At 41.6% G+C, this 144,179-nt stretch overlaps 6 protein-coding genes and 1 long non-coding RNA gene across 7 annotated transcripts in view; 1 reads left to right on the top strand and 6 right to left on the bottom strand.

Annotated features, from left to right (window-relative positions):
* degs1 (delta(4)-desaturase, sphingolipid 1) overlaps positions 1-4,188 on the bottom strand; it is a 6,118-nt gene extending 1,930 nt beyond the window's left edge. Inside the window, exons 1-2 of the mRNA XM_085182395.1 lie at positions 3,951-4,188; positions 227-969 (exon numbers count right to left, since the gene is read on the bottom strand). Of these exons, the coding sequence (XP_085038521.1) occupies positions 227-969; positions 3,951-4,032 (825 nt within the window). The 5' untranslated portion in view covers positions 4,033-4,188. The remainder of the gene's footprint in view (positions 1-226; positions 970-3,950) is intronic.
* A 2,055-nt stretch (positions 4,189-6,243) lies between these two features.
* fbxo28 (F-box protein 28) lies at positions 6,244-17,562 on the bottom strand. The gene is made up of 5 exons (XM_085182393.1): positions 17,374-17,562; positions 16,170-16,279; positions 14,602-14,740; positions 10,482-10,677; positions 6,244-10,211 (listed from the first exon to the last, which is right to left on the bottom strand). The coding sequence occupies exons 1-5, from the start codon at positions 17,560-17,562 to the stop codon at positions 9,709-9,711; spliced, it is 1,137 nt and encodes a 378-aa protein (XP_085038519.1). The 3' UTR covers positions 6,244-9,708.
* Positions 17,563-31,240: 13,678 nt separating this feature from the next.
* polr1c (RNA polymerase I and III subunit C) lies at positions 31,241-37,040 on the bottom strand. The gene is made up of 9 exons (XM_085182394.1): positions 36,497-37,040; positions 35,870-35,941; positions 35,192-35,299; positions 34,925-35,057; positions 34,319-34,450; positions 34,060-34,212; positions 32,548-32,697; positions 32,332-32,448; positions 31,241-31,557 (listed from the first exon to the last, which is right to left on the bottom strand). Exons 1-9 carry the CDS (start codon positions 36,566-36,568, stop codon positions 31,439-31,441), a joined length of 1,056 nt encoding a protein of 351 aa, XP_085038520.1. The 5' UTR covers positions 36,569-37,040; the 3' UTR covers positions 31,241-31,438.
* A 3,195-nt stretch (positions 37,041-40,235) lies between these two features.
* On the bottom strand, positions 40,236-50,527 carry LOC146504793 (uncharacterized). Its single transcript, XM_085182392.1, has 2 exons — positions 49,747-50,527; positions 40,236-42,775 (listed from the first exon to the last, which is right to left on the bottom strand). The coding sequence occupies exon 2, from the start codon at positions 42,766-42,768 to the stop codon at positions 41,299-41,301; it is 1,470 nt and encodes a 489-aa protein (XP_085038518.1). The 5' UTR covers positions 42,769-42,775; positions 49,747-50,527; the 3' UTR covers positions 40,236-41,298.
* Positions 50,528-58,047: 7,520 nt separating this feature from the next.
* Positions 58,048-90,458, bottom strand: ndst2a (N-deacetylase/N-sulfotransferase (heparan glucosaminyl) 2a). Its single transcript, XM_085182779.1, has 15 exons — positions 90,290-90,458; positions 84,725-84,786; positions 80,014-81,656; positions 77,954-78,041; positions 74,753-74,907; positions 72,582-72,767; positions 69,960-70,088; positions 67,487-67,669; positions 66,651-66,747; positions 65,188-65,311; positions 61,451-61,625; positions 61,193-61,363; positions 60,994-61,103; positions 60,752-60,854; positions 58,048-60,065 (listed from the first exon to the last, which is right to left on the bottom strand). Exons 3-15 carry the CDS (start codon positions 81,079-81,081, stop codon positions 59,940-59,942), a joined length of 2,715 nt encoding a protein of 904 aa, XP_085038905.1. The 5' UTR covers positions 81,082-81,656; positions 84,725-84,786; positions 90,290-90,458; the 3' UTR covers positions 58,048-59,939.
* Positions 67,748-69,418, top strand: LOC146504792 (uncharacterized). The gene is made up of 2 exons (XR_014877585.1): positions 67,748-68,520; positions 68,560-69,418. It is a non-coding gene; the product is annotated as an uncharacterized LOC146504792 (long non-coding RNA).
* Positions 90,459-99,555: 9,097 nt separating the features above from the next.
* zswim8 (zinc finger, SWIM-type containing 8) lies at positions 99,556-140,703 on the bottom strand. Its single transcript, XM_085182695.1, has 26 exons — positions 139,125-140,703; positions 131,771-131,924; positions 129,871-129,965; positions 128,722-128,894; positions 127,855-127,962; positions 127,689-127,770; positions 126,576-126,696; positions 126,226-126,427; positions 125,308-125,483; positions 123,794-125,102; positions 122,063-122,194; positions 121,750-121,929; positions 119,248-119,431; positions 118,690-118,788; positions 118,416-118,540; positions 116,064-116,385; positions 114,921-115,067; positions 113,443-113,665; positions 111,191-111,480; positions 110,867-111,090; positions 107,364-107,864; positions 106,320-106,497; positions 105,474-105,647; positions 105,270-105,389; positions 103,720-103,898; positions 99,556-101,960 (listed from the first exon to the last, which is right to left on the bottom strand). Exons 1-26 carry the CDS (start codon positions 139,300-139,302, stop codon positions 101,757-101,759), a joined length of 5,880 nt encoding a protein of 1,959 aa, XP_085038821.1. The 5' UTR covers positions 139,303-140,703; the 3' UTR covers positions 99,556-101,756.
* Between the last annotated feature and the right edge of the window lie 3,476 nt (positions 140,704-144,179).

Raw genomic sequence — 144,179 nt, 5'->3', positions numbered from 1 at the left:
GACATGTTGAGGAGGTCATTTATCCATTTAAATCAGCTGTGATGGATCAAGGACACATCTAAAACCTGCAGGGACACCGGCCCTCGTGGACTGGGATTGGGGACCCCTGCCCTAAACCATCTGTTGACTTTGCATGTGTACACAACAATGTGACATTAGCAGGGAACTAACTCCAGTGGTCAGAATGTGTGGGTAACAACCTGCACTGTCTCTGAACTTTACTCACCATGGGCAGCCTGCGTCCCGGGATGCTGGGGAAGTCATGGTGCTCATTGTGGTAACCCACATTGAAGGTGAGCAGATTGAGAGAGCCGTAATAAGAGTAGGTCTCGTGACCCTTCAGGAACATGTAGTGCTCAGCTATGAAGTGGCCAGAAATTGGATGCAAGCCCATTCCCAGCATGGAGCCAGCCAACATGTAGACCACAGGCTTAGCCCCCCACAGCCAGTAGAGCAGAACATTAAAGGTGACCTGGAAAGCCACATTGGTCATCTCAAGCTGAGTGATGGGTTTAGGGTTAATGCAAAGGGGCCGTATAGCATAGAAAAGTGGCTGCAGAATAATCCAGATAAACTTGCGAAAGCGAGTGCAGAAAAACCAGCCTTCAAAATCAGTGGGGATGTCGACATCAATCCCATCTCCACCCAGGTAGCGATGATGATCCAGGTGATAGCGTTTGAAAGACGCAGAGTAGGGCAGGCCGATCGGCAGGTTGGCAAAGATGGCAAAGTAGCGGTTCCACATGGCTTTGTTATTTCCAAATGCTGTGTTGTGGGAGATCTCGTGAATAGCAAGGGTCATTGAGTGGTTGATGCAACTGCCAAATGCATAAGTCCAAAACAGAACCCATTTCCAGTCCAAGTCCTTGACCAGGTAGAAAGCTACAAACTGTATCACCACCATCATGCACACAATCCACTTCAACCTCGGGTCAGGACCCATCAGCGTTTTGATTTTTGGATATTTGGCTGCAAGATAAACACAGAAGACTCAAAGTCAGTTCAGTCAACATTCAAATGCTGAAAAGAAGACAATCACAACCTCACGAGGTAAAGCTGCGCTCCTAATTAAACGTTACACTCTTCGTACAAAGTTGTAGACAATGATATCCTTGAACTATTTATGAATTTGGAACACATGTATCCTTATTAAATTTGAAAAACACTACTGCATTTTGCTAATCGGTCATTTAAAACTGCTGCCATAAATAGTATTTCGATCTTATTTTAATGGCTGACTCAAGAATAATAAACACTTTAAGAGACTTGCTGAAGACATTGTTTCGCTCAGGCCTTTTCCACAGGGTCATGTGATTAAACATGTTTCATTTACTTTAAAGCATCACATTTTTTCCATAAAAAAAGCATAGGTTACAAAACCAAATTTGGTCAAGGCAATGTTAAAACAGCAACAACCCCCCCCCCCCCCCCCCCCCCCTTAATTAGTGACCTGTGTGTCGATTCTCTCTGCATCTTCCTGTCCTTTCATAAAACCTTTGACCTCAACACCACAAAGCTAATAGTCATGTTTTTATAATCATGATACATTTGTACCTGCATGACAGATACATTTCAAAAATCCAAAAGATCCAGTTTAACATGTAAAGACAAACAGACTAGTTATAAACCCCAAGACTTATGGAAAAATACCCTTTGAAAGGTTATTGTACATAATTAAAACTTAGTTAACTAAAATAAAACTATGCTTTTGGGGGGGGGGAAACAAACTGAATTTATTTAGTGAAAATAAATAAGCTAGTCTCCTTAGCTTTAGTCTCCTTAGCTTTAGTCTCCTTAGCTTTAGTCTCCTTAGCTTTAGTCTCCTTAGCTTTAGTCTCCTTAGCTTCAGTCTCCTTAGCTTTAGTCTCCTTAGCTTTAGTCTCCTTAGCTTCAGTCTCCTTAGCTTTAGTCTCCTTAGCTTTAGTCTCCTTAGCTTTAGTCTCCTTAGCTTCAGTCTCCTTAGCTTTAGTCTCCTTAGCTTCAGTCTCCTTAGCTTTAGTCTCCTTAGCTTTAGTCTCCTTAGCTTTAGTCTCCTTAGCTTTAGTCTCCTTAGCTTTAGTCTCCTTAGCTTTAGTCTCCTTAGCTTCAGTCTCCTTAGCTTTAGTCTCCTTAGCTTTAGTCTCCTTAGCTTCAGTCTCCTTAGCTTCAGTCTCCTTAGCTTCAGTCTCCTTAGCTTTAGTCTCCTTAGCTTTAGTCTCCTTAGCTTTAGTCTCCTTAGCTTTAGTCTGCTAAAGTATGTTATTACACCTTGCCTGATGGAGCTATAAAAGGACATGTTTATTGAGTTTACTAGAGCCTACAAGACTGAAAGCCAACGTTCAGCATATGACCTACAATACAGAAATACTTGAAAAGACTAAACCTAACACTGAAACTAATAAAAACTAAACTTAAACTAAAACTCAATGTGCTGCAATGGATCAAGTCCAATTTGAATTGAAAATTTGAATGACTCAAACCTTTAACAACCTCAGTCAAAACAAGAGGATAGCCAGCTCAAGCCACGTAAGTATAAGCTGTTGACTCATTTCAGATTCACTCAGGTTAAAAGAGCAAACCCACAGGGCCTCCAGGCTACAAATATTTCCACAAAACGTGGGACCTTACAGCAGAGAGATGTGTCTCAACACATCCTGTGTCACACCATGCTGCCTCCACTACTAGAGCAAGATGGCTCTCAGAGGGAGGGACCTGAGACCACATACAGTTAAGCTCTTTACAAGCAAATATGTATTGACATACAAACTACATTGGACCAAGTAGCAAATTTTCAGTAGGGGCACAATTCAAAGTTTGGAGGTATATAATCGCAAAGACCTTGCAATATGTGACATAAAAACGACTTAAAAGGAAAAAAAACTCAGTGAACTTAAAGTATTGTGAAATCTCTGTGTGAAATTGTGACTCTCCTCAGTGAAAAAGACACTAGAAATGCAAAAGAAACACTGATCACTGTCCTCTTGGTCCAGTGGCTAAAGCAGACCACCTCATTCAGAGAAAAAGGCACTTTGACACAATGAACGCTTTGTGTGTTTGAAAGAAGAACAGCAGCATTCAATGTGAGTCAGCTGCATATAGTTACTAATGTGAATCACCAATCAGTACCGATAAAAGTCATATATGTAGAGAGAGAGATCATGGTTCTGATTATTTAGTTTTCGAGCTACAATGCAAAAAAAAGTATGTCTTTCGGTTTCATGTCACAATAATTCATTATCTTTGGGTTTGAACTGTGAAACTACAAAAAGAGTCAATCTCCTTGGAAATTAGCTATACCACTTAAACTACAAAACAGAACAAACTTTTAAAAAACCCAACACGTACGGATCATACTGTAGTTTTTATACTGGCTATTGTCAAATTGCAATACTTTTCCTTATTTGTTTGCAATGCTTTAACTATGCAAAGTGTGGGGCGAGAATGTGATATAATATGTGCGTTTAACGCTTAAAATCTGCCCCAAAGTCAACAAACCACTCCTGAAAGGCACCGAGAGCACCGGTTATGTGTCAAACCGTTACTGCAGTTTTCCCAAGAGAAACTTAGGGAGTGGCACATAACCACAACTCCCCATTTGCTAGCCTCACATAATATTAGTTGGTTCAAATGGCCTAAATAGCTGGAACTTCCTTGTGTGCGTGTACGTGTATGTGCGTGAGCGCGTGTCCATGTCAAATTGTGTAACTGAAACGACAGTGGTTCTCACTGTGGGTTAAATATTGAGCAAAGTTGGTCTGATAGCTAACATATACGGGTGGATAAGGAACCGTTAGCTTGAAACTAATTAGCAACTTACCGTTGCTTAAAACTAATCAAAAAACTAAGCCTTTATGGTGTCGGGGTGTGCAATTAGACGGTTTAACGAAAGTTAGTCGTCAAAAGCCAAACTTGGTTATACCTTTGTTAACTATGGATTTATGCGCAATTTGCTAACGGATAAGCTAGCTCACCCAAAATCGCTTTTCTCCTGTCAGCATGCGGCTGGTCCGTATAAACCCATTCGTAGTCCTCACGGGCGAGTCGGTTTCCCATCTTTGTGACTACTGTAGTGAGAGGTTTACAGCACTTCGCCAAAAAGTAATAGCACAAGGTCGTTTCTTTAAAAGAAACTTCTTTGCCTCCCTTCCTTTCGTCTTTGATGGCCCGCCGCTGACGTGCGCAGAAGCCGGCAGGCTGCAGACTCCGCCCCCCGGTGGCCTGTCGCTACGTAACAGCGAACACCGTTACGTGACGACAACCTTGTTTTAAGGCTGTTGCTATGTCAACAAACGAACATTTCAGCGAAACATATATTTACAGAATATATCGTGAGTTTTTTTTCTTTCTTTCTTGAGTTAGCACCTCAAAAATCGTCAAACCTCTTGACTTGGAGTGAAAATAGTTCACCGCAGACCTGAGCAACAGTTAAACTGAGATTCTTTTTTTCTCCAGTTGTGTGTTCATATCCTTTTTAAAAGTGACATTAAATTAAACTGTTGTGAAATTAAAATGTGACACTGAAAAACAAGTGTAAAACAGGACATCTGAGCAGAAATACTAAGGCTTTGAACAGGGCCGTGCAGAGATGTTTGAAGGGGCATGTGCTCAAAGTTAAAAGAGGGCACCAACAACCAGGCTGAACCCCCATTCATCAAGAATCTAATATGGAATCACATCATACTACATCACTGTCATCAGGCAGGGACAATGCAAAGCAAATGTAGCCTTTACCTGATGTGTAAAATGTTGCTGTTGAGCAGTTGCTGCTGCTCCTGCTGCAGATAGTGCTGAAGGGCAGGGCGATCTCAAAACATTAAACAAGTGTTTTAGATAATAATAAACTTCAAAGACTGGTGATAGCGCTTGAAACCTTAAGGCAACAGATTTTTTTTTAAATAAAACTGGGGAAAATAAACGAGACTCTGCCTGTGACTCACTCTTTGCCTGTCTTCGTCCTTCCATCTCCTCTGATCCATCACTCTCCTCTTCCATCTGACAACAAGGCACAATTTGCTATAATTTTAAAAAACATCTATACACAAACACACACGGACATACAGTGAGATTTTATACATTCTCCAGAATACTGTATATACTATTGCATTATAGTGCTGATCCACAATCCTTCCTTCATTATTTATTTATAGTGCTATAATAATAAAGTAACACAAACAAAAAAGTAAGTAATAAATATAAAATAATGTATTTATGATCATTCAGTTTGTTTGACTATTCACTCTGTGCAGATAGAAAACTTATTAAATGTTTAAACTGCAGAAATAGAATAATTTTGCTGCTGTAAAATCAGCATTTTGTCATATTTGAAATATAAATCTAATATATTCTGTTTCTTAATGTATTTTCTTTAATATAGTGTGTGTGTGTTTAATATCGTCATTACAATAATCCATAACTATGTGGATATGCATGAAATATAAGCCCTCCAAAAGGCTGTAACTTCCTTTAAACTAAACATGTTCCCTAAAACGGTGACAGAGCTTCAGAGCCCTGACAGCTGTACCCAGTTAGCTAGCAGCTAATGACCAGCACACCTGTGTAGTTAATAAAAGGACAGGTAATGTTTGTCGCGCTGTTGCACACACAGCACGCTCATGTGTTTCAATTCTTCAGTTGTCACAACACAACTGACCAACGTGTACATAATAACCTCATATTCCTGTGTGCTATAGACTACAGTGTATGCTGTACAACTACCTCGTGTGTTTTGTTGCATCAGTCTGCGTCTCCCAGTTCATTTGTGTTTCCCCTACAACCCCCATGTGGCAAAAATGCGCGTGCTCTCCTCTAACCCCGTCCACGTGCCTACCCGCGTCATTAACCGGCGTGCAGCCTACTACTATTACCTAAACGTCGGTAATTGACGAAATGAGACTGCCGCGGACAGGCCCGTTGTTACTAGTACATCATCCAGAGTAAAGTCACAGAGAAGCGTGTACTCACCTTTGCTGTTGTTGCCACTTTGTAAAGTTTGACTTTCTAATGAGGGTCAGTGTTGCCAGATTGGGCTGATCTCGCGCTCTCTCCATTAATAACCTGTCAGCGTAACATAATCATTAAATAGCAGACCAAGCGTCACTGCTGCATTAAACACAAAAGAACAGTAAATTGGGTTTGCCAGCTGAATGACTGTCTTTGCATCAGAAATGATTAAATGTATATATTTTTAGTTTCACTTTATTTATTCATATACTGTATTTAAATGCAAGTCAAACTTGCATCAGCACAACTAAATTCTCCACCTGTCTATGGCAGCCAGTGGGAACACAGATGAAGGCAACGCTGGTGTATAAGGTTCTTCATCAATCAGCCTATTATTGCTTCATACGTCTGCTTTTTAAAAAAATCCGTAAGGGACTTTTAAGAGCCATGTCAGTCTGTTGTAAATGTGTTTCAGGGCTCCGTTTCTGCCTTTATTGGTCTCTGTCTTGTGTGGTTTTTGTGTGTTTGTTCGTTTATTTCTCTGTCCATCACCATGAGTGACTCCGAAATCCAAGCTCCGTTAATGGTCCTGGATAATGTGACTGATCAGCAGGAAGCTCCCTCTTGAATTAACACCATGGGCACTTTTAGATTTCAACACAGGTGGTAGATTGTTACACTCTGGAAATGAAATGAAGGTGCGTGTTATTAAGCCAATAAATTATGAAAAACTGGGTTCATGGCAGGGCAGAGTTCTTGCATTTTGTGTAAATTTAAACATATAACAATTTGATTATTGCTTAATAAAAAAACTCAAGTATAAAACCAAGAAAGCTACACAGCACGGGGGTTTACAAACACAAGTCTCACTTATTGGCTTACTTATTTATTCTTTACGCTATACAGCACATAAAAAATCACATTTTATGTGACTGAAATGTTTATTTATCTGGGCTAAAGACTATTTATATGAAACGTGTGTACTGCATATTTGCACCATATATAATGCATATTGCAGGAAGCAACACCTGCATATGTTTAAAAAATGGCTTTGATTTTGATGCAGAGTCTCATTGCCACACTGCAGCGTCCCAGTCAGTCATCAGAACTGTAGTTTCCTGTCTCCAGCACCAACATTTCCTGTTAGCCATTGTTTTTATTTTTCGTGCCAATGTCACGTATCCACCAAAATGGATAATACGACCAACCACACATGATATCAATTACATTTGTTTTACTGTTGTTTTTCTACCAAACGTAATGAATATGATGAATGAACACTCAAATATTAACATTAAATCTACAGCTTCATGTTTACAATCAGAGATACACAAATGTGTTAGCTGATTTTTAATAGGTTTCATTTGTACATCAGTAACAGTAATGTGTGCAACAAGACTGTACAATTAGCCCCAACTCGGCCAACTCAAAAGATAGTTTTCTTGGCATACGTACATGAAATAATTCACAATCTGCACTTTAAAATACATGAAGAATACAGCAACGTTTTCTAGACTGAGACGCAGTCTCAGATGGAACCACCAGATTATATCTTCTTGTGCTTTGTTGCCTTGTGTCTTCATAATAGACACGTGAGATGCATTTCCAAAATGTCTTTACCAAATGAACGTGTGTTAGTTCAGGTCATCCAAAGAACAGAACACAAGTGCAGCCACAAGGCAACAAAACAAGTTTGTACAGAGAAGGAAGCAGGCAGAGTCTAACGCTAATCGTTTCCTACTGCCACCATCTATTTGTGCAAAAAAGTCCAAAAATCAGGTTCACTTCCCTCGTCTTTTTCAGGTGGAGGCAGAAGCCTCAGGAAGAGTTTCAAAACATAAGGAGAAAACAAAAATCAGCTGGCATTTGGGACAAAGTGAGAAACACCTGCAAGTTTTAGAAGTGACCTTTGAAATGCAATTTTGTTTCCTTCCTTTTTTTCCCCACATGTACGTCTACACTTGTGTTTTTCTCTGAGTTTACTGAAGTACAAGTCCTAAGCTGGAGAAAAGCCCAGTATGAGCCAGCAGGGATTCTATATTTGCAATTCAAAACTGGAGGAGTGTTTACATGATCTGACAACGCCATCCCAGATATCTTAAAAGCTCAAAAAAGAAGCAAACAACTGATCATTGTTTTCATTTGGCTCATTTTGGACCTCAGAAACGGACTAAAACCTTCAGATCTTCATCAGCAGACGAGGTTGGTCAAATGTTGTATCGAGCGACACGTGGCTGAAAATGTCAATAAAAGCCAGCAAGTGACACCAGGTTACATTTATTGAGTTAAAGTACTTAATTCAAGGTCGTCTCAGTTTTCAGACCGTTAGCAAAGTGAAAGTATTAAAAGGTAAAACACTGACCTGTACTGGAGCACATATTGTGTATAGTGAATATGCAGAATGTTTGAAGATCATATCAGGCTTCTCACGTCATTCAGAGAACAGATGCAAAACACCAGTTTGCCATCAAGGTCAGTTTTATAGTATTTTTATCCTCAGCACAGCTCATACAGTAATGCATCATATAACAGCCAAATATGGACACGAGGGGCTTCAAACGCACGACTGCTTTCATATTCAGCACAGCTCCTGTGCTCACTGCTGCTTCGCTAAAGAGTGGTAAGACAAACTGATGTACATATCCCCCCCAAAGAGCTGATACAGGACAGTTTGGCCTTCTCCTCCCTTCAGCCGTGCTTTTCATGACGATTCAAGAATTCATCAAAATAAACTCATCTGAGCAGCAGCTCTTGGAAGAAAAAAAAAAGAAGAAGCGATCTACTAAAAAGAAATAAATCACTTTCATCGATTCATATTGCACTTAGCCAAACTTAGGAAGAAGCTGTTGCAACTGATTTAGACCCCTGTGACGATCACTAACTACTAACAACATGCAACCGCAGTTAGGCTGTTCCAGGAGCATCGCACTTCCTGTTTTTCATCGATATCCTTTAGTAGTTTATGTTCCCAAAATGACAAATATGAACATTTTCTTAACAAACAGGAAACGCATTAAATCACATGTGCAAGGTGACTTCTGTTAACAAGACTCCAAATATAAGGCTGCAAATATAAGCATCTTCATTTGAGAGTACAGTGACTTCAATGAAACCTTTAATAAACAACCTTTTCAGAGGCAAATAGCCACCCACCTATCCCCTTATTGATCTAAGTGGTTCAGAAGCCTTGCAAGGACTTGCCAACAAATCCTATGTGCAGAACCAGGACACTGATGAATGGAGCATAAGAAAAAACATTGTGTAGCCAAAGCCTAATGTCTTCTATAGAGTTACATTATCATGCAGGTAGTGATAAATCATCAGCAAGTCACTCTGTCACCCTAGGTCACACTGTAGTCTGACTCAGTCCACTGCCTGAAATGGTGCTCACTACACCGCCACATGTGGAGCAATCCACTGCTCAAAGTAGAAACTACAACGCAGAGTAGCTGAGAATGACCTTTTCAAAGGTGAAACTATAAACTAGTGACGTGTTTACATAGTAATGTATTATTAGGCGAGTCTTTAACAAAAGGAAAATCAGACATTAACAGTTCTGTAACGACAAACCTAACCACGTGCAAAGTCCTGGATGACGTTCAGGGTTCAGTGCTTTGGACAGCAGAGAATTATCCCACAGCGCAGCGGGTGGTGTCAGCGCTGTGTGTGAGACAGTATACAGGAAGTGTGTTGGTGGAGTGGCTGATAACTCTGGGCACTGGGTTTAAGATGTGATCCGTCAGACCTTAAAAATCAAAATAACTTGAGCTAAATGACACACTGAGTTTCTCATTTCTTGCTGCGCAGCCGTTTGGATTGTCGTGGAAGGTCTGAGCTTTTTCTGGTGCGTTTTAGCGAAGACCCTACCTCACCCTCCGTCTCCCTGGGTGAGGCTGCAGCCACGCCTGTCAAGACAGCAGCAGACGTGCTGGCAGCAGTGAAAGACACAGCGGAGCTGCTGGATGTGGAGGGGACAGTTGTGTTGGGCCTGGGTCCTCCGATAGCAGCAGCGCTACTCTCCATCAGTTCACGGAGCTTGTGCTCCAGCTCTGCGAGGCGGGCGTTCTGCTCAGCGATCACCTGGCTCTGTTCCTGCAGCTTCTGCTCCTGGTCCTGCAGCTGCTTCTGCTGCTCCAGCTGCTTCACCCGGATTTCCTGCATCTCCCTCCGCAGCACCGTCATCGATGCCCCGTTCACTTTCACCTGCTGCTGCACCTTGGTCATCTCAGAGCGGGAAGGTGTGTTCTTAGCCAGCAAGGACATGGTGGTCAAAGAGGTAGATGGACCTGCCACTGAGGGCACAAGACACACATCTGAGTCAAGCGTGTTCCAGAGTTAGCATAGAGTGTGAAGCAGAGCGCGTGCAGAGCAGCGCAAACAACCAGCGGCTGCGGTGCCACGTAAGACTAAACAGGACGATGACTTTCTCGTCTCTCACATTCAGTGACAACTAAAAGCCACAAACGCACAATCACTGTGGCTCAAATGTTGCATTTAAAACCTTGGACACCCGGTGCAATAGGGATGCGCAACTATTATTGTTTTTGTCACATTTCAATTACCTGGTGCAGAGCCAATGAGGCGACCAGACAGATCGGCTCCCGGCAGTTTCTTCTTCAGAATGGGGACGATCTTCTCATCGAAGTACTCCATGGCCATGGAGGAGATGTCCCTCAACTCCTGCAGAACCTCGTGAGCTCGCTGAGGTGCTCGGGTAGAGTTCACGTAGCGCAACACGCGGTAAATCTCATCTATAACCTGATGACACACAACAGCAATGAAACAGGCTTTTAAAAGCTCGATGCAGCATTCAGGTGTGGGGAGCTGACCTGGTCAGAAGACCTGGCTCTGGTATGAGCCACTACTAACAGTTAAAGCATCGTTTTAAATGGTCACATGTTGAACTCTGGTGCAGCTGAGACGTCCTAAACCAGCAACAACCTGATTAAAGACTGTTTCAACATCAATAATCAAACAAAGAGTTTTCCTTTCTAATCATGCTGGTACTGTTGTTGATTCAGGGCATTTTCCTTCCACTGCAGTTCAACATGTGTGTTAAGGCCCTGGCCATATTCTGAATCAGTGTGTGTTCTGTGCCTTTAAGAGTCTCTGCAGGTCCTCCACGTGATTGGAGGAGCCGTTTTGGGCCGGCTTTGACCTGCCACCTGCTGACTGACTCCCACTATGAACTGGCCATTTCAAAAACCCCGTCTCCTGCAGATGTTCCCCTGCCAGCAACAACAGCTGTCAGGGGAACATCCAAACTCGCAGTGCTTGATCTTGTAAATAGCACTGAAGCAGAAGGGGTGAACACCCTATTTTTTTTTTTTTTGCACTTTTTCTCTTGTTTATTAAATCAGGGAATTAGAGGTAGTGCTTGTGTTTTGTTTAGTTTGGTTTCGAGTAGGGTTTAGGTAGCACTTCTTTGGAATAGCTTGTTTTGTTTATTATTTTGGCCGTTTTTCACCCTGGAGTTTATGGTCTAAGGAGCTTGGAAAGAAAAGCATCTGGACTTCTTTAAGTTGCTTGAAGACGTCTTCGAGCAACTTAAAGAACCTTCACAGACCTTTCAGTTTTGTTGTTATTGGTAGCAATAAACCTCACTCTTAGATTGATTAGTGGGGGACTGGGGTGTGGAAACCCTGTCAAAGTAGCCATTCACTTCACTTGAATCTCAGTGCTCAGCTCAGATAAAATAATTATTGTGGGTGATTTTAACATCCATGTTGATGCTAAAAATGACAGCCTCAACAAAGCATTTAATCTGTTATTAGACTCAATTCTCTCAAAATGTAAAAGAACCCACCCACCACTTTAATCACACTCTAGATCTTATTTTAACATATGGCATAGAAACTGAACATTTAACAGTGTTTCCTGAAAACCCTCTCCTGTCTGATCATTTCTTGATAACATTTACATTTACAATAATTGATTACACAGCAGTGGAGAGTAGACTTTATCAAAGTAGATGTCTTTCTGAAAGCGCTGTAACTAAGTTTAAGAATATAATCCAGCCACTGTTATCATCGTCAATGCCCTGTACCAACACAGAGCAGAGCAGCTATCTGAACGCTAGTACCACAGGCCTTCAAGGTGGCTGCAGTTAAACCTTTACTCAAAAAGCCATCTCTAGACCCAGCAGTCTTAGCTAATTATAGGCCAATCTCCAACCTTCCTTTCATATCAAACATCCTTGAAAGAGTAGTTGTCAAACAGCTAACAGATCATCTGCAGAGGAATGGTTTATTTGAAGAGTTTCAGTCAGGATTCAGAGTTCATCACAGCACAGAAACAGCTTTAGTGAAGGTTACAAATGATCTTCTTATGGCCTCTGACAGTGGACTCATCTCTGTGCTTGTCCTGCTAGACCTCAGTGCAGCATTCGATACTGTTGACCATAATATCCTATTAGAGCGATTAGAACATGCTGTAGGTATTACAGGTATTGCACTGCAGTGGTTTGTAGCATATCTATCTAATAGACTCCAATTTGTGCATGTAAATGGAGAGTCCTCTTCACACACTGAGGTTAATTATGGAGTTCCACAGGGTTCAGTGCTAGGACCAATTCTGTTTACATTATACATGCTTCCCCTAGGCAGCATCATTAGAAGACATAGCATACATTTTCACTGCTATGCAGATGACACCCAGCTCTACCTGTCCATGAAACCAGATAACACACACCAATTAGTTAAACTGCAGGAATGTCTTAAAGACATAAAGACTTGGATGGCCACTAACTTTCTGCTTCTTAACTCAGATAAAACTGAGGTCATTGTACTTGGTGCTGAAAAGCTTAGAAATATGGTATCTAACCAGATTCTTACTCTGGATGGCATTACCTTGGCCTCCAGTAACACTGTGAGGAACCTTGGAGTCATTTTTGACCAGGATATGTCCTTCAACGCACATATTAAACAAATATGTAAGACTGCGTTCTTCCATTTGCGCAACATCTCTAAAGTTAGAAATATCCTGTCTCAGAGTGACGCTGAAAAACTAGTTCATGCATTTATTACTTCCAGGCTGGACGACTGTAATTCATTATTATCAGGATGTCCAAAAAACTCACTGAAAAGCCTTCAGTTAATCCAAAATGCTGCAGCAAGAGTACTGACAGGGACTAGAAAGAGAGCATATTTCTCCTGTTTTGGCTTCCTGTTAAATCCACAATTCAAAATCCTGCTCCTCACATACAAGGTCTTAAATAATCAGGCCCCATCTTATCTTAATGACCTTGTAGTACCATATCACCCTATTAGAGCACTTCGCTCTCGCTCTGCAGGCCTACTTGTTGTTCCTAGAGTATTTAAAAGTAGAATGGGAGGCAGAGCCTTCAGTTTTCAGGCCCCTCTTCTGTGGAACCAGCTTCCAGTTTGGATTCGGGAGACAGACACTATCTCTACTTTTAAGATTAGGCTTAAAACTTTCCTTTTTGCTAAAGCATATAGTTAGGGCTGGACCAGGTGACCCTGAATCCTCCCTTAGTTATGCTGCAATAGATGTAGGCTGCCGGGGGATTCCCATGATGCATTGAGTTTTTCCTTTCCAGTCACCTTTCTCACTCACTATGTATTAACAGACCTCTCTGTGTTGAATCATATCTGTTATTAACCTCTGTCTCTCTTCCACAGCATGTCTTTATCCTGTCTTCCTTCTCTCGCCCCAACCAATCACAGCAGATGGCCCCGCCCCTCCCTGAGCCTGGTTCTGCTGGAGGTTTCTTCCTGTTAAAAGGGAGTTTTTCCTTCCCACTGTCACCAAAGTGCTGCTCATAGGTGGTCATATGATTGTTGGGCTTTTCTCTGTATCTATGAAGCGCCTTGAGGCGACTTTTGTTGTGATTTGGTGCTATATAAATAAATTAGTCATGTGACAGCTGAGTGTCTCAGCCCTGGTAGTTACTTGATCAAACCCTCCTGATGATGAACCAACTGCAGACTGATTTCCATAAACCTTAACAGGACAATGCAATCAGACTGAACAAACTAATGAGGAAGGCCGGTTCTGTTGTTGGCGTGAAGCTCGTCGCCCTGGAGGAGGTGATCAGGGACAGAATGCGGGCAAGACTGCTGGCAATCATGGAAAATGACCCTACATAACACACTGGACGATCTGAAGAGCAGTTTCAGCAACAGGTTCCTTCAACCTGTCTGAGGGAACGTCACAGGAGCTCGCTCCTTCATGCTGCTGTCAGACTCTGTAATTCATCCACGTCGGTCAGGTCCACACACGCGGGACAGAAATAATCACACCTCACTGCACCCTGTCACTTCTGTGTACCACCATAAACACCTGCACACATACTTGTCCTTTCATATTTATATTTATAACCTATATCGCTATATTTAAAAGCACAAGAGCCATATTCAGCATCTGAATTTGACTAAAACGTGCTTTTATTGCTTTGGACTCATCTTGTTTACCATCCTGCATGTAGCGCCAGACCCAGGAATAAATTATAGCATGTCATGGCAAACACCAAAGCATGGATTCGTTTCACTTTATTAAAGACACACAGGGCTCCATAGAACATAAACTAAATACATAAAAAAGAAAAATAAATGTGGACTTGCTGCAAAAGGAAAAATGGAGCTTTTTAAATGAGAACTTGTCCCTTCTGTCTTGAAAACTACTGATGCTGCAGAGTTGTTTGCCAGTAGCAGCTACACTAACCTTTCCAGGGATGAAGCAACACAGGTTGGAGTCCACATATTTCATGAAGGTCATGTTGAGTAGTGAAAGGCGGGTCTCCACAGCAGCCAGGATGTCAGCGTGACGGGCCAGGGAGTGGTTCCTCCTCTCTGACTCTCTCCTGGAAGACAAAGGAAACATGAAGAGAACTTTAAAGGATATCCATTTCTATGTATCGTCATTTATATCATTTATATGATCTTTTTCTTGACATCATTAAGAAAACTCAAAGCTTGGGGGGGAAATTTAAAAGATTTACTGTTCAAAACTCATTTGACTTATTTTAGAAGTGGGATTCAGACTTGTTTGAAAAGGATCAGAAATAGATCCTGTAACAAACACAGGAGCTGAGGCACTCACAGTCAGCACAGCACAAACGCCTGTGATGACGTCAAGAAACTGTTGTAGGTTTGACTAAGAAACAACACAAAAAAACCCAAAAGAACTTGTTTTTGTTCTTGTTTACACAGAAACCAAGCAGGAGGGAACAGTGCCTCTGACCTGCTTCTACTTTGTCTGGTAACCATTACCTGAAGCTACCAGGCCTCAGCACTCAGGCGACACCATGAACTTCACATGAAGGTCAGATAAATAGAACTGGAATTAAAATGGTGACGTACCGGCAGCCACCAGTAGAAATGTGAAAATCCCTGATGATTTTCAGAAAACTTGACCTCTGACCTTGAGGTTAAGGTTACCTGGATTTAAACTCATCCAAGATTTTGAGTAGATGCACCTATGGTTTGAATTCTACGTCGCCTCATTCTTGAGTTGTTGCATTCACAAACTCGGGTGCCCACGCTGCCTGCTCATCTGGCTGGGCGAGAGCAACACCCCATCAGCCTTTTACAGCTGAGGGGTAATAAAAAGGGTCTGAAAGCTCAGACTGTGTAAAGCAGTCCCACCCACCAGCACAAATGATCTCTTGACATTTAGGTATGAACACGAAGCGGACAGCACAAAGCTGAACCTGTATAAACGGACACTGCAGCCTGACTGATTATCAAGCTTCTTCCCTGTTGGAGTTCAGGGTCCGGCCGCTGTGGTCGGCTCGGCGTTCAGTCAGTTTTCACATCACTCTGGGATCGTGGCTAGCTTAGAATTAGCATGCTGTCTGTGCATGTGCTTGGAAAGAGCTGAAGTGGTGTTAGCAGCATAATGCAGCTGTTTCTATCCTGGATGCAGTTTGGACGTTACCCATCATGCTCTCGTCCTTGATGGGAATCAAGAACTTAACTCCCACCTGACTGACAGAAGCTGTATTTTTGTTTTATGAACAATGACTTTTCCCTCCTCTGCATTTAAATACAATGCTTTCATTTAGTACAAGGTACATGTGAATTTTATATCCCAGAAAAAATACTTGTGTAAGGATGAGATGATTATGACAAAAAAGACTATAAGCGCTCTAAATAAGTGCCAGCCAATTCATTCAGATCAAGGAAAAAGTATAAAGCCGAGCTTCTTAAAGTTGGCCAAATAATTAAATAAAGGAGAGTTCCTGAAGAAAACCAGAGTGCAGTGAGTGTGGAATAACTTGTGATACTGACCTGGGCAGCTGGGCTTTGACTTGCCTCTGGCACAGGCTGTGGTAACGCTCCACCTTCAGGAATCCCTGATTCAGGACACGCTGGCAAATCATGTCCATGCGCTTGCATACCTGAAGACAGATCAGAGAGAACAGGTGGACAGGTAATCTGATGAGTATGTTTCAAGTTATTTGCCTACATGGGATTCTTGACACAGTACTTTGGATAAAGTGGAGGCTTCCAGTCTCTACCTTCACAGTTTTAAGAGCTTATACATTGGCTCTTATCATTCCTGTTGTTTTCACAGGAATATTTACCATCCTCTCTTACAATCCTGCTGCAAAAACTACTCCCGAGTGTCACAGTTAAGAGGATCAGAGGAAAAAGCAATGGCTGAATTCTACTTTGGGTTCGACTGGAGGAAACGCTTTCTGCTGCTTAAGGAAAAAAGTCAAGAAGTCACTTGTTTAAACCTGATCATTAAATATCAACAGTCATTTGACACTGACCTGATAGTATCTGCTGACACAGCTGCACCGCTCATACTGGTAAGTAAGGTGTGACACAGTCCACAGAGTATTGTGTAATGACAGAGTAAGGCTAAAATAAATCTTCATTGCACATCTTGTTTACATGTCACAATATTTTGCATCAAGAGGAGAGTGTTCAGTAGCTATGAGTATCTCAGCAGGAAAACGGTTCCAGTCACAACATTAAGTTCATCTGCAAATGTCAGTGGAAACACGGGTAGTGCACAGCAGTCTTATTACCTCACTTAGCCAGTGAGCCACGAACTCTTCAGCGAACGCAAACTAACATATGACAGCGACTGATTCAAACATTTCTGCACAGCAGGAGACGAACAAAGCCTCCAGGCTGTGTGCCGAGCAGGCTGTAGGTGAAAGGAGCTGCGAGGCTCTTACTAACCTCACAGAGTTACATAAGGACAGAGGACAGCCCGGTACTGGCTGCAAACAACTCCGTGACCAACACTCATCTGCGCTCTGACAGTTGTGTGATTGTGATAATGTTGTGTATCCCAGCCCTGCTCGTCTCGGCTGTCTTGCTAACTCGCACAATGCGGGCCGTGGCTGCAAACAGACGGCTCCAGACTGGAGCACGGAGGTGAAACAGCCTGATGTCTGCGCTGCCTTTACACGAGTGCTACCCAAACAGGATTCGGAGCCCTGGCTAGCATTAGCTTTGCTGCTGTTTTTGTTCTCACCGAGCGCAGCAGGCTGATCTCATCGTAGGACAGGAAGTTGAGGATGGTCTCGATGGCCACGATGGGCAGGCCCAGCAGGGGGTTGTTCTGGTGCTGCTGGTCCGATGGAGGGGGTGTATGTCTTAGTGACACGATATCTGAGTCCAAGGACCCAACACATCCATCAACTCTTTCTACCACGGCCGCCATCTTGCTTTGAGACAGAGGAGCCGGAAATGACGTTTCAATAGGAAGCTCGTGCCATTTTTTCTTTAAAGATGGAAAGACTGACTCGGCCGGACAGTGCGGCCCGCAGTCATTTGAAACCACCATGAGCTGCAGCTCTCACACATACATGCATTAAATGCTGATGTGATGAAGAGAGCAGTGACACTTTGTTCATCAGAAAGTTGGTGCAGGTGAGCCGGGGCCCACACCTCACAGTGTTTACTCTCTTGTGGTAATTTTGGTCTTTTCCACTGGTGTCAGAGTGGGATGGGGAGGGGCACAGGGGGTGCAGTTTCACCAGGTGAGCTCTCCGCTAAATAGCCGCTGCCTGGGACAAAAAATTGGCCCAGGCATTTTGAGCAGTTAATGCTCTACCTGGCCCCCTGGCAAAACGTTGCTAGACCCGCCCCTGCAGTTACCAGCTGTCAGCTACTTATAAAAGGATCTTGGTGTTATTTGTCTCTCAGAAACAGTTCATAACTTCAACTCATTCATGTAAATGGTAAATGGTAAATGGCCTGCATTTGTATAGCGCTTTACTCAGTCCCTAAGGACCCCAAAGTGCTTTACACTACATTCAGTCATTCACCCATTCACACACACATTCACACACTGGCAATGGCAAGCTACATTGTAGCCACAGCTGCCCTGGGGCGCACTGACAGAGACGAGGCTGCCGGACACTGGTGCCAACGGGCCCTCTGACCACCACCAGTAGGCAAACGTGGGGTTAGTATCTTGCCCAAGGATATTTGGCATGCAGCCAGGAGGCAGCATGGGATCAAACCACCGATCTTCTGATTAGTGGCTGACCTGCTCTGCCACCTGAGCTACAGCCACCCCCATGTCACCTAAAAGGTAAACCTGTTTCTCCATCACCTGTTCAGCTCTGATGATTCAGTAAGGACATCTCCTGATTTCATCCGAGTGGTGTCCAAAAAACGACGTGGGCTTCATAGATAATTGGGAAACTTTCTAGAGGAAACCTGGTCTTGTTAGGAGAGACGGCATCCATCCCTGGGCCTTACACAGAGTTTCTGTCTGATTTCTCAGACTTTTATCTGATTTAGTTCTGAGCTCAGATAAAATAATTATTGTGGGTGATTTTAACACCCATGTAGATGCTAAAAATGACAGCCTCAACATGGCATTTAATCTGTTATTAGACTCAATTGCTTCTCTCAAAATGTAAAAGAACCCACCCACCAAGTCTCTGTTAGTAATAATTGATAATTATTATTATTATTATTATTATTACTTAATAATTGATCAACAAATTGATTTACTCTGCCTTACAGAAACCTGGTTGCAGCAGGATGATTATTAGTTTAAATGAATCAACACCCCCGAGTCGTTCTAACTACCAGAAATCTCGAAGCACAGGCCGAGGGGGAGGTGTGGCAGCAATTTTTCACACCAGCCTATTAATTAATGAAAGACCAAGACAGACTTTTAATTCATTTGAAAGCCTGATGCTAAACATTAAATTAATTATTGTGGGTGATTTTAACATCCATGTAGATGCTAAAAATGACAGCCTCAACATGGCATTTAATCTGTTATTAGACTCAATTGTCTTCTCTCAAAATGTAAAAGAACCCACCCACCACTTTAATCACACTCTATATCTTGTTTTAACATATGGCATAGAAACTGAACATTTAACAGTGTTTCCTGAAAACCCTCTCCTGTCTGATCATTTCCTGATAACATTTACATTTACAATAATTGATTACAAAGCAGTGGAGAGTAGACTTTATCACAGTAGATGTCTTTCTAAGAATATAATCCACCCACTGTTATCATCTTCAATGCCCTGTACCAACATAGAGCAGAGCAGCTATCTGAACGCTACTCCAACAGAGGTCGATTATCTTGTTAGTAATTTCACCTCCGTACGACTCTGGATACTGTAGCTCCAGTGAAAACTAAAGTCTCTAATCAGAAGTACCTGACCCCGTGGTATAATTCTCAAACACGTAGCCTAAAGCAGATGACTCGTAATCTGGAGAGGAAATGGCGTGTCACAAATTTAGAGGATCATCATTTAGCCTGGAGAAATAGTTTGTTGCTTTATAAGAAAGCCCTCCGCAAAGCCAGAACAGCTTACTATTCGTCACTGATTGAAGAAAATAAGAACAACCCCAGGTTTTGCTTCAGCACTGTAGCCAGGCTGACAAAAAGTCAGAGCTCTTTTGAGCCAACCATCCCTTTAACGTTAACTAGTAATGACTTCATGAACTTCTTCACAAATAAAATTTTTATCATTAGAGAAACAATTACCAATAATCATCCCACAGATGTAATATTATCTACAGCTACTCTTAGTACCATTGATGTTAAGTTAGACTCTTTTTCTCCAATCGATCTTTCTGAGTTAACTTCAATAATTACTTCCTCCAAACCATCAACGTGTCTTTTAGACCCCATTCCTACAAAACTGCTCAAAGAAGTCCTGCCATTGATTAATTCTTCGATCTTATATATGATCAACCTATCTCTAATAATCAGCTATGTACCACAGGCCTTCAAGGTGGCTGCAGTTAAACCTTTACTCAAAAAGCATCTCTAGACCCAGCAGTCTTAGCTAATTATAGGCCAATCTCCAACCTTCCTTTCATATCAAACATCCTTGAAAGAGTAGTTGTCAAACAGCTAACAGATCATCTGCAGAGGAATGGTTTATTTGAAGAGTTTCAGTCAGGTTTCAGAGTTCATCACAGCACAGAAACAGCTTTAGTGAAGGTTACAAATGATCTTTTTATGGCCTCTGACAGTGGACTCACCTCTGTTTTGGCTTCCCTTCATTGGCTCCCTGTTAAATCCAGAATTGAATTCAAAATCCTGCTAATCACATACAAGGTCTTAAATAATCAGCCCCCATCTTATCTTTTTTTTTTTTTATTCACAATATTTTTTATTAATTGTGGACACAGTTTATAAAGAAAAAAAAGAAGCGGGAAAACACAAACTGTTTACATTGAATACAAAACAGAATTTCTCATGTGAGAACATTGTTTTGCTCTTTTTATTTATCAAACAAGCAACAAAAAAATCCCAGTAAAAGGAAAGAGAGAGAGAGAGAGAAAACAAAACCAAAAAAACCCAACAAAATAACAAAAGCCACAACCCGGGAAGGATTATGATATTAACTAACCCTTCCCTTAAGAACCACTCAGAAGTTAGCTACGACATCACTGAGCTTCACGTTCCCATTAACACAGCTAGACATCAGACCTCTATGGAGAAGCAAATCCGTTAGTCAGCTGGAACATCCTTAAGTTGAAGTTTAGAGAAGTTTTCCAGAAAGAGACCCCACATTTTATCAAATGTGCCCTTTTGGTTCTGGATGGAGCAGTGGATCTTTTCCAGACTGAGGCACGACACGAGATCAGCAAGCCACCGAACACGGAAGGGCGGGGCAGCAGCCTTCCACCTCATCAAAATTGTACGCCTAGCCAGGAGGAAACCAAAAGACAGCACCCTACGCTTTGCTCTGGGAATATACTTATAATCCTCTCCCGTTGTTCCAAAGACAGCAAGTAGGGGGTTGAGAGCTAGTTTCAGGCCGGTAGCCTTGTTCAAAGTGCAGAAAACCTCCTCCCCAAAATTTGCCAGGACAGGGCAGGGCAAAACATGTGGGTTAGATTGGCATCATCAGACCCGCACCTGTTACAGCAAGGGTCTAAACTGGGATAAAGCTTAGCTAATTTGGATTTAGATAAGTGGGCCCTGTGGACTACTTTGAATTGTAACAGGGAATGACGGGCGCAGAGTGATGTAGAATTTACCAGAGAAAGGACTGAGTCCCAGACGTCATCTGACATAGATATACCCAACTCCTTCTCCCATGTGGACTTGAAGCCTACAATGGGAGCTGGGGTTACACTGCAGTTTATTATAAATGCCTGATAGTTGCAAATTAAGGAGCTCGTCCAGTAAGTTAGCAGCTGGAGCTTCTGGAAAATTGGAGAGGTGGGATTGCAAAAAATGTCTGAGTTGTAAATACCTAAAAAAGTGAGTTTTGGGATACTGTATTTTTCTGACAGCTGATCAAATGATACTAGTTAATTGTGTATAAAGAGATCTTTAAAGCAAATAATACCTGCTCTAGACCAGACCTGGAACAAGTTGTCCAAAGTTGGGGGGAGGAATAGGTGGTTTGAAAGGATGGGGCTTTGAAGTGAAAAATTATTAAGATTGAAATGTCTCCTGAACTGCGCCCACACCCTGAGGGAGTGCCGAATTATCGGATTAGATGTAAAGTTGTCAATGGATAAAGGAAGAGAAGAACCCAGAAAGGAAGCAAGAAAAATACCCTGAGTTGAATCTTATTCCATTGCCAGCCAGCTGGTGGGTCCCACACCCTCCCCAGACTTTAACCAGTAGGTCAGGGACCGAATATTGGCAGCCCAATAGTAAAAGCGGAAGTTGGGGAGTGCCAGACCCCCTTCAATCTTAGGTTTCTGTAAATGCACCTTAGCTACCCGTTTACCCTTCCAAATATAAGAGGAGATTATAGAGTCTAGAGTTGTAAAGAAAGACTTGGAGATGAAGACTGGTAAAGATTGAAATAAGTTAAGAATTTAGGAAAGATATTCATTTTAATTGAATGAATTCGTCCAACCAGAGTTGTGTTCAGGGGTGACTACTGTTGAAGGTTTTGTTTGACATTCTTGAATAGTGTGAAAAAGTTGGATTTAAGAAATTGTTTATACATTCTTGTAATTCTAATACCCAGGTAGGTGAACTGCTCCTTGACCACTTTAAAGGGGAAACCCGAAAAATCTATTTGAAACGCTTCTTCATTTGATAGACAAAGTTTGCTCTCAGACAGATTTAATTTCTAACCAGAGACTTGACTGAAACGTGTGAGTAATGGCAATATAGACGGTAGGGAAGTATGTGGATTTGAAATAAAAAGCAATAAATCGTCAGCATAGAGAGAGACTTTGTGTTCAGTTTGACCTATTTGCCCAGATAGCAAGGAAACATTGAAACAATGTTGAGTCAATATCAGGCAATGTCATTGAATCAATGTTGAAGTGTGATGTTGACCTAACGTCACTCTTGCACCCTTTCTTAATGTTGAAACAACGTCAGGTTTTGATGTTGAATCAATGTTGAAACCTGACATTGATTCAACGTTATATTTTCTAATACTGTTGACATTGAAACAATGTCAGATTCTGATATTGAAACACTGTTGAGCTATGGTGTTGATTTTCCACCTCTTTCGCACATTTGCTTTTTATTAAAACAACAGTTAAATCATGACTGGAAATCTACCTTTCTTTATAGGTATTTTAACCAATACTAAACTACTGCATGTTTCCATCAGTACTTAAACCACCTAAACACATAATTGCACTTATTCCTCAAATTGGACACCCTTTATAAAAAACAACAACAAATGTCTCACAATGTATCATGTCAATATTAATATCCTAAAATAAGAAAGCATTGCATGTGATGTAACAGAGAAAAAAAATAAACAAAAAAAAAGGTCAATAGGCATGTTTCGTTTGCTAAATACTTTATTAAAAGACAGTTTTCTATTTACATTTATATGTTTCATAGAAGTTTGTAATTTTTACTCCGGGATGGGGATGCATGATGTGCATCCTGCACCACCCAAACGATCTGGGGCGTATCGGAGCCATTTCTGCACTGCTTGTGCAAAGACAAACTCGGACATAGAGTTTGCCCCTAACTGCTGCGTCAGGCCATCTAGGACAAAAATACACACACACGCAAACAAAATGCTTCTACATCTGAGTTAAGATGGAACAGAAGGGTATGGAATTGAAACGCTACGTCACCTGACCATATCTCCGGCGCGACAGTGAGTCCAGCACCTTTTGAAAAGGTTGTAAGGCACTTAAAAAACAGGAAGGAAAAAAAAGGGGGGTTATTGTCCGAGTAAAGGTGCTGTGTTGATCAGAAAGGCAGTCTGTCTCAGTTAGGTTGGTGGTCGATGTATCGCCGGGCCTCTTCAACAGAACGTAGCCACCTCCTCTCTCCTTGAGGAGAGGTGATGTGGAGATGGGCAGGATATGCCAATGAAGGCCTCAGGCCTCAATTGTAAAGCTCTGCCATCACCTCTCGGTACTCAGCCCTCTGGTTTAAGATTTCGGGGCAGTAATCCTCCACGATACGAATCCGCTAATCTCGGTAGTTTAGAACACCCCGCCGACACATCTCCCTGATAATGAGCTCTTTGGTCTGAAACCTGTGGAAGTGTAGAATCACTGGTCATGGTCGGTTGCCCGGTTTTGGCTTTCGGGGCTAAGGTACGGTGAGCTCTGTCAATTTCTGGAGGTGATAGCAGTATATCACCGCCAAAGATTTCACAGAGGACAGCGGCGAAAAAGTCAGTTGGGCGGCCGCTTTCCATGGATTCTGCTAAGCCAAGTAGGATTTTCTGATGGCTGCGGCCTTCTAGGTCGGTGACTTTGGTGGCCAGTTTGGAGTTAGCCTCTCGAAGGTTACCATATGCTTCTTCGAGCTCTTTGATCCGCTGACCCACATCTTCCGCCGCCAGCTCGAGCGAAGACAAACGCCGGCCATGTTCATCCACTGCTAGGCGAACTTGATCGAACTTTGCCTCCAGCTGAGTGAAGGAAGACTTAAATTCAGCCTTGAGTTCTGCTGCTAGCTCCTGTTTATGTTGGGTTAATAGCCCAGCAATGGCATCCAGCGTTAGGTCAGGAGATAAGTCGTCTTTTTTACCTGCCTTATTCTTCAAAGTTGATGTTGAAGCCATAAGAGTGCGCCATAGGGGAATACAGATATGTGCCTAGCTAGTGGGTTAAGAAAGGTTAGGAAAGTAAAGTTTGAAAAAGGAATTGAGCGGAGCCGAGCGACGACGTGATTACTCCATGTGGCGGCTTACGGGAAGTCCTGCCCCATCTTATCTTAATGACCTTGTAGTACCATATCACCCTATTAGAGCACTTCGCTCTCGCTCTGCAGGCCTACTTGTTGTTCCTAGAGTATTTAAAAGTAGAATGGGAGGCAGAGCCTTCAGTTTTCAGGCCCCTCTTCTGTGGAACCAGCTTTCAGTTTGGATTCGGGAGACAGACACTATCTCTACTTTTAAGATTAGGCTTAAAACTTTCCTTTTTGCTAAAGCATATAGTTAGGGCTGGACCAGGTGACCCTGAATCCTCCCTTAGTTATGCTGCAATAGACGTAGGCTGCCGGGGGATTCCCATGATGCATTGAGTTTTTCCTTTCCAGTCACCTTTCTCACTCACTATGTATTAACAGACCTCTCTGCATTGAATCATATCTGTTATTAATCTCTGTCTCTCTTCCACAGCATGTCTTTATCCTGTCTTCCTTCTCTCACCCCAACCAATCACAGCAGATGGCCCCGCCCCTCCCTGAGCCTGGTTCTGCCCGAGGTTTCTTCCTGTTAAAAGGGAGTTTTTCCTTCCCACTGTCACTGTCCTTTTCAAAGTGCTTGCTCATCGGGGGTCATATGAGTGCTGGGTTTTTGTCTGTCTCTATTATTGTAGGTTTTTTACCTTACAATATAAAGCGCCTTGAGGCGACTGATGTTGTGATTTGGCGCTATACAAATAAAATTGAATTGAAAAAATTGAATTGAAATTGAATCTTCATCTTTCCCTCTCACCACATATCCAAACCGATATCATGACCAGCAGCAAACCAGCAAACATCAACTGATACTAGAAAGTAATATGAAATAAATTCTAACAACAGCTTATCAAGCTTAAATGAGCTGCTGTTGTTTATCACGATCCGCTGGTTCTCTCTTTCTGGTGCAAAGTGGGCGATAAACAAACAACAGACACTGGGCTTGGTACAGAAAAGCCGATCGGCTGATCATTGATCAGTTTCATGATTGAAGTAGCAACAGGAGAGGGAGGGGGAGAGAAGGAAGAAGAAGAGGCAGCTGCGCAGCATAAAGACACAGAATAACTCCAGCTTTGGGTCTTTGTTTCATTCTAGCTGACGTACGGGACAAACTGCGTTCCTTTTCACCTCAATACGGATGTATTGTAATTGTTCCAGAGTCCCAGAGAGCCCAGAGTCGATCATGACCAATTGGCCAATCCACCACCTTTCATTGTTTATACCGTTGCAAAAAACAAAGAAACAAACAAAACATCAGCCCATAAAATCAAACAATCACCATCAGTCCGCCGGGCAAATGCCCGGTGGCCAGTCCATCTGTGGTCTCTGCTCACTTAAGCACTTATTTCTTAAATGTAGCTACACAGACATTGTTACATCTATGTCAATTTCTGAGAGCGGCGTCCATGGTGTAAATTAGCCTTTATACATTTATTGTTTCATTTCTACTTCAAACCTGACTTTGTTTTATTATGTCCAGAACTGGTCACAATATGACCAACTCACTTTATATATATATAAATAATATATGACTGTCATGGAGGGGAACTTTGTACACAGTTCAATCAATTCTTTTTTCATTGCAGAGGAAAGTTCCAGGGCGGATAGAAGTCCCAAGTCATTGCCGCCGGCATGAATGACCAAAATATCAGGTGGACTCTGTGGAAATCTCTGAATAAAAACGAGGAAGGACGCCATTCCAGCGCATCCCTCCTTTCCCAAACCAGTGAACATTGGCATCAAGTCCAAACTTTTCTCCAAACATCTAGTGTGCTGCCCATTCTCCTTGCTTTATGTAACTTGATCCAATGATCCATATCTTAGGTACTCTCTTAGGTGCCCTCTGCTGTGTCTTCCTCTGTGGTTTTGGATGTTCTGCCACGATCTTGAGGTCTTAACTTGACAGTGGAAGCAGCACCTCTTGCTGTCACTGCTAATTCTCTGTCATTTCCATTTGTGTTTCATCTGTTTTCCGGGCAACAGATGTCTGATACACATTTACTGTCATTGCAGTGTGACTCTTCACAGATACGCCATTGCTGCTTTGCTGAAGCTTCTTTTGTCATTAAGTTCATCCTCAACTTCAGATGTCTTTCTTTTTGATGCAAGCTTGGTGCTTGTTAAAGCAGATTGATCAACCGTAGATACTGGCAGCACACTGGATGGACTTTGCACTCCAGCGGAGAAACTGCTCCGTACTTGGCTTGTAGACAGTGGCTGTTGGTTTGGCTCATCCTTAAGGCTAAAAGCCTTCAACATTCTAATGATGGTCTTCATCCCAGATGAAGAGCATTTTTTTTGTAGCCAAGGCATCACAGTGATGAGTTGAGTTGACTTTTAAAAACTTTTTGTCAAGACCTTTATGAATTGCACCTATGAGCTCCAACTTCAAAAGCAACAATGAAATGACTCAAGGTTACAACCTCTCTTTATAGACTTTGAAGTTCTAACATGTGGAATTCCTTTCAGTGTGTCATCATTCTATGAAAGAAGCAAACAGACTGCATGTCTGTGATGTCACAGAGTAGACCAGCTCTAGCCAAGCCCAGTCAGGAAGCCTTTCTAATTTGTAATGGAAGTGCGTACCACAATTTAGGAGCTCAGAGAGGAAGTGTGGGGCAAGACTATTTAATGCTTTAAAAACAAATAAAAGAATAAAATAAAAGAATAAACGGAACTCTAAAATGGACAGGCAACCAGTGTAGTGAGGATAAAACGGGAATAAAAAACTTGTCAGAGTACCTGGGTCATTGACTCAGCGCTTTCAGTTTGGACTTTTGTCACTGTAGCTGACGCTGAAATGTTTGTGTGGGTTGATTCAGTAGCCTGAGGGCCTGTGGATTAGTGATGGGATTTCCGGCTCTTCAGGTTGTTTTGTTGCTTTAATTAATTTATTATTAACAATAATATAAAATTATGCACAAAAGGAATTACTAATGTAAAAAAGTGGTTTTATTTATATATGTTTATATATAAATATATGTGGTGGCCCCTAGAGACAAAACACGTACAAACTCCAAAACACATTTCTAGCATGAACTGAACTTCCAAAGCAGAGCTACTAGATCACTTAAATTACACAATTGAAAGCATGTGTGTATTGTTTGTGTATTTATACACAAGCACTCATATATATTCAAATAATTTAAAGAAAAAATGTTCATTTACCTGTTACTACCACACACCAAATCCAGTCGTTGGTACTTCCTGGCTTGTGTAGCCTCTAGGTAACAAAAGCTCAACACTGCCCCCTAGCATCCTGGGCACTTCTGTTGTGTTTTGTACGTGTTTTGGAGTTTGTCTCTAGTCTCTAGGGTCCACCGTAAATATACTTTTATTTATTCACTCCACATAAAATGTAATAAATAAATCATACAAAAACCAACTATTCACAGTTCAGCTTTTAACTATTTAAATTTTCAGCTTTTTCCTTTTAAACAAATTTAAAGTGAAACAACGCAAAACACTGCAAACCACAACACAATTAAATATAAATTATAATGTGAAAACAAAAAGAAGATGCACATTCTCTGTCATATGGACCTGCATGAATAAACTTTCTGAATCCTTTATCATCTGCAACTGAAAATAGTTGTGGATGATTACTATACCTTTCTAATGTGATGTTGTTGTCCCTGGCTCTCTCTCTCTCTCTCCCTCCCGCTCTGTTCCTGTGCTACTGCGAGTGTAACTACCGCCCCTCCCCCCTCTGCCCAGCGCAAAGCACAAGGCTCGTGTGCGGAGTGAAGCAGAAAAAAGTGCGAGAGAGAGGGTGAGAGAAAGAAAAAAAAACAAAAACATGGCTCGCGTCGTTTACGTCAAAGATCTGGCTCTAAGAGCCATTTCGTTCGCGACCGACACATCACCACCCAGATAGCAAGGAAACATTGAAACAATGTTGAGTCAATATCAGGCGATGTCATTGAATCAACGTTGAAGTGTGACGTTGACCTAACGTTACTCTTGCACCCTTTCTTAATGTTGAAACAACGTCAGGTTTTGATGTTGAATCAATGTTGAAACCTGACATTGATTCAACGTTATATTTTCTAATACTGTTGACTCTGAAACAATGTCGTCAGATTCTGATATTGAAACACTGTTGAGCTATGGTGTTGATTTTCCACCTCTTTCGCACATTTGCTTTTTATTAAAACAACAGTTAAATCATGACTGGAAATCTACCTTTCTTTATAGGTATTTTAACCAATACTAAACTACTGCATGTTTCCATCAATACTTAAACCACCTAAACACATAATTGTCTCTAATATTAGAGACACAGCTAAGCATTTTGCATTTTGCATAATTTTAAAAAGTTTAAATTTGTTCAATGGTTTCGTGGGGAGGGGCACTATGGTGGTGGTCTTCAAACATGTGGGCACAGCTGACTGGGTGAGGGACAAATTGAAAATGTCTCTGAAGAGCAAACACTCAAAGAATGGCCTGGGATGTTCATCCATCCATCCATCTTCATCCGCTTTATCCGAGGCCAGGTCACGGGGGCAGCAGCCTAAGCAGAGAGGCTTCTGCCCCCTGGTAGGGTCTCCCATGACAAATTGGTCCTGGGTGAGGGACCAGACAAAGAGCGATTCAGAAGACCCTTATGAAGAGACCATCGAGGGAACAGTTTACCCTGCCCGAGATAGGGTTACCGGGGCCCCACCCTGGAGCCAGGCCCAGGGAGGGTGCCCGAGGGCGAGCGTCTGGTGGCCTTAGTTCTTGGGGCCCGGCCGGGCACAGGCCGAAAAACGGACATGGGCCCATCTTCCCACAGGAGGCGCCACAGGGGTCGGGTGCATTGTGTGCCGGGCCTGGGATGTTGTCAGGGGAAATCAGTGATGTGTTGGAGGCCCTGCCGCATTCGTCGGGATTCGAGTTGTTGTAGTATCCCTCCAGCTTCAGTCTGTATCGTCTCTTGGCTTCCCTGATGGATCTATGTAGGTCATATCTGGCCTTTTTGTAGCGCTCTGTGTCACCAGAGGCAAACGCAGTAGAGTGTGCATGTAGCATGGAACGTACCTCACAGTTCAACCATGGTTTCTGATTTGGATATGTTTTTTGTAGCGCTTGGTGGGGACAATATTGTCAGTGCATGTGGTGAGGTAGCTGGTGACCACTGGTGCATATTCCTTTAAATCCACCTCTCTCATGGCAGCAGTCTTAAACACGCCGCAGTTTGTAGCACCAAAGCAGTTCTGAAGCACCGAATCAGTCTTTTCACTCCAAGCTTTAGTAATTTTGCTTACTTGGGGGGCTTGTTTGAGGAGCTGCCTGTATGCCAGATAGAGGAACACAGAAATGTGGTCGGACTGTCCAAAATGCGGGCGAGGCACTGCCTTGTATGCGCCTCTTACATTGCTGTAGACCTGATCTATGATGTTGTTATTCCTTGTCGGAAAGCTCAAGTATTGATGGAACTTTGGGACCACAGTCCTGAGGGTGCAGTGATTAAAATCCCCGGCAGCAACAAACGCAGCAACTGGGTGAGCAGTCTCGTGTTTGCTGATGATGTCATGCAGTAGTCCTAGCGCTGTGGTCCAGTGTTGTTGATGTAAATGCATGCACCGCCGCCTTTGTTTGTACCCGAGGCAGATGTGACGTACGGGACAAATCGCGTTCCTTTTCACCTCAATATGGATGTATTGTAATTGGTCCAGCCCAGAGTCGATCATGACCACTCAATCCACCATCTTTCATTGTTTATAACGTTAGAAAAAAACAAACAAACAACATCAGCCTACCGGGCTGTGCAGTCCAGCTGTGCAAAGTATCCACAACTTTTGGACAGTGGTGCATACAGTTTGGTCAATGGTATGTTTTTCATAGTTCTGCCTGTGCGGACCACAATGGTGAATTTGAAATCACACTGTGAAGACGGGACAAAAGTGCACACTTTTAGACTCAAAGGGCTCAACAGAAGTTCTGTAACTGTTTATGAGTTACATTTTATACAGTCACCCATTATCAAAGCTTAAAAGTAACTGGACAAACTAATACAATTTTAAATGTAAGGAAAGGTTTTTGTAGTCTAGTCTAGAAAAATATCCCATTTCTTTGCCTTAAGAAAGTCTTTGGTTCGGTTTCCATTTTGCTTTGGGTCACTATCCATGTAAAGCTCTGTCAGTTTTGTAGCATTTGACTGAATCAGAGGACATAGTTTTGTGTGTTTCATAATACATCCTGATACTTCGATCACACAATCAATAAGCACTACTGACCTCATCCCACTGTCAACCATACATACCTATGCCATTACACTGCCTCCATCATATTTGATACATGTGGTGTCCAATCAAGAGTTGTTTCTCTCCTCCCAGCTTAATCTGTCCAAACATTCTTTACCAGAACTGTTTACATGCTTCCTGGTAGTCTGATCTGGGATTCTCCTTCTAGAAAATAAACAGTAATTTCTCTTGATTGCAGATTTTGGCCACGATAAACATACCTCCTTTTACTTTACTAAGTACATCCACTTCTGTGGTCTTCTGGACCTGTTGGCAGCGAGTTCCTTTTTTAACAATGAGTTTGGCATTCCTGCAGTGTTTTTCTCTCTGAGAAGCTAGAAAACAAAATAGATCTCATGGTGGTCTCCTTCATTTGGACTGAAATCTCTTTGGATCTCATTGTCAGTCAACTGTCCAATTTGTTTTTGAGCCTCTAACGATGGAGAACTGTGGATAAAAATAGCTGTAATTCCTAAACAGTTAATGCTATTTTATTTAGAAAAGGAAAAAAAGTGGAAAGTGCTCTGACAGTCAATAATATTAAGATGTTTGTCTTCAATTCAACATTCGTTTAATGGAAAGTATACAAAATACCAGACAAAGCTGTATATACATACTCAGATGATACCAACAAAACACCTACATTTTGAAATTTCTGTGTACCCTTTATCAGTATAGAATATTTGAACACAGTCATTCCACTGACAGCAACCATCCGAGGTCTGACGAGCTGCTCCGTCATCCTTTCATTCCATAACAGTCGAGTCCAGTTCATTGAGAAACCTCTGACATTTAGCCATGAGGACCTTAATCGCCTCTGTGACTAAGACGTCTGGAGGCAGGATCCCGGTGGATTCCACTGTAACTGCAAAAGAAAAAACATCCATGGGCTAAAATAGTGTAAAGACACTGATGCACGTATTCAAAGTCTGTGCAAGTGTAGAAATGAGTGCTGTCAGCGTTAATCTTGTTAAAATGACGTTTACGACATAACCGCATTAACGTGGCAAATCTCTGTTAGCAAGTTAGCGCGGATCACCGGCGCTAACGTGTTAACGAGCTAACCGTGCTAATGCTTTAACGCCGTGCAGCCCCACGGGGTCCTGAGTTATCTCATTCAAAAGATTTTCAGAAAACTCGACCTCTGACCCCTGGCTTTAAGTTTGCGGTCACTGAGATTTGAACTCGTCCGAGGGTTTTAGTAGATGCACCTATGGTATCAATTTCACAACTCTAGGTGAGTAATGCAATCACAAACTCAAGTGTCCACGTCGCCCACCCAGTAGGGTGACTACAACAACCAATCAGCTTATTCTGGCCGAGGGGTAAGCACCGAAAAGAACACTGACTAATAATCAGTACAGATATATTTTAGCATACAAGTGAATGCACATCTGTCCAACACCAAGACTCATTATCATTTATCATTTCAGGTATGGATCGACCCCTTGAATAAAGCAGCAGTGGTTTCACAGCATAGAGACGTATCTCTCTTAAACTGACTCTGTTACAGACAGAATAAACAAAGAGAGGGCACTGATTCGTGATTTCAGGAGGGGCTAGGCCACTGTAAAAGGAATATTTGCATTTTTATCAGTGAGTTTGCATGGTGTCTTATAGCAGCTACACATGAACGTACAGATGAAATGGTCTCGCACTCGTCCAAGCTTCACCACATTCTTCAGATCACTGTGTCGGAGGACTTCGCGGCTGCATGTATCCAGGCGACTGTTCACAACTTTGGCAACCTTTGTCCCTTAAATACACAAAAAATGTGATAACATTCACAGCATCAGGTGACTGATTGCAGGTTAATACAATGTAACTTGTTGAATTTAAGTGAAGCCACTCTTACCATTAATATCTTCCAGGTCTATAACTCCTCGTGAGAAGCACTGTTTTAATCGCTCCGCCTTCTCTCCCTCCACCACCTCCAGGAGGGTGATCTCTGGGAGGAGGCGGTAACTCGCTGTGGCCACTGGGGAGAACTTGGCATGGTCTTTGCCTAAACACACAACAGAGAACACACTTTATCATTAGGCAGCAGAAAACACTGTTTACAGACTATCCCGTTATTTGGACTGATAACATCCAAGTAGTATGTATCCGGGCAAATTCACTTCAGCACAGCCTGAAAACATTCCGTCTTTAGCTTGAGATGTTTTAGTAGTGCACCAGCCACATACCCAGGCTCACCTGTTAACTCACATTTCATCTTGTAATTGAACTCCCTGCAGCCAGAACGTGATATTATGGAAAAAGTCAGCCACTCCTGTACGCCACCATGTGGTGCACACACCTATCTAAAGCACAAAGCCCTACAAACACACACATCTCACTGAAAGTCTCAAAACACAATGGACACATTTGGAATTATATAGTAAACAAAAAAGTGTGAAATAACTCAAAACATGTTTGATATTTTAGGTTCTTCAACACAGTCACGCTTTGCTTTGCTCTGCTTGTCACGCATTCCCTGAAATGCTTCTCTTGTCCTGAAGGAGTCCCCAGAGATGCTGAGCACTTGTTGGTTCTTTGGCCTTCACTCTGCGCTCCATCTCATCCCAAACCATCTCCACTGGGTTTAGGTAATTTTGAGTAAATCCCCAACAGTGTCACCAGCAAAGCACCCCCACACCATCACACCCCCTCTCCTCCATGCTTCAGTAGTATGAGGGTCCACACAGATGTCCGTTGGCCAGGCCTTTTTTTGTGACTGTATGTACTCATCTGCTGAGAATTTACATTACAACCCAACAACAAATTCAAAGAAATATAACAGGAAATACTATTCAGGAATCTGGCCTCCAGCTGCTCGTGTCGATGTCCGCAGCAAAGTGTAATCCAGCCGATTCAGTGTTGCCAATTAATGCGTGCGCATACACATCTTTGGACTGTGGGAGGGAGCCAGCGTACCTTGAGAGAACCCACACACACAGGAAGAGCATGCAAACTGAGGACGCCCCTGACCGACCAGTGGATTCAAACCCTAATGGGACCACGTGTATCCCAAACCAATAAAGTGTGACATGGAAGCACTTCAACATATAAAATGTTGTTAAATCAAAGATGGTTTAAAACACAATTGTATAATGTTGTTCCTTGAGCCAGATGTAACACATATATCCCAATGGTTTGTTTCTTAATATCAGTTTGATGAAATTAATAGTTACATGTCAGAAAGTTCATGTTTATTACAGTACATACAAAAACAGTAAAAGTAATTTAATATAATGTAACAATGTATCATGAGCATCTCTGTCCAGCCAATAGAAATAATACATTGTTATTTTAATGTAAATAATAATGCTCCTGTTTCTGTTTGCCTGTTTAGTGTCTCTATCTTCAGCACTGAGATCAAGCTTACCAATTCCTTTGACACAGTGCATGACGATGTCCAGCTCTTGTCCCGGTCGTAGCTGAGCTATCAGAATGTCATCATGCACAGGCGCAATACAGCAGTCTGCAAACACGTCTGCCTGGTTCCCAATGGGGACCCACTTTATGTCCTTGGAATAAACTGTGAGCAGATCAAAGTGGACAGAGCAGATATCTGCAATTAGACAGGAATACTTTTTTTTTAACTAAGATATCTGCACCGTTTTGTGACACCTAAAAATACCCACCCATGTGGTTTAAGTACAGCTCTCGTGGGTCTGATGAGTCTTTGCTTGCTCTGGGATTCCTGCTGCACTTAATCTTCAGCTGCAGTTGAATTGTGTCTATTTCTGAACCCTCTTCCTCTGCAGACTCCTCCCCTAAAAAAACCAAAGCAGCGTTTTAAACATGTGGCTTAACATGCTGCACATCATCACTGTTAAACCAAGTGCAGGAGACACTGGAAATTTGCAGCTCATGAAATTATAAAAAGTGATTATTTAGTCTTTCATTCACAGCACAAAGCTGCGGACAGATGACTGACTCCACATTAGATCCTCCTAAAGGTACTAATGCTCATAACGCATGAATGAACGAGGCAACTAGAACATGGCATAAGTAGGAAGCAGGCATGACCTCTCCGTCGTATCCGTTTCAGATGCTCAGTACAGCTGAGGTCAGGCTCATTGTCAAGTTTCTGCAGCATATCAGGAAAACTCTTTATTCTCAGACTTATGACTGAGCAAGATGTTATCTAAACCGGCGCTTTGTCACATGACAAGAAGATGACACAGTGGGATAAAATGAGCATTGGTGTCGACTGCCTTATGGGTGAGTGATATATGATGTTTTACCAGAGTTTCTGTACTCAAACAGACGAGGGTCAGCTTTGATGGGGATGAGGCCCAATCTGTGGGCCAGGACTTCGTCTTGGACAATGGAGGTGTTACTATAGATGAACACCTTTTCTGTAGCCATAGTAGGCACCTAAAAAAACAAAATAATAATTAGCAGCTTTCAAAATATATTTGCATAAAATGAATAAACTAAATGTCTAAATTCACATACTGAAAGTTCAAGAACAGGTCTGACACCGTAGTGACACAACACAACAAGCTCACCTCTGCCAGTAAGATCCTTCTGAAGGCGTTGGCAATGGCTGCATCGATCCCCACCATGTCGAACTCCATACTGTTTTCATCAAGTTGCACGATGTCGATTCTGAAGTTCTGCAAAGAAACAGGAGAGCTCCATTTGTTAAAGGCACAAGCGAAGCACGCGTCTTTTATTTAGCACGTTAGTCGCTCTAGTCTGTACGCATCTTTGTCCAAATACACATTCAATACTTTTTCCTGGTGGACAGACAAATGTAAGGAAAATTAGGTGACTAACATACCTAAAGGTTCTGCTGGCGTTGAATCAAGAATGATGCTTAGAGTAATTATGACCGTGTGTGTGTTAAAGGCAGTACTTTGGTTAAATGCTTTACGTTACTACTGAACGTCTGCACTTCAGTCGCATCTCGATTACTTGATTAAAAATGAAATGTGGTGGTGTGCACAGGTGAAATTACAAATCTGTTGCTGTGCAAACATTTATACACATTTTGGACACTTATGGACCAAACTGGCCAGTAAGAAGAGCAGATCCCTGTGAAGACTCCAAACAAGCCGGATCAGCAGCTCAGGCTTGTGCATCATTCCCAAGAGCGCACAAAAGCCATGTGAGACTTACAGAAGAAAACTGATGACATTCGTCCTCCCAGCGTTTACAGGCCCACCGCAGCGACAACATTTTACCTTTTGAAATTTCTCCACGTTCCAAGTGTCGTCATATCCGGGGTAGTTTCCAGGGAAATCCGTAGTATGAACCTAACAGATAAATAATGGCTGAGAGTAATAAGAGACAACAACAGCACACAGGTCCACAAGTGTGATCAGGTGTCGTGACAAACTAGTTATCCCGGACAGAATGTGTTTCCCCTGCGTCGGGAGCCCACGCTGGACTGTCCAAATCACAGACAAACAGTCTCCCACATTGTTGATTCTTAGTTTACAAACACTTCTTATAATGACTGACTACTCCTGACATTTCTGAGATGTGAGCTCTTTATACAACGAAGTTATAGCGGGATACAAATAATATCAGGCTGCTCCTGCCACACTTTGTTCCCCCTGTGTAAATCACGGACAAACAGGATCCCACGTTGCTGATTTTTAGTTCACAAACACTTCTTATTATGACGCATCACTCCTGAAACTTTGGAGGATGTATGATTGTTGTATATTATAATAAGTGCTCATTAAGTAATATCAATGCAGTCCGTGTCAAATACGCGTATCAGTGAAGGCGTGTCAGTCAGAGCCTCACCACCCCACAGAGGACATGCTGTGCCTCTCCGAATCCACGATCACAGCCGCACTTACATTCGTCACACCAAATTCTCCCAATATTACTCGATTCCGAATTTCTTCCACGTTCTCCATGCTGGCTGCCATTTTGCCGAGTGGGCGGGGAGTCTTTGGCTCCGCCCTCCTCCTTCACGGTACAGTAGTGGTTCTCTCCATCAGCAGCTGTGTGAGTCAGGGGGTTTCTCTTTGATACGCACGCGGAGAAATTTGGCTCATATACGGTAGACAAGATCAAAATTGCAGCATCGGGTATTTTTCACAGTACGCTCACACTGCACAGCGTTCATGGACTTTGCGCCAGTTCACACTGAGTGATGAATAAAAACTGCAGTCATTCGTCAGTAGCTCTCGGAGGCACCGTGTGGTTATCGGTTATCAATAATCAGTTCTTTGTGGTTGATATGGTGGTGATAGACGCAAAGGTCAACATCAGCCTACGAAAAAGAACTCGGTGGATGAACTGTGCACCGAGTAAAAGTCAGTCGTTTAACAATGATCTGGTTTCAAGTCTTGATTTCCGCTTTAGCGCTTTAGTTTTTGGCGTCTCCCCCATCCTTATTTCATGATTTGGTTTGGTCCAGGTGCACGCGCTCCTAGCTGATGCTGAGCGGGTGCTTGTTTTTGTTTATTTATTCAACATGTGATTGGTGCAGGCAGACCCTTTTTAAATAAAAAATCCCTTCATCTGACGACCTGCTGCCAGGCCACACAGATCAAACCTCTGGCTCAGCTCTCCGTATACACTCCTGATACTGAAACCACTGAAATCTGAAGAAGTAGGTGAGATTTTTGTGTTAAAAATGTGTCAGATTAACGCATTTTAGTTGCGTGTACTGTGTTAAATAATAATATATACACATTGTTTAATTATCATTAACAATATTAAAAAGTTAAATAAAATGGCACATGTCTCATCAATCTAAAAAAAACTATTTATCTCTGCAAAATATTGATCCATGTCTGCGCAGTGTTATATTTTTAGGGCCAGAGCCTGACACTATGGACCGGGGTTTTGACTTATCCAGGTAACATCAGGGTCAACCTTGGGTAAATTGCCATGGTAACCTGCTCTGGAGTAGGTTTGGAAATCATTGCCTACTGACCAATCAATTCTCCAGAAAATAGTGTCACCATTCCATGTCTGACAGAGTATTAGGGACACATTCAGTTTTAAAAAAGTGTTAATTTTCAGATTAAAGACGGAATTTTGAGATTAAGCTTAAAATACTATTTTGAGAAAAAAGTTGAAATGTGGAGACTGCAGTTGTCATTTTAAGCCAGGGATGTCGAACTGCAGGCCTCGAGGGCCGGTGCCCTGCAGGTGTTAGATCTCACCGTGGGTCAACACACCTTAATCACATGATTAGTTCATTAACAGGCTTCTGGAGAAGTTCAAGACATGCTGAGGAGGTCGTTTAGCCATTTAAATCAGCTGTGTTGGATCAAGGACACATCTAAAACCTGCAGGACACCGGCCCTCGAGGCCTTGAATTTGACTCCCCTGCTCTAGAAAATGCCATGCATAGATGAGTTAGGGCAGGGGTAGGCAACTCCAGGCCTCGAGTGCCAGTGTCCTGGAGGTTTTAGATGTGTCCTTGATCCAACACAGCTGATTTAAAGGGCTAAATGACTCCTCAGCATTTCTTGAAGTTCTCCAGAGGCTAGTAATGAACTGATCATTTGTTTCAGGTGTGTTAACCCAGGGTGCAATCTAAAACCTGCAGGGCACCGGCACTCGAGGCCTGGAGTTGCCTACCCCTGAGTTAGGGAAACAACTTCGTCATCTATTGTATTGGGTCTTGTGATACTACATACATCGTGTTTATTGCTTGAGGGTGTAAACCATCATTATGCTTGCGTCTGTCCAATGCCAGGTATTTCATTTTGCACACAGTCGTGTGTTCTTCCTTCTGACCAGATGCAGCTTTCTGCAATCTTTTCAGAGCTCTTACAAGGAAATGATTTCCTTCTAACTAAAAACAATTCTGCAGTATGATCACAAACTCATGTACACAAAGCGTTTTCTAGAAGACTTTAATCTCCACATTTCAACTTTACTCTCAAAATATTATTTTGAAGTTAATCTAGAAATGTTGAATCTATTCTCATAATGATCAATAATATTTTTTTTTTCTTAATGTGGTCGTAATATTCCTTTGAGCACAGAGGTCCGAGGGATACAAACAGCAGGAGAGCCTGAAGTTTAATAATATGTAATGTCTTTATGTTTCACTAAAGAGCATCTGCAACAAATAATAATGTAGATTTTTAATGCAATGCTTTCTCTGTTAGCAGCAAACATTGCAATATTTTTATTGTTCTAAAAGCTTTCATATCAGATCCTGAAACAGGACATCTGCTATGTACTTGCACAACTTCTGTGTTTTTACATGTAATCTTTACTCTTGTACCATAAACAGCAGAGTCTGTAGATAAAGAAGTAAAAACTAAAACTGTTGGTTACAGGTTATATTTCGACTTTTGGTTTAAAATTGTCTGGGAGTGCGATGTGTGTTAGAGATTCTCGGGGAGTTTTTTGTTAATCTGTCACATTTATAGTTTGCCTTGTAATCAGAAGGTTGCCGGTTCGAGCCCCGGCTTGGACTCGGTCGTTGTGTCCTTGGGCGAGACGCTTCACCCGTTGCCTACTGGTGGTGGTCAGAGGGCACGGTGGCGCCAGAGTCCGGCAGCCTCGCCTCTGTCAGTGCGCCCCAGGGTGGCTGTGGCTACAATGTAGCTGCCATCACCAGTGTGTGAATGTGTGTGTGAATGACTGGTTGTGTAAAGCGCTTTGGGGTCCTTAGTGCTAGTAAAGCGCTATACAAATAAAGGCCATTTACCATTTTACTTTGATCTGTGACAAACTGACGTGATTTCCACATCTCCTTTATCAGGCTGTGGGACTGTATTTAAATTAATTACAATCTTATTGTGTATTGTATCCTTTTTACAAAAGTGTTGCATTTTATTGGTATATGCTTTTGATCTTCAGATTTTTTTTTTATCACAGTTTGATAACATCTCTGAGAAGGTGGCACTCATAGGGATCATTTTCTGTAGAAGGGTCATATGATGTGGAAACGCTGGGTTAACTTGATGCGTTGATAACCTTCACTCACTATGTGTTTTACACACCACTGTGCAGTTGTGAGTTATTATTATATTAAGATATGGGGAACTTCAGGCACTTTTCATTTTCATTCATGAAACACTCTTAATAAAAGGTGGAGATTCAGCTCAACAGCTAGAACTAGATTAGATGAAAACATTTTGACAATTTTAATGACCGATAAAAATGCAGCATTAAAGAGGTGAAACGTAAGTTTTAGCAGTTTCCCAGAGAGCTATCATGGAGTCTGTTAACTCCAAAAGAATGAATGTTATTGAGAAGTTGGTCAGAGTACTGTTTGTGCAAAACTGGCAGTGAAAAGAGATTTAAGTAGGGATGGGTAACGGTATCGGTTCTGTCATAAACGGTAGTAACCAGACCGAAAAGCAGCGCACATTTCGGTGCTTTTTTTCCTGAGCTGTGATACACTTTAGATTCTAGCCAATCATTTTACGTTTCCGAGGATAGTAGGCGGGTCCAGGTACGTACGTTCTTTTAGAGCAGAGCTACAGATTAAAAATGCCCAAGGCGAAGCGGTCAAAGTCTGGCTGTACTTCACAGCAAAAGATGCAAACTCAGCAGCTGCAACAAGTGCTTTAAGGTGATACTGTGATACTGTCAAAGGAGGTAACACCTCAAATCTGATGAAACACCTGGCGACGCATAGTGTTTTTTTTAAAAGCCGAGAAATGCGCCGTATTTGATAGCTTGCTGCGAGACCTCACACCGAGCACATCTACTGCGGGTGTGGTGCCTGTTATCGACCCGGAGTTAGCAACGTCCCCCAAAAACCCAAAGAGTAGAGTCCTGGCCCCTAGCCCTGCCAGTGTAGCAGAAATGATGAGGATGATGATGCAGCAGCAGCCGTTCTTCTCTGCGTGAGTAGCTTAATGTTGTTCGTGTGTAATTTACGTTGAGTAGGCTAACCACGTTATTACATTAATGCATGTAAGGTGAACTAGCAAACACCATCATAGCTACATGCGGCTGTCTTCTTGTTTGATGGCAGATACTCCCTTCACCCTGGACAAAAAGGCTAAAATGACCAAAGAAAAAGTGGAAAACAGTTAAACATGAGAGGTTTTTGGACAAAGTTTGTGTTTTTTCCATTGATTAAGCTGCTTCCAGCCAAGAGTGATACCATATATGCCCCATAGCTGCAGAAAAGGCTAACATTGTTATCTTTTTACAAAAAAACAGCTGAACATGAGAGGTTTTTGGACCAATTTTGTGTTCTCCATTCTTTAAGCACCGGCACAGTTTCAAAAGTACCGGTTTGGCACCGGTATCGGATAAAACCTAAACGATACCCATCCCTAGATTTAAGTGTTGACTGAGCTAAACACCAATTTAATTAACAGTAATAGTGCACAGAAGCATATTATGGACTGTTGATGAATGACGTCTGCATCCACCAAGAGATAAATATGTCCCTGGGTAATATTTCACTAAGAAATGATGGAACAAAAATTTGTTGTTATTTTTGTTTTATTTCTTTTTAACATTTTCTTTTTCATAGTGATCTTTAATCATTGTCAGGCTTTCATAATCTTTACAATATTTGAATAAGGATCACTTTATGTTTTTTCATTCAATTTGGTTTAGAGGTTTGTCTTATATCATCCAGACATTTGAGGTTGACGCTATGAGCAGCCCTTGTGGCTGCTAAGCACAGTGTTCAGGTCCTGTCCATCTGTCAGGTGCTCAGTTAATCAACAGCTGCAGAGCTGCAACTGCAGCAAGCCGGAGATTGGAGGTAGCCCATCATCCTCCTCTTTCTGTGACAGCCAGCATTCCTGACTTGCTGGGAGGGGTTTTGCTGTGAGAGCTTGGCCGCACGGTTTGCTGTCTCCTTGATCTGCAGCTCAAGGTGTTTCTGGATGGCGAGACCCAGCTCCTCAGGGTCCACGGAGGCCCCGTACACCTCCCATGTCATCCCTTCTGCATCCCACTTCACTTCCTTGACTGGGGACTTAGGTGCACCACTTGCTTTTTTGTCTCTGTTGCTGTCAGTCTGGCTAGGAGACATCTTACGCTTGTTAGCTTCTGCCAGATAGATCTGAGGGAACAGATGAGAACCGGTGGTCTGATTCGTCTGCACCCCGATATCTCTCAGAACTTTTTGGGCTGTCATAGTTCCCATGTCACGTGTTGTGATTCTTTCTTGGCCAGTTGTCGTACTGCACCAGTCATCTTTACCTAAGTGTGTTTGGGAGCATTGTGGGCCAGTACCAGGTGGCAGTGAACTAATCCAGGAGCAGCTCAGATTGCAGCAACGCAGCAGATGTTTGGCATCTAAGCCGGTCTCACTAACAGAGGAGAAGAGGCGAGGCAGTGTAAGGTGGTTTCCTGCTGAAGAAGGTGGTGCTGGAGGCTGGATACTGGAGCCTGCCAGACGTGGCAGCATCTGCGAGGGGGCTGGAATAGGCTGCGGATGGCAGTAGGCAGCAAATGTATCCTCAAAATTGGCATGGTGGATATAGGAGCTGCAACAGTGTGGCTTGTCACATTTAGTGGAAAGAGGGCCGGCTTCTCCTCGACACTGCGCTTTGATATCTGCGTCATCAGATGAGATGCAGAGACCTCTCCTCTGAGGATGCTGTAAGCTACAGTCTCCACTGCAAATAGTGGTAATAGTGTTGCACTGATGTAGCTGCATGGGCTGCTTGCAAGCCATCATGGAGCGAGTCTCAGCCTCTTGGACGCTCGCGTCTCTGCTGTGGTAAACAATTTCAGCTTTCGCCAAAGGCAAAGTGTCTGAGTGACTCCTGTGAACAATCAGGGAGGCCAGCTTCACATTCTGCTCTGTCCTGATGGTCTCAGGATGATTCGTGTTTGTGTTCACAACCATCTCAGAATTGTCTGAAAGTGTTTCTGTCACAACTGGACGAAGTGGGTGATTTGAAGCCATGATGAGCGGGAAGTGTTCAGATGGGCTTTGTTGGTGTTGAGCAGTTTCTGCTGCAGTAGGAGTTGAATGACATTGTTCTTCACAGATTTCACTGGGGGATTTCTCCTGGCAGTTGTAGCATGGTCGTTGAGGCAGTCCAGAGGGTGATGTTACTTGTGTGGGTGTGTCTGTGGTGTCAAACACGGAGGGGCTGGAAAAAATAGGCTGCAGTGGAATAGTTCCTCCCATTGGATGCAGCTCTGACACGGGACGCCCTGCCTCTGCCATGGAAGACCTTTAGGAAGAAATACAACATTGTGTAGGTGACAGCACAGAAAACAGAATATATGCATACTTTAATACTGCATTCATTATTTAATTTAATAAAAATACTTATTTGTTCACAATAGTGAATTGTGATTATTTTCCAGCTGACAAGATGAATTTATTGTAATCATGTGCAAAAAATAAGCACAGTCCACAAATGAGTTTTTAAAATAGCTACATTATGGAGTTCCACAGGGTTCAGTGCTAGGACCAATTCTGTTTACATTATACATGCTTCCCCTAGGCAGCATCATTAGAAGACATAGCATACATTTTCACTGCTATGCAGATGACACCCAGCTCTATCTGTCCATGAAGCCAGATAACACACACCAATTAGTTAAACTGCAGGAATGTCTTAAAGACATAAAGACTTGGATGGCCACTAACTTTCTGCTTCTTAACTCAGATAAAACTGAGGTCATTGTACTCGGCGCTGAAAAGCTTAGAAATATGGTATCTAACCAGATTCTTACTCTGGATGGCATTACCTTGGCCTCCAGTAACACTGTGAGGAACCTTGGAGTCATTTTTGACCAGGATATGCCCTTCAACGCACATATTAAACAAATATGTAAGACTGCGTTCTTCCATTTGCGCAACATCTCTAAAATTAGAAATATCCTGTCTCAGAGTGACGCTGAAAAACTAGTTCATGCATTTATTACTTCCAGGCTGGACTACTGCAATTCATTATTATCAGGATGTCCAAAAAACTCACTGAAAAGCCTTCAGCTAATCCAAAATGCTGCAGCAAGAGTACTGACAGGGACTAGAAAGAGAGAGCAGATTTCTCCTGTTTTGGCTTCCCTTCATTGGCTTCCTGTTAAATCCAGAATTGAATTCAAAATCCGGTCGCAGCAGATGGCCCCGCCCCTCCCTGAGCCTGGTTCTGCCGGAGGTTTCTTCCTGTTAAAAGGGAGTTTTTCCTTCCCACTGTCGCCAAAGTGCTTGCTCATAGGGGGTCATATGATTGTTGGGCTTTTCTCTGTATCTATGAAGCGCCTTGAGGCGACATTTGTTGTGATTTGGCGCTATATAAATAAAATTGAATTGAAATTGAATTACAATGCTACATGGTCCTGTAGTAACAAATCATTACAAATTTCCAGTGTTTACCCAATTTTTAATAAACCACCAGGACTTGTACACGAGAAGGACCGTGCATATGTTGAACAAAGTTGAAGATGGAGCTGCAAACAGGAGGAAACGAGGAAGACCACAAAAAAGATCCATGGATGTAGTGAAGGAGATGCAAACGGTTGGTGTGCCAGAGAAGAAGGTAAGGATGGGGTGAAATGAAGGCAGATGACCTGCTGTGGTGACCGTTCTTGCACATGCTCATTGTGAGCAATCCTTTAACCTCTAACCTGCCACCAGCTAAAGGTTTTTCCAATGTTTCTTTAAACTACTGCAAATCTTGAACAGTTTGTGCAATCTTAAAAATTCCAATGGTTTCTGAAAGGAGCGACTCAGTGCTTTCCGCTGATATTAGAGTCATTAAGGTAATCACACGCACAGCGTCACAGCAGCATCAGGAAGAGGAAGGTCGAAAGAGAGTGCGAAGGAGTTATGCAGAAAACTGACATGTTTGACATTTTGTTTTTGCTGTTTTTCATGTTTTGTGTTTTTTGTATTTTTGTTATTTTAAATTTGACTGATCACCCATCAGCAAACGTGCACGCCCGGCCTTCTTCCAGCACCTGACAAAGCAGGGATTTGAGGCTTGTAGAGCAGTGCAGAGTGGGTTGATTATCCACTCAGGAAAACGTTGTATAAAAGTGAGCACCAGCGCTGTGCAGAGATGTTTCAGGGGCACACAGAACCAGGCTGAATAACAACAACTCACATTGATCAAGAATCTAATATGAATCATATTGGTGACAGCGTTTGAAACCATAAGGCAACAGATTTTTAAAAAACTGGGGAAATAAACGAGACTCTGCCTGTGACTCACTCTTCCTCCTTCCATCTCCTCTGATCCATCACTCTCCACTTCCATCTGACAACAAGGCACAGTTTGCTATTGCATTGATCTATTACTTAATTATCCACCCTTAAAAACTCGTTTCACCTAATCCATGATAAAGTAATGACAGAAGAATGTTATAGAACCAAAGCACTGCAGTTGTGTTTGTTATTGTTTTTATAGTTGAGTAATAATTTTAAAAAATCTATACACAAACACACACACACACGGACATACAGTGAGATTTTATACGTTCTCCAGAATACTGTATATACTATGGCCACAATAAAAACTGATCCACAATCTTTTCCTTATTATTTATTCCTAGTGATATATTAATAAAGTAATAAGAGCAAAAAAAATTAAGTCATACATATAAAATAGAATATGTAGAAATAGAAACTTATTAAATGTTTAAACTGTAGAAATAAAATAATTTTGCTGCCGTAAAATCAGCATTTTGTCATATTTGAAATATAAATCTAATATATTCTGTTTCTTAATTATTTTCTTTAAAACACAGAATCTGTCTGTGTTTGTATGTTTTTACTATCCATCCATCCATTCGCTTCCACTTATCCTTTTCAGGGTCGCGGGGGGCGCTGGAGCCTATCCCAGCTGTCATAGGGCGAGAGGCGGGGCACACCCTGGACAGGTCGCCAGTCTGTCGCAGGGCCAACACACAGGGACAGACAACCATTCACACCTAATGGCAATTTGGATTTTCCAATTAACCTATCCCCACAAACTGCACGTCTTTGGATGGTGGGAGGAAGCCGGAGTACCTGGAGGGAACCCACACAAACACGGGGAGAACATGCAAACTCCACACAGAAAGACCCCGGCCTGATGGTGGAATTGAACTCAGGACCTTCTTGCTGTGCGGCAACAGTGCTAACCACCGTGCTGTGTTTTTACTATCGTAATTATAATGCACATTAGATGCTTATTAGATTCCCCCCGACGACTGTGTGCTCCACAAATTATTTCTGTCAAGAGATTTATTCTAAAGACACTTCTTCAGCTTAGAAAGGTAGAAACACACAGACGCTGCAGTTTTTACTTGCAAGGGCGACAGAAGGCTCACACCAGAGTGGGGGCCCTGTGAATGTGCACCCTGTTCCTGCACTTGCCTTTATTTATATACAAAAGTAATACAACAGTGAATACGTCTATTCATTAACAGAGGAATGTTAGTATGTAGGGAGTGAAGATAAGAGTGGTTCAGGTGTGTGTGTGTGTGTGTTATTCTGAAGGACGTGGCCCCTCTTCTTGCAGATAAAAGTATCCAGCTCTCCTCTTCCTGGCAGGAGTGAAATAACAGCTTGCTCAGCTATTATCACTGTGAGAAAGAATTTATAAAGCAAGTCTTGATTCCAACAACAGTCATAAAAGGGTCATCATGCAGTATTCTATAATATGCAAACTTCTATCACTAAAAGATTATACTGACTACTAAGTACAATTTTATATTGACAATTTCTAACCAGTGTTGGGTGTAACACGTTACTGTAATTAAATTACTTTTCCACTGAAAAAGTAGAGTAACTGATTACTGTTCATTTTTAGGTATTTTAATTACAGTTACTTACAATGTGCTTGCGTTACATTGTAAAATAATTAAACTCGCTGAATATAATTATTTAATTTCAATCATTTATCTTCTAAACGTAGAAGTAAACTCTTTAACATCGCTGTAGTGCAGCTACGCGTCATTTCACACCAGTTTGCTGCACAGTCGTTTTTCTAAGCTGTCGGACTGAAGCGAGTGGCTGTTTTATGAAAATATTCCCGTCTCTTCACTTTTCTGAAACAAGCAGACAAGAACATTACAGTAATATGTAAAAACTATCGGCCGCTGTTCATAGCACGAGTAATCTACTGAAGCTGACACAGAGCAGAGACGAACACTTCTGAGTGATCCTTGTTCATCATCCATCACCGCGGCAACTGCTGCTAAGCAGCAAAACCTGATTTTACTTCAGCAGCACAGAAAGCGTCTGAAGGTGAGCTTAAAGAATGACTGCAGGCGACACTGTGGAAGAGATGCTACAGCTGCTGTAGAGTCTCCGTCTTTAAAAAAATATTATTTAAAGAGTTTAATTTCTATTGTTTGCCACTCGAGATTTATCGGGATTTTAAGAAGTATTTAGTTAAATTACTTATTTAGTAATTAAGTTACTTTTCAGACATAGTAATTAGATAAGTATTTTAAATACAATATTGACTAAGTAATTAGTAATTAATTACTTTTTTAAAGTAACTTACCCAACACTGGTTATAACTATAGAATAAATAGTGTTTCTCATTTCTCATATCTCGTGGTATTTTCACATACAAGCTTGGAATATTTCCCCTTTAGAGAAATTAGTTTTCATTCCCTAAAGCTGGACTTGGTAACCTGGGGAGGGATTGCCATGGCAACTGCCTCTGGCCACTTTTGCCTCTGCCTGATCCGCAGAGTAACAGACCACTCCAAATCTTCCTTAGATTAGATCCACAGTTCCCAGTATCTCTGCTCTGTGTGAGGTTACTTGGTTATATTATCTCCATAACGGTCATCTGATGAGAACCAACCAATCCAGCCACCTTTCAGAAAAGCTATTTTCTGCTGCTCGACCAGTTAACTGGCAGCTTCACTTTTACACTCAGCTCTCGCTTCACCACAGTGTAGAGCCCGATCATCGAGCTCCCTCACTGGAACCGGCTCCAGGACACCACCTCATCCTCCCTTTAACCCTAACCAGTTGCAGCAGATGGCCACGATTCTTAAGTCTGGTTCTGCCTGATCGTTCTTCCTGTGAAAAGCGAGGGGGGGTCATCTGACTGTTGGAGGTTTTTCTGTTTTCACGTTATTATTGTGTGACCTTTCCCCCCTTAAATAGTTTAGAAATTCTACTCAATTCAGTTTAATTGAATAAACCCTATTCGGGCAGGATAGACTGGTCCCTTGATTCAGTTCTTTTTATAGGCGTCGGGTGAATCGCTCTGTTTTATCCAGGACACAGAACTGTAAAATAATCATTTTAGGGCTAAAAAAAAAAAAAAAAAACTTGAATAAACAGAAAGCGTATTAACACTGGCACCTTGAATGTCTTTCCAAGTCATCCCAGCCAACTTTAACCCTGGAGTATAGAGCAATAAATAATATAAAACCATAATTGTTGTTTTGTACACACCTTCCTGTTTAATAGTTCTGAGTTTCAATACTTGTGAGCCTGTCAGGGTTCATTGGTGGGATTTCTTGCCTTCTTCATGGAGTTGGGACCATGAGTTGTGTTGTGCAGAAGTCAGGTTGGTAAACAGCTGACAGCCTATTTGACGGCTGTTAGAATTAAGATTTTGGCAAGAACTGCAAAAAGTGCTATGAAGAAACCGACTCACACGAGGACGCCCCAGGAAAGGAAGAGCAAGAGTCACCTCTGCTGCTGAGGATAATTCATCCGAGTCACCAGTTGTTTAGTTGGACCTTCATTTATTCTTCAACAGCACAATGACCCCAAACACACCTCCAGGCTGTGTGAGGGCTATTTGTCCAACAAGGAGAGTGGAGTGCTGCGGCGGATGGCCTGGCCTCCACAGTCACCTGACCTAAACTCAGTAGAGACGGTTTGGGATGAGATGGAGCGCAGAGTGAAGGCAAGAGGACCAACAAGTGCTCAGCATCTCTGGGAACTCCTTCAAGACTGTTTCAGGAGACGACCTCATGAAGCTCAAGGAGAGAAGGTGTGTCCACATTTCTGACTTGTAGTGTAAATCTACTGGTGATGGAGACACCAACAGGGTTGTCTTTTATCTGTTATTGTTCTCCTCATATAGGTTCAGAAAGGTTTGGTGTTTGAAGGCAAATTCATGATAATAAAAACTGTAAAAAACTAATAAAAACCGGAGAATTTGTCCTTGGTTACTTCCTGCCTCTGCTTTCATCCTTTCCCTCTCTGAAGACCTGCAGCATTCAGCTCTGTGCAAAGTGAGCCTCTTCATTAGTTTATGGTGGTGTTTTTAATTTGATATATTGTACATCTTGTTGAGGGAGTTCATGTTCTGCTGCTGTTTGTGGATTTTATCTACTCTGCAGTGCTATGGTGCAATGGTACCTGTACAGATCTGTGAGAGTTCTCCAGATCAATGTAACGTGAAAGCCCTCGTATCCATATTTATGCAAACATAAAGAACATTTAAACGACACATGCATCATCATTCATAGCATTAGTCTTACGCTTTGTATCTGCTAAATGACTCGAAGCACTTTATGGAACCTGCTTCATATAAACATTGTTCTACACCTGCTTTCTATCCAACATTAACACTGATGGACACATTGGAGAACATGGAGGTCATATTGTAATCTTTGCCTGTATAAAAGTCACTGCACACCACTGAGACTCAGACATTTCAAGCACATCCTCTGTAGCTGTTAGTCACAGGCTCAACTTCACCGGCTCTTTGCCTCTTACACAAAATCAAGCTGTAAGGTTACAACGCTAGTAAACGACAACCCCATTTTTATTCCACTTCTGTACTTCTCACAGAAGATGAATTTACTTCTTTTTAACTCACTATTCTTCCTTAAACAGTGAACTATTATTTTAAAATAGCAGCAGCTTTATTTTTGTCACAGTAATAGCTGACTGGATCTCTTTAATATGAGAACGTGTTTGTTTAAAGCACTGTAATACAAGTCACAGGAGCCCTGCTGTCAGCGGTGGTACACATTTAGATTGTTCCAATTATAGCTCATGGGAAATGTTCAGATACTGGCTAATTCAAGGAAAAGAAGTGAAACACATCAGGCTGCTGAACTGAACCAGATCAGATCCTTTTGCACAGCCGTGTCTCTACAGAAACAGAAGCATGAATATGATGCACAGACAGACGTGGTAAGAAGTGCATACATGTCGAACCCGTTCATACAGCAGCGCCTGTATCAGAAGAAAAGATGGTTAGGTCCTTTTCTTCAACCAGCTTACCTTCACAGTGATCTACTTGCTGCTGACTCTGTCCTCTTCCTTCTGTGTGTTGGCTGATGGTTGCAGTTCCTTAGAAAGCCCTCCTCATATCCACAGGTGACCCCTTCTCCTCTCTCTGTCTAACTCCACTTCGTTCACGCACATCCGATCCTTTTCTCCTTTTTTTCTCAGCAGCTCCCAGCTGTGCACAAAATGGAGGAGACCTCGAGATAATCCCCCCTTGCATCTGATTAGAAATGCCAGGATGCAATCTTCAAATCTCGTGCTCTGTAATGGCGAGTCAGCCTGCTTTGTAGCTGCCTTATCCGGCTATAGAAGGAGATGGGTGGAGGGGGAGGGGGAGTGATGGGAGGAGATAGTCAGGCAGCTGGCGTGTTTGCTCCTCCACCTGGGAAGAGAAGAAGAGGGAAGCAGGGCTGACGTATGAATGAATGAATGTACACTGCAGAGGAATAAAGACAACAGGCTGTCTGTCCTCTGTTCACACTTTCTTCTTCTGCGTAGTTCCACTCTGACCTCAGGTAGTGCTTCAGTCTCAAACTCTGTTTTTCCTCTTCTACCTCGCTGCCGCTCTGCCACCCAACACCAACCCACTCTTCAGCACCATCTCTGTTGCTATGGAAACTGCAATACTCTTTTTTCCCACGTAGGAATGACACAACTAAAACAAATCAGCTGGAGACTTGATGTGTATGACCGACTCTGTCATTCAACTCACTGATTTGTATTTTCATTTCTGACAGAAAACATGAAAAGAGCACACCGATGATAGTTAACATATAACTAACTATATCTATATTTATATATCTATATATATGTGTCATTTATATTTGTGTCATCTGGCTTTATAAATAATATAAATAAATAAAGCTCTGTATCACCTGCATAGCAATTCAAATGTTGACTAGGTCTCATTTTTAAAAACAAGTTCTGCTTAATTCAGAAAGTTAAAGCCACGACTGTATACATGTACATCTCAGACGCAAAGACGTGCCATAATAAAACACAACTAAGATGATAAAGGAGGTCCCTGAACTGGTTGGCAGCTAAAATCTTCCCCAACCTTGCTGGAAGGTGGTCAGACTGCAGAATTCATCTTCCTGCAAGAAAAGGAAAAGATTCTGCTTTTAAAACAGAAGGAAATGGTTTCGATGTTTTTATGCAACACGGTGGGAAGTGTAACCCAGGTACAGGTTCGTTTGTATGGGGAGGTTGTCCTAATTGTCTGTGTGTAAGGGCTGGTGGATGACAGCTGTGCAAAGATTAAGGCTTAGATATTCTCAGAGCAGCTCTGTGTTTCTGTTAGACGACTGCTGATTGCATTTGCCAAATGTATTAAAGTTTATCTCTTTATATCTGCAGTTTGTGTGTTAGAACTTGCAGTTATTTTGACGCAGTCTTTCTTTCTTTTGTCATGTCCAAGTCTCACTTTGTGCTCACTGCTGCCTCTGACTCGGATTCCAGACAGATTCTGCTGCAATGTGGGCTGTTCATGTAGCAACCATCACCCACAGTATGACAGGATTATGCTACTCCACTTCACAGGCATCAATTTAATCATTCACATGCAGCAGGTGGCACTTACTTCAAGGGTAAACTCCTCAGGTATCAGACCAGGATGCTGCACCAATCTATATGTCAGTTTCCTTTGACACCTTATTCATGAGCACGCCCCCTTGGACTTGAAGGTACTTATTCTCATTGCCGCTGCTTCTTGAACTGTTTCATGGCTACACCGTAAATTCCACATCTGAATTTATGTTTCCACTCAGGTGAGAGAGCCTTATGGCTGAACCTGTCAGGCCTATGAGCCAATCAGGGGTCTTTGTAGTAAATGAGACAACAGAAAGCGACAGAGAGAAGCCTTCAATCTCTGCTTACCCAGACACCTGACCCACAGCCTCAGCAATGAAACTGAATTGAAAATGAAGGCATCAAATTTTATAATACATAAGACTGTAGACTGGTGCATAATAAGCAAGCAAATAAGCCAGAAAATAGAGATTTTTGATGAGAAACCTGTCTTGAAGCACACAGAGAGAGCTGTGCAGGAACTGGGATTTCATCATGGTGGTAGCTAGAGTTTCAAAGAAAGAGGGAATTCCTTATGTTTTTGTTTTTTTTTTTTAAACATGACGTGTAGTTTTGGTCTTTTGCTGCTGGTTTGGTGAATTTTAGTCAGAGAGTGATGAAAGTTGCAGTTTTGGAAACTGCAAAATGTCGGCTGTTATGGAGCTAAATCAGGGTCAAAAGTTTTATTCATTTAAAAAAAAGTCATTTGAAATTCTAAGTGTTGATATTTCAAAACTAAAAAAATATGTGTTTAAAAAACAAATAATTTTATTTTAAATCAATTTTTTTTACAGTTTCAATTTTTTTAACAATCAATGTAAATTATGCACGTGAGCAGTAGAAAAACAATCTACATATACTCACATGTACTCACTCACTTCTTACTCTGGATGGCATTACCTTGGCCTCCAGTAACACTGTGAGGAACCTTGGAGTCATTTTTGACCAGGATATGTCCTTCAACGCACGTATTAAACAAATATGTAAGACTGCGTTCTTCCATTTGTGCAACATCTCTAAAGTTAGAAATATCCTGTCTCAGAGTGACGCTGAAAAACTAGTTCATGCATTTATTACTTCCAGGCTGGACGACTGTAATTCATTATTATCAGGATGTCCAAAAAACTCACTGAAAAGCCTTCAGCTAATCCAAAATGCTGCAGCAAGAGTCCTGACAGGGACTAGAAAGAGAGAGCATATTTCTCCTGTTTTGGCTTCCTGTTAAATCCAGAATTGAATTCAAAATCCTGCTCCTCACATACAAGGTCCTAAATAATCAGGCCCCATCTTATCTTAATGACCTTGTAGTACCATATCACCCTATTAGAGCACTTCGCTCCCGCTCTGCAGGCCTACTTGTTGTTCCTAGAGTATTTAAAAGTAGAATGGGAGGGAGAGCCTTCAGTTTTCAGGCCCCTCTTCTGTGGAACCAGCTTCCAGTTTGGATTCAGGAGACAGACACTATCTCTACTTTTAAGATTAGGCTTCAAACTTTCCTTTTTGCTAAAGCATATAGTTAGGGCTGGACCAGGTGACCCTGAATCCTCCCTTAGTTATGCTGCAATAGATGTAGGCTGCCGGGGGATTCCCATGATGCATTGAGTTTTTCCTTTCCAGTCACCTTTCTCACTCACTATGTATTAACAGACCTCTCTGCATTGAATCATATCTGTTATTAACCTCTGTCTCTCTTCCACAGCATGTCTTTTATCCTGTCTTCCTTCTCTCACCCCAACCAATCACAGCAGATGGCCCCGCCCCTCCCTGAGCCTGGTTCTGCTGGAGGTTTCTTCCTGTTAAAAGGGAGTTTTTTCCTTCCCACTGTCGCCAAAGTGCTGCTCATAGGGGGTCATATGATTGTTGGGTTTTTCTCTGTATCTATGAAGCGCCTTGAGGCGACATTTGTTGTGATTTGGCGCTATATAAATAAAATGTAGACAACATCGGCTCAGGCCCACTACTGTTGAACAGTCTTAATAAAAATACTTAAATGTGCAGACGCAGCCCATACAAATACTGATTGGTTAAAATAAAATATCCTTCCATACAAACCAGACTATAAACCAACACAAAAAGTTAGACAAAAAGACAAGACCCATAAAAACATTCCAGTTTGAGTGTAATAGTTTAAAATCACATTTATTTGGCCACCAGGTGCCCATGTTATACTGTTCCAAAAAATGCATTATTTTTCCACAATAATCGTTCCAAATGATTCGATCACCCCAAACATTGCATTTCTGTTATCACTAAAGATAATCCTAAACTAAATAGAAATAGCTCTGCATCAGGCTAAATCCCTTTAATGAGGGTCCCTGACTATATTGTTACGTCCTTGGGCTAGTGGTAACCTGGGGGTAACAACAAATGTGACACCCCACTCCAACTCCACCCAAGAAAGAGCCAAAACTCTGAGCAATTGCAAATGCTATGCAGCTGTTTATTGACTTCGGCAGTGAGCTATGCCAAAATAACTAACAAAAGGTCCCAAGCCCAACCTCAACAGAAAAAACAACAACATCATGTACACACATGGGAGGGAGGAGCGAGAAAAACCCACAACCATATCCTCTGGTGGGAGGAGTCACACATAAACACACCCACATGATCTTGGGTCATAACACTATGGTCCACTCTCCATCATGAATCGGCAACACTAATCCTGAGAGAAGTTGCAACCCCTCATTAATTAGCCAGTGGCTCTTCCCACTTGTTGAAACAGTAATTAAATACCAATTAATAACAATGTTCAATTTGTCATTCAAATATAATAATAATAATGAGTTAACAGTGGGAACATTAGAAAATGCCCCAATTCTGCAGATGTTTTAAATCAACAGGTTCTTTAACCTCACCAAACTCCACCCCTCCTCCTTACTACACTTGGTACATTCCCTTCCAGGAACTTTACCATAAAAGGAGTCCAAACGACCCAGGCGAAAGATTCGAAGCATTTTTGCCAGAATGTGAAGAGGCTTCAAAACAATTTGAAAGCCATCTCCACAGTGACATCTGCTGGCCGATATGGCTATCACTACATCTTGATAGTGCTTTTCTGTGAAACAATGACGCACACATCCTGCGCAATTCCAAACAAAGCTACTTATTATACCAGACAGTCAATAACTGTGATCAGCAGATGTTTTGGAGAAATTCTCTACGAAACAAGGAAAGAAAAATAATGAGACCGTTAAAGATCTGTGACTGTAGTGACCAGTGTGCTTCAATAGAATTTGTGCTGCTCACAATAAATCAGTTTATAAGTAAAACATACAGAGGAAAGACTGCAGTGTTCACTGTAAGAACCACACCAATTTACAGCTGTGGGCTGAGCTCTTGGGCTCCATCAGCTTTGTCTTTGCTCACAGCCCTGAAACTATGGATGTGTTTGGTTAAGTTTTCTGGGAATTCGTGCCATCAGGTTTGTTCTACACACTGTCGAGCAAAGCTAGAAGCTGGCATAGAGTTAGGTTCGATTTTTAATTAACTTAAATATCTATAGTTAAATGAAAACACTGTGTTTTTCTTCTTTATAAAAAGTTAACATTCATCACATTTTCATGGGGTAATTCTGACAGTCCATTTTACACACATATTTAAATCATCCTCTGCTGAACTTGAACTATATCTTGTAACACTGGCATGATGTTTTACTGCGAGTCTGGAGTTTTGGTCATAGTGAACCTGCAGTAACTCCCGTTGTTATTCGTTTTTTTAAAGATATTCACAATAAAAGCGGCAGTGAAAATGAAAGGAAAGGAAAAAACAATTGTTTATCACCGAGAGTGATATGAACATATCTATAACTTACCGGAATCAAAATGTCTGGGGCACCAACAGATATTTGGAGATGGAAGAGAACTGGATATCTGCTCGTCTCACAGCACTGAAATACTGGGTTGGTGTATCTGGGTCTGCCTTAGAGTGGTTCTCCTCATATCTCTATGAACGATACTTTTCTGTGGCGGTCTCTAAGTACAGGTCATCTTCCACGTCCCTGTCCTATGGTGTGCCACAAGGTTCTGTGCTGGGGCCCTTATTGTTTTTAATATATCTACTTCCTCTCCAGCATATTTTGAGCCCCTTTGAGGACATTTGCTACCACTGCTACGCAGACGACATCCAGCTATATATATCTTTTAAACCTGAAGATGTTTCTAAGCTGCAGATTCTAAATGTGTGCTTAGAAACCATTAAAGGTTGGATGGCTGACAACTTCCTCCAACTTAATGAAGAAAGGACTGAAGTCCTTGTATGTGCTCCAGACAGACATGTACCTAACATAATGAATGCTCTTGGTTCTCTTTCAACATGTGTGAAATCGTCTATTAGGAACCTCGGGGTAACCTTTGATTCTGCTCTTACCCTGGATGTCCACGTCAAATCTCTGGTTCGGTCATGCTTCTATCATTTAAGAAACATTTCTAAATTGAGCCCCATAGTGTCTCATACTGAACTGGAGATTGTTATTCATGCATTCATTTCATCACGATTGGACTACTGTAATTCACTGTTTACATGTCTACACAAAAACTCCCTTGAGCGTCTGCAGATTGTCCAAAACACTGCAGCAAGGCTTCTGACAAAAACATCTAAGTACTCTCATGTGACACCATTGCTTATACAGCTGCACTGGCTCCCCGTTGAATTCAGAGTCCATTTTAAGATTCTGGTTCTGACATTTAAGGCTCTTCAAGAACAAGCACCAGCGTACATCATCAAACTTTTACAGCCCTATGCCCCTAGTAGGTCCCTGAGGTCTTGTGATCAGGGCCTACTTGTTATTCAGTATACAAGACTGAAAACCAAGGGTTATAGAGCTTTTGCTACTGTGGCCGCCAGACTGTGGAACTCTCTTCCTCAGAACTTAAGATCTGCAGACTCAGTGATTACTTTTAAAAAACAGCTAAAAACACATCTTTTTAAAATTGCATTTTGTTAACTTTTGACTGTTTTTTTTTTTTTTTTTTACCTTGTAAAGCACTTTGTGATCTTTTATCTAGAAATGTGCTATATAAATAAAATTTTACTTACTTACTTACTTACTTACAGCTGCTATCCAGACTAGACGCCTTCTTTTGGTAACATCCCGTACATTAGCTGCCTCATGTTGCTTCCAGGTGGGGAAAAGATAAACCATTTTCAAACTTATTCCCTTGCCGGTCGTGCGATCTAACATTACAACCGACCGCACAGCAAGTACGAACCATAGCCGTTGTTATCCGTGTGCTTTTGCTTTCGCTAGCACTTTGTTTGGCCCAGAAACATGGCGCCTCAACCAAATAATCATGGCCACGCCCCCTCTCTTGACATCGCGCTCCAAAGCCCTAATCGTTGGGTCACTTCCGGTATTTCAGACAATCCCTTTCCGTCAAGAGCCACTTGTTAATTTGTTGCAGACTTGTTTTCAGAAACGTTATTTTTTTTATTGTTGATGTTGTAAATGTGATTTGCACTTCCCAGCCACAGTATTTAGCTACTCAGGTTAAACATGATATATATATATAGTTAGTTAGTTATGGCTATGGATTGAAAATACCCCCCCCCCCCCCCCCCACACACACACACACACACACCCCACCCCTAACGGCTGCACCTCTCAAAAATATTTGTCTGGCCTCTTATCTCACTTTTTTTAATTTCAAAAATTCAACAGAAAATTTCACAGACATATTTTTCTAAGTTTTTTAAGGTTGTGGTGTTAATTTTTAAGTAACATGAGCCCAGCGGCAGCAGCAATGCTAGGCTAACACTAACTAGCTAGCAAGATTATAAACCTGGTGCTAAACTAGGAAGCCACAAAATCAGTTTGAATAAGAGTAAACATTTACTCCCCAAGTCAGTGTATCAGGTAAAGATCCACAGCAATGACAACAATAATATTTGAGCTGAAGCTTCTCCAGACTGTTTTCCACCGCGTCTTTGTCGTGTCTTCGTCCACTTACCAACCAGTCGCCCTTGCTGAGCCTGGTTCTATTGAAGGTTTCTTCCTGTTAAAAGGGAGTTTTTCCTTCCCACTGTTGCCCAAGCGCTTACATGTGATTGTTGAGGTTTCCTGTTTGTTTTGGATTATTGTAGGATCTTTACCTTATAATATAAAGCGCCTTGAGGCAGTAGTTGAGTGTGAGTGTGGGCGATAGATTACAAATAAAAGTTTATTGGGGGTTTTCCCAGTATGACTCGGGGGTGTTGATTCACTTTAATTAACACAATCATCCTGTTGTAACTATGTTTCTGTAGGGCAGAGTACATCAATATGACGATCACTTATTAAATCATGTTTAAACTGTTTTGTGCTGGGAGCAGACAGTTTCTATGGGAATGGGGTTTTGGGGGGATAACAGGAGGAGATCAGATACAAAGTGTCATCTAAGAATGCAACTCTGCTTACTACGGATAATCACGTTTTCAGGGGTTTAATACATTTAACCAGATTTCTAGAGCTGCTCCATGCAAAGTGGGATGAACGCCGTCTCACCTAAGAAGATCAGGTTTTTCACAGAAAGTTTCCCAATTATATATAAAACTATTTTTTCTTTGTTTTTTCTTTAACCATTAACAATTCCTATTAGCAGACTGTAATACAAAGCTTCACAGTGGGTCTCTAACAAGGCTCAAACTCTGCTTTTCAACACTTGAGTGGCACAGGTGAAAAAGGAACTCAAACAGTGTCCTGGTGAAACAGGTGGAGGTTTTCTTGAGGCCTTGAAAACAAAGACAGCTGAGATATTTTCAGTCTCTATGTGTTTATTAGAGATGATACAATGTTGGTCTTTTTGACAGTTGTGCTAAACAAACAGAAAACAAGACAGAAACTTTCAACAGATCGCCATAGTAACTCTGGTGTCCATTTTCTTGTCCTATGACAGCTGTGAGTGGGGTAATGACAGCTGAGAAATCTGCAAGTCCACAGAATCCTCCACAGCATATGTTCACATTATTTTCATACTCAAACATGTCAGCGAGCCCTAATGCTCTGTAGTTGGGGGCACTGTCACTTTGCAGTAGACCAGGATAAGAACATTTCAAAGGATACAGGTGATCACTTGGAACTCATCCCTTTAAGGGACAAGCAGAGCTAAATCATGCCAGTGAGATGCTCCTCACGGTATAATAGAAAGACCAGGTTTTTCCTTTAATTTGTCAAATGTTGTGTGCATATACATTTTTCCCTTTTCTCCGACACGGCTACTCTTACAGAGATGCTTATGGCCGCCTCACAGTCAAACACAGCCCACACTGGTCCACAGCCATGCCTTGCTACCACACCGTGCCAGGATCAGCGTAACCAGTTTATCACTGCCAAAATGTAAAGAAGTGAAAAACACAAGTTAACATTACACTACCCAAAATAATACAGTTCCCACTCTCCCAGTTGGTTAAGTTCAGTTGACATCTCCAAACTGCCCTGAGGTCATCAGGGCTACGACGGCTTTGACACTCAAAAGACGAAGCCTGTGGTTTAAACTGAAGTTTGAAAGACAGCAGACTTATAGCAGCCTTTGATAATAATACATTTTAAAATTCTGTCACTTTTGGATCCTAAATCAGTAGAATTTAGGAGAGCATTTGAAGTTGACCATTTTCTTCATGCATTCTAGTCAGCTAGGATCTGAGAGCGTTCCAGCTTCAGTGTTGTCTGTTGATGTTGGGATGTACAAAGACGTGGCCAAAGTTTCCATCAGCAGCTACTGCAGAGAGACATCCCTGACCACAGACTAAATGACAGAACATAACACTGGCAGATATCCCCAAATATCCTTTTACAGCACATCAAATAGCTGAAAATTGAGTTCCAACAAAAAAACCTGTACTCATCAGTGTTTAGTGTTTCTTTACTTGCATAACATGGAGGCTGTATTTTCAAAAACTTATCTGCAGAGTTGGAAAACAGCTGAAAGTTGGAAAACTGCCATCCTTCAAACATCAGCTTTCCCTTGGCCTAAATAAATCAAGTGGAATAAAACTGCTCACTGTCAGGATGCTGGTGGCAGGCACAGCATGGACCAGAACTCTAAAAACATATTTACACCGACCTGTCATCAACTCAGCTCCTTTTCTGTCTGTGACTCTTGTTCACTGACTGGAGAGCTGAGGACAAACTGCTTCTGCCCCCAAACGTAACATATACAAGCCTTTGTAAAAAATAGACTGCTTTAAAATCATCTTTGTGTGGGGTGTGTGTCTGTGTGGTTGTGCGTGTTAGTCCCGTTTCCAGTCATAGACTTCACATGTGCGCACACTGAACTTCTCTCCTCATTAATGCCGTCTACCTGTTCTTTATGCTCTGGACCTGATGCCCCCCCACTTCTCTGGATCCACAGCCAGCGGGTACAGCATGAACCTCATTTGCAACACGGAGGCTAAAAGCTGTCTGGGAGGTGAAAGGTCAAGAGGAGGCGGTCTGCTGGAATCGTCTCAAGCAGTGACCAAAGCATTAAGATCAGATTGTACGGTCTTTTTCCACAGAGCACAGGCACTCTTAACATCTGCTCAAGCATTGTAACTTTGATAGTGTGTGTTGCTGCCGATTCCAGATCAGGTAGTCCAGTCTCGTCCGGAGCCAAATGTTGACTCGACCACAGACTCTAGTCCGAGCTGTTCTGCAGCGTGTCTGAGCCTCAGCTCCAGCTGGTGCTCTGGAGTTCTTGGCGGAGCCAGGAGGGCAACGGCTGACCCAACCGGCTCAACAAACGCAGGAGATCCATGTTGTGCTCACGGTAATACTCTGCTAGAAAGGCACGCGACTGCAAGCAAATGCACACAGAGACACACACACAGAGACATGCACACACAAACACACAGGGGTGAGATTCACAGCAAGTTTTCTCAAGTGTTGTTGTTGCAAGCATAAAACAAACATGGTGGACTGGCGTGCCAATATTACACACTTTGTTGTGATGTCGGGTTGGTGTTCAACAACAGAGGAACTTCTTTTTAATTCATTTCTGTGGCTGTGTCATTTCCTGAAGTAGTGTTTATGCTACTCTAAAAGGAGTGTGTAGATTTCGTGTGTGTCGATACCTATTTACACTGTGTTGTGCTGGAGACCTGAAATAGGTTAACTGACAGGTTTGAAGTTGTTCACACAGAGAGCAGACTACTGATGTCAGTGGAGAATCGTCAGACTGCTTTCAGCTGTGACTCAAATAACCGATCGCTATAACCAAAACATGCTGAAGAGCATCTCTGAACACATGAGAGAAAAGACCGTAACAGGTGCATCCCTGTCACAGACACCATCAGATTGGAGGCTAATGGTTTTGCTCAGTTCAGTTTTTGCTCTTCCAAACGTCAGCTTTTAACGGATTGCTTTTGCTACAGCTTAAAACCTAAAAGTTAAAAAGAGGTTATAGTACACAAGATTCATCCCCCCAAAGAGCTTGTGCTCATCAGAAAACGAGCAGGTGAAGCAATCACAGTGCACGCGTACCTCAGAACTCAACTCCGGGTACTTCCTGCCTTTACTCTTTCCCAGACATTTGGCCCGACCGCCCTCCACTCGCTGACACCAGAAGCCTTTGCTGTCATCATACCTGCAAAGACAACGCATGTTCTTTGACGCCACAGCAAACACGCCCCACATAGGCTGTACATTTTTACATGCTTCTGTGTAAGGCAAGTCCGAAAAGAAAGTGACTTTTATACATGTTTATACGCAGGAGTGTTACGAACATTAAAGCCTGGGTGTAGTTGAAGATGGGGGTGACACCAAGGAATCTCTGTATTCCCTCCATCACCAGTACTGGGTTGGACCGCAGCAGCGCCCCATCAACAATGTGCAGCTGAACACAATTATAGAGAAAGAGTGTCAGCAACGCCTGAGAGAACTACAACCATCGTCCAATGCATTCGCAGCTGCAGCGTGTGCTACCTGGCTGGCTTGGTAATGTTGCAGCCAGCGGTCCAGGTGGAGAGCATATGCCCCAGGGTTAAGGCAGTGTCTCTGAAGGGCCAGCAGATCCCTGGGGGCTGAGGCGCCCGCTGTAACTACTTCATGGAAAGTGTGGTTAAGGGCTACAGGGTCCTGATGAGCCCTCTGGTGCTGTAGTTAACGAAACACACACAAACACTAAAGAGGGTTTGAAATGCTATGAAAAAGCCTTTGCAGCCTCACTGTGAGCGTTCTCACCTGGTACCAGGAGTAGGCTCTGTCAGCCGGGTTAATGAGCACTGCCAGGATCTTGGCCCTGGGGAGCAGGGCCGCAGCTCTTTTAGGGGCTACTTCTGTGTCAAAGTAGTTGGCGCTCTTTTCAAACATGAAGTCTGTGCTGACATTGGAAGGGAATGGGAAGAAGTCCATGTACCTGAGGAGGACACACACGCACACCATTACACAACTGTACTGAGGTGAAATGTGTTTTTTTAAAAGAAATATTTTTAAATGAGCAGCTTTTACAGTTTTGTGTTGCTTCTTAATATAAAAGTGTCCAATTTATAAGACAACACAACGTCTTTGTGTGGAATCGGGTTTCCTGCTCTTGTTTGCTGTTTTAGCTGTTTGGTGGTTGTTGAAATAGTTTTTGTGTTTAACCCGAGATTCTGCCGTTTGAATTTTTGAATCAGTAAATCGATTATTGAACCCAACTCCTAGTGTTTGGGGCTGTACCCTGTAGGTTTTTATTGTTAGACAGTAACATTACTTATTAACCCTTTAAGACCTACCATAGAACCAAGTCCACCAGAGCTTATATTATATGTTTACATGCTGTGGAGCCATTTTTGGGAGCATTTCAAGTTGCTATACATCAATACAACCATTATAGCCCAGATTTTAATAATATGTCTGCATTAAGTGCATAGTAATTACATAAATTGCAAAAAAATGCAATAAACTACAAAAAATTTTAAAATTTTAACATATATTTCTAGTTAGAGAAATTTAAGAGGCTTATCCCTCAAAACTGTAAATACAAAAAAGTTGCACAAAATAGTTTCCCACCACAGGAAATTTATTTTGAGTGTCTTCATAGTTTTATTTTTGAAATACACCAATTTTTATACACTGCAGGAAAAACGAAAATAAATATTATAATGCAAATTTGCAAAAAAGCAGCATATGCATCAAAATAAACTATTTCCAGCAGTGCAATATGAGTCCTAAGCATCCCAGAAACCACACAGAAAGTCATAAAGTCAAAGATAACTTTTAAAAACACCAGTATAGGCTCATGAGGCCCTGATGGTAAAAAAACTACTTTTCTGCGAAAATGATGTCACTTCCTGTTTCGGGCAGGTCATGGCGGACATGCAATAGGAAGTGTTACAAACAGCTGATCGGATCGGCAGAGCGTGTTTCTGGAATATTATGTTTTTGTTGCTGCAAGTGCTTTTTATGCAGTTTTTGCAAAGCTGTATGTGGAAGGAAACTGTGACCGAGGACAAGCTGATGGCATAAGATGTAAGTACAACTCCTCCGGTTTCATATGCAAAAAAAATTATTGCGCTAGCTCACGTGGTTGCAGAGCTACCGGGATTTAAAAATAGTTACGCAAAACAGAGCGTGCTGCTCTGACCGGCTTTAAAGGGTTAAGAAAAGTGTTCTGTGTAATAATTACTTTGAGTAACGACACAACTGATCGCAACAAGGAAAAAGCTCCAACATGAGCAAACATTTGACCACTCAGCATGTAATTAATTTGCATGAATGTCTTTGACATGCTGACTCAAAGCAATTCCCATCACTAGTGTCATTCTGAGTTTGATGGCAACAACGTGTCTTCAGAAGCTGGACAGTGTATCAACGCCTCTTCTTTTAACTACAGTCTATAAAGGTGACTGAAGGAGAGCAGTTACTGGGCTTCAGAGAGACGAATGTTGTTGTGTTCTTTTGGTTTAATCTGGCTCCAAATGTTTTTCTTAAATGTGAGCAGCTGTCTCAGTCCTCCTCTTCCTCCAGCTCTGAACTGAGCTGGGTTGCTCTCGCCCAGTGTTCTGTACTGTGATTTATTAACCATCAAAATACACAAAGGACTTTGCAAATGACTCTTCTGAGTTATTGGCTGAAATCATGCCTAAATATAATAAAGCTCTAATGATTAGAGATCTTAACGTACATGCGCGCTGGCTCGACAGCATTAACTGACTCGCTAACTTCATGCAGTGGTTGTCCGGACCCACAGAAGAACGTGAACACAGACTGGGGCTCATTTTATCTCACGATGTTTCTGTTTCAAACTGTTTTCAGATCACACGCCTGTGTTCTTTGTTGTTGTTTTTTCTCTGCTGACTTTGATCAGAACTTTGGAGCTCAGCTTCTAGTTTTATTCCACCTGCCAAACGATATCAGAGTCAGTGTCTCCATTCAAAGCCAGACGGTCTAAAACGAATCCCAGCTGGATTCTTTCATTCTTTCTGTTTTAGGCACATTTGTTCTTGTTGTTTTTAACACTAGCCTTTTCCTCAAGGGTGCTTCCTAAAAGCTTTAAAACAACCTGGCCCGGATCCCACTGTGTTATCCAACTTTGGGTCCATTTCCAATCTTTCTTTTCTTTCAAAAATTCTCTAGATAGATGTTTATAGCAAATTGAAGGCCCTTTAAATAAAAAATAAAATAAATTAAATAAAAAAACCAAACATCCTTGGCTTGTTTTAGTCTGGTTTTAAGTCTCTTCATGGAGCAGAATCAGTCCTGCTGACGGGCCACTGCTCACTGTTGGTCCACAACAGTGATGGCTAAGACGGGTCTCTTACCGGGACCATGTCACCTATGAAGAAGACCACTGCCGGACCGCCACATGTCCCCTCCATGACATTCTACCCCAACTCCCGTGCCGACTGCACCATCACATGGACCCCACCCCACAGAAGACGCAAACCAGGCTGCCCCCGTACACCATGGCGGAGGACTTTCATTGATGATTTACGGGCCTGGGATGAGGCCGAAGCAACCGCTGCTGATCGATTACGCTGGCAGAGATCTGCCACCCAATGCGGAGGACCGAACTCTAAGTGTGTTTGGTCCTGGTGGGCACAGTATCTAAGGCCTCCAGTCACAAACCTGGGTTTTATGATGGACGGTTAGATTGGACAGTCAAATAACTGCAGTGGTGAAATCCAGCTTCTTTCAGATGAAACAAGTGATAGAAAAACTGTTGAAAGATCACTTTGAAACAGTAATCCATGCCTTTATCACAACTCTGGATTGGATTACCGCCACTCTCTATATGTTGGTGTTAGCCAGTCCTTCCTGCCTCGTCTTCAGCTGGTGCAAAAGTATGACTTAACTGGAAAACAGCAAATTACTTCTGTTTTACACTCACTACACTAGCTGCCCGCCCATTTTAGGGTTTATTTTCAAATTCTTTTATTTCTTTCCTCTGAGATGTGTCTTGCCCATCTCAGAACTGCTGCACTTGCACCGTCCTTCCCGATTGCTCTTGGATGTGCCGAGGGCACAAGGCTTTTGCCGTAGCAGCTCCCATTAGACAGGCCTCTGCACTGTCCAATTTTAAGATCCACCGCCTCTGTTTGTTGCCCGATCTCGTTTGCACATCATCAGGATGGGAGCGAATGTTCCCCCAATAATAAACCAAAGGGTCCCTCTCCTCGTAAGTCTGGGGAATATATCCAGGTTTTCCGAAAAGAATTTCAATTTTGGATTGATCCGACTTCAGAACAGTTTTCCATTTCCCCATCCATCCATCTTCTTCTGCTTATGTGGGGCAACAAACTAACAAAGCTGCTGTTAAAGACCAAACAGGGAAAGTCACACTAAAATGAAAATGGACAGCAGATTATTTTAAAAAAAGTAACGTGGGACATTTACGCATTTAAGCACACAAGTCATGGCAGCGCCGCACAGATGCAGACCTGCTGTGCTCTCCTATTGCTCTGTACACAGTGAACAGGGTGTGTGTGTGTTTTTACCAGTCAATCCCATTGTGATAGTTCGCGCCACTGAAGAACTGGATCTCCTCAAAGGTGGTCGGACTGGGGAAGGAGCTGGTGATTGCTGGGTGGATGCTCAGGAATGAATGAAGTGCTGTAGTACCTTTGAGCAAACAAGACAATAGAGATTGAAAATGTGACGTCATTCAAGGGTAAAACTGCAAAGAATTCTGGGAACTCGTGGTAAGAGGTACTAGCGCACGCAGGCTTTCAATTGAAATCAGTTACACAGCGATAAAAAGAAACAAAAAATGTCAAGAAGCTGTTGTATTATTAACTGCAATAGCCGGTCACATGACAGCCACGGGAAGCCGACGGGTAAAGAGATCGTTTTTTTTATCGGATTACGTCGTTGAAGAGAAATTGTGCGAGCCATGTTTCCAAAGTAACAAAGAGGCGACGGATGGCCTGGATTACAGCCATTCAAAGACCAAATATAACGTCCCAGAACATCCAGCTCACAGGTTAGTCTGCTCCAAGCATTTCCAGAAAGGAAATGTTGTAGTTAATACGTCATTTTTCTTAACATAATTGGTGATATAGGTTACAAGCAAGTCTGGCGCTGAACAGAAATTGTGGCGCTATGCTCCTTTGTTTATTGTGCATAAATAGTGAATTGTCCTGACACAATATTGTGTTTCGCTTCTGTTATTACCATGGTACATTGACAAAAACATATACTTTTATTCACAGGATAAAACAGGTTTTTTGTATCACTAATTGCCCAGTACGATTACAGCACACAATATTATTGTCACTGCTACATTTCTGTGATGCGAACCAGAAATTATTTCCACTACTAATTAATTACCGTTGAGCTCAAAGGTCCTATTAATAAACGGTTAACGAATGTGTATTTATGAAGACGATTTGTGAGACTGGTAAACTTATGATACGTACGATGGTCTTTCGTTCTACACGGTGCATTTCAAGCTCCTGTACCCATCCGTCGGTAAACTGTACCTGGGCTTGTTGCAGTGACCTGAAGTTACTAAACTTCATGAGTGTATGCACTCACTCCAAGAACCGTATGATTATAAATATGAGCGTGGTGAAAGTTGGGCAGCACGCTAACGTATTTTGTCCCTCTGTGTGCTCGTAAGGGTCTAACCCTTTCACTCCTTTGATTTTTTCCTCGTATCTTTTCTTTAACTTTTCATCAAGTCTGTCTTTGTACGGACCGGCATTGTTCTCCTTCGTTTTGTACATTTTTTTTTTACATACAAACTTTTTTGGGGGACAAAGAAAAAGCAAGAAGGTATTGGAACCGGAGAATGAACGTTTTGCGGTGCTGCAAATGCTTGCATTTGATGCGGTACTTGGATTGTTTTGGATTGGATTGAGTTCCCGGCATGCAATGCGCGAAAGTCACGTGGTCTGTCAATCTCTATTAAAATAATGAATACAGAGAATTAAATAAGACAGATGAGAGGAATCTATACCTGTTTTTTGTGGTCCAATGATGAGAAACTTTGGCAACCTGTCACAGGTCTTCTCTTTAGACCAGATATCTTTGTGTCTCTTATCATGGCAAGGGTTCTGAAAACAGAAAACATCCACACAGTGTGTCATCGTCCACAACGGGTGAAAGTTGCATTTACATTTTACATTACAGATATTATACACGTTACATTTTTAAATAAATAAAAAAGGACATGAATGGTTTTGTTTATCGTTTCATCACAAACTCCCACATCACCCAAATCTTGAAGTAGGCATTTCCAAATTGTACAAAAGATGGGGAAAAGGTAGGTAAGGTAGATTTTTAATGTAATACTTAAACTTTTAAGATTAGAAATCATGAATGAATTTAAATTTTACATATTACACACCGTAGTCAGGGAAAAAATGATCAGGTTATTAGCAAAGGTGCAATTAATGTGTATTTACAAAAACCCCACAAACCCCTAAACTAGATGCTTTAACTATAATTGTACATTCACTGTTTTTCCTGACATCAAACTCCTTGTGCATAGATGTACTGCACTCATCATGAATCTGGCACTTGTGCCTTTTTTACCTACTAACGTAAAAGAAAATGCATGAAGACTTTTTCATTTCTAAAATAAAACGATACAATAAAATGTATGTAAAACAATAAAATAATATAATAACAATAAAAACACTCTTTGTTGTGAAGCTGTCTTTTAACTGTTGCTTTATTTAATGATTAGTGGTTAGGTGACTGTGTATACGGTGAAGTGAAAACAGAAACTGGATTTTGTTCATAGAAAAAAAAAGCCCCAAGTTTTAAAAATAACCACATGAATCAACCCACCTGCCAGAGCGGGTCTCTCTCATCAGGAAAGAGTTGGAAATACCTCTCGGCTAGCTGGACTGGTGGTAACGTTTGCAGCCTGAGGTTGGTCCAGCACTGGACAAACTTCACCAAAGACTCAAACGTATACAGACCCAGACGATCGTTGCCATAGTTAGACAGATGGGTCATGAAGATACTGATCTGGATTGAGAAAGTTAAAAACATGTTATAACATCCTAAGCTTTTATTTTTATTTCATTTTTCATTTTGTGTGTGTGTGTGTTCACCTTTTATTACATGTTAGAATTTTATGTTACTTAAATTAAAGTATTCAATAATTTCATTATAGTTGAATAATGACAATAAAGAAAGAAAGAAAGCTGACAAACTTTGCCAACTTTAAAATTTACTTTTTCCCTCGAATTTCAAATTTTGATGAAGATGTTTGACATTGGGAATTTACTACCACACACTGCATGTTATATCCACTAAATTTCTCCATTATCCGCTTATTCTCGTGTCTTAACCATCTTGTTTATTTTGTTAATATCATTAATCTTTCTCATCCTGTTTTGTCTTAGTAGAATTGAAGAAAAAACCTTAAGTAAATGATAAGCAATGGTTTAGTCTGCAACTTCTTAGTTAGAGCTTGGTGCTTGTTTTTTGGGAGCCATTTTTGTTGGGGGGGGGGGGGGGTGTCACTGCCAAGAAGCTTACACATCTACTCAATCTTCTTTTCCCTGTTCTGGACTAACACGCATCTGTTGCTTAATTGTTTTGTTCTATCATTTAAGGCGAGTGTGCACAATGTCTGTGCTGTAGGAATCAGATCAGTCAGCACTTAAACTTTCTAAGCTGGAATGTTAAAGGTTTAAATCATCCAGTCAAGACAGCGAAAGCTTTCTTCCATATCATTAAGCACCGTAACAGTGATGTGGCTTTCCTGCAGGAGACCCACATCAGGGGGTTTTACAATGCCGTCTCTTTTCACGGTGGAGGGGCCAGTGCTTTTCCAGGTTAGAGGACAAGGGATTTCTATACTGATCAGCTCAGTATTTCTATACTGAGGGATTTCTATACTGATCAGCCAGAGCACTCCCTGTGAGGCAGTCCAATGTTGTAGCAGGCAAACAATAAACATTAAATCTGCTTTCAGGGTTTAAACTGAACCTCAATAAAAGCTTTTCCTCTTAAGTAGTAAAGCAAGTTTGTTAGACTTCACTAACTTGCCCTTAAGGGTTAAAAAAAAAAAAATACCAAAAACCCCTTAAAAAAACAACAACAAACAAACAAACACACAAGAATTTGATTACACTGCTAAACCAATTGAAGCGATCCTTCAACCACTGGACACCATTTTCTAAGGACGTTATTAAAAATGACTATTTTACCAGGATTTTTAAATGTATTTATTTATTTTTATACCTCTTCCAGGCTCTACACATTTTTATTTCTAAGATTTTTTTCCCAATGTGTTGCATTCTGTTTCGTCACCTCACACATGGTAAACACCCAAGACCAATCTTCAAAAACCTAAAACTGAAGGGGGGGCTTGCACTTCAACAATTTTTGTTTTTATTATTGGGCCCCTAACATAAGATGTCTGGTGTTTTTGTATTTCTACCTCACTCAGAGTGGCTATCCTGACTGGGCGACTATGGAACTACACAGCAACAACAGTACATCTTTTCTGGCTGTGCTTGGTTCTCCACTTTCATCTCTGTGGTGAAACACTCATTGGAAATATGGGGAAAGTTTAGGAAATACTTTAACCTCGACCTTTAAGTTGAGGTGAGATTTAAACTCGTCTGAGATTTTTAGCATATGCACTTACGGTATCAATTTGAACCTGCTACATCACCTTGGTCTTTAGTTATTGCAACTAAGTTTCAGAAAACTTGACCTCTGATCTTCACCTTGAGGTCAAGGTCACTAAGAAGGGGGGGAAGTGACACCCACTCTTAGTGGGCGGGGTAGAAAGAGTGGGGTAAAAATGACAACACTTAATTTTACAGGGTAAGTCCATCTGAAGCCTTTTGCGTGTCCAAGTTGCATAAAAACTAGATGGTAGAAAATGTGAACATTTACAATGATTGCTGTCAAAAACATTTTCATGTTAAAAACAGTTTTACATGCTTTAGTTTACAGTACTGTGAAACTGTCTCCGTTTGTTTTTTGAAATTTAAAATGATTGAAACTGGTTTGATGGACCATTTTTCAAAAAATATACATCTTGAAAACTATTTGAAAAATGAATCTGAAATTTCACAGCACTCATTATAGATGTCCAAACTTTGGACTCTAAAATTTGTATGCAAATTGGAGGTCGAGCAGGACATTTTCTAAAACTTGACTGAAGATGGAACGACCTTTGTGTAAAGCCAGGCCAAATCTTCAGACACTCAAGTCTCATGTAAAGTTGACACGTGTGAAACATGAGTGCAAGACAGTCTCAAGCCAACAGCTGTAGTGTGCATGGAGGTTTTCTTACAGGGTTTAGGAGGACGGTGAGGAAGAGCTCTCCCCCTCTGATGCTCTTGTCCAGCTCTTTTGAACCTCCTGGGTATTCATTATAGAAGATTGTATGGGTGAATAGACCACAAGTTTGTCTGGGCAATACCTGAAACGAACAAACAGGGCATTAAATATTGGGGATATATACATAATTTCCTTAGGGATTAATAAAGTATTCTGATTGGTCAATCATCTAGGTAAGGAAACCCCAAAAGTTGATTCTGTTCCTTTGTGTTCTCAGCATCATGTGTTTTTACCGGGAGACTTTTTCACTTATCCAAGTGTAGCCACAGCTGCTCGTTTCACATAAATGGCCGACTGCAAGCAATGGAGGTCATTTATAAGAGATGTCTCCACCCTCAATAACAGGACCAACCTCAACACTGACCAAGTATGTCTTGCTCTTGTAATTTTGTCTTATCTATATTTCAAATATAGGAATTAGAGCAGGGCGATATGGCCAAAAATATTTATCACGATATATATTTGAAAATTTGCGATAACGATATAACTGACGATATAATTGATGCGAGACAAAATACAACTCCACAACTTTACTAGCGCAAAAAAACACCATCCATTTATTTTCACTTAAACAAGAAGCTGTTTTTTTATGTGCATTAAACCTATATAAAATTTTACAGTGCAAATGCAAATTCCTTGCTGAAAGTTTAACCAAAAGGCATTTCCAGTAGAACTGGGCTCACACATCCTGAGCATAACCATGTATAATATCCACTGCATTAGGGGTGGGCGATATAAACGATATACGATAGAAACGATATAAATTTGGACAACGATAGAGATTTTGACTATACCGCTCTATCGCGATAGCGCATGTTGATGATGTCATCAAGCTGAGCCTGTTTTGGTCGAAAGCATCGCAGCGGCTACAACCATTATCATCTGCAAATTATGGTGGGCGACAGTCATAGCAAAGAGATGAAGCACTTTTGAAATATGGGGAAAGCCAAAAACTGCGCTTCCTCCACTTCCGTAACATTGATTCATTAATGTTGAATTCTCTGCAGCTGCTCTGTTCCCATGTTGTTGTAGTATATTAATAACTAACCTCGTATTGTGGATAGATTATCTCAGTTGTTCTCCTGACTGAAGTTTGGCCCGTGTATAGCATCCTGCTATGCGATTGCATTTGTCCCTGACCACCAGAATCCGTCACGTTAACTTTTATCGAGTGGAAAAAAGTTGCCGTTCATCCTCCAGCTTCACTGTGCTAATGTTATGCTAACATAGCTGTGTCGCTAGCGATCACGTAGCACAGCATTATATACCAGGTAGTCCAACTTCAGTAACCCTGCAAACGCCACTGCTGTTTAGTTTTCTGTCTTTATTTATGTTGGAAGTGGTAGCAGAGCTGTACGTTTTAATTTTTTCAGAAATCTCTCAGTCAGAACATGCTATATCATGCTTAGTTAACTACCGAAACTAGCGAGCTAACTTCTAACTCCGTTAAATGTAATACATTCTGTTTTCATGGATGCCTGGATGTTAAACTTCATAGTTACACCTGGTAAAGCAGCAATGCCGATCGTTTTATTAAAGATGAAAGAATTTAGACAGTTTTTAACTCTCAGTGATGCTGCAGTGTTCGTTTGACTTTGGGACCTGAAGTGGAGGAAGTTTAGGACCCAGATTACTCCCAGATTTGCGAGCACCTTAGTCCGACAAACACGGCAATAACGACGGCCCGCTTGTATGTTCTACAAAAAAAGAGTGCTTTGGTGGGTATCTGACGGACACCAAACCAGTTCCACATCACTGAAGTTGCAGCATTTTTACAAACCAATTCTGGTTCATATGTTTCACTCAACAATCTGCTTTCCCCCTTCTCATTCGCCGTTGCTGCCATGCTTTTTCGCCATGTGCGTATGAAAACAAAGGCACTGCGCATGCGCGTTTTACCCATATTCTATCGCTATATTTCATTTTCTTATCGTTGCCTAACATTGTACCGGTATTACCGTGAACGGTATAATATGGCCCAGCCCTAATAGGAATGTCGGGTTTGGAGGAGTCAAGGAGGCCATTTATGTGAAAAGAGAAAAACCATCTGTGAACCAAAGAGGGGGCCTAAGGGTACATCTTTCTCCATCTAACAATGGTTTGATTGGAGCCTTTCCCCAGCTCTCTGTGAATGGTACTGATGGATCATATGAAACTGTCATGAAAAGAAGCATTTTCATAATTATAAAACAATCATGAATTATGAAACTAAGTGAAAAGCCCATTGTAAGGCAATGATGGTAGTCTTGTGACAGTACTTACCTGCAGTAAGCCGAGGCTGAAAGTGCCACTTAGTCACAAATGAAACTTTCTAGCTATTGACTTTGAAAATCTGTTTCAGTGTAATCAGCGGCAAATTGTTATTAGTTACCATTAAGCCAGCAAAAAACCTCTTGCCAACACTCAGAGCCTTAAGAAATACTACAGACTTCACTGATACAACATTCAAAATATAACATCTTAACAGATAGCTTGTCCTTTTTTAACACAAATCTTCAAAAGTTCACATCATCTTGGCTGAAAGATGTGTTTGTGTGAAGAAAATTACATGTGTTATTAAAGAACAAAGACTGACCTGGATGCCATTGTGGATGAAGCCACGTCGATATCGAGCTGGCCTTAGATGAGGGTATTCTTCTGTACTGGTCACCTTGATTCCCCACACGGATTTCCAGGCTTCGTATAGCTGGCTGTGAACTGGATAAACCCCAGAGTGGTGTGGAGCTACTGCATAGCCCATATCTATTGGGATGCCATGCTCCTGGAGAGAGAATGGTACAATAAGAATAAGGGGTAGCTGTAGCTCAGGAGGTGGAGCTACTGATCGGAAGGTTGGTGGTTCGATCCCTGGCTCACCCAGTCTTAGGAATGTCTTAGGAATGCAGGATCTCTATAGACATCACTGCATGAGGAAGACGCAGCGGATCCTCTGATCCCAGCCACAGACTTTTCACACTCCTGCCGCCCGGCAGGCGGTGCAGAAGCATTCAGACCCACACTAGCCGACACAGAGACTGTTTCCAGCCACAAGCCATCAGGCTTCTGAACTGTGGATATTCTGCACTCACCATTACACTACTGTACACTGTCACTGTAACCGCTTTAAATCCTCACTGCAGTTTTGCACAAACTGTAAATACCAAACAATTGTTTCAAATTTTCTTAATATTTAAAAATAATAAAATACTAAAGTATTATTTTATTATTATTATTGTCCTTCTTTAATATACCAGTACACTTTCCATGTACATGTAAAGCTGAGGGACACAAGCCTAAGAATTTTATTACAGGTAAATGTTGTTAAACTGTTTATTTGTATATGACAATAAAACTTGAAAAGCCACTCCCCGACTCTCGCTCTGGCTCACGCTTTATGTTCTTTTCTTCCGAGTATATTTCACTTGCTGTTCATTAATAAAGTCTTGTTAGAAAACCTAGTCTTGTGCCTCCATCTGAAGTTGCATTCGGGTCCACTTTCACGCTCGGGGCATCCTTAGCAGCAACATGTTACGGCAGCATCGGCCAAACCAGTTATTAGGTTTAGGGAGCATCCATCCATTCGCTTCTGCTTATCCTTTTCAGGGTCGCGGGGGGCGCTGGAGCCTATCCCAGCTGTCATAGGGCGAGAGGCGGGGTACACCCTGGACAGGTCGCCAGTCTGTCGCAGGGCCAACACACAGGGACAGACAACCATTCGCACTCACATTCATTCGCACATTCACACCTAGTGACAATTTGGATTATCCAATTAACCTATCCCCACAAACCTCATGTCTTTGGACAGTGGGAGGAAGCCGGAGTACCCGGAGGGAACCCACGCAAACACGGGGAGAACATGCAAACTCCACACAGAAAGACCCCGGCCTGATGGTGGAATTGAACTCAGGACCTTCTTGCTGTGCGGCAACAGTGCTAACCACCGTGCTGCCGGTTTAGGTTTAGGGTTCTCAATTTTAAAGAAAATCAACTGTCTCTAAAATGATTACTACTTATTACATCAGACAATAGCACGTCTATTTAAATGTTTTTTTTCCACATTTTTAAAAGTTGAGTACATTTACAATCAATGAACTATAGCACTTAAGTTCATTTTTCCTGGACAAAGACAGAATCAACCAGGATCTTGCAGCATGTGACATTAGAGACGGCTCACGTGTCTGACGTAAAGTAAATGAGTCACACTGTCCGATACTATCTGTATAAACCTGTGGATGCATCCTCATATCTACATGCAGGATGTTGCTTCTCTAATCAAAGCAGCTGTCAAAATTATGTACAGGTGAACATGTTTATAGTTTTGACTGGTACCATCTAACTGGTAAGAACATTTACAAAATGCATTTAGAAAAGTCACTTGACATGCATCACAAATACTGCTACATCATGTAAAACTATACGTGACCACTGCTGCAGTGAAGAATATTCACTGAAATGTGAAGTGACATGTCAAAATGACAGAACAGTGTCAGTGTAACCGAGCAGAGTCCTTCTCACAGCCTCTAAGGATAGCTGTTATGGTGACTGCTCTCTTTACGGCAGTTAAAAACACAAGAAGGAATAAACTAAGTTAAAACAGGAAGTGATGCACCTGCGGAATTGTTTTCAAAACTGCAGCATCTCCCTCTCTGTAATCTGCTGTATTTTTGTTTTATTGCAGGAAATCAAGCTTCCTCACTGTCTGGGGCAAATACCTCAGAAACCTCCCACTGATATTGTGAGACCGCCCAGTGTAATGATGTTGCCCACCTGAGCAAAGACCTTGTTGAGTCTCATCTGCTCAGCCAGAACGCTGACATTGTGGAAGAGGTGAGGCTGCATGTGGCTCCACATGTGAGGAAACCACCAGAAGTCCATCCTGTGTTGCAGCAGCATGTCATCTCCCTGATCCTCTTCATCAGTGCCTGAACACAAACAAGCAGGCGCACACACAGAATAATTAACACAAGGCTCGCAAAATTTCAAAATCCCTGGTAGCCCTTCGGGCACGGACTCTTCAGTTTTTGGTAGCCCAAAAATAAATTTAAGTAGCCAGAATAAAAAAAAGAGAGCATTTTTTTATGTTTTGTTTCCTGTTTTGTTTCCATTACAATATTATACATTAAAGTATAATATTGTAATGGAAACAAAAATTAATCAAAAAAAAAAATTTAAAAAAAATTAAAAAACAAAACAAAAGTTGAAAAACAAATTACAACATGTATAAAAATTACAATCATCAAATCAAATACTTGGTTCCAATTGAACAGAAATTTCTATGAACTTGTAAGAACTGTAGAACATGAATCAGTCTGTGTCAGATCCTGAATTTGAAATTTCCACTGAAGTCACAGGTAAGAGGCAAGTGGAACCAAGATCGAGGCCGTTTGCTTTTTGAAGTTTGCAAAGACTGCTACATTGTGCCAGTGGTAGTTCACTCTTTGCAACATAGTAGCTGTTCTAAACTGATTTTCAGGTTTATTTTTAGTTTGTTATTTGCAATTGGTGTTTGTTCTGGGAAAGATACTGCAGACTGAGCAATAATGCATTTCTTGCATTTCTCATGGGTTCTAATGGGGGCCTTTCTTAAAATGACTGGTCCCAGTAACAAAGGCGCTTGTCGACTCAGAAATTGAATGAAACTCACAACACACCTGGCAGAACATCATATTATTTAGCTCGTTGCAGCCACAGAAATTATTTTGTCCATGAAACCATAAAGCTAACTTTCTTTTTGCCTTATAGTCTGATTTGCCATAACTTTTCTGTTTTGTGGTAAGCTTTTCTTTGGCTGTCACTTCTTCACCCTGACCTGTCTTATTTGGCTCAGCAGAACTAAAATACCAGCTTAAATCCTGCTGCTTTTACACGGGCACTTGCATAACGGTCAGCGATTCTCTGCGCGATCAACCTCTCACATGTTTAAGCTGCGGGAGATTTCACTGGTCATGTTTGCATAGTAAGCTAACGATTGATAAGATGATGTCAGAGGAATTGGTGCGCAAATCATCATCACTCACCAATCAGTGCTGTCGCTCTCTATACACAGTTCGCGCGATTGCAAAGTGAAAGCAAAAAACAAGCAAATTCAAACGCGATTTCAATATGTCACATATTGACAGTGGCTCACTGATGCCAATGACATAATTACTCAGCTACACTTTCGAAAGAATGCAAAAGCACTGACATATATTTTCCTATGACAGCCCGACGGGCAGGGCTGAGATAGATTTTGGTAGCCCGACTGGAAAAATCGCTAGCCCCGTGACGTCGGGCTAGCGATTTTGCGAGCCCTGTAATATGACCTGATCTGCACCGAATTCACTTTTATCTAGGAAGAGAAAGTGTATGAGATGAGCTTGCCCTGAAACCCAGAATAAACAATTAATGTTTGAGTCAGTGCCAGTGCCCCCCTCTGACCACCAAATTCTCAAAGTTTAAGACATTTCACATTCACAGGAAAGGGACTGAATGAAAAATGAATGAAAGCATCCAATCAGTGCTGCTGATCGCGCAGCAGCGACGCTAACAAAGGAAACTGCATCTGTTTTAACCTGCACAGATCAAAACTATACTTGGTCATGTTTCGAGCAGCAAGCTGCACTGATGAAATTATATCAGTTTTTACACATGAACGTTAGGTCAGGATACAGTGGGTAAAATAAGTAACATATCACCAATTTTCTGCGTGAATATATTTTAAAAGCTGCTATTGACATGAAATTCTCAACAGATGTACATGCATGCAATCCACACATGCAAGCTTTAGTTCTTTACACAGATTTTTAACTGGATTCAGGTCAGGCCTGGCCATTATTGCAGCTTTATTTTCGTTTCCTTGGCTGTGTGTTTGGGATCACTGCCCTGCTGAAACGTCCATCTTCGTTTCATCTTCATCATCTGGGCAGATGGCAGCGGATTGTATCTGTACATTTTTCCTATTCATCCTTCCTTCAATTATATGAAGCACATCAGTGCCGTATGCTGACAAACAGCCCCACACCACGAGGTTCCCACCTCCAAACCTCACTGTAGGCATGGTGTTTGTGGGGTGATATGTAGTGCCTTTTGACCCCCGTATCCAAGACAATCTCAAACTATATTTTCACAATATTTCACAGGCTTGTGTAAATGTTTTTCAGCAAACTGTAAACACGCCTCAACATGCCTTTTCTTCAGCATCAGAGTTGTGTATGGTGAGCGTGCATACAGGCCATGGTGGTGCATTATTGTTTTCTTGGAAATAATTGTACAGGCTGCTTCCAGGTCTCTCTCCACAAGTGGTCATCAACTTTTTCAGCTACTGTGATTTTCCACGCCTGTCACGCCTCCCTTTCTTCATGTGTTGAATACTTCTTCCTTTCTCATTATTACAGATAATTTATGGACCATCTATGGTTTCATTTCTTCTGGATTGGACACGTTGTTACCGACATCTGGTAAAAAAGGTTCACGTCAATAGCACTGCGGCAGGTCTCTGGCCTGCTGCAGTGAGCTCATGAGACGGTGTCGGGCTGGCAGTGGGGACAGGTGTTTATGAGGGGACTAATGACTCCCTCTCTTTATATAGTAACGGAGGAGACCGGCGAGGAGTGTGCACTGTGGAGGAAACTGCAGGAAGAGTTCGCTCCAGGCTTCAAGTTGTGCCGAAATAAAAAAGAGAGCTTGTGATCAAAATAAAGCAACAAAAACCACGTCGAATACGCACAGTGTCGGTCCAGTCTTTCTACGAGCAGCGTTAGAAATATTTTTACTTGTGTTGACATGTTGAATACTTTAACCGCTGTATGTTCCACATTTGTACTTTTCCACATGTAGCACAGCAGGAAATGAACGACCTTCTGAATATCTGAGGGGTCACTACACCAGCACAGAACACAAGCTTACATTTTCACCTGCATGTTTGAATAGAGCAGTCTAAAGCAGTTCATGGCTGTTGTGAATGTAGAAAAACAGAAAGATTATGCATACCTGTGTGATAGAACTTTCCCGAAAACCCCAAGTTAAAGGTGAAATTTGGGACCAGTGCTCGCAGTTTGTTTTGTGTGTTGAGCAATGCCTGTAAAAGGACGACACATTTTAACCGTTGCTAATTACAAAAATCAAGCCTTGCTAACAGAATCTAACCTGAAGGATGAGATTTGACAAAGAGCAGAAATGCCACACAATGGGTGAAACACAGGTCCATCCTCGTAATATGAAATAATCAGTCAAACATTTATCCAACCTACCACCTGCAATTACATTAGATTCAAGAATTCCAGTTAGTTACAAATAAATAAAACCTAAAGAGGCAGTGAAAGGTGGAAACATTTCAAACTACTGCATATCTCCTTGTTTCTGCAGGTCAAGCTTTAATGAGCTTTAGAAAAAGGGTTTAAAAGATCAAAATTATTCAAAAATCAATCACTCAAAGATGGTGGCAGCTTTAAATATATTATCCGGGATTGGCTTCCTCATTTTTCCATTAAATAGTCAGCAATGAATCAAACGTTAGGATTCAAAAACACCACTGAAAATTTGTCTGAAATGTGATCTAGACTTGATTGGTTTCAGTTTTTTAGTAACAATTTTAACATTTTAGTAGTACACTCACACTTCTGTTTAATTCGTTTTCTGTTTGACATTTATTCAGCTGTGTGAAAACCCCGGAGGAACCCTCCCAAGGGATTAATAAAGTTTTATTTAATCTAATCTAATAACTTTAATCTCAGCTAAACCGATTTACTCACGAACAACTAAAGCACTGAAAAAGGCCAAACAATAACATGTTTAAGTTATTTGACGTTTACACAGCTACATTCTCGCCTGAAAATATGTTAAAAGTTTATTTTGCGACCCAGAAAGAGTAATAAGAGTAATATTAAAACTAAGTAGCTGCAGTAATAGTAGCCATTGTTGGAAACTGGAATTGGCTGGGCCAATCTGGGATATGCTTTTTCAATTTTGTTGTCCGGGTGGAAAATCGGGAGAAATTGGGGAGAATGATGGCTCCGGGAGATTTTCGGGAGGGGCGCTGAAATTCGGGATTCTCCCGGAAAAATCGGGAGGTTTGGCATGTATGTCCTAGCATAGCCTGTAACGTTATTATGACACATTTTATGAGTGAACTTGACTTTAAGTGACTTACAGGTTTCTTTGAAAAATACTTTCTTATATCCAGGTTCTTCCTTTTTGCTGCCGTCTTCCTCTCCTCCTCGCAGCGCAGGCTTGCAGCTGCTAAAACTAAACAGAGCTCCCTGAAAGGCTCAGCCAATCACATTGGCCATATTTGTCACATGACGTAGGACTCCAGTAGAGAACGTAATTTAACTCTTTCTGCACCGCTGGGTGAATGAGACGTCGACAGATGTTTTTTTTTCTTTCTATCGGGTTTGTTTCTCTTTACTCGAAGAGATCAAATTATTGGTGGGGACAATTCAATAATCGTTGGATATTGGTGGGGACACGTCCCTTCCGTCCATGCCAAATCTACGCCCTTGAGTGACAAAAACCAAAAAACCAAACAAATAGAAACTTTGGGCACTGGGGCCCAGAGGGACTCATGGATGTGGAATTCTTTTCATGGCTAAGAAGAACTCATTCACGATTAATCTAGGGAAGTTATGCCTACCTCAAGAGTGTTCCTATCATTGTCTGAGCAGGGTACCCAATAGCGCGGCTTTTCATTTTCTGCTTTCTGTTTTAACTTCAGTGAGACTTGGTGATGTCTAAGGAGACTGCAAAGAATTTTCATCTGAGCATTAAAAATAATCCATATACATAAAATTACTTAGAAACCTCTGAAATGGGATACTGTGCATAAAAATGGATATAATTCCTAAACAGTTAATGTAATGTATTTGTTAAACCCCTTGAATTAAAGGTGACATTCTACACTTTAATCACATCTTGATTGTTTGACTTAAAATCAACTTTGGTGGTGTACCAAGGCAAAATTGCAAAATCTTTGGTACTGTCAAAAACAACAAAACAAACAAAAAACAAAACAGAGGAACCAACTGTATGTACGGCTGACAAGGCTCACCCACCTCCACATCAGACACCTTCATACGGGTTCCCTCCTTGCCAACAAATATGTCGTCCACGTCTACGAGGATGTGACGGTCCAAGGACAAACACAGTCTCTTTCCTGTCAAGTAGGCAATAGCATCCACAAACACTAGCTTGTGAAGCCAGTAGTTGAGATTATTTCCAAAAAGAACTCTTTGAATGCCATCGTGGAGCCCCAAGTCTTGGATTACTGTGGCATGAAGGGCCCGCAAAGGGCTGGGTCCAAAATGCGCCAGTGTATCTGAGGTCTTGGTTCTAGCTAGAAGCACTGGTTCATAGGTAGAATGGTTAGACTGGAAAATGGTCCAGTCATCGCCTGGTAAGGAGCCCTGCTCCATCTGATTAGGCTTGGTGATGTAGAGTAGAGGAGCAGCGGGGTTGATGCGGTAGTCCCTGAGTCCCAAGTGCGAGTGTAGATAGAGAGGAAAGCCTTTGAGCTGTGCACTGAAAGGCGAGTTTTCATTCGCTTTGAAAAAGCCAATGACACCTACTCCATACTCAGCACAATACTTGTCCAGCAAGTCACGGTTCCACGAATCAAGATTGACATATTTCAAGACATTTTCATAGATGATCAAAGTATAGCGTCCACGGTTACGTTCTGTCAATGTGGGCATGTCACCTTTACCAGGAGCAATCTCTGTCCGGTAGTGAAAGCGACTTGACTCCAATATGGCTACAATCTCCTGGCCCAGTTGGGAATAGATGCTCTCTACAAACACCAGAACCACAGGCTCCGTCTTTAAATTATCCTTTACATGGTGTAGTTGCCCCTGGCGCGGAGGAAGAAAAAGTGGTGCCCTCTGGCCACCTGGCCCTCCTTCTGCATCGCCCGTACTTACTCCTAGTGAAATCCCACCACCTCCGCCACAATCACTAAAAGGTAAAGGAGGGGCCTCCTTGATTTTTGGGCTGTTGGAGACATAGTAAGCTAAAAAGGCCATGGACAGCAAGCAGAAGATGATGAGCGCCAGGATGAGGCGATGGAGCTCTAGCTGGCGGACACCTCGCATTAGCTTCCAAACACCCAACCCTGAACCCACCATGGTGTTTGGAGGGTAAAGGCAGGACTGGACAGCAAGAGGCAGTAATGATTAAGGAAGGACAGCAGATAAGGGAAGTAGGAGCAAGAGGAGAGGGGAGTGGAAGAGGAAGATCGAGCAGTAGATACTGGCACCGGGATGTGCTGAAGAATAGCCATTTACACTACGTCACCATGGCCAACATCATCCATTACCTCTTCTGTCCTTATGGCTCAGCAGTGTCAAAAAACAAACAAACAAAAAACTCTGCAACTTCCTTTCTCTAATTTGAAAGGTACAATACAGGGTCTGAAGAGTAAGAAATGTAAGATGGGTCAATAAAAATGAACACCAACACCAGTGGTCTCTGGCTGAGAACTGGTCGGGGTCTTCAATACCACGCCAAAAGTTCAATCTCAAGTTCCTGCTGGTTGGTCAGCAGTTCTTAAAGAGTTTAAGCAGATATTGCACCATGCGAGTGTCTCTCCTTTTGCAGATGTCTGACAAGTCCGTCAGCCATGGAAGCATCAATGCTTGTAGAATGTATTTTGGGGCCGACCCTCCTTGGGACACATTGTCTGTACATTGCCGAAAGACACCTGGAAAACGGGGAGAGACAAGTGGGAGGGTGAGAAAAAGGCAGTGAAAATTACAACAAAGGGTAAGAGGGGGAAAAAGCTGTTAGTTCTTAGAGCCATTCTCAAAAATCCCATGTTTTCTGTAGCCACAATTACGATATTAAACAGAAGAAAGTACTACTCTACACACACCATGGACAAACCAAAATCAAGTACACATTTTATAGCTTGTGTTCCTCCCCCTCCATTCCCCTAGAATTCACAAAGTACAAAGAAAGTAAATTGTCAATACTCAGCAATGTGCCAATTCTGCATCACTTTAACATCTGTTTCATTGCTACACTAAAAAAATCACTTGGTTTAGACGAGAGTTTTAGTGAGTTTAAGTATAGGAACTCTGGTAGTTACTAGGGGTGGGCGATATAAACGATATACGATAGGAACGATATAAATTTGGCCAACGATAGAGATTTTGACTATACCGCTCGATCGCGATAGCGCATGTTGATGATGTCATCAAGCTGAGCCTGTTTTGGTCGAAAGCATCGCAGCGGCTACAACCATTATCATCTGCAAATTATGGCGGGCGACAGTCATAGCAAAGAGATGAAGCACTTTTGAAATATGGGGAAAGCCAAAAACTGCGCTTCCTCCACTTCCGTAACATTGATTCATTAATGTTGAATTCTCTGCAGCTGCTCTGTTCCCATGTTGTTGCAGTATATTAATAACTAACCTCGTATTGTGGATGAATGATCTCAGTTGTTCTCCTGGCTGAAGTTTGGCCCGTGAATAGCATCCTGCTATGCGATTGCATTTGTCCCTGACCACCAGAATCCGTCACGTTAACTTTTATCGAGTGGAAGAAAGTTGGCGTTCATCCTCCAGCTTCACTGTGCTAATGTTATGCTAACATAGCTGTGTCGCTAGCAATCACGTAGCACAACATTATATACCAGGTAATCCAACTTCAGTAACCCTGCAAACGCCACTGCTGTTTAGTTTTCTGTCTTCATTTATGTTGGAAGTGATAGCAGAGCTGTACGTTTGAATTAGTTTCAAAAATCTCTCTGTCAGAACATGGTATGAAATGTTTAGGTGGAAACTAGCGAGCTAACTTCCTGTTAACTTCTAACTCCGTTAAATTTAATAAATTCTGTTTTCATGGATGTTAAACTTCATTGTTACACCTGGTAAAGCAGCAACGCTGATGATTTTATTAAAGATTAAAGAATTTAGACCGTTTTTTACTCTCGGTGTTCGTTTGACTGTGGGACCTGAAGTAGACGGAGTTTTGGACCCAGATTACTCCGCGAAGCTCCTCACTACGGCAGCCGTAATGCTCTGACAATCCATCAAGCAGTGCGGCTTACCAAAGTTGTACTAAAACATTTTTAACAGATTTCTGCAGCCAAAAATTGGTTCGAGGTCAGTAAGCACAACCAGAATTCATACATAAGGCACACTCTCGATTTTTGAGAAAATTAAAGGATTTTAAGTCCTTATAGTGTGGAAAATACGTTATACAGAAGAAAAGAATATATTGCGACATATATATCGTTACCGCACGTGCTTCAAATTATACCGCGATATGGATTTTAGGCCATATCGCCCAGCCCTAATAGTTACAACTAACTTTTAGGTTTATGTAGGTATGTCTGTGAAGGTTCTCGGTCATAGTAATCTAAGGAACTTGGAAAGAAAAGTTTTTTGTTTTTTAATTAATTAATTAATTAATTTTTTTAGGGCTGACACTTTTTTTTTGTCTTCCCTTTGCCAGGGTCGCAGTGTTTTCTTGGGAGAAATGTTTCATCACTCATCCAAGGAACTAGGTACTTCAGTCACTGTGCAAATGTACCGTTTATAATGTTGGGGAAACCTGCAGTCAGCTGAGTCTGATGAGTGACAAAACATTTCTCCACTGAAAATGCTACTCTAGATCAACAGAATCCCCTTTTTGGTCATGCTGAGATATGCCAATTTTGAGGCAACATCTCTATAGCAATCACTTTGCTGGTCCAAAAATACCACCCATCCACTCTCCTTTTCAGGGTTGCGGAGGGTGCTGGGGCCTATCCCAGCTGTCACAGGGCGAAAGGAGGGGTACACCCTGGACAGGTTGTTGGTCTGTCGCAGGGCTAACACATTCACTCACAGATTCACACCTATGGGCAATTTAGATTTTTCAATTGACCTATCCCCACTAACTGCATGTCTTTGGACTGTGGAAGAAAGCTGGAGTACCCGGGGAGAACCCACGCAAACACGGGGAGAACATGCGCAGAAAGACCTCGGCCTGATGGTGGAATTGAACTCAGGACCTTCTTGCTGTGCGGCAACAGTGCTAACCACTGTGCCAGCGTGCTGCCTGTTATCGTTGATATTTTAAATTAAATAATTTAGACTACAGAAATGAGAACAAATGAAGCATTTCTGAAAATAAAGTGTCTTAAGAGAGAAACAGCTGATTCCTAAGATGTTTTGTTATGTGAAGGCAATAGGGCACACTTTTACTCAAGACTTTTGCACAATACTGTCTCAATGAAAATTTGAGAAAACACTGATTACACAGATGAAATGTATCAGGATATGATCTGTAGATGACTATAGTTCTGATCAAAAGTTTAAGATCACTTCAAAATGATTGTTGATGGAGCTGCAGAAGCTGGTGACAGCCTAGCATAATCAGCCGGATGACTGACACTTACATGCTCATGCAAGTTAGCCGTGTTTGAATACTTTGCTTACACACCGCTTTGGTCTTGTTTGGAAACTTGATTTCTGTTTAGGGGGCGGGTTCTTTTTTGGAGGTGTGATCCCAAACTTTTGATCAGGTGTAAAAACAGCCTGTTTCAGTTTAAGCGTTGTTTTCAATAAATTGCATGATTGAAAAATATTTCATCTCACTCCCATTTCTTCTTGTTGCATGTTAAAACTCTACTTTAACCCTGTTAAGATCCAACCATGCAAAATGTGATTTTTTGCCATTTTTCAGGTGGTCTTAAACTTTTGATCGGCACTGTAGTATAACTGATGCCTGTAGAACATGAAGACGGACTAAAGTTGAATAAGGAATAAAATGTACTGACATTACTTGAACAGCTTTCCATCCACAGTTGCAAGTCCTTCAGCTCAACATTGGTGCCACCATCTGAAAAAGGAAAGATGAGATGGGAGCGATTAAGATAGTGAGCATAGTAGTGCAGAAACAGCAGAACAACACTTTAAAATACAGAAAATTCAAGTTATTAGGCAAAACCCTAATAATTTTGACCATGACCTTTCTTCTGGTATCAAAAGTCGTCTCCTTGTACAGGTGGCTGCCATCATACCTGTTGCTTGTGTAGCTTTTCTTATTACACTTTTATTCTCCAGTCAACCTTTAAATGCTACAATACAACACTCTGAACAGTCAGCCTTTTACAGCAGTTAAGTTCAGACTGTTGCTTGCATCAGAAGTCAAAAACCTCCAAGCTCCATTGTAATCTTTCAGTCAGAGGAGTGAGATTAAACACGCGTGAATCATGCCATCAGATGATATTTAAATTTGACCAATCACTACACTACTCTGTCCATTCTGAGAATAAGAAAAGGTTAGCGGTGGGGTTGGACTTTACTCGTACTCTAAGATACTGGGTTTCTTATGTTCATGATCTATAAGCAATAACCATCAAAATTAAAACAAAGACTTGAAGTAGTTCACATAATATACAAGCCTTTAATTAAATCACATAAAAATGTAATGATATTCAAATTTTTGTGACACACCATTTAGTCATTCATGAGCTCCTGTTGAGGAGGTACAGGGAGCCACACTACACACCTTAAAGGCCGGTCCGTGAAAATATTGTCAGATATAAACTGGTTCGTGGCACAAAAAAGGTGGAGACTGCTGGTTTATAGGTCCCATCCACTGAAGATCAAAAATGCAAGGAAATGCATTAATTGATACTGGAGCTGGGCGATAGAACGATAACGATATGTATTGCGAAATAACTTTTTCTCGATAGAAAAACTAAACTATTGCGATAGACCTCATCTCTCTTGTCCTCTTAAAGAAAAAAAAAAAAAAAAAAAAGAACAGCCAATCCATATTAAGTAGCGCAGAGCCGAACCAATCACAGCCGCAGCGTCACGTGACTTGTTACGTACAGCACAAGTGCCAAGCCGCACATGTGTATTTGTTTGGGAAGCAGCCAGCCACTGTGCCGCCCGGGTAATGGAGGAAATGAGTACTGACTAGAGAAAGATCAACCGAGAGCGTGAGCGAAGGTTACCGAAGAGAAAACAGATGATGGTTCCAATGCCGGAGAGATTGTTGACCGGAAGAGCCACAGAAGTTCTGTAGTGTGAAGGTATTTCGACTATTTCAAGTCTGACAAAAACAGAGTAGCGCGCACTGTAAATTGTGCTGAAAGCAAGTCTGGAAATACAATAAAGCGGTGCATGCTCAATCTCTGACTGGAAGCGCTAATTTGTCATTTGGCTTTTGTCAGACTAAAGTAACTGTTAAAACTGTTTGAAAAGCTCAGCTATACAACAAGGAGAGATCGAGAATTTCCTTTTAGTTCTCAGTTTATTTGATATTGACAAAAGTTAGTCAATTTTGTCTGTTCTTCTGTAAAACAAACTAAGATTTATTTTTAGAATTAATATTTTGTTTCTAAGTGGAATTGACAATTTAGTCTGTTTTGTTTGTTCTGTTTTGAAACTTAAACGCTTTAGCGGCTGCCTTTTGTGTAGTTTGCAATATTTGCCTTTATTTATCTGAAAAAGTCTCATGTTCCTTAAGTACATCTACCCTGTTGAACTTATTATGGGAAATAAATATTTAAATCAAAACAAGCTGCTGATTATTTCACATTTTACTTGTGAGCAACGGCACATTTAAATCTTACAAATATAGTTATTTGGCTTATATCGTGATATATATCGTTATCGCCTGAAATGAAACAAACATATCGTGATATGAAAAAATCTCATATAGCCCAGCTCTAATTGATACTGATCAATATTACTATTGGATCATATCTAACTGTGTTGACACTAAAAGTGCCATTTTCAACTACTCCAGCTGACACAGAACTTTACACGGCCCCTCCCCTCAATAGCATGAACACAGATGCACATCTTAATGCTAGTCAAATAACAATGAACAGATCCCTGTTCATTGTTATGAACCAATGCATGTTTATGAGCCTGTTTAAAATCCCTAACTGTGTTACCAGAGAAATCAGCTGGCTCCATCACCACAGGGCCAGGTTTTAATAGCTTCACTTTCTCTTTATGAACATCACCCCAGGGCCTTCTTCTTAATTATCAAGTCTTATCACAAACATCAGGAACATATTCTCAGGACAAAATTAGGCATGTGCTTACAGCACACAACTAATTGTATAGCCATTCAAGAAGAGAAATGAACAAGTGAGACTTCAGAGGGGAACAAAGGGAAAATCAGCTTTTATAGCCGGCTCATTCATCATTTAAATTTTACCACAAGATAACTTTACAGTATGAAGGGAAAAATGTTTCCTAAAATACAAAACTGCAGTCACCTTTTGATAGTAGATTCATTCTGAAGTGGAACAGTGTTGTTGTGCCCCATCAGGTTGACACTCTACATGTTAAAATATTGCTACTCTGAGTGACTGAAATATACAATTAGGTCCATAAGTATTTTGACAGTGACAATTCAGAGAATTTTAATTCAAACAATCAAAATCAGACGACAGTACACTTTCTGCTTAAATCCAAGAACTAAACCAAAATGCTGAATTAACAGGCTCACATTTTCAGACAGTCAAAAGACACTAGACAACTGAATGTTAAACAGTTCTCACAGCCAGATGACGTCATTCTGTGACAAATAAAGCAAATAAAAGATCTGCAGTGGATTGCAGGTTTTAAGCTTGAACAGCTTTCCACTGAAGCTCTCATTAAAAGATCCCGAAGTGATGGCCATGCAAGTGAAGAAAGCTGACATTAACCCAAATAACCTCCGTCTCAGATAGGTTCATTTAGAAGTGATGTGGTGCATGAATGCACAGGCTAGATCATCAATGCCAAAAGGTCTGAAGGAGCACAGAAAACTACTAAAGGGGATGTTTGCAGAATCATTTCCACTGTTAAGAAAAAACCCTTTACAACTTTATGGAAGTAGGAATATTATTGTCAAATGAAGGGGAATACATTGGCTTTGCCACAGACCAAACCACAAATAACATTTAGAAACAGAAAGACCAAATAAGACTTCATCACAACATGTCTGAGAGAGCCTGCACAACTCTGGGAAATAAAAAGCAGAAAAATAGGATAAATCTGCAAAACAGTGTTAAAAATATATAGAGGGAAGATAAGGAAGAAGTAATGCATAGGTAATGACCTCAGCCATAACCCCACGAGTACATCAGCACCTGCGAATGTTATGCCATAGCGTATGTGTCTGCCAGTGGAAGCAGGCCATGACATGACTGCTAGCAGAAGTATCAGGATGCATTAGCCCCTTTTCCATTTGTACCTCCTCAGATTGACTCGGCACGGTTCACCACAGTTTTCAGGATTTTCCATCAGGTCGTACTACCTGGTACTTTTTTAGTACCTGCTCGGCTGGGGTTTCAAGTGACTAAAACAGGTACTAAAATGTGACGTTGTCAGACTGCATGGCATTTATTGGGTGGTTAATAGTGTCCCAGATTAGTCATGAGAGTGTCTCAGCTCAAGAAAATCATAACCGCCATTTTTTAAACTCAGCAACAAAGGGAATGGCTACAAAAAACAACGGCGTGACCCCGCGAGTGTGACGAAAAGCTACAGACAGAGCAGCAGGTCGCTTCAACATCCACCTTTGTTCTAGTGTTTGTGTAGCATATTAATTACGTTGTGGGATGCGCAGACACATTGCTATGACGACAAGCACACAAACAAGGTAATAATAATGTATACTTTATTGATCCCCGTGGGGAAATTCCTCTGCATTTAATCCATTCACTCAGTGAAGCAGTGGGCAGCCATTGGGCGCCCAAGGAGCAGCGTGTAGGGAACCCCCAACCTTCCGATCATGGGGCCACCACTCTACCTACTGCACTATCCCTGCCCCAGCAAACAAGGTACTACTGGGTTGTAATGGCAAACCAGTTGGTCTGAGTCGGGTCCTGTCGACCCAAGTAGGTACTAATAGAAAAAGGGCTACTGTGGCATGTAGGGGCTATACTTTGATCAGATTCAGCCAAAAGCTATAAAACTGCAAATAGATTGTGATGCAACAAATACTACAAAAAGAACCCAAGAGATTCTCCAGGCAACTAAGAGGAAACTGAGTATTTTTCAAAGACCAAGGTTGTCTCAGCCCAAATAGAGAATGCTTTAGTTAGTGAAGACAAAACTGAAGACAGAGACACACACAAACAAACAGCAACTGAAGGTGGCAGCATGGCAGCAGTAAAGTCCTCCAGAGCATCTCAAAGGAGGAAACGCACCATGCCTGCTCTTCTAGTTTCTCAGCAAAATGAACAAGTCAAAGCAATTTTTTTTCACTTCGATTTACGGAGTGTCTTCGGGTGTCTTTGAGTTCATCCGTCTCCAGCTGATTAGTTTTATTTCCATCAAACCACATGGAAGCTTTTCATTCCTAATACATTTTCAGTAAAGAGATCCAACATATTTTTCCCCATAGAGATCGGATGTTTTTTCAAAGTGTTCCTGTTATTTTTTCAACAGTGTATTTCTGATTACTTTTGTGCTTCTGAATATCGAGTCTGTGTAAAAAAAAAATGGCTGCAATTCTTAAACAGTTAATGCATTACTTTTGTTAAATCCTTTGAATTTAAGCTCAAGGTTCATCGTTAGATTTGAAATCCATTATGGTGGTGTAGAGAAGCAAAGCTTAAAAATTTGTCACTGTGTAACTATATATAAACAATATATACTGTATTAAGATGGTCCTAAAATGGTGATGGTCTGGAGATGACAACGATAAAGTAGTCTGATCCTTCTCAGGCCGCGTTCTAGATTATTTAATTTGATATGAAATCATATGTATTTGTAAAGTGGAGTCGGCGAAAGGGGTTCAAAGAGCGCCGAGGCTGCAATGTTACGGCTATTAGTGTAATCTGAACAGCTTTGGTTATTTGGCAACGACCAAAACATCCAACCTGGTGTCGACAGCACCTCTGTCGCTGTGCAACATCTGGTCTACTTCACGTTACACTAGTGAAAATATGGGACTTGGCAGTAAATCAGACACAAGGGTGACTTCTCAGTGCACATACCTGTCGGACTCACCACACTATATTACATGAAGGAGGACATCTGAAAAGCAGCACGGCAGCAAACTAACTCTTTAGCCTGCTGAGTGCATGCGCAAAGCTCGCTAACGTTAGCTTAGCTAAGAACAGCGTTCAGTGTGTCTGGGTAAACGTCTAACCTATAAAACCGTGGCCAGACCATGGCTTCCTGGTGTTTTTATCTCATTGGAGTGCAGGTATATCCTTGAGTTGTCCAGCCGCTAACAAGGATTCCCAAACACCAGTCCCCTAACTACGGGTATGACTTGTACCCACAGCTAGCTGCTGTGGCTATTAGAGCCACTCAAAATCCTGCAGACAACCGGGCTTCAGCACCTAGGCCTTAGCATAAAATCTGTCTGTGACGCTCACCTGTATTCATTGTCCACACACAGTGATCCGTCCATGGCGGAGAAGCACAACAAGCTTCAGTATTTACTGTGAGAAAGTGAACTTCGTTTCGTCGGTGCTCAGGTAGCCATCTTGGTTCTGCCGGGGCCTGGAGTCAACCAAATCCGTCACACAGGGGGAGGGTTTACAATCTGAAGGCCCACGTTATTAATCGAAGAGTTGTTTTCGTAGACTGAAGATAAAGAGAACCGTTTTCCTGTCAATTCGGGAAATATCGAATGAGTGGACACACTTTTATTTTGAATAACTGAAGCTACAAAAGTTACACAGATTTGTTTTTGTTTCTGGTGTGTAGCACAGTGAAGTTCCCTGATGTGACCCGCGAGCAGAAGCAAAACACTGACATAACGAGTTTGTTACAAGAATATTGTCGTTTTACTTTCTTACTTACACTAAAACACCTCAGTAACGGCTAACTATCTGATAATATACATGCTGAACCCTTTGTTTTGCTCATCACATTATCTAATTTGTTCACCCACAGTTTGATTGAGATTCGATTCAGAATACTTTATGGATCCCCATAGGTAGGGTGACCATATTTTGATTTCCAAAAAAGAGGACACCTGGCCCAGTCATGAAGAATTTTAATAATACTGTTTGTTTAAAGAAAATTTTAACATATTTAAAAGATGCCTTCTCTGTGCGGTTAATGAATGGTGAAATAAAAAATGTCATATAGGCTTTTGCAAGTCAATAAGTGCCAAAAACAAAACAAAACAAAAACAAACTTAAAAACCTCTGGAATTAAATAATGTTACAGAAATAATGCCTCATCTGTATAAGAAAAATTCCCAGTGAGGTACCAGTGAGGTATTGTGCAGTGGTTTCTGATTTCTCAATTAATTTTGTTTGCACGCCACCACTCCATTTTCTCTGTTCTGTTACTGAAGTCTGAGAAATGCCACAGTGCTGGATTTCATTAGCTTCAAGAGTGACAATAGCTTCAGTCTTGGTGCGGGCACTGCTGAACTTTTTAGCTGTGTTTTTTTTTTTAGCAACACACTAGTGCAATCCATGGATCTGTAGCTATTGAGACAGGATATTTCTAACTTTAGAGATGTTGCACAAATGGAAGAAAGCAGTCTTACATATTTGTTTAATATGTGCGTTGAAGGACATGTCCTGGTCAAAAATGACTCCAAGGTTCCTCACAGTGTTACTGGAGGCCAAGGTAATGCCATCCAGAGGAAGAATCTGGTTAGATACCATATTTCTAAGCTTTTCAGGGCCGAGTACAATAACCTCAGTTTTATCTGAGTTAAGAAGCAGAAAGTTAGTGGCCATCCAAGTCTTTATGTCTTTAAGACATTCCTGCAGTTTAACTAATTGGTGTGTGTTATCTGGCTTCATGGACAGATAGAGCTGGGTGTCATCTGCATAGCAGTGAAAATGTATGCTATGTCTTCTAATGATGCTGCCTAAGGGAAGCATGTATAATGTAAACAGAATTGGTCCTAGCACCGAACCCTGTGGAACTCCATAATTAACCTCAGTGTGTGAAGAGGACTCTCCATTTACATGCACAAACTGGAGTCTATTAGATAGATATGATTCAAACCACTGCAGCGCAATACCTGTAATACCTACAGCATGGTCTTGTCACGGTTCTGGGTCATTCTGACCCAGCATTTTCTGTTTCTTATATTTTGGTGTTTTTCTGTATTATGATTTATGCTCTGATTCATTAGTTGTGCTGCTTTTGATTATTATTATTCCTTCAGTCTGTCTCTCAAGTCTGTCTTTGTAAATTGTTTCTTGTTTCCTATTTACTTTGAAGGTCCATGTCATATGTTAGTGTATTCAGTTTTACTTCCCCTGTCTCGTTAGCCCTAATTTCTCCCAGCGGTGTCTCCCTCCTGTTTCCCATTCCCTGTGTTTTTAAGCCCTGTGTTTTCCTTTGCTCTCTGTTGGGTTGTACTTTCTACATGCTGTGTGTTTGTCATGTTCCAGTGTTTCTGTTCCAAGTTTTGTTCTGAGGTGGCTGTAGCTCAGGAGGTAGAGCAGGTCGCCTAGTGATGGGCAGATGAAGCTTCATGAAGCACTGAAGCTTTTCATCCAATTGGTTCACCCCAGCACAAAGCGTCTTGAAGCTTCATTTGCTCTAGTAGGACATCTACTGGATGTAAAAATATTAGTTGGCATGAATTTGAAGAGTGTGGCCTTTTGCACACAGCCTGTAAATGTCAACAACAAAAGGAGTGTGTAAAACATGTATATTGTAGTGATGGCAGTATACTGTGTATATTTATACTGGCAGTATGGAAAATGATTATTTGGAAATGCTTAAAATGGAAATGATCATTTACTGTGAGGTGTGGTTGGGGTGTGGATAGTGATTAGTGTTTAGGGGACACATCATTGGTTTTTATTTAAAAACAACAGTTTCTCCACTGTGGCAGGTCGTAGGTGATTTCTTTTTTTGGACAATATTTCCCCTGCTTTTAAAAACACTCGCTCACAGGGCACAGATGAGGCAGGGGTACACAGTTATGTCACTGCTAACTTATATAAGTGAGGATAGACATATTTTTGTCTCTCCCAGTATTTAAGGGGGTCCTCCAGCCTTCCAATATTTGGCTCCGTTGGACCTCAATATTCGCGTCTGCTGTCACATTTTGTCTGTGTCTGCCTGACACTCTCATCCAGGCGACGCCACAGGTTGTTACCTAAACAATAAGGAGAGTTTTATGTGATACTAACAATTCAATTTTCAATTCAATGTTATTTATATTGCGCCAAATCACAACAACAGTCGCCTCAAGGCGCTTTATATTGTACAGTAGATCGTACAATAATAGATACAGAGGAAAACCCAACAAACAGTTTATATAAATGCAACTCAAATGCAATAACAATAGTACCGTGGGAAACAGCCTCAACAGTTTGTGACGTTGAGGTCCTAGCTCTTGCAGGACCGAGAAACCCGAGTTTTCTGAACCTTGGGTCCAGCAGTGTTGCAAGGAACATAATGCTCAGGGTTTGTATTTTATCCAGCTTCTCTCTCAATAGCATCCTCAGTTTCTGAGCCAGAGAAGACCCAACAGATGGTGATTTTTCTATTCGTTCATTGAGGCAATGACCCAGCATAGTGAGCAAAGGTATGACCTTTGACCCAAACACCCTTTTTTTCCCGAGAGAGCTCAGTGGTTGCATTGTTAAATGGTGCTAGGACAACCAGACACTCTGAAATTATACCAAATTCCTCAGATGAAACAGGTGGGATGTCTGTTGTGAGACTTGCCAAAGCAGCACCCACTGGCTCCCTTTGCTCCAACAGTCTTTGCAGCATATTGTAAGTGCTGTTCCAGCGGGTTTCCTCCACCTGTATTAGTTTGAGTTGAGGCTTCCTTAGTTGTTCCTGCACCACTGAAAGCCTCTCCTTACAAAATATAATTAAAAAGCATACATTAGATTGTCAAGGGAGCAGAACTATACACTTAAGTAGCATTAAAGAAACTGTAATTAAGCCACTTAAGAACTTACCTTTGCAATATCCCACGATCTTCCTGGACTTGGCTCGGATGGCAGAGACCTCAGGGGTCTGGTCAAGGGCCTTCTTCACCACTAAGTTCAGGGTGTGAACTATGCACATGGCATGTTTGAGTCTTAGCTCCATTGCACAAGCCCCCATATTGGCAGCCCCATCTGTCACTAGGCATGTGACTTTGTCAGTAATTGCCCATTCTGTCATGAGTGAGCCTTTCACTTGTGCAATATTTTCTGCAGTGTGTGCATTAGGAAAATATTGCACTCCTAAAACAACGGTGTTTAATGTGCTGGACTCATCAACAAAATGACAGGTGACTGCATGATAGGCCTCTGTGTTGATGGAGGTCCACATATCTGATGTCAGACTCACAGCTGCTGCCTTCTCAATGCTGGCCTTAGCTTTCTCCTTCACCTCCTGGTACTTGGCCTCCACCATGACTTTCAGGGCCTAAAGCAGGGGTCGGCAACCTTTCTGATGACGAGTGCCGTCTAAAATTTCCTCAGAAGTCAGTGTGCCATATGATTGCATTAGCAATAAATTTAATAATGCTCTATATTAACAGTTACACACTATATAGATCAACTTTATAGAATTATATTTGTTCGCAGATGTTGGCAGCTATCAGCGAATAGTTATCAGCTGTTTAGAAACAAAAAAAGACTTTTTATCCATAACAACAAATGAACTGTACAACAGAAAATGCAAATGCTATTTATGGTCTCCTCACAACAATGATAAGAAAAATAAACTGGTCCAATATGGCATGTTTGACACACATGTTAATGTGATCTCTGGTCTCCCACTCAGAGACACAGGTCTCTGAGTGTCCAGCATTCAGAAGCTACCTGAGGACTCATGTGAGAGAAAATCTGCTCACACAGACATGTAGAGCCAAATACTGTCAATAAGGCCTCTGCAATGTTCTGAAGACAGTTAAACTTGTCAGGTAGTGATGTCCAGCAGGTGAACATGCAGCTCCATGAACACGCACAGCTGTGGATTCCAGCTGCTTCGATGTTGCATTAACTGGCATTAACTCAGCCAGTTAATGTGAGACAAACTAGCTGCTCATTAAAGATTTCTGGTTTGATCAGAAAATAAAACATTGGTCCAAACACCTGAAAGTCCCAAAAACTCATTGTGAATTCTGTCTCGAGTCTACGGATGTATCTGTGTATTTCCGTGGTGCTGATGCTGCACTGAGCGGACAGCTCCTGAAGCTTTTGAAGTGTCGGAATGTGGAAAGCTAACAACGTCCCTCTCACCGGTCTCTAAGTTATTTTTAGCCAATTACAAGTTGAATCTGGTAGTTGGGGTTGTTAGCTAAAATACTGTCATTAAGAAGAGGCACAACTAATGTGTCTATGTGAGCTGATTTGCGATGTGCACTGCTGGCGCGGCCATTTATTTTTTAATGCACCCTCTCAGATTACTTCACTGCGTGTCGTTCCCAGGGCTGGACTGGGACAAAATATTGGCCCGGGCATTCTGACTAGAGACCGGCCCCCCAGGTATTACAGGAAAAGCCATAAAGCCTTTAAATGAAAACAAACGCTGTTGTGACAGTGATGTACAGTCTTGTTGGTATATGTGTGATTTCTATTCATTTTACATCAGATAAAAACTTTGGTTGTAAGATTCAGATAATTATTTAATAACAGCCAGACATTTTAAATGAGAATAAGAAAGTATTTTTTTGTGCCCCCCTTTCCCTGTTAATGCTCTACCTGGCCCCCCTGGCAAAACTTTGCTAGACCCCATTTCCGCTGCTTGTATTCGCGATCTCGTTCTTTCGGTCACTACACACAGCTCGTGACCATAGGTGAGGGTAGGGGCATAGATAAATCGGTAAATTGAGAGCTTCGCTTTTACACTCAGCTCTCTCTTCACCACAACAGACCGGTACAGCATCCGCATCACTGCAGCCACTGCACCAATCCGTCTGTCGATCTCCCACTCCTTTCTCCCATCACTCGTGAACAAAACCCCGAGATACTTAAACTCCTCCACTTGGGGCAGGGTCTCGTCCCTGACCCAGAGTGGGCACTCCACCCTTTTCCGGCTGAGGACTATGGCCTCCGATTTGGAGGTGCTGATTCTCATTCCCACATCTTCACACTCGGCTGCGAACCTTTCCAAGGCAAGCTGGAGGCCATCACCTGATGAAGCCAACAGGACCACATCATCTGTAAAAAGCAGAGATGAGATCCTGAGACCACCGAAGGGAAAGCCCTTCGCCACTTGGCTACGTCTGGAAATTCTGTCCATAAAAATAATGAACAGAATCGGTGACAAAGGGCAGCCCTGGCGCAGCCCATCACCCACCAGAAACAAGTCCGACTTATTGCCGGCTATGCGGACCAAGCTCTTGCAAAGGTCGTATAAGGACTGAATGGCCCGTAGCAATCGGCCAGACACCCCATACTCCCAGAGCACCCCCCACAGGACCCCCCGAGGGGCTCTACCACCAAGTAGTTGTTTAACTGCCTCAGTGACCTCGCCCTCAGAGATTGGCGGGTCATCCCCTTCGTTCCCAGACTCTGCTTCCACCACGGAAGACGTGCCAGTGGGATTGAGGAGATCCTCGAAGTATTCCTGCTACCGCCTGACAATTTTCTCAGTTGAAGCCAGCAGCACTCACTACACACAGTGCAGGTAGAACACCGCTTTCCCCTCCTGAGTCGCCTGATGGTTTGCCAGAATCTCTGGCCTGTTGGTACCTATCAGCTGCCTCCGGAGTCCCACAGGCTAACCAAGCCCGGTAGGACTCCTTCTTCAGCTTCGTGGCTACACGACAGGCACCAACCACCTTGCGGCCACAGCTCAGTGCAGCGACTTCGGCAATCGAGGTGCTGAACATGGACCATTCAGACTCAATGTCCCCAGTCTCCCTCGGGATGCTGTTGAAGCTCTGCCAGAGGTGTGAGTTGAAGATCTCGCGGACCGGGGCCTCTGCCAGACGTTCCCAGCACGCCCTCACTGTACGTTTGGACGCGCCAGGTCTGTCCAGCATCCTCCCTCACCACCAGGTGGTGATCAGTTGACAGCTCAGCCCCTCTCTTTACCCGAGTGTCCTAAACATATGGCCTCAGGTCTGGTGACACAATTACAAAATCAATCATCGACCTGTGGCCTAGAGTGTCCTGGTGCCACGTGCACTTATGGACACTCTTATGTTCAAACATGGTGTTTGTTATGGCCAAACTGTGATTTGCACAGAAGTCTAATAACAAAACACAGCTCGGGTTCAGATCCGGGAGGCCGTTCCTCCCAATTACGCCCTTCCAGGTCTCACTGTTGTTGCCAACATGAGTATTGAAGTCTCCCAGTAGGACAACAGAGTCCCCAGGGGGAGCACCCTCCAGTGCCCCACCCAGGGACTCCAAGAAGGCTGGGTACGCTGAACTGCCACTTGGCGCATAAGCACAGATGACAGTCAGGACCCATTCCCTAACCCGAAGGCGAAGGGAACAAACCCTCCTGTCCACTGGGAGAAACCCCAACATACCTGCAGCAAGCCAAGGGGATACCAAGATACCCACCCCAGCCCGACGCCTCTCACCAGGGGCAACTCCAGACTGAGACAGAGTCCAGCCCATCTCCAGGAGACTGGTTCCAGAGCCCAGGCCATGCGTTGAGGTGAGCCTGACCTAGCCGGTACCTCTCAACCTCACGCACTAGCTCCGACTCCTTCCCCACCAGAGATGTGATATTCCATGTCCCAATTGCCAGTCTTGGTAGCCGGGAATCGGTCTGCCAGGACCTCCTCTCCTGGACTGGCCGCTGCCCGAGATTGCACCTGACCCCTACGATGCCTCCTGCGGGCGGTGGGCCTGCAGGAAGATGGGCCCATGTCCCTTTTTCGGGCTGTGCTTGGCCGGGCCCCATGGACTAATGCTCGGCCACCAGACGCTCACAGTCGGGCACCCTCCCTGGGCCTGACTCCGGGGCGGGTCCCCCGGTAACCCTATCCCGGGCAGGGTGAACTGTTCCCTTGATGGTCTTTTCATAGGGTTCTTCTGAATCGCTCTTTGTCTGGTCCCTCACCCACGACCAATTTGCCATGGGAGACACTACCAGGGGGCAAAAGCCCCCATACAACATAGCCCCTGGTATCCCTGGGACACACAAACCCCTCCACCACGATAAGGTAACGATTCGCGGAGGGGAGCTCTAATTAAGTTATAACTGTTCTAAGACTGTAACTTTGAAACGATATTAATTATTTGGGACATGGGAAAAGAACTACACTGGACATCACCCGGTTATATATATACTGTATATAGTTCACAGAAAAAAAACAAACCCTACAGGCCCTGCTTCTAATATCTTGATTGGTAAACAAAATGGACAAAATGGATTGCTTCATTAGCTTTGCAGCTGGAACAGCTTCAACTCTTCTGGGAAGGGTTTCCACAAGGGTTAGGACTGTGTTTATAGGAATTTTAGACCATTCTTTCAAAGTGCATTTGTGAGGTCTTTACAGTCCCGTGGCAGCTTTACTTGGATGCAGCTGCTCGGTCGTGGAAACCCATTCCGTGAACCTCTCCATGCATTGTTATTGGGCTAATCTGAAGGCCACATGAAATTTGGAGGTTTCTAGCCACTGACTCTGCAGAAAGTTGGCAACCTTGGTGCACCATGTGCCTCACAGTCTGCTGAACTTGCTCTGTGATTTTACGTAGCCTACCACTTTGTAGCGTGGTTGATGTTATTCCTAATCGCTATCACTTTGCTATAATACTACCACTAACAGTTGACTGCTGAATATTTAGTAGCAAGATATCTGTGTTCTCAGTCATTCAGGTCATCGTAGTCTAAGGAGCTTGGAAAGAAAAGTGTCTGGACTTCTTTAAGTTGCTTGAAGATGTTTCACCTCTCATCAGAGAAGAATGAACTAAAGAAGCTTCTCGGAAATGTCACGACTGAACTTATTCCACAGGTGGCATTCACTGATCTCCTGAGAGTGAGCCGTTCTCTCACAAATAAAGCAGTCTGCATACCTAGGTGTTTGATTTTACACACCTGTGGTCATGGAAGCAATTGGAACACTTGAATTTGATGATTTGGATTTCTGTGGGAATTTTGGCAATACAGTGGTCCCTCACTATATCGCGGTTCACCTTTCGTGGCCTCGCTGTTTCGCAGAATTTTTTTGTGCAATTTGTTTATTTATTTTTTTCGCGTTTTTTTTTTTTTAACGCTTTGTGTTCTGGGTCCTGATTGGCTGTAGACCATTGTCAGTCAATCTCGTGCTGTGTCTCCTGTACAGTACAGAATGCGTTCAGCTTGTCAAATTTACACAAATCTTCACTAGCAGTGTGAGTCTGAAGTGCTGTACTGTATGTTTGTAAGTTTTCTCCCCAACAAGAGAGAAAAGTGATAACGTTAATTTCTGTCTGAGAAAAGTGTATAAAGTGTGTAGTGAGGGGTTTTACAGCCCAAAAACATCTATAATAATAATTTTAGATAAATAAAGTTGCTGATTTCACCTATCGCGGGTTATTTTTAGAACGTAACGTAAACGAGGGACTGTTGTATAGTATATATGACGGTGGGTATCGTCAAGAAAAGGATTGGACAATCTGAGTCTTACTAATTTATCAGTTGATAACTGCTAACGCTTGTGGCCATGGGTGAGATATTGCACAGAAACACATTGGTTTGGCCATTTTAGCCTAAGTTGGATAAAACAAATAAATCCCTACTCAAACCCACAAATCAGTCAAAGCAATTTAGTGTTTTCAATGATCTTTATTAAAGTAAACTCTACACTTTTACTATTGCTTTTATTTTTTTGTCTTTGCACTCTCAATTAGAACCTTTTGCAATCAGCACATATACAACTTTTCAATCGAACTACACTTTTGAGAAATACAAAAATATCACAGTACATTTTCTACTACGTCACCTTCACCTGTGAGGTCCAGAACCAATGAGCCAGTTTCAGAACCACAGCAGCTGCCTGGACTGTGTCAACATGTCTTGAAGTAACAGCACCATGGGCTATGAGCTAACCACATCGAAGAAGAGGGCCACTCAAACACACTGTGTCATATGTGTCTGGTAACTGTCTTGAAGAGTGTTGGGGCTTAAGTGGACCAGAAAACTGAAAACAAAGAAGATAGCACTTTCCAGAGCAAAACCAAAGCCATGTCTGATTAAGAGAACGCAGTGCCAAAGTAATAGTCTCAGAACATTTGGGTTTTAGATGATTAGCTACACTGTACATGTGTGACAGTGTATACAAGGCATGAGCAGCATATAATTCAGGACCTCGGACAACCTAAAACGCTAAGCTGATATGGTGACTGGTACTGATTACACTGTAATAGATGTCAGTGTAATCTGCAGAGAAAACAAATGTGGTTGGAAGGTGAGACAGCGATGTCTGGGACTTGTCCACTGTGTATGGTTTGTACTAAAAAGGTACATTTGCTGAACCAAATTCCTAGCCTTCAAATTCAGGCACATGAATAATAAAGCAGACATTTCAGTTTTGTGTGGCTTATTTGGGTTTTTCTGAGTGCGGCCAGAAAGTTTTTCTTTTACACTTCAATCATCCAAACAGTGGTTTTAGTTCTGTTTGGTGCATCAGAACAAGGCAAATGCACTCCATATCACTGGACAAATGAAAGGCTTATAAAGGAGTGTTTACACGGTATGTTTGGCTTTTACAATATGGAAAACTTTGGACAAAAAGGATGTGGATCAGTCAAATGGACAATGCTGCTTCCAATAGGTCTGCCATCTCCATCCACACTGCTGTATTCTGTGCATTTAAACTAGTCAGTGCTTTAGATGCGGTGAAGAAGGGCTGGATGTGTGATTTTAATATTTATGATCATGCTATTCTAAATTCTTTTTATTACGTTTTAGTCAGGAGTCTGTTTAGTAGCTGTGTTTAGACAGCATTGTAAATTAGATTAAGCAAATCTAGTTTGCTTTAAAGCATTTTTATATTTATATAAAAGATCTATTAAATGTTCTGACAGCTGCTGGAAATCTGGGGATTCCATATTGGAAAATTATTTTAAAACAAACAAACAACTTAGCCCAAATGGGGCTGATAAGGTGTTTTGACTGTTGGACAGTGTAGCTCGAGAAGGCCTTGCAGACATTGTTTGCCTAAGCAGTGGTGAGGTGGCCTCTGGTTTTGGTCTGGAGCTGTTCATGTCACTTCTCAGGCAGGCTAAAATGTACAAATGTATCCCACACAACAGAAAAAGCACCTTCAGCATCCCCTCACTCTCGTCCCATTCCTATTTGCTTACGTGTCATAGCCTATTACAAAGTATCAAAAAAAGATTAAACAAAATACTGAAAAATCCTCACCAATAGGGACAATAAACTGCTTCATATTAAACTTTTTTTTCTTCTCACAAATCATTGTTTTGTCCCACACTGTAATGATTCATATCCATGGTGACAAGACTCTGGTGAGTGAAGCATCTACCACTACACAGGAATGTTGCAGCATAAAAATAACTCACGCAGTGGTTTCCTTTAAAACAAAACTAAAAACAGAATACAAAACAGTGAAAATGAAGTGAGGATGAGGGGGAGAGATCCCTGTCAGTCTTAAGTTGAGGAGAAATGAAGAAAGGAAGGAGTACACTGGAATTCCACATTTACATAACGATAAACAATGATAAAAGATCGGCCAGGAAGAGCAGGTAAGTGACCAGGCTTCTTCACAACGCTCTGGTGGACAAACACAAAAAACAAAAGTAAGTCTGTGAATTGGGGAATGGGAGTCGATTGCACTGCCTATGTGCGCTTCACTGAGTCCTCGGAGCAGGGAGCAATGGCCCTAACAAAATCACACGTAAGTGTGGTCAGCTCAGTGCAGTGGCAGTAGCTATGCTGGAGGCTGGATGGGACTTCTTGGCCCAGGCTGACGCTGAGCAGATTTAGTCTCCCCGAGTGTGCTGCTCACGGAGAGAAGGTTGCCATCTCCAGGGATATACGCTGCCATAGTTCCTTGGTCTGTTTGCCCCTTTTCAGGTTCTGCAGCACATCGTTAAACTGCATCATACCCACAGGAGTCAGACAGAAAGCACCTCGTGCGCTGCGGATCATGTTGACAAAGTCATCGTAGTCAGCAGGGGTCAGGTGGATGAGCCGGTGGTGAATATGCTGCAGAGAGAAAAGGAGGTGACACTGGACAATGTAGCCTGAACCTTCCTGTTTAAGTGGAGCTACTCACACATAACACATGCTGGACTACAACAGTGTTTCTATAAAGCTAGGTCAAATTCAACCAACTTACAGATGTGCTTAAATGATTTACAACAGAAGTCCAAAAAACCAAAAATGTAAATATGATTTTCTAATCGTATAAACCCAAATATTATTGACAATCGAACAAAAAGAACATCTCAAATGTTTAAGCTGAGACATGTTACTGACCTCAATTAGTTTCAAAATGTTCACATCGCTGTTTCTTTTCAGTTTTCAGTTGCCCAGTTCATTTTAAATTTGATGACATGAAGATTTTCTCAGTTTAAACATTTGATATGTTTTCGATGCTCTACTGTTAATAAATTATGTCTTTATGAGACTAACAAGTCATTGCGTTCTGTTTGAACTGATATTTTACACAGCATCACAAACTTGTGGAACTGGAGCTGTAAATCTACATAATTGCTCAGCGCAGCCTCCACAACATCTGACAATTAGCTGCTGGGAGGATGTCAGTCACTATGAAGTGGCCGGAAAAAAAATACAGAAAATATGTAAAAAGAAAACTAAAATCGGCAATCGAGCCAGAGTATTATCAGATTCAGGTTATCACAACAGATTCCCAATTGGTCATGTAATAGAAAATTTAAAGTGCTGCAGTGCTTAAGCGTACGCTCAGTTGTGGCATCGTAATGGAAACTTCCACTCAACAGTCTAGAAGTAGCTCAACTCACGTCAACCTCACCAGCTGAAGAAAACAACTCTCTTTTGCAGGCGCTGATAACACCAAGGGCATGAAAAAGCGCACTCGTTGTAGTGGAGTGTTTGTTAGGTTTCACAGCGAGCCGCGTGAGGTGCTATGATCAGTTTGTTACTTCCTCCCTTTTTGTGAACGTGTAAAGGAGTGGGAGCTCCACTCCCGTCTCAGAGACTGCATGACAGCATCGTGCTGGATGTACTCGTGTGCGTGATAATAAACAGTGTTGATTATAGTAACCGTGTCTGCAGACTTGTTCACTTGGGCCTGCGAACACATGTAGACAAATATTGGCTTTTTACAACAGCTCTATCGTGCTTTTTACTCTCCTTACTGAAAAACTGTAAAAGATTTTAATTACTTATAAATATGAGACACTTGTGGGAATCAGTCCTGCAGCCCAACCTGCTTTACTCTTTGTCATCAACCCCATTATGAATGCAGTGGTCCCTCGCTATATCGCGTTTTTTAACAGTGCTTTGTGTTCTGCGTCCTGATTGGCTGTAGACCATTGTCAGTCAATCTCGTGCCGTGTCTCCTGTACAGTACAGAATGCGTTCAGCTTATCAAATTTACACAAATCTTCGCTAGCAGTGTGAGTCTGAAGTGCTGTATGTTTGTACGTTTTCTCCCCAACAAACGCAACAATGTCGACGAAACATTTTGCACCATCAGCGGCAGCTGGGGTGTCTGGTTTGATCCTATAATACTGGACTTATTTTTCTACGAAGGTTTGAACTTTGAGAGTTTAAACAAGAGAGAAAAGTGTGAAAATGTTCATGACTGTCAGAGAAGTGTGTAAAGTGTGTAGTGACGATGTTACAGCCTTAAAACATCTATAATAATTGTAAAAAATAAAGTTGGCTACTTCGCGGATTTCACTTATCGTGGGTTAATTTTAGAGCGTAACACCCGCGATAAACGAGGGAGCGCTGTATTGCGGTGAATATGATGTACCTGCAGATAGGCTTGCTGGCAGCGCTGGACAAGCTGTTGGAAAGCAGGTGTTCGAAGATGGGCATGGATGTGGGCGGGGTTCAGCCTTTGCAAGGCCTCCATGATTAACTCCTGCAGGACAAATGGACTGAGGACGCCTTTTGCTGCTCCAACACAGAACTGGTACACATAGTTGACTCCTGGCAGGACGGAAGGAGTGAGAGAAAAGTCTGCCTTGAGCCATGTAGACAGGAAGGAGTAACGGTGATTAAGATAGAGGTAGGAGTCAACTGATCCAGGGATTGCTGCCTGACTCCTACCTCTGTCTTAATCAGATTTGCATTAAACTTCAGCCAACACACAGATCATCTATAAAATTTCAAATAATAAATCAACCGTGGAAGAGATTAAAAAAAACGAGACAGATTACAATTTAACTGAAAATGACCATGGAGCGGTTAATCCCGTTATCTCTTGAAATGCTCTTAAAGCAGTCTAAAGAGGAAAGCTTATAGCTAAGCCAGCATCAATTAAAACAGCTAAAAGGGAAACATACACAGAAGAAGACTAACTGTCTGAAACTGAATGACATGTGACGCTTCATTATTTTATTTGATCCTTTTGCTACGTCAGGAAGAGGAAGCTGTGGATTGCAGTGAAGCCTGTCTATTTGTCTTCATGGTTGGGTTGTCAGGCATATGAATGGTTACAGCATCAGTGCCAGAGATACCGGCAGGATGAACAAACTAATCCGCAGAGCTGAAAGCATCATTGGTCAGAATCTGCAGGCGTTCCAGTCGGTGAGGGACAGGAGGTCACTGAGCTAACTGCTCGCCATCATGGAGAACCCATCACACCAAAATCCACTCCACATGTCGAGGCAGCAGAGCTCCTTCTCCCTCAGTCCGATTCACACTTCCTGCCACTCTCTATAAACTGCACACTAACTGTTTTTCACTAACAGTCCACACATACTTATCGGTTTTACCCTTTCTTCTTTTTCATATAGTTTAGTAACACAGTTTGCACTCCTCTCTTGCACAGTGTCAGTCTTACTTCATTTTTACTTTTGTTTTTTCCCCCCATTATTGCATATGTAACATCTTTGCACTCTCTTACAGTATAAGGCCCCCATTATGCACCTGTGGCACTTTTATTCAAGTTGGTTGCTTATTAAATGTAAACTGTACTCTTTCTATTCTTTATTTCCTTATTGGATCATCATTCCCATCCATCCGCCACAGAGAGTTCAGGCTATGTTGAAAAATAAAGATGTCATAATTTTACAATCTCTGTTCTCATATACTTTATTTCCATTTATTTTTCCAAATGTTTCAATACATTGTTGCATCTATTTGCCATTTCCCAGCAAAATGCAAAGAGATAATGGATGGTTTAAGACCTAGAACATTACTATATAATTGAAGGCTTCACTTTTTTGTATTTTTTTCTTCAAAATTGGCTTCTGTAGCAACGATTTCTTTTATCATCTTACTTCCCCGATTTCAAACAGAATGCAAATGTGTGTCCAGGTGCAGCCAGAGATGTCCCTTTATTTGGTAAAGTCTCACCTAGCCTGGCAGCAAGTCCCAGCAACCATTTGACGTCCTCAGTATAAGGAGGGCTCCTGGAGAAGTTGTTGGGATGGTCATTGTGAGCCCTTCTGCCCAACATCTCTAATGCCAACATGCCTTTACAGACGACAAGGAACACATATTGGTTAATAATGCAGACTACTTAGACTAACATATAATCAGAGAACATAAACTACTCACCAACTCTATAAGCAGAATGCAAGTAGTGCAGGCCTTGTTGGCTAATGGGCTGGCTGTGCTGCTCATCTTCTGCTGGGAAAGGACTGCTGACCAAGGAGCCAGGCTGAGAGGACAGAGAGGGCAGAGATGCTCCCTGGATGGCCTGGATGGTGGGGCCAGGGTGAACACCACCAACTACAACATTTTAACAGACACAGTACATTGGTTAGCAATGACAACATACAATTGTTGTGAAAAGTTTACATTCACTAATCAAGGGCATGAATGTACCTTCAGCGGCTTTAAAAATCCCCAAAGGTTTATTTTAGGTTCACACATGGTCAAAAATATACATTTATGCTCAACTACATACATATAGTCAAGTTGTTTAATACGTGGTGCTGAAGGTTCTGCGATCGCAGTTCACTACAACGGGTACTTTCTTTTTGGAGCATAAAAGTCTGAACAGTCCAAAGAACTCAGTTAAACTAAGAAGGAGAATAAGGATTTAAACAAGGAAAGTCTTTTGGAGCTATTTCTAAACAACTGCAGATTCTAAGATAATCAGTTCAAACACGTTATTCAGGTCTAGAAGAAGACATTGCATGGACCAAGACAGGGGGAACCAAGAAACAGGCCCTCGGACTGAATTTGTAACTGTCCACACGGACAAGCTAAAAAAGAGCAGCTCAAAGAAATGATTAAAAGTCCCAGATTAACCTTGACATTCATGCTTCTGATGAGTAAACTTCTGACCACAACTGTATGCAAACTCGCCCATGTAACAATGTAACAATTACCAGCAAAAAAAAGTTTTAATTCAGAAGAATTAGCAACTGCAGTTCTTAAACACAAAGTAGTCCCGACCTGCTACAGTGGTGCTGAGCGGCAGACCGGCCTCGGTGTGGTAGGGGTGGACAGCAATTTGAGTCATGGACGGTACAGGAACACCAGGGAAGGTGACAGCCGTGGCTGCCATTGATGGCTGGGGGCCAGTGGCCACTGAGAATGGATACTGGGCACCAATGAATGCTGGGTGCATTCCCTGAAGCAGTTAAGCAAACATGCATAGATTATTTGCATATTATTATGAATAGTCTAGAGAGAGATTTTCACAAAATGTAGTCACTGTGCTGCACAAGACAATAAAAACTAGGAATTAACAAGATGCACATATGAAAAAAAAACAATACTACTACTAATAGTTGTGAAAACATTTGTGATACGCACTTATTCATAAACAGCACTGGATATAAGAATCGTCTCTTTGTCTGACATTAGGAGGAGCTGTACAAGCTTTTCCAGTTGCTATAAAAGCCGCCAGTATCTAGAATGATGAAACTGTTAGGCAAGTTTGAAGATCTCGCATGTAAAGTTATGTGCAAAAGTATTGAAGTAGCCCTCATCTCTTTAAGTTTTGCTACCAAGGAGCCAAACAACTTAACAAAGTAAGCAATAAAAGAAAAAACTAATAACGCGTAATCCAAAAAGTTACTGGCTATGAGATCATTCGTGCTGTGCTTCTTTTTTCTTTGTGTGTGCGCGCGTTTGTCATTGTCATGGAATTTAATTCGCCTTACATTAAATATATAGGGGTCAAAAACCTGAAGCAACAAACCATATTTGATATTTCTGGAACAGTACCAGGAAAAAAGTATGTATGTGTTTGTCTGTCTATCTGCTGTGTTTCTTCAGTGTGTCGATTTGTTCTCATCCTGGTTTTTGTTTTTCCGTTCAAGTGTAAATGTCTTTCAGCTTGCCATTATTTTGCGTTTTCTTACTTTATGGGGTGTTCCCTTTGAATTTAACCGCTTACAATAAAATATTTTTAGAGAATGTAAAAGACTTTAAAGACAATGAAAAACATAGTTGAGTCAAAACTATCTAAAATGATCCAAAATGAACTCTGACCTGTGGATATGCAGCCCCAGACACAGGGAAGACGGTGGGCCGGGGGACATGCTGCAGAGGGTGCCCTAGGTATTGGGGCGTGCAGACGGTGGGGAGATGGGCCTGGATAGTGGTGTATGGGTGGAGGCCCGGGGTGTGGGGGTGAGCCATAGCCTGGCCAGGCATAGCGTGGGATTGGTAAATGGTGGACCCTACAGAGATAACTGGTACGACGGCGGCCGCAGTGACGGAAGCTGTGACTGTTGCTACGCCTGGAGACTCCATGTTGGCTCCACTGTCAAGAACCACACCACAGTTGGACTCTGGGGGCCTCCTGCCCGAACCGCCGTTCGCCCCACATCGGCCGGATGTTTCCCGTTGTTGGCTCGATCCTCCACCTACTGACTGCTCATACAACCAGTACCACTGGTGAGCCACCTCAAACAGAACCTCGGGGTAGACACCTCCACCCTTAGCTGCTTCCTCTACTGCCATGCAGGCCTTCTCCAGCATGACATTATCCTAGAGGAAAACAGAGAGGAAGTGAGATGAGGAAGCAAAACGATTTAAATTTACTCTTGGAAACATGGGCTACGTAATATTGCTGCTTTGGTTTAAGGTCACGGCAGTCTGTCATGAGCCACTTTCACAGTAATGTTCTTCATAACTCAGATATTCCCACAAAACAAGCCACAGCAGATATTTTATGTGCAGGATTTGACAGGACAGGACACATAAACCATGAAGTAACATTTTTTGTTAAATTTCAGGTTATATTTGATAGTTACTTTGATAATTCGAGAATCCACAACATAAATCCAAAAGATGTAATATGACTGCTAAGGAAACATTGAAACTGACTTGAATTGCACCTCTACAAACCCGGTTAAAAAAATGTAAACAAAAACAGAAGGCAATGATTTTTGAAATCATAAAAAAAACGATATTTTACTCACATTAAAAAGCAGAAAACATTGTTTAAAATGAGAAAATGTTACAAAAATATGAACTTCTTTTGAATTTGGTGGCAACAAAAAAGTTGAAACAGGGCCATTTTTTCCTCATAGTATCCTCATCCTACATTACATTGTTAATCACAGTACCATATCGATGACTGCTGTCATGCTTTACTGCTGTATAAATGAAACTCAATTGGATCCCCTCTTTTTTTAAACAAGTCTGTAAATATCTGGGAACTGATGAGAGCAGAAGCTGGATTTTCTGATTGTTGTACCATTCTTTAAGCAGTGGATCCAGGGGCTGCATGTGCCACCCTAAAATAATCTCTTGCCACCCCCCTAGTGCCAACTAGTTTTGTATATGACAATGTACAAAACTAGTTGGCACTAGTTTTGTACATTGTTAATGCTAACAAGCTAGCATTAGCATTTTGAGCCTAGCTACAATTAATATTGAATATAAATTCCAGTACTGAATACATTGCATAGTGTTCCCCCCCCTCCACCACTATAAAATGGTTTCGCCCAAAGAGCAGACCAGCTTTATTTCTTGTTGTCAGTAGCAACTGATGCCTATGATGGTGCCAGAGCACATTTTGAATCAACAACACAGGCGGTTGATTGTTACACTCTGGAAACGGAGCAAAGGTGCGTGTTCTTATCTCTCTGGGGTCGACGGACAGGCCGGTGCCTCCAAATAGCGACAAGCTGCAGCCGCGATGAGTCTCAAATTTAACTTATGTTGAAAGTTCAGACTTCAAACTATTTGCCAGTTTTTAAATTCTATTGAAGTGATGTGCTGGTCCAAACCTGGGAGGAGATGCCCCAGGACCTGCTGTCTCGTTAAGAGTACGCCCCTTTGTTGTCCGGCATGAATACAAACATCTGGGGTCCATACAAACTATAGAGCATCATTTTGAGTTAAATGATCCTGCCACATCATTTGATAGAAATGAAAGTTATCAAATATCAAAGTGAACAAACAATATGACCTCCTTTTGTTCAATAGACACGATCCAGTTCATATCATATCGCTGATAAAGTGCTTTGAGTGCTCTGAGAGAATAGAAACATGCTGCATAAGAATCAGTCCATTTAGCATCTACCACATCACTCCATGATAAAATGACCGCAAACAAGAAGTGTAGCAAAGGAAAGGAATAGTTAATGACCCCATAGGGTAAAACATCCTCTTTCACTGGTGGAGGGAACGACATGCATGGACATGTATGCCTGCCTGCTGAACTGGCTCACTTGTGTTTAATGATGAGTACTGATAGAAGGATCAGGATAAATCCTGAAGGGTACAGGGATATATGCTTCCTATTTCTACACTGTTTTCTCTAACCAACATTCACACACATTCATACTCCGATGGATGCTTCAGAGAGCAACTTGGCCAATGCACAACGATATTTGGCAATGCAGACTGAGGGATTGAACCACCAGCCTCATCAGCCTCATGTGCTCCACCTCCTCAGCTGATTTCTGTGAGTTTACTCTGTTTTTGCTGCTATCCTCCTGTCACTTTTGCAGAGATGAACTCTTAAACATTGAACATTCATGTCTATATTTTTTCCCCTGGTTTTCATCGACCATGACTCATCAAACTATGTCAGCACGCCTCACTCCCATCTATACACCTGGTGAACATCCGATCACTGGCAAATAAAATGAGTGAAACTCCTCTGCCTCTGCTCTTCGGATGCCAGACTTCAGGGTTTTTTTCCCCAGTGGACCAAAGCGTGGAGCTCTCAGGAAAAACAAGAGGTGGTGGAATCTGCTTCTAAATCAGTAAAGGCTAGTGTGCTGTCACACTCTGAGGAAAGTGACGTAGCCCTCGCCTGGAGTCTTTCTTTATGAACTACAAACCTTTTTATTTACAGAGGGAATTCTCTTCATTCATTGTGGTCGGTGTTTACATCCCACCACAAGCCTGTGTGTCAGAGGCTCAAAATCAGCTTGTTGACCAGATACCCAACAAGAAGAAAAAAACATCTTGCCTGATCATTATTTGTAGGGGTTTTTACAGTGCAAACCTCACCCATGAACTTCCAAAATGCAGACAACAGATTAAGTGTTCCACCAGGGATGCTAAACTACTAGACCACCCTCTGTGCTGTTCCCTGTGCAGCTCATGGACTCTGATCACTGTCTGCTTCACCTTATAGCTGCTTACAGAAAGAACGTCTAAGTCTGAGATTAAAACCATGAAGAAATGGACTAAGGAGTCAAAGGAGGAATTACATGTAAAAAATAATAAAAATAATAAAAAATAGAGAAAAACCATTAAATGGTCTAAAGATGGCTGTCTAGAAATAGTTGCAATTTCTAATCACTTAATGCAATTAATGAAAATCAAATTAAAGTTAAAAAACAATTCTGTAATTGTCTAAAATAGTTATGGCTCTGTGTTCATGTTAATCAGTATAATCTGTCCCTTTTAAATAAAATAAACAAGTTATAACAGTTAGAATTAGTAACAGTAACTTATAACCTTGCCAGTCGGTTTACTAGACATGCCTTAAACCTTTAGTGGAAAGTTACTGTGCAAACCCACAGTACCTGCTCTTTACACTGCACCAAAGCTCTTTGGATTTCATTAGGATTGAGGGCATGAGCATGAGGCAAGCAGCTCAAGGCCAGCTCTGCTGCTGCCCGAACCATGTTGGGGTCCCTTGCTCGCGATGCTCGGTCCGCGAGGGATGCCACCTCTGGAGGGGTCAGGTGACCATCCCAACATTCCACCAAGATGTTGAGGGCAGCACTGCCGATTTCCATGGCTTGGCCTGAAAACAAAAAAAGGGACACAGGAGGAAAAGTAAGTGACAAACGTGGGCCATTAAACGTGGGCCATTATCTTTTTCCTTCAGCCACACTTCTGCTCACCCGTGATCCAGGACACGTGGGAGGAATAGGTCCTGGACAACCAGTTAGGTGAAACGAAATTGTGGAGGCCAAGAGCATACAGGCCAATCTCAAAGGCACATAGGTGCAGGTTTCTATGTGGACCTTGGTGCCCCCCACTGGCTGAGGGCTGAGTGAAAATGGAGGTGGAGGAGTTTCCCCCAGCTTTGATCAGCACAGTCTTAGCCAGTTCAAAGTAAAAGTGAGCTGCTGCTTCTGAGGGCTGATTGGGGACATGGGGGGCGTGGCACTCAGGACGTCGTCCTTTGTACCTAAACAAAGAATTTATGACAAATTAATTACTATTAATTAAAATATATACACAAACTGTGGATTTCCACTATGTAACCAAAGCTCTTTACTTCTTTAATTTTATTTTGTAGAGGTATTAAATAGTATTAAATCTATAGTGCAGTATGAGTTTTTGATCCCGTTAATCGTTCCATCAATGTGTACATTACACAAATATGTAAGACTTTTTTGCATTTGCGCAATAACACTCAAGAACTAGTTTATCGCTCCCTGAAAAGCTTACAGTTGATCCAAAACTCTGTAGTGAGAGTACTGACAGATTAGAAAGAGAGAGCATAATTATGGCTTCATTGGCTCCCTGTTCAATCCAGAATCACATTTAAAATGCTTCTCCTCGTATACAAGGTCTTGAATAATATGAGACCCATATTATCTTAAAGACCTCATACTATCGCATACCCTCAAAAGAGCGTTTACTTTTTAGATTAGACTTAAAACTTTCCTTTTTGCTAAAGCATATAGTTAGGGCTGGATCAGGTGAGCCTTAGTCCTTTAGTTATGCTGCAACAGGCCTAGGCTGCTGGGGGCTTCCCATGATGCACTGGGAATTTCTTGTGTTTAATCATTAGTTATTATTAATCTCTGACTCTCTTCCTCGTGTTGTCCAGTCTTCCTCCCCTTACTTCTAACTGGCAGGCAGCTGAACATTAGGGGTGGGGGAAAAAATGGATACTGTGTAGTATGGTGATATTTTGTTTGCTAATAATGTATCGATACAGGGACAGCAGAAATCGATACTTTGTTACAAAAAGGTTTTTGTGCTCTGACTTCAGAGCATGTTGATCCTTTTTCTGAGCAAGAATCCTGACATTCCTTCACTGTCCAAATGTGTTTAACTTGTTTTTGGCAGCAATAAACATGACAGTTTACTTATTTTAATTTAAGACATGTTTTATTTTAATTAAGTTTAAAACTTTTTTTATTTAATGTAAAATTATATTTTGTTTTAATTTACTTTCAAATTCTTCAGTTGCTGAAGGGGCTGCATAGTTTTCATAAACTGCATAGTTCAGAATAGCTATAATTGTACCAGATGGTTGATTCAGTTAAGTTGGACTAGACTGTAATACAAACCGTTCAGTTTGTCAACAATCAAACTGAAATGAGAGAAAGACTGAGTGTGAGACTTTGATATTAGAGAAAATGAATATTGATCAAATTTACCTTTATGTACAGAATCTGAATATCGCAAAATATTTTTAAAAATTGCAATAATATCGTATCGTGGGATGTATGGTGATTCCCACCTCTACTGAACATCCATTTCTCTGTATTATCTGTCTACCTTAGAATATAAAGTGCCTTGAGTCAACTTCTGCTGTGATTTGGCACTATATAAATAAAACTGGATTGAATTTAATAAATATTTGAACCAAAAAATGTCAAATTTGGATTAATCACTCCATCTAACCTGTTGTCATAGAGCTTCAGTCCACTTTCTGTGTAATCTGGCATACCTCAGCCATCTCTACCAGTTTCCCTTCCTTAGAAACTGTTTCTTGACAGTAAGAAGAAACTGGTCTCACTAAGACCAGTTTTAATGAGGTTTCAGTGAACAGTACATAGACCAACTGGAGGGTTAAATGCATCCCTCGGGTCTTGTGTCAGGACCTTTCTGGACCTTTCTTTTTCTTATTTCTTATGGATGATCCTTCTGTAGATATTTTTAGGCCTCCCACATCTTCTTTTGTGCACCAACTTTCCTCAATTAAAAAAACACAAACAAACAAACAAAACAAAACAAAAAAAACACCCCGACTGCCCAGCATGACTACATATGCAGACTTTTTGCCTGATAGCTTGTTGGGAATCATTTTATTGGTGCTTTTCAGAGATTCAACTAAAGAAATGCAAAGCTTTAGTTATCTTTTCCATACATTTCATATTCAGTATGCACCCAATATAAACATGTGTGAGTTTACCTGCTTGTGTCCGTGCTCTTGGCTCTGGCCCCACCTCCTGCTCTGCGAGAGCCACTGGAGGAGGAGGAGCCTAAAGAATCAGATGATGAACTACTGATGCTGTCACTGTCCTGACCCCGCCCCCAAGATGCTGCTGCCCAGCCGCTCCGCATTGGCCGCCGGCTGAGAGTAGGAGAACTGTCTGAGGTGGTCTCTGGAGCACTGCTATCAATACTCGCCATACCTATCGAAAAAAAATCAACATCCAGTCCTGTTTGATGTGTATGAATACACATATGAATATATACATACATATACATATATATTAGGGGTGCAATGATACTCGTATCGATATTGAACTGTTCGATACAGTGCTTTCGGTACGCATATGTATCAAACAATACAAAATTTGTAATTTATTTATCAACTTTCCTTCTGACGATGCTGTCTCTGTGAGCGACTACTCTGCCTAGGCTGCACTGTCGAGTGCAGATCCACTGAGCGCAGCGCAAGCTAGCAAGACAGAAGTTAAGCTCCTTGCAACATGGCAAATTGAACCTCGCCCACCCTCATTCAGATCTGGCGTTTGGAACTATTTTGGTCTCCATGTGACGTATGACCCTGAAGGTAAGCGCGTCATGGACTAAAGTAAAACAGTATGTCAGATGTGCCACGCAATGCTCAATTTGTGGGAACTAGTGTGTTAGCGCAGTTAGCTTGTTAATGTGTTTGCCGTCCAGCCCCACGCTCGTTAACGGAGATTTGCCGTGTTGTAGCGTTAACGTCATTTCAGATTAACGCTGACAGCACTAGTGGGAACACAACAAATATGACTGCACATTTACTCCGACATCATCCTCGTGCAAAGACAAGTGGAAGCAGACAAAAACAACAAGCAGCATGCTACAAACTTTAGCCGAGTCATTTAGACAGCCGTTAGCACATGATTCTCCTTATGGGGACCTGATATGTTTAATATGCTGCTGAGAATATAGCCCAGAAGAAGCGTATAGTAGAGCTTTTATTTTGGAAAGAGACATTTCTCTGTAATAAACTCTCTTTTCCAAAGATGAGTGATTTCTCCATCAGAAAGATTTATTATTTTTATTACTTTGTTGTTTCAGCAACATTAAATTTAAAAACTGTACTTTTGAGTTAAAACATATATTTATCATTTTAATAAATGACAAATTAAAAAGGCATGAACATTTTTTTTTGTATCAAAAAAATATCGAACCGTGACACCAAAGTATCGAACTGAACTGTGAATTTTGTGTATTGTTGCACCCCTAAAATATATATATATTTATAATATAAGAGTGTGGAGCATTTCAGTAAGGTCTAAGGCCTGAAAAAAGTGCCACTTATACATATTAAATAGGCCAATAATCAAAAGTACCAATCTCATAAAGCAACATTTCTTCTGAACAAATGAAAGCAGTATTTGGCGTAAAAAAGTATAGATAATAATAGCAGTCTTAATAATAGTAACACTGTACCAGTGTGTTTTTTCTTCTGCCGTACAGGTGAGCCCCAGCAGCGTTGGCTATATCCACAGCGTGCTCCCAGTGCCAACCGACTGGGCACTGTGGCCTCCTTAAACGAAGCGATGTCATTCTGCTGGTCACTTGAAGATGAAGGCCCATCTGAAAAAGCGAGGACAGATCATGAGCTCTCTTTACACACACATGCACGCACACACAGCTGGGGAACAGTTGAACATTTTGATGTGGTAGAAGCAGAAAAAGGTTTTTAGCGAGTTCAGGACAGCAAACAGCCACAGATCTCCATTCCCCACCACACACTCTCATTCACTCTGACACATGGTCCTGAGTAACACTCATCCTTCAGGAAACGCAAACCTGACTGTGTACAACGTCCAAATGCCACTATTGAACTCCACTGAAGTCTTCTGTACGACACTCAAGCCACCTTGTAACTACACAGCCTCATTTTTACTGTGTGCTTTTTATTCATTTTGTTATTTAGATTTCAGTCTTTCTGTTCCGTTATTCATATTTAGACTTTGTTATGTATACCATGGTTTATGTTATTTATATTACTGTTTTGTTATCCATATTTCTTGGGTAGTAGTCGGGTGGAGCACCCACAGATCTGTTGTATATGTACGATGACAAAGGGCTCTTCTATTCTATTCTATTCTATTCTAAGTTTGCCAAGGACCAAATTATGATGCTAAGATGACTGGGTTAGAACATCTCCAAAACTGCAGCTCTTGTGGGGGGTTCCTGGTCTGCAGTGGTCCAATCAGAAATGGTCCAAGGAAGGAACAGTGGTGGACGAGCAACCAGCGACCTAACTGCTGAAAGAGTTTGCTGGTTCTGATAGACAGGTGTCAGAATACACCGTACACAGACAAGTATGTGCTGGTCTGTGGCTGTGTGTGTGTGTGTGTGTGTGTGTGTGTGTGTGTGTGAAATGCACGCAGCACTTGTTTACAGCTTTTATACTTTATTTTTAATATAGTTATAGTGAACATGCGGAAAAACCTAAAACTATACGATGACATTTATTTGAAATATGTTTGAAACTCAGTAATAAAAAGTCCAAGTGGATGTTTGTGCCTGGAGAATGACAAGAACACGCAGGTGGACACCGAGACGTGGTAATGGGGTTCTCACCATGCTCCCTGGTCTCAGCGGCACTCTCCCCTGCTGTGTTATTTGGCACTGGGTTCAGATCAGCCTGAGGAGCCACGCCCTCTCCGCCAATTGTCAGAGCAGAGGAAGAGCTCGAGGATGAAGCCACCAAAGTAGATGCTGAGGAAGATGACGTAGCATGTTTGGAGACCACTCCTGTGGCCCCACCCACCCCACTGTGGCTGGAGGATGTATGTTTGGATGGACTACGCTGACTGCCAGCTGCTGGCTTGCTTGAGTAGAAGGAGCTTAGAGTTTGGGGCTTGTGGGTCTGACTCTCTCTGTCCAATAGCTTATCCAATATCTGAGCATGGAGGGTGGACAGGAAAGAGAGAACACATTGACACAGAGAGTAAGAAAACACTTACACTTTGCATACACCCTACAACAGAAATCCACAATCAGAAAAATCTGAGATGGGTGTGTTCAATCAATGTGCTTGGTTAAAGCACATCTTTACATACTTATATCTAGTTGTGTGAACATATTATCTGGTGATCGTCACAATTTACTCCAAGGAAAAACCTTACCTACCTTATAAAGTAGAACCTTGTAATGGCCTGGACTGATTCTTATTTAGCACTTTTCTACTTTTCGGGAGTACTACAAGCGCTCTATACAACACGCCAGATTCACCCATTCACACAAGCACTGTCTGCCATTTAAGTGCCACCATTAGCAACTTGGGGTTAATATCTTGCTCCGGATATTTGGCATGCAGACTAAGCCAGGATTGGCTTAGTTTAGCCAGGGATTGAACCACCACCCTTTAGATCAGTGAGCTGGTCTAGCTCCTGAGCCAATGTTATTGTGCCCAAAAAAGATGTACATCTAACATTCTTTGTACTAATTAATTGCCTAATATCATTATCAGAGAAAGAAAGAAGAGATGAAAATTCTTTTGATGAGTGTCGAAGGGTATGAGACACCTGAGAATGGAAATATCCTGTTAAACTTGTTAGCAAAGTAATCAAATGTCTGACTGACCATCTATAGCTCTCCTCCATGGACGACTCTTCTTTTTCATGCTTTTGTTTGAGATAGCTGCCATCTCTCTTCCTCGGGTATTCTCTGCTAAACTAATTCTACCACTTTTCCCAGAGTTAAAGTTATAGGCACACGAATATCTGACAGTTCAAGTCTAGGCAGGATCCATCCAGAGGTGGGTGGACCTGACATTGGCTGTACAGTGTCCTAACACAAAGCATTTACTTTCACATTCTGGCCCGTCAGTGTATTTAAGTCAAACAATAATGTGCCGCGCTGACCGCCAACTAGAGTGAGAACCCAAACTTTGCACATGCGCTCTGCTTGTACGCCATTTTTTTGCAGCTGCTCTACATGTACTAGATGTGCCTGCTTCTTATCATTTCCTGGTCATTTTAAAACATGCATCTCTCTGACTTTCTATCCTCCATCAGAGTTTGTGTTGTATTATGTTCAAATGTTCGTGGGCGATCGTGGCTCAAGAGTTGGGAGTTCGCCTTGTAATCGGAAGGTTGCCGGTTCGAGCCCCGGCTTGGACAGTCTCGGTCGTTGTGTCCTTGGTCAAAACACTTCACCCGTTACCTACTGGTGGTGGTCAGAGGGCCCGGTGGCGCCAGTGTCCGGCAGCCTCGCCTCTGTCAGTGCGCCCCAGGGTGACTGTGGCTACATTGTAGCTTACCATCACCAGTGTGTGAATGTGTGTGTGTGAATGGGTGGATGACTGGATATGTAAAGCGCTTTGGGGTCCTTAGGGACTAGTAAAGTGCTATATAAATACAGGCCATTTACCAAATGTTTAATTACAAAAAATAAAAATGTATCGCTCATTCATTGAAGAAGAAAGCTTTGTAACTTTCCCACCTGTGTAGACTGTGTCATTTCCACCGCACTGCTTTCTTTCCGAGGTCCACTAAGCCATTGAAAAGGCTGTGGAGGTCCTATATGCATGTTAACCTGTGTCAGTGTTTACCGGACTCAGATAAGCAAAGTGAAGCTTTCCTTCACTGTGCAAGAAATAGACATGAATGTGTTTCAGAGAGCAGCTCCTGTGTGAAAGGCCTGTGTTACGTGCTTAAAAGCACTCACTCACTTTTTTACACAATTTGAGAAATTAGTATTTTGCCCAAGGAAACTTGGACGTTCAGACAGAAGGAGCTGGGGATCGAACCACTCACCTTTTAATTAGTATCGTCTTTTCCAGTTAGTGGTCAATGAATTACTTTGCACTATTTTCTTTATGTGTTTAAAAAAATGTATTAAATGAATAAACTGGCCTGTTACAGTCAAATTCTGTGACTGTAACATGTAACATGTACATGTTCTGAAATACTATAATGTAGCTGTTACCTTCTTGAGCTTGCTCTGGTCGTCCTTATAGGTGATCATGAGAGCCAGGGCCAGGTCACCCTTCACTCGTCGAGTTCCTTCACATAGCAGAGGATGCTCTGCCTCGCTGACTGTGGTTTTCATACCTGCAGTCACAGAGGGTGGACACAAAACAAAGGTTACAATCGAACATTTGTGAGAAACAGTGAGCAGGAAAATAAGTAGTGAGGATGGAGAAGGAGATACTGATGAACACTGAGAGGAACGAAAACAATCAATTGGTGAATAAATTTACCAAGTGCAGCAACAGCAGCCTCAAAACCCAGCTCCTCATCTCCAGGCATCTCATTGTTGCGGTTGCGGCTCGGTGGACGGGAACCCGTTGGAGACACAACTGCACAAAACAGTATGGAGAAAAGTGAAAGGGACATAAATTCAGTCAATCTCCCTTAAAATTCCTCAGTCTGTTCCTAAAAAGACAATATGAGCTTCTTCAACGTTCAGTACACTACAAATAAAGCTGGTGGCCAAGAGATGTTCACTTTCATATTACATAGAAAAAAGGCAATTTAACAGAATACTTAGAATTCTTTAGTCTTGTATTATTTATTTTAATTTTATCATTTCTGTGTCCATCGCAACTGTCAAGTAAAGGCAAAAAAGCTGAATACATGTAATAAAACTAAAACCTTAGTATAAGGATTTGATTTAGACTTTTAAGAAAATATCTGATCTTCTTTGGGCAAGCAGCCATGAGGCAATGGCATGGTTGTGTTTACATCCTAAACATATATGACAAGAAAACTAGAATTGCTTTGACTGTTTCATTAAAATTAAGATTAGCGGTGCATACCTGGGGTACACAGTACATCGAAGATGAAGCTGGCCAACATGAGAGGTAGCACAGGTCTGTAATCACAAAAGTTCCCATCCCGGAGCTGCTCTGCTCGCTCTCTGATGGCGGACATCTCTATCAGACCCAGAGGGATCTTCTTCAACAGAGCAACCACCTCTGACTCCTGGTAGGCTAGCTTCACCTGATTAGTCCAGACACATGCATTAGTGCATATGATACATTTACATAAATATATATCCCTTTTGTTTTAAAAGCTAAACTTTGTAAGTTAATTTGGTCCCAATGTTGATGAGAATTTTTCCCCAAAACAAGCTCTGAGTACAACATCCACAGAGGCTGGGGTCTATCACACCAGGTAAGACCCCAGGTGCAGGCTGTGTAAAGATGAGACAATCCAGCACATAACAGCAGGGTGCAAGATGCGAGCAGGCAGGGCATACATGGAACGCCATAACCAAGTGGCCGGCATAGTGTACAGGAACATCTGTGCCGAGTATAACCTGGAAGTCCCGAGGTCAAAATGGGAGACGCCCCCAAGGGTGGTGGAGAATGACCGAGCTAAGATCCTGTGGGACTTCCAGATACAGACGGACAAAATGGTGGTGGCTAACCAACCGGACATAGTGGTGGTAGACAAACATGAGAAGACGGCCGTAGTGATCGATGTAGCGGTTCCGAATGACAGCAACATCAGGAAGAAGGAACACGAGAAGCTGGAGAAATACCAAGGGCTCAGAGAAGAGCTCGAGAGGATGTGGAGGGTGAAGGTAACGGTGGTCCCCGTGGTAATCTGAGCACTAGGTGCGGTGACCCCCAAGCTAGGCAAGTGGCTCCAGCAGATCCCGGGAACAACATCGGAGATCTCTGTCCAGAAGAGCGCAGTCCTGGGAACAGCTAAGATACTGCAGGACCCTCAAGCTCCCAGGCCTCTGGTAGAGGACCCGAGCTTGAAGGATAAACCGCCCGCAGGGGCGAGCGGGGAATTGTAGTGGTGCTAGTTTCAACCATTGTGCACATGTCCTGTTTATAAGGTTGGAAACCTGCAGTCAGCTGAGACTGAAGAAGTCACTTGGATGAGTGACGAAACGTTTCTCCCACTGAAAAGCTACGTCCAGATGAACACAATCAACTTTGATTCAGTACTTTACATAACCATGATTTCTCTCTCCCACAGTTAAGCATACTGTATATGACTAAAATCACATTAACAGTACGATGTCTTATATTATAATTATTGACAAATAAAATAATATTTTCGAAGTTGTGGCGAGCGCAGTACATTTTGCTGTGGTCTGCTGGAGGCGTGGCACTGGAGCTGGTGACACCAACTGACTGAATAATGTCAAGTAGCTGCAGACTGCACGTTTGAAGCTGTGGTAGAAAGGATGTCACTGAACACTGTCATTTACCACCTATAATCCTGACTACCCTCTGCTGCCAGAGGAGCACGCTCTCTAACAGACTGACTCACCTCCAAGGTGGCCAGACAGAGGAGGTCTGTCAGACCATATATCACTCTATATATTACAATCTCTGGCAGTTATCAACCAGATATCATTTTATTATGACTATGAGTATTATTGCATCCTGATGTAAAAAAAAAAAAAAAAAATCCCAAATTTGGGAAAAATGCAATATTTTGCATTGAACACTTGTAAACCAAATTCTACAACCTGCCAATTCATTCAACTTTTAAGATGTTTTGTAGGTTAAGTGCAAGATAAATAAAAGAATAAGGCTACGTCCACACGTACCCGGGTATTTTTGAAAACGCAGATTTTTCTATGCGTTTGCACCTTTCGTCCACACGTAAACGGCGTTTTTGGTCACTGAAAACAGAGATTTTTAAAAACTCCGGCCAGGGTGGATATTTTCTAAAACTCAGTTTTTGCATTTACGTGTGGACGAGAAAAACACAGAAAACGCAGCGTCAAAGATGCGCGCCTTTTTTGACGTCACACTGTGCGCCACGTTATTGTTTCGGTGAAATGAATTTCTACAATACTGTTACTGTTAATTCTCTCTGCAGTGTTTACATGCTTACATATACACACACAGTTACTGTCCCTCCACACATACGACTCGGTTCTGCTTCTATGCCCCAGCTTTGTTTACTTTTTCCCGCCGAGGCTTCTAGACTTCTGATTGGCCAACATTTCTGCACGGTTAGGAAGATAGCGCCACCTGCTGCTTTGGCATGTTCATAGCAGCGTTTTCCTTCATTTCTGCCTTTACGTGTGGACGGGATTATTTTTTAAAACGAAAACGGAAAATCTCCGTTTTCAAAAATACCCGTGTACGTGTGGACGTAGCCTAAGGTAAATGAACTGCTGCATATAGGACTGTTGTACTCTACTGGAGCACTTTCATTAAGTTTTAAGTTTAAATTTTTGTTCAATGAAAATGTGCTTTCCATCCAACACAGACACATATTCACACTTTGATGAACACATTGGGAGCAACTTGTGTGTGTTGTGAGTAAGAGAGAGAGAATAACACCTCTAGAGCTTTGGTAGATGCTGGTGGTCTCTGGAGCTCCAGTGAGAACATGCCAGTGTTGAAGGCCAGATTATGGAGTTCCAGTCGCTCACTGAGAACTGTCAGGAGGAAGGCAGCTTTTGACAGTGTCTTAGTGGCTACCTGTGTCTGGCGGGTGGTTGACACCTTGCTCTTCTTTCCCTAAATCCAACAAACAGGTAATGACAGTGATTTTAGGATGATGATTGATGGGATTGTAAGGCAGACAGTGTATCAGAGGATCAGATGAGCTATCTATGTGTTTCAGGGTAATGGGCACTGGGACTGTGTCTACCTTAGTCTGTGGCTGCTCCACTTTCAAATCTGGAGGGTTGGCCAAAAGGTCTCTAGCCAGCTCCACAGCCAGCCTGCATGCCTCGTTACTGTACCCATGTGCATGGAGGGCTTCAGCACATGCAAACAGCACCTGTACAGAAGAGTAGATGGATGACCTTTAGAGGAGCCTACACTGAAATCCTGGAGAAAATATTAACCGTAACCATAGCTACTACCAGCTGTTTTTAGTGTATGTTAAGGAAGCTCACAGTAATGAAGAAACACCCACATAATTCCCACTATGAACAATTCCAGTTATTTGGAAATTTCAAACACATATTTTATTCACAAAAGATCATGTTTAACATGAGACATTTTACCATTTAATGAAAAATAGCAGTTAACTTTTATGTATTTATGTTTACATTTTTTTGATGGCAACAACACATAACAAAAACTTGGGGCAGCCAACATGGCTAGAGGCTAGAGGAACATTTTGCAACTAACTAGGTTAACTGGCAACGAGAGGATAACATGATCAGATATAAGAAAAAGCATCTTAGAGAACCAGATCGTGGCCAGTTCGTCTTGTAATCGGAAGGTTGCCGGTTCGAGCCCCGGCTCGGACAGTCTCGGTCGTTGTGTCCTTGGGCAAGACATTAGTATTATTATTATTATTATTATTATTATTATTAGAATGTCTCCAAAGCAAAGACAAGCAGAGGGTCACTAATCTGCAAAGATACTGGTGCATCCAGTGGTAACCCTCAGCCTCCTAGCAGACAGGGTATCAATTTCAAAATCCTAGATAACACCCAAAGTTATTGCATTCACAAGATTTTCAGGAAACATGACCTTTGACCTTGACATCAATGAGATTCAATTGCGTGCTAGATTTTTAGTAGATACACATAAAATTCTTACTTGATATTATGACATCAATGTTGCCTCATGTACTATTACCTCAGCATCCACAATATATAATATCATCAAAAGACTTGATCAATGTAGCAAAATCATGGTGTAAGGGACGAGGGTGATTTGAACAATTGTTTTAAATTCATTCTGGAAAACATGGATGTTCCAGGCTCAACAGGAGGGCGAGCACCCATCTTGTTATTAGTGGTCGCTTCAGTTCAGCTAGAACTCTGATGGTATGGGGGTGCATAAGTGCCTAATGTCTAACGTGTCTATGTGGTGCATGTTTATCTTGGTAACTTCGGGGGATACACAAACTTTTTTACAACTGTTTGCGTATGCCAATATACATCATATCTTAGCAGACATTATCAATTTAAAAGTTCTTCCAAATGCAAACTTATCGATGAAGTCAAGTGTTTAATCTTTAAATCCTTTGTGACTGAACAATGTAACCACAACACACTGGGCCCTACTTTTTAAAATGGCAAAGGATCACCAGATGAAACGTTTATTAACCTCTGATGTTCAACAAACCTACATGAGTGCAGAAAAAAATCATATTCTTTTCTCTAATCATTAAAAAAGCTAACTTTTTACAGTGTGTCAGTGTTTGACAGTGTTTGGACAGGCTAGCTTACTTATAGTCATGAATTTCTAACCTCTGAAGCTTAGATATTTTGTTAATTTAAGAAAGCCTACAAAGTGTAATTTTTACTGTACTGGTAGACAATGATGTAATTTTGCGCATCCTTGTATCTAATGTTTATTTCATGCTCTTACTTTCCAAGTGAGCTGCTTTTCTTTTGTTGTTGGGTTTCTATGGACTTACCTCCATGCGTCCCTCCTGCTCCAGTGGTTTGATCCCTGCAAAGATGTCTGGCTCCTCCTCCTGATGGTTGTCAGCTAGCTGTCTGTCTACACCCTCTTCTGAAGCAGCACTCAGATAGTATGCCTGGTAGTCATCTTCACCCACAGCTTCTCCTTCAGCAGCTGCACGTACAGCTTCAGCTCCTTCAGGAGCTGCTCCACCTACCACTACTGCTCCACTTCCTGCTACTGCTGCAGCAGACACCAACTCTTTGCAGCCTACCACTGGCTTAGCAGATGTTTGAGGGGTGCCTGATCCCACTGTAACTGCTGAAATTAAAGGCTGGTTACTACCAGCTGAATCTACATCTTCATCTCTGTTAAGTGCTGGCTCCACCTCGGCTTCCTTTTCTGCTGTGCTGGGCACGCCCACAACTATCACTCCATTCTCTTTCAAAGGGAAACAAGGTGGAGCAGGCTCCGCAGCAGCAACTGCTGCAGAGTCACGGCTGCTATGCTTGGTTTCAAAAATCTTGCTCCCTCCACTGTTGCACTTCCGTGAATCTCGGAGCAGTGGACTTGGAGAGGGCAACATCTCTGGTGGTGGTGGGAGAAACTCGAAAGTGTTACTAGCCTCAGCCCCCAAAGCCAGATTGCAGCCGTCATCCAGACTGAGCTCAGCCAAGTCTGGCTCCAAGGAGCTATCTTCACTACTAGTTCTGCGTTTGGCACTTGTATGCTTACTACTTCCTAATCCTCCACCACCGCCAGGTCCTCCTCCAGTTGCCCCCTTCCCACCTCCCTGAGTCAGTTTCAACTTTCCTCCAGAGGAGGAACCCGGGCCTTTGTACATGCACTTTCCTCCTCCATCTTCCAGGGACAGTGAGACACTCCCTCCCAGTCGAACAAGCATCCCTCCACCTCCACTCACTGACAGACCCTTCCTCTTGGTCAGAATGGTCTCCTTAGGTCGCACTGCTACCTCCTGTTGTGTGGAGTTACTACTTGCCCTGCCTTTATACTCTCCTGCCGGTCCGCCTTCAGCTCTGGCCCCTGATTCAGAAGAGTCAACACCACCTCCTGCAGGCGACTTGATTCCTCTCTGGTGCAGCATTGCCCTGGACCAGCAGAACGTGGCACTCTTCTTATCTGCACTGCAGTAGGTAATGCCATCCAATGGGTAGGCCACCTCCCAGTTGAAATAGCAGGACTCCACAGCAGGTTTAAAACCTTGAAACAGTTTATCCAGGGACTTGCGATGCTGTCCCCGCTTCACTATCTCTATAACTTTCAGGTGCCACTGCCTCAGCTGGCCGGCCAGTTCCAAACGCCTAGAAGAGAAGGTCCATAGTCTTTATATGTAACATGAATTGCTACTTATTCACTGGCACCCTAAATATGTAGTTTCACACAATTAGTGATAAATGTGCAAGCAGAGGCTATTTTTTAATAGTAGAATTTATACTTCATGACTAAAACTCTGTGACAGTTGAACCAATCCATGACCAGTATGTAGCACGGTGTCTGTGGTCTGACCTGCAGGGGCTCATAGTGGGGTCGAGCACCGCCAGCCTCCAAAGAACCACCATCTCGTCGCACATGCTTGCACAGGCGTGAGCGGCTACTTCTGACTGTCCGTTGCTCCGGCCAGTATGACCACTCGCACTGCTGTGTGACGCTGATGTGCGAACGCTATACCACCAGCTGATGATCTGAATAGACACAGACAAGTGTGTGTGAGAGAATCAGTGTAATATGTACATAATGTTGGGTGCTGTGAAAATTCATATCCTGTCCGTTATGCACAGGATATATGCAGCATATCACATGATGAACTCAGGAACAGCACCTTTTTTTTAAAGTGCCAAATATGAATTTAAGTCATTTTAGATAAACCAGGATACAGGCTACCCATGGTGCATCAGCTCCTCCTTTAACAACCCCGTGTACGCATTCAGGCACAGAGGAGATCAGCTGCTAGGGTTTTGAGTGATTTTTTCCAGCATTGCCAAATACAGATTTTAGAGGCATTGGGCCTCTTTTGTGTTATTTTTGGTTTCATAATGTGCCAAATGTTTGGCTGGACACAGGACAGCCTAGTGCTCCAGCTCTTACTACAGAGTCATACTGTTATACATGAAGAGAATGGGGTTTTTCCTCATTTCTAAAGCAAGGAAAGGCATCTTTGGACTGCCTTCTCTGGAGCAGTATGTTGCCATCAAGCTATAACCTAATGAAAACATGATATTTACAATTCAGTTGGGTTTTTTGTAGTCTTGTCCTACTTTGAGGGTTGTTGTTTTTTTTAAATAGGAAAACTGCAAAGGCTTCACAGACATTTCTTTCCCCTTTAACAGCACATTAAAAGTAAGGGTCCCATGTCTAAATCTTTTCTTCTTTGTACTGGGTTACTCTCATCTTTTGGAAGTCATCTCAGAGTAACGACCAACATACCTGTTCGTAGGTGAGGCACTGTTCAGTGAGAATCTCCAGCAGCGGGGCAGCATTGCTGTCTCGCCTCTTAAACATCTCCCTGACAATGGACAGAAGGTTCCAGATGCCTTCTGGCTCTCTACCCCTCAGAGGTCGCAACAGACAGGCCCACTCAGCAGCAGCCGGTGGCTCGGTGGATGACAGGTACATGGAGTTTACATCACTGAGGATAACACAGATAGTACTGGTTTAGGCAAAGTAACGCTGAGGTACATTTACTAAAAAACAAACTATTAAAAGATTTACTGTAGCACTTTCTCGTCAACACTACATCATATGAAGGGTAATCATGTGTGACAAGTCACGCCTACCTGAAAACAACAGGTGAAGGCCCACAGAACTTGTGTAGAGTCTTTTTGATGTTGTCACTGAGGGTTGACTCATCCAGATACCAGGTGCTCTGGTCCGATGCTGAAGGGCCTGCTGTTGGATCTACAAAAATTAATTGTGCAGAAATAATTTAACCTTAAGAAAAAACATCTGCTCTACACAATAAACTACAGAAGGCTTTGCTTTCCCATTAACAATTAAAAGGCATCAGAGTTCCCCATGCATGTGGAACAGTAGTGATTTTATAGAAATGCTTTCATTTCTCCAAGAATAGTCAAAGGAGCTTGGAAAGAAAAGCGTCTGGACTTCTTTAAGTTTCTTGAAAATGTTTCACCTCTCGTCTGAGAAGCTTTTTTCACTTCTAAGACCAATCGGTGGAGAGTCACAGATTTTTAAACCGTATTGGGAGTGTCCCTAAGAATGTTGTGGACGCCCTATTTTTCCTCTGCCTAATCACATGAGCCAAGGTATGAAAACAGGTGTGGTTCACAATCCGCCAAGGTTTTGGGTGTGAGACTTGTCCTACCCTATCCTGTGACTTACTGAGACCAAATGACCCGAGATGTGATGGCTACTCTTTCAAACCATCTGTCTTCTCTGTCCAAAAAGTGGACATTAGCATCTTCTAATGAGCGATCTTTGTCCTTTAGATGCAGATGGACAGCCGAGTCTTGTCCTGTCAAGGTGGCTCCTGTGTGGCTGGGTCTGAAGTATTTTGGGATGTCGTGTTTGGAAAAGTCTTTTCTGAGTTTCTCTGATAAACCTGCTCCATAAGGGATGACAATGTTGTTCCGTTTGTCCTTCTGATCCTAGTTGGTGTCTGATCTTCTTTTCTGTGCATCTTTACTGATTTGATGAAAGCTCAATTAGGATAACCCCAGAGCTTTCTACGACAGCTTTTAAAGAGCTTTCTTTACATGTGTATGTTCCTTCTTTTTCCCTTCTGGCTTCTCCCAACCAATTGCTTTTAGAACTGAAGAAGCTTCTCGGATCAGAGGCGAAATGTCTTCAAGAAACTTAAAGACATCACAAAGTTTATGAGATGCAGCTTCAGATTTTTCAAATGCTGTTTGTTTAGCAATCTGATACTGAACCTGGAGCTCCACACACAGTGTTGATGGCAGTGGACTGTGAGGATAGCAACTCATCCAGGAGTCGCTGGGCTGTAGGCAGGATCTGGAGAGAAATAACTGAATGAATGCATTTTCTTTAATCATTGGGTTTATAGAGGTCATGAATAGCTTAAGATATGAATGATACCTGCTGAGGCAGCTCACTGATGAGGTACTGGGCAAACTTTTGAAGCTGGTCTCTCTGCAGTCTGGACAAAGACTCAGAAACTGGAGCCCTAAGACACACTGCTGATGCCTACGCACACACAGACACACACACACCATTTTTATTTAAGTATTTTTAATGGGGATTGTAAACAGAAAGAAGTAAACAGATCAAATGGAGGAAAATACAGAGTAATGGCATTGCATTAATAGGTCCTTTAGTCAGTAGTCGTCCCAAGAAGCTAAGTGCTGGTGTATTTGCATCCTTCCTCAGGTCACGCCCTGAAATTCAAACTCATTTGGTTTTACACAGTAAGATGAAAATCTTCCATTGCGGCTGAATTAAAACAACTGCAAAGAAAAGTGGGCAAACTGTTTCAAATCAGTGTGAAAGACTAACGGTCCGTTATCACAAACACTTATATATTTCCATCAGGAGTTCCTGGGCAGGTAAAAGGACAATTAGAAACACAAACCCACGAAAAATGATCATAATCAAAAAACAACAAATTCCCTGGAACGGCAGAATGGATCACTGTTTTCAAGTAAACAGATGACATGCGGAGGAATATCTTTTAAGACGACTGGTGAAGAGGTTTTCCAGGATATCTCCATCAGCAAAAAGCTAAGTGTATTCATCTTGTTTAATTTTTTCCTACCATCATTTCACAAGAATTACTTTATATTTTCTTCTTTTTTTAAGGAAAAACAAAGGGAAAGACAGGAAATACAGAGAGACGGAGACAGTGTCAGGATTCAAACTAGAGATCTGCTGCTTTGCGCTGTGTGTGTTCCAACCACAAAGTTATTGGTTTACCCCTTAAATACCTGAATATTAACAAAAACTTACATTGTGGATCCTGAAGAGACAGAGTGCCACCACATGTGCACACCACTTGGCTCCTGCACCACAGGTACAGCTGCAGGAGGTGATGCGACAGCGATCAAACATGACCGCCACGTTGTAGGCTCCTTTAGACTGACTGGACTGAGTGGAGACTACTGTAGCACTGAGATGAAAGCCTTGTAAACGAAAACAGAAAAAAACAAAATCAGCAAAGACAACAATGAGTTGGAAATGGAAGCAAGTGCATTTCTTTGATTGGAAATTATATTTTAGTGTCCGACAGAATGGTTTTGGTTTTGATATTGCTTAGTCTTTTATTTAATATAGCTCTTTTGTGCAAAAGGTTTGCAATCTTACAAGGATTCAATTCCAGACCAAAATATTCTCTCCCACAAAAAAACAAAACAAAACGCAGGCATTGTTTGAAGTTTTTCCATTTTCTAATCCATGTCATCACGCAACACATTTGTACAAAGTCCTACTAGTAATAAAGGAGAAGGTGCCTCAAACAAATTCAGACCAAGTCATATAGCATTCACACCTATGGGCAATTTAGTGTTTCCAATTAACGTATCCCCACTAACTGCATGTCTTTGGACTGTGGGAGCAAGCCGCAGTACCCAAGGAGTACCCACGCAAACATGGGAGAACATGCAAACTCCACACAGAAAGACCCCGGTCTGATGCAGGACCTTCTTGTTTTGAGGCAACAGTGCTAACCACCGTTAGCCGACCAGCACCTTAACCCACTCTGCATAATACATATCAAAAGTATTTGTCATTAAAAGTTGGATGCGTCTGCACAGCAAATAGCTTTGTAGAGAAACAACTTAAAAGGCCCTTTATAGGTGAAAAACAACAAAACAAACAAACCAAAATGTCACCATTTAATGTGGTATTTGGAAGATTTGCAGTTAAAAGTTGGAAATGGTGTTTAGATATTACACATACCCAGCGTTCTGAAAACAGGATTATACTAATAGCAGACTTGTAGAAATAATGGGAATCACATGATTTACTGTAACCTGCACATGGTGTTATTCTAAGCTTGGTGATTGTAGAAGAATATAGTGTGATATACCAAAGTTCGAACACCAGAGAAATGTTTTCCATAAGAGTACTCATTCTTATGTAAAGGATTACTCTACTTACCAATTTGCAAAGGGTCTTTGACAGCTCTGATCCTATAGAGTTGTTCTCCACGCTGGAATTCATCTGGACTCCCATTAGCAAGGCAGGAATATAATCTGCAGCAGTATGAAACCAAAGTCAAAGAGTCAAAGTCAGCATAGCCTAGATAGTTAAAAAAAAAAATCATCCTGTTACTTTTATTAGCAGTCACATCGCCAACAAACATCAGTCATCCAGACAGCCATGGACGCCTTTCCTTTCATCCAGTCTCGATTTTGTTTATTTCAATAGTTTTTTCTGTGCAAAAATAGTTTTGTTTCCTGTTTGGAAAAAACAGGAGTTTGAATTTTCTGGATTAATTTTGCAATTATCTATTTTACTTTACCCAAATGTTAAATGCAATATTTTTAAACCCAAGGTTGACCACTTTTTGGATTTCAAATCCGTTGTAGTGGTGGGCACACTAAGAACATTTGTTAGTGTCCACCAGTAACCAACAACCAGTAATGGAGAGAGAGAGAAGGCTGAATATATCTACACTTATGTGCAAAGGCACGTTGCATCTTTGTTTTTTTATATTTCATGTTTGTGTTTTTATGAATAAACAAACAGAAACCCCAACTGTTACATGTGACACAATCTTTGATTTCATCTGGGTTTAGCAGAATATACTGCTAACTTAATGGTTAGCGATACAATATATAAATAGAAACTATTACTATACTATATTACATGTAAATACTAGGGGTGCAACGATACACAAAATTCACGGTTCGATATTTTTTCGATACAAGAAAATGTTCATGCTTTTTTAATTTGTCATTTATTAAAATGATAAATATATATTTTAACTCAAAAGTACAGTTTTTAAATTTAATGTTGCTGAAACAACAAAGTAATAAAAAAATAAATCTATCTGATGGAGAAATCACTCATCTTTGGAAAAGAGAGTTTATTACAGAGAAATGTCTCTTTCCAAAATAAAAGCTATACTATACGCTTCTTCTGGGCTATATTCTCAGCAGCATATTAAACATATCAGGTCCCCATAAGGAGAATCATGTGCTAACTGCTGTCTAAATGACTCGGGTAAAGTTTGTAGCATGCTGCTTGTTGTTTTTGTCTGCTTCCACTTGTCTTTGCACTAGGATGATGTCGGCGTAAATGTGCAGTCATATTCGTTGTGTTCCCACTAGTGCTGTCAGCGTTAATCTGAAATGACGTTAATGCCACAACACGGCAAATCTCCGTTAACGAGCTACCGCGGATCGCCCGTGCGTGGGGCTGGACGGCCAACACGTTAACGAGCTAACTGCGCTAACACACTACTTCCCACCCATGTAATTGAGCATTGCGTGGCACATCCAACATACTGTTTTACTTTAGTCCATGACGCGCTTACCTTCAGGGTCATACGTCACATGAAAACCAAAATAGTTCCAAACGCCAGATCTGAATGAGGGTGGGGGAGGTTCAATTTGCCATGTTGCAACGAGCTTAGCTTCTGTCTCGCTAGCTTGCCCTGCGCTCAGTGGATCTGCCTTCGACAGTGCAGCCTAGGTGGAGTAGTCGAACGCAGATCCACTGAGCGCTCATCACAGACAGCACCGTCAGAAGGAAAGTTGATCAAATAAATTAAAAATGTTGTATTGTTCGATACATATGTGTACCGAACCGAAAGCACTGTATCGAACGGTTCAATATCGATACGAGTATCGTTGCACCCCTAGTAAATACAATGATGAATGTTCATTTCTCATTTCATTTCTTTTCTTTTTGATGCAGCATGCTTTTTCCCCCACAGCCTTGCTCCAACAGTCTCCGTAACAAAGTAATATTTGAAATTTCCCAATTAAGAGGAATTAATGCATTTATGGTTTTTAGCTAAGGCGAATAAAGGGTTTAAAAACCAAATCCTCACCTGATGTCCTCTTCATTCTCAGGGAAGCTCCAATAGGCAATGCGAAGCTGGAGCTGTTCTGGGACAGGAGGATAGACCTTCTCTACCACTTCAAATGGGATGTGAAAGGCGACCTGTTTTGCTGACAACTCCACCAGTGGGATCACCTGACCATCTGAGGAAAACCATCAAAGAGAAGATGATCAGCACAGTCAGGTGACAAAAAAATCTTTAATGTCTTACTTAAATTCTTGCCAAAAAAAGTAATAATTTTTCACTAATCACGGTCTTCCCACAGACATATCATTAAGTATAGCTACACTCTCTCTGAACTAACCTCATTAATTATTTTCTCTAAGTCATTAAAAATGTCTTACCATTAATTAATGTTTCAAATTTAAATATGGTCGGTTATCCCTGTTAACTGGCTACATGCCACAGGCTTTTATGGTGGCTGTAATTAAACCATTACTTATTTGATCTAGACGTGTTGACCAATTATAGGCTGATTTCTAACCCTTTTATTTCAAAGGTTTTCCTAATAGTTGTTGTAACACAACTAGACAGTAATTTGCGCCGGAATGATTTAACAAAGTTTCAGTCACTATTTAGAGTGGATCACAGCACAACACCAGTGAATGTTACATATGATCTTATGGCCTCTGACAGTAAACTTAAAGCTTCAGTTGTTCCACATTTTGTCACGTTACAGCCATATTACAAAATGCAACATTCATTTTTCACCCTTAGAGTTTACACATGAATACTCCGTAACGCAAAAGGGAAGCGTTTGCTTGAAAATCTTTACTAATCCTCAACAACATGGTCTGGGCCTCCAGTAACAGTGGGAGGAATCGTTCAGTCATTTTTGACCAGGGTGTGTCCTGCAGCGTGTTTTTTCAACAAATATGTAGCACCGCTTTCTTTCACCTAATCAAAATGACAATAATTAGAAACGTCCCATGTGAAGCAAGTTGATATGTTCCCTCATCCCTGCAAGACTGGACTATTGTAATGCATTAGTATTGTACTCTTGGTGCTATAAAAACTTCCTGAAAAGCCTTCAGCCTTTTTTATATTCCTTGAGACTGGCCTTTATACTCTTTAGGGTTTTGGAGTTGAGCACACTAATCTGAATACTTGAATAATCAGGCTTCGTTATATAGCTTAAAGATCTCGTAAGATCGAAGCATCTTAACAAAGTACTTCACTCTCAGACTGCAGGCAGTGAACTGTGGTTCCTACAGTTCCTACAAGTAAACTGGGAGCCAATCCCCCTCCTGTGGAACCATTATCCCAGTTTGATTTGTACTTAAGGAATCTGGATCAATGGGTTAAAAATAAATGAGAGAGACAGAGTGTACAACTGCACCTTTACACCGGACAACACATACTTTTGCTTAACAACAACACTTTTTGCAACTTTTATAGAAACCTTGACACAATACGGCAGAATAACGATCTTAAAGTGGTACAGGTTGCGGGTGGCTGGTGATGTAAGTTGCTATTTAGATTATCTAGACCAGGGGTCGGCAACCTGCGGCTCCGGAGCCACATGCGGCTCTTTAGTCCGTTTAGTGCGGCTCTGCGTGGTTTGGGAAAATAAATTGTTTTTTTAAGTAATTAGCTGAAGTGTGTTTTATTTATGTTAGTTATTTTTTAACTTGTAGTTCTAAATGTGAAGATTATTGTGATATTGAAATATAAATATAAAATGATATTCTATTATTTTTTTTGATCGCTCAAAATAAGCGTCACACTTGCGGAAGCCGAAACGCCGTGCATTTATCGAGACTTTCAACCCCAGGTAGGCCAATTATGGATCTTGGGATCCACATTATGTCAGCAGCTGTTCTCCACTGTGAACTATGTTTAAAACAAACACGCTCACGCCTCACAGACGACAGCTTACAGTCCTGTAAAGATGAAAGTGACTTCGTACAGCCTGATCTGCAGACGCTGTGCGCAGAGGTTCAGGAGCAGAAGTCTTATTGTAAACATATCACAGCAGACCTGATGATGTTTGCATGAACATGTTTTTCAGCATCTCTTTACTGACCACTTTTCACACACGGTTGCTGTACGCACACAGCCGGTGTTAAAGAGCACAGCCCGACACACCAACACAACAGCAGAGAGAGCACAGACTTTAAGGCGGCGAGGCGTGATTGCGGGTGCCTCTCAGGTGCGTCGCCTCCCCTGCAGCGCGCTGCAGACCACGCCCCCCCACACACATTAACCAGGTAAAATACATATTTAGCCAGAATATTGCGAATATCTATTTTTCATTTTTCAGCAGCAGAGTGCTTTTTTCCAATTATTTTTTTAAAAGTCAAGTCAAGGCTCCAAAAGCCCAAAGGCGACATGAGGGCGGCTCACAGCAGTTTTTGTTTGCTGGGTCATTTTAGTTCAGCTTTCCTTTTGTTATATTTCTTTAAGAGTTCAAAATGTGTTCATTACATAAATAAATGTAATTTTCTCTGTAGCACTTTCATAATTTCATAAGCAGCACACCTTAGTTGTTCACACAAAACATAAAGGTAAAAACAAACAAACAATAACAGTGTTATCTTCATTTTAGATGTCAAAAAGTATTTGCGGCTCCCAGTGTTTTCTTTTGCGTGGAAATCATGTCCAAATGGCTCTTTGGGTGTTAAAGGTTGCAGACCCCTGATCTAGACAGATGTCTTCTAATATTAATTAATCAGCTTTAGCTCTGTATTCTTTTCTGGACATAGAAATTTGCGGAGTTTGGCTAAAACACTTATTTTAACATTGAACTATATCGTATTCAAAATTACACAGTTATAAAAAAATATATACATTTGGAAATTGAGTGCAAAAAATGAAATTACAAGTTACTTTAACAAGAAGAACGATAAACTATTTTGTGGGTATACATAAGGCACATGGGCCAGAATTGGACCAGCAAAGACTAATATGGCATGTATGGTTAGTTTTACAAGTGATTCACCAAAGCTGCACAATTACATGTAAATAACAAGCAAGGTATTTTCTGTTACTATTTCTTTTTCTTTTTACAAAAACAGAAAAGCAAGTTTCACTGGTCCAGCCTACTTAATATAAAATGATCAAAATGAGCTGTAAATGGCCCATAATGTAAAATGACGTCCATGAATTACACGAAGCAAACCTTATCAAAGTGACTGAAGACATTAAGAATAATACTGAAAGGTGAATTTTCCTTTCACTGCATTTTGGCTCAAAAATAGAGGCATTTTTTTAAGGGGACCCATGAAGGTACCGAAGACTTTTAAAAACATAAAATTCATTAAAATATTTACATGAAATGGCAACAGGCCAAGAATCACATTTCAAACTATAAAGGTGAGCAAACATGGAGGTATGGCACTGCCAAACATGATGAAATATTTCCATGCAGCACAAATTCGACAGCACAAAGGATTTGATAAGACTTTCTGGTTCCCCCTAAATGAGGAAATCTTTGTCTCCAACACTGGCATGTTGGACACCACATGGAACAGGAAATTTAACCATTCTCATGTCTTTTGACTTTGCTCAGGAATTTTTTTCCCCCATAGACTGTTTGTTTGGTAGTTGCCAAATTTCAGGGTTATGATATAAAAAGGCCATGTACCCTGTCGTATTTACGTAATATGGAAGGAAATACTGTATCAGGAGAAAACAGTTATTTGTTTAAAATCCTGTTAGTAGCTTGTAAGAAAGCCATTACAAAGAGGTGGTAGAAACTGGAACCACCAACGCAATTCACAAGATAAGATTTCAGCAGGAACGGTGTTGAGAGAAATGAAAGAATGAATCAAAATCATGTATCAATGACAGGGTGAGGACTGAAATATTTTTGTAACAGGAACAAACTATTGAGATGACTGATTTTTATTCTTTTTTAATGAAAGGATTTAAGGAACATTTAATAATTAGAAATCTCCACGACAACAAAAACACTTGGAGGACCTTTTAATTTCTGGCATGTGGCGAACTAGCCCTTTACAAGCTGAGCTCTGTTGGATACTAGAGAAGGTTTAAATGCCAAAAAGACTTCAGGATGTTCCTTCGTCCACCATTTAAGCTCATGTCAGCAGCAGAAATACAAGTTAACTTTAATTATGTTCATAACCCACTGAACTGTCAGCATATCTGCTAACAAGAAACTGTAGCCTCACTGTATTTACGTGCAGCACACTGTGGAAGTGGCTAACACTGTCACCTCACAGCGAGAAGGGTCCCGATTTGAACCCAAGCCCAGGGTCTTAATGTCTGAACTGCATATTCTTACTGTTCAGGGCTTTTCCTGGTACTCCGGTTTCCTCTCACAGTCCAAAGACATTTATTTTAGTGTAATTGGTGATCTAAATTGAATCTAAATAAGACCCCAGTCACCCATCACATGGACTCTTCACCCTCCTGCCCTCTGGGAGGCGCTACAGGAGCCTCCGGACTAAGACCACCAGGCACCGGAACAGCTTCTTCCCCACAGCTGTCAGACTCCTGAACTCTGCCTCCTGACCTCTGACCCACGTTAACACATGGACTGAACATACACACACCCACAACCACCTACACACACACACACAATGGACAACTGTACAAACACACAATAATAACATGGACTGAACCACCACTCACAACCACTGTAGAAATTATCCACATATCTCACTTATCTTAACTGCACTACTGTATAGTTCTGTGTAAATAATCATTCTGTACATACGATCATTTTTAATCCTACAACTGTTTATAACCTGCATAGTTCACATTTCTGTATAACTGTATATCTCAGATTTCTGTTTTTCATATTTATATCCTGTTCACAGCCTGTACATACTTATAGTTATAGAATATTCATAACATACTTCATACGTGTACATTATAACATACCATAATAGACCCATTTCTGTAATATACTTGCATATCTATATTATTGCTAATATATATTGTAATATGTCTATATGGCTAAAGCACTTCTGGATGGATGCAAACTGCATTTCGTTGCCCTGTACCTGTGCATGTGCAATGACAAAAAAGTTGAATTCTATTCTATTCTAAATTGACTGTAGAGGTGAGGTATTTAAAGTCCTTGAAGTATTTTATATATATATATATATATATATATATATATAAAACAAAGTGGTCTCTAAATGAATGCTTATTTGATAAACACCATATAAATGTGGTTACACTAAAATACACTTCAAAAACTCAATCAAGACTTCAGCATTTAAGAGAAGTGGGTTAGAAAAGGGCTTAAAGTGTTTCTCTAAGATCGTGTCTAATAACTGTCACAAATATCTTATTTAGCATCTCATTCCATAGTTGATGACCCACAGATTTACCTGCCACTGAAACGTAAATCTGTGAGTCCTCTGAAGGGTTTGCTAGATTGTTTGGAGGATGTCAAGGCACGGACGGCTTTCAACTTTCTTAACTTAAATGCACAGAAAACAGAGGTCATTGTGTTTGGTCCCTGTGACCACTATGACTTTGGCCCTTTATAAATGTTAAAAAACCCTTTGTGAAGAACCTAGCAGTGATTTTTGACAGTATGATGTACAGTATGTTTGATACACAGATTAATGCAGTTTCTTTCATCTCTGTCTGCTTGCAAAAATGAAGCCATTCCTCTGTTTTACAGACTTTGAGAGAGCTATCCATCCTTCATTTCATTTCGGCTGACTTTTGTAATAGTGTCAGACTCAGGTGTCAGTCTGTCATCAGGTAGCCGACTGCAGTTGGTCCAAAAAGCTGCAGCATGGTTACTAACTGGCACACGCAAGTGAGACCATACTAGCATCCTTACACTAGCTGCCAGTTAGTTTTCAAATTGATTTTAAGATTTTATTATTCGTTTTTAAGGCGCTGCACGGGTTAGTCCCCTCATACCTTTCTGATCTGATCGTACACTCCTGCAAGATCACTGAGGTCTGCCGTTCATGTGCTCCTGGCTGTCCCGAGGTCCAGATTAAAGCACAGAGCAGACTGGGCCTTTGCTGTAACTGCTCCTAAATTGTGGAACAAACTGCCCTTTCACATCAGGACCTCTGCTGTGAAGGGACACTTTCAAGTTTGTACTACTTTTATTTGTCTTATATTTTACTCAAATCTTCTCATTTTATACTTCTTTTTCTTAAATCTTGTTTTGCTATTTTTATCTCTTGATTATCTTAAATGTACAGCACCTTGGTCAACTGTTGTTGTTTTAAATGTGCTATATAAATAAATTTGACTTTTTTTCTCATTTGTCTTAATATCCAGCATTTGTGTAGTATTACTTTTGGACAAAAAGGTTTATCCACGGTGTCATCACTTCCTCAGATACAAGACAAGCACAATTTAGACTTGGTGCTAAACTGCAGCACACGATGCTAAGGTGTCATATGTGAGTGCTGGCAACCCTTTAAAAAACTACAGCTGAAACAAGGAGAGCTAAGACTACAACTGAGAACAATCCCACATTCAGACCATGAACAGCATAGACGTCAGAACCAGTCAAAACAAAAACATTGCTCCTGATGTGGCTCACGCAGTGCCTCTGTAAAATATAGTGGGTTGGTGTGAGAGGAGAGCTGACAGCTGGAAGCTGAAGACATTATATTTAAGTTTCTATGCTGCTGTTTGATATTAAACACGACAGAGTGTTTGAATTTGTTCTCACATGTTAGTATTTTGGTGCTCATGCATTTGTTTGGTGCTTACTAAAAAAAGTCTAAGCAGGTCAATAAAACTTCTCCATGGAGGAAGAACCCTGCCATCTGTATGACTATTTTATTACAAAATATATAGATAGTAAATATATAGATAGTAAATATATAGATAGTAAATATATAGATAGTAATGTGAGAAAAAAGTAATTGAATCCTTTCCTGAAAGCAGGACATTTAGCAAAATCAGAACTGATTTAACAGAATTCTTTTTCAGCATTTTCAAAGACATTTGGAACTTTCTGTGCGCTGTTAGTTTAATCAGACTATATTATTACAATCTAATATCAGGTTGTCAGATTCAAATTTCATGACCGATCAACAATAACATCTTGGTGCTTAGTGATAACAAACCTTTTCTTGTAATTGTATTTTAAAAGTCTGATCAAAATGTTAGTTTACTTTAATCTGACAGTGCAAAGTGGAACTGACAGACTGCTTTTCTTCTATACGATAAAATATCAGCTGAATTAGCAGGTTTTAAAAATTACTCGACAGTTTCGTTTCTGCTTCGAAAATTAATTCGCATGATTAATTAACAGTGTAGTTTAGATTATAAGACATCATAGCATCAAATGCGTTTCCCGGCAGCAACAGGTAATACTGCTATAGTACATTTTCAAGTATGTATAATGAATGGAAGCACATTTTGTGTGTGTGTGTCCCTCTCCGACCTTTAATCTTGACAGTGGGGGAGTTGGGTCCAGCAGACTGCTTCCTCCATCCCCTCCAGTTCTGACAGAGGCTCTCGGCCTCCGAGATGAAGGAGCAGAGAGAGTCTTCTTCGAATCGGTCCGAGTCTTCAAAGGAGAACCTCTCCCCATCCTCCCACTCGGCGAACATCAGTTCCATTACATCCACTCTTAAAGAGGTTAGGAGTCCCGGGACAGCGATTTGAGTCTACGGCCTTTCTGCCGTCTAAAAAACAAGGGGAAGCCCGACAAACAGTGCCCACAGCTCCAACAGAGTCAGTCTGAACACTGGGGGAGGGGAGACCACTAACAACCAAATCACTGCCGAGGCTTATCGCCTCAAACACATACAATTTTTTTAAACAATGCTTTGAATATTCTGCAAAAAATATATACAGCACAACTACAATTAGTATTTGTTTACGTAGCTATTTGTGATTTAAGTCGGCATAAGCCACTGCGCAGAGGTGAAGCTTCCTTCCACACTTGGATTCAAAGCCAAAAACTCTGAATAGTTAAAAGTCTTTGACGGCAACTTTGCCTCTGAGGTGCCCAACGACTCAAACTCACAAAGCAACGTTCCTGTCAAAAGTAGAAAATGAAAAACTCTCTCATCATAGAGCCACGAATAAGAATAGAAAACAGAGGTTAAAAAAACGCTTGTTGGTGTACATGTAAAGCCTCGTGAAGTCTCGAAGCGGTTTCGTTCATCCAGACGTCCTACTCTTTTCAGGCATTTAGCTCAACTCACACTGGGTATCAACATCAACTACTGCTGCATTATAACGATCCTGAAAGAGTCTTTCTCACAAGAAAGAAGATGTCAAACACCTGTGGTGTTAATATTGCAAAGTGTCTTCTCTGTTCCTCGTTTAATGAGCTAGTTTTAATGTCATTTTCGTCTGCAATGGAAATAAGAATTAGCTAACGTTAGCAAATAGGCTAACAAATGCCTACTTGGATACTATAAACATGTCATGCGCTGTAGACAGTTAAACTACGATTAAATATCGTTTATATTTCCGACTACAGGCTTATTTTGCTCGATTTACCTTCGCTGTGCTACCTTATGTTAGCTATATGTACTAGCATTAGAAAGCTAACCTCCAGTCGGCTAAGTTCAACTAGCTTGAATAGCTGTTTGTTTACATTTACTGCTGATGTTGTACACCTTCCGCACATTAAGGACTACATACTTTCTTACATCGCATATCTTCCGGACTTAGGCATATATCTAGGTTACGCTTGTTTCATATTATGATCTAAATCCACGCTCTTAGCATTTTTTTCCCGTTCTTTGTGCTGATATTAGAGGCTCTGTCTGACGTAAAAGCTGGCATATTCCTCAGTCAGATCTGATGAAGAAATTCAAACGAGTCCTTTACATAGCTCCCTTCGCAACTGTCACCAGTTGTCCGTCTTAAAATCCTCTATGCCTTCAAATGACACCGGGATATCCGGATGATTTTCCCTTATCCCACTCGTCAAAGCGTTATCAAAGTGTATCAACCTGTCTGCCGGGGGAAGATGGCTCACCTCTTCTACGGCTCCTCCTCGATCAGCTGATCACAGCTTCCGGTTGCCAGCTCTAGAACGAACCGCTGAGCCCGTTGCTGTAGCTCGGCTGGAGAAGCGTGCTGTGAGACGAGGCATTAACCAACTCGATACAGTTAAGCATACTGTATCGAGTATATCCACGTGTCACACTTAATCTGGGGTAATCAGTTTTGTCACTAATTAAGCCACTGCCTCCAAATTAATTATGCCACCACAGCCTCCAAACTTCAAAAGCCCGTTTTGTATTTGACAGCGAAGCTACCAGTGGCATAGTACTCTATGACTTCAGAAACATTCAAAAACAGCCAGATCCTTGTTTTACAGTACCGGTACCAGTCAAATGTTTGGACACACGTTCTCATTTAATTGTTTTTCTTCATTTCATGACTATTTAAATTGTATATTCTCACTAAAGGCATCAAAACTATGAATGCACACATATGAAATTATTTAGTAAACACAAAATTGTGAAATAACTCAAAACATGTTTTAGATTTTAGATTCTTCAGAATAGCCACCCTTTGCTTTGATTACTGCTTTGCACAGTCTTGGCATTCTCTTGACAAGCTTTATGAGATCATCACCTGAAATGGTTATCCAACAGTCTTGAAGGAGTTCCCAGAGATGCTGAGCAGTCCATCTCATCTTAAACCGTCTCGACTGGCTTTAGGTCAGGTGTGTAGCTGGAGGTGTGCGAACCATTCCACTCTCACTATTGACAACACCACGGTTTTCACTTTCCCTCAGGTTAAGAGCCTTGGTGTCATCCTAGACAGCTCACTATCCTATAAATCTCACATCAGTTATCTCACCTGTTCTGGCTCTTTCAGTCTATGCAATAATAACCAATTACATCCTTCTCTTTCCACCCAGTCTGCATCCATTCTTCATAGTCTCATTACCTCCCGCATTGACTATTGCAATTCTCTCTTCGATGGTCTCCCAAATGCAAGAGAGAATTCTTCTTCTATCCAACTTGCTGTGCTTTCTTTCTGCCTCAGCATGATGAGAAGCAGAGCTTTCAGTTGTCCTGAACTTTTTTAAAAAATTGTTCTTCGTTTTGTCATTATTCTGCTTTGTGTTTTACTCTATTGTTAAGTGTCCTTGTGTGTCTTGAAAGGTGCTTTTAAATAAAATGTATTATTATTATTATTATTATTATCGTCACATCCAGTTTGTGTTTAGTTTGACCATCATTTAATTTTCAACAGCACAATGACCCCAAACAAACCTCTAGGCTGTGGAAGAGCTATTTGACCAAGATAGAGAGTGATGGAGTCCTGCGCCAGATGGCCTGGCCTCCACAGTCACCTGACCTAAATCCAGTTGAGATGGCTTGAGATGAGATGGACTGCAGAGTGAAGGCAACAGGGCCAACAAGTACTCAGCATCTCTGGGGACTCTGGCATTGATAATTATTTTATTGCTGCTATTGTTCTCGTTTTATTGTAAGGTGACTCTGATTGACTATAAAAAATGTATTATTATTATTTTTATTATAATAATAATAGTTATTATTATTATTATTATTATTATTTTCATAAATGTCTGGTGAAGATGAATAAAGCACACTATTTTTCATTAGTTACACTATCAGTCAAATGTTTGGACACACCTTCTCATTTAATTGTTTTTCTTCATTTTCATGACTATTTAAATTTTAGATTCTCACTGAAGGCATCTAAACTGTGAATGAACACATAAGGAATTATGTAGTAAACAAAAAAGTGTAACTGCTTTGCACACTCTTGGCGTTCTCTTGATGAGCTTCATGAGGTAGTTATCTTTTCCAACAGTCTTGAAGGATTCGTCTCTATTGTGATGTCAAATATCAATGCCAGATTCATCTCTCTTCCAAAGAAGACAGTCCCAAAGCCTCCTTCACCCAGCTTATCCTGCTCCTCGAATTTTTCTTCAAAGTCCTCTACAGAGAGACAAAACAAATTGAATTTAACAGGTAAAGGAGACTTTACTCACCTAGATATTTACGCACACCCACAGCACGTGGTGTGGTAAAGGTCGGCCAAGATTTTGACCACATGTCAGAAACTGGATCAAAATTGGACTAAACTCACTTGAACTCTGACTTTGTCTGCACTTAGAACTATCACAAGACATTAAAACAAAACATCGGGCATTGATGACATCACAGGAATCTAACATTCTAATCTATGCAAACTGTCTCCATGGCTACATAATATCAAATTAAATCATAGCAAAGGAGTAAAAAGCAGGATCAGTCTTAGGGTGTATGTTACATGTTTGCCAGTTTGGATGAGTGAGTGCAATACTTCATCGGCCTGTGTTGTAGCAACCTGTTGAACATGCTGAGAAACTTTTCTTTGTCCACTCATAGTGGACAACCCATAGTTATTAGCATTAGGTTATCGGTATCACCTGATATATATGACATTTACAGTACAGTACTCACACATGACATAGGAGGAATAAATATGAACTTTTTGACATAAATTTGATCATATGAAATTGGATATTTTTAAAAATATGAAACTTTTTCCTTCCGTCATACTTCAGAAATATAATATATTAAGTTTTGAACATTTTAAAACATTTAAGTTTGCTCGTTGTATTTATAAGATCCTACATGGACGTGCTCCACAATCATTGGTCAGTCATGTTAAAATCCATTATCAGTGGAAAACAAACCTGATCCTCTACTAGAGGCGATTGTGCAATACCTTTTAGACATAACACTCAGCAAACAGTTATTATTAGTTAAAGTCAGTGAGATTTGGAGTGATACATGACACATGACGGAATAAGACACGCAGACTTAGCATGACGAACCGACGAGGAACACGTACACTGTAAATACATACAGAGGGAAAAGAGGACTAGAGATGAGACATGGACATAACTAAGCACAAACAGAACATGATGGCTGGGGGGAAAACACACGTGACAGAAGGAATGGGTCACAAGGGAAAAACATGTAAACGAGAGGAGGAGACGGGAGAAAAAGACATTACTGAAATACATGAAGGGCCAGGGCTGGGGCAGCCAACCAGTCACAGACAAACAGCCACATTTTTTACTGTGTCACCGCAAAGAGCCACATCATACACCTGGGCACACATGAACATCACCCATCCCTTCCTCTGTCCTGCGTTCAGTTTGGGGTATCAAACTCAGGACCCTAACCCCATCAGGCCGGGGTCTTTGTGTGGAGTCTGCATGTTCTCTCCAGCTTCCTCACACAGTCTAAAGACATGCAGTCAGTGGGGGTCTTCTCACCCCGTTCACATTCACACAGAGATGCATTGAAGATCACCTTGTGGTTAGTGCCTTCTATTCGATGTACAGACTGAATAATAACACCTTCTAATTAGTTCTGTCTCCTATTGGTGCTCTTCTACGAGTAATCAGTGCTTGATGGCTTACTAAGCTTAACGTTTTTCACAACATTGATAACAAACACACACAAAACAACAACAACATATATTATCTAAAAAAAACTTG

Source organism: Neolamprologus multifasciatus, chromosome 13 (assembly GCF_963576455.1).
Source record: "Neolamprologus multifasciatus chromosome 13, fNeoMul1.2, whole genome shotgun sequence".
Taxonomy (NCBI): Eukaryota; Metazoa; Chordata; class Actinopteri; order Cichliformes; family Cichlidae; genus Neolamprologus; species Neolamprologus multifasciatus.
Note: the sequence above shows the minus strand (reverse complement) of the source record. Positions and strands in the feature narration are given on the sequence as shown.

Excerpts from the sequence above, each read along its gene's own strand:
- polr1c (XM_085182394.1), bottom strand. The coding sequence starts at position 36,568 with ATGGCAGCCAGCATGGAGAACGTGGAAGAAATTCGGAATCGAGTAATA. Across the intron at positions 35,300-35,869 it reads ACGTGGAGAAATTTCAAAAG|AACTTCAGAATCGACATCGT; the intron begins GTAAAATGTTGT and ends GTTTCTTTGCAG. Across the intron at positions 34,213-34,318 it reads GCTGTACTTAAACCACATGG|TTTATTCCAAGGACATAAAG; the intron begins GTGGGTATTTTT and ends ATCTGCTCACAG.
- zswim8 (XM_085182695.1), bottom strand. The coding sequence starts at position 139,302 with ATGGAACTGATGTTCGCCGAGTGGGAGGATGGGGAGAGGTTCTCCTTT. Across the intron at positions 122,195-123,793 it reads AGCAGGAGGGACGCATGGAG|GTGCTGTTTGCATGTGCTGA; the intron begins GTAAGTCCATAG and ends TCTTCTGTACAG. Across the intron at positions 118,541-118,689 it reads GGCTGCTGTTGCTGCACTTG|GTATGAAAACCACAGTCAGC; the intron begins GTAAATTTATTC and ends CTGTGACTGCAG.
- LOC146504793 (XM_085182392.1), bottom strand. The coding sequence starts at position 42,768 with ATGGCAGAGGCAGGGCGTCCCGTGTCAGAGCTGCATCCAATGGGAGGA.
- fbxo28 (XM_085182393.1), bottom strand. The coding sequence starts at position 17,562 with ATGGCGGCCGTGGTAGAAAGAGTTGATGGATGTGTTGGGTCCTTGGAC. Across the intron at positions 16,280-17,373 it reads AGATCAGCCTGCTGCGCTCG|GTATGCAAGCGCATGGACAT; the intron begins GTGAGAACAAAA and ends ATCTGTCTTCAG. Across the intron at positions 10,678-14,601 it reads GTTGCTTCATCCCTGGAAAG|GTTATAGATGAGATTTACCG; the intron begins GTTAGTGTAGCT and ends GTGTGTCATCAG.
- ndst2a (XM_085182779.1), bottom strand. The coding sequence starts at position 81,081 with ATGGTGGGTTCAGGGTTGGGTGTTTGGAAGCTAATGCGAGGTGTCCGC. Across the intron at positions 66,748-67,486 it reads AGAGAGACCCGCTCTGGCAG|AACCCTTGCCATGATAAGAG; the intron begins GTGGGTTGATTC and ends TTCTGTTTTCAG. Across the intron at positions 65,312-66,650 it reads CATTGGACCACAAAAAACAG|GTACTACAGCACTTCATTCA; the intron begins GTATAGATTCCT and ends GTTTGCTCAAAG.